A 112,103-nucleotide genomic window follows, 5' to 3' on the forward strand; every position below is an offset into this window, starting at 1 on the left:
TTATTAAAAGAATGGTATGCCAGAATTCAAAAAAGCCATTACAAGTAAAGAAGGTTTAGAAATCAATCATACCGAGAAGAAGTTGGGAAGTAGGGTTACAGGAACGATTGGAAGGAAGGCAGGCAGAAGCTGAAGACTCCACAACAGCAACATCATCTCATATAGGACACAAAAGCCATGCTCTGGAAGGCAAGAAGAAAGATAAGAAACTGGGAGAGACCGAGAGTGTGAAACGTTATCATCTGGGAGATGAACGAGAACAGAAGGTTTATTGTTTGGACAAGAAATCTAATATTGGTGCAGTAAAAGATAAAAAAGAATTGGTGAATGGATTCAAGGAGGACAGTCACGCGATCCAAGATTTAGCACGCAATCTAGCAAATCATCCTCAGCTGTGATATCTAGCCTTCCTATTATAGGGTAGCGTAGGTGTGGATTTGGGGCACCTACGGCGTTATCACGAATCCACTTCCTCTGGTATCTAGAATTTCTGAGGCAATTGTAACTGCTCCCAGCTTTTGCCGGAGACTAGGAAGGGATGCTATTCCGTGACTTATAGACAGACAATTTACTTATCACCAATGAAATCTTCATATCACGCCACCTGTTATGTATGTATGAGAGTAGAAAGAAATATCTATAGAAATAGAACAGAAAATACACTGAAATATAAAATCTATATAAATAGAAAAGGCACTTCAGGCCATCAGAAGAAAAAAGAGCGGTTTAAAACAACAAACTTTTTTGACAAGGCACAGAGCTTAAAATACCTGGGAAGGAAAACAGGGGTGAATCAAACCAAAAAACTTTAAGTCAGCAAAATGCTGGTGTCGCATCTACTAGCTACACCCAAAAAAAAAAAAAAAAAAAAAAAAAAAAAGGAAAAAAGGATGGGACAAAGGGACAAAAGTTCCCCAAAGACCCCAAGCTTTTAGGTACCTCATTTGTGTCAATGACTCCGTGAGTTGTTCAAACGTGCTCCTATTTTAATGTTGGATAATTACTTTTATGGTAATCAAAATATCACTTAGTGAATCCAGCATATTGTGTTGAAAACAATGTAAAATAATACTGTGAGCAGATAATTTAACTGGCCAGATGAAGACTCTCTCTCATTCATAAAAATGAAAATTTCTCCACAACGCGGTCAATATATAATACTGCAACCAAATGGAAAAAGTTCAGTTCAGAAGAAAAGTCTTACAGAAACCCATGCCAAAACATACATAAAACGTTCTCTGGAAATCTGTTCTTTATTAAAGTTTTGTGTGTCCAATAGGTGTCACAACTCGCAATTTAAAACCTGTAGAAGCACGTTATCGACGTGCATGCTCCCACCAGAAGTAATCAGGCTTTCCAAGGGCTGATCACGACCGAGGCCTGGACCTCCCCTCCCCACCTCATTGTAACACGCTGAGTAATCATCTTCGTTATGGGTCAGTTCCTCACCGTATACCTAAAGGTTCATCACCTCGTAAACATTTGTAATATGGCAGTTGAGCCGGTCGCCCAGGGATACAAGCCACACGTTCCCGATGCGGCTCGCCTGGTGGGCAGACTGGCCAGCGTCGATGCAGGACACCTTGGTCTTTCTGCTGGACGAGTGAAAACATCGCCTTAAAGTGCTGAAAATTTTTGACGGAAAATCCCTTTATGCTTGTTTTGTTTCCTCAAGCCACCGTGAGAGAGGAAATCGGGGAGGGCCCACAAACTGCGGCTGTATCTCATTACTGCATTTACAGGTTTGTATATTCAAATGAGTGCCTGGTCCGGTACGAAAAGAAAGTTACTCTCTGTATATTAACTGCTCCTCTTGCAGCGTGCCTAGGAATTCCAATATTCCCAAACCCTGAGAGGTTCCTACAAGAAAAGGAAGGAAAAAAGAAAAGGCCTTTCACAAACACATTAGGCCTTACTGTGAAATCAGTCTGCCTGCCAACTGACACCCAAAAATATCGGAGAAAGCTAAATAGACAGAATCAGGTGGAAAATTTGGCGGGCGTTAGGAAAATAAAATACGTTACAAAGGTCGGGATAAGCCAGAAAGTTCTTTAAAAGGCCATGGGAAGAACTGGGAGTGCTGATACCCAGTTTCGGCAAAGCCTTATGAAGGAACTGTACTGTTAGGAGTACTACGGTTGATTTTAACTAAAATAACTCGCTCCCTCAAACTTGTCTGGGTCACTGCAAAAAGCGTATCCTTTGGGGGTGTTTGAGTCTGACCACGCTAATTCAAATAGACGACAGCACCCGCATTTGGGAAACATCCGTCATTACAAGAAAATCAAGAGGAGAAACCAACCGCACAGGCATTTTATGTGGGTTTTTAAGAGATACAAATTCTCTACCGTGTAATACAAGGAATAGCCCCCCCCCCCCCGACAATTTAGCGTGATTAGGATCTGCGTGAGTCAAGATTTACAGTCTTGTGCCTAAGCCAGTCAAACATTAAAAGCCTGTGACTAAACAGAGGAGGGGAAAAGAAAAAAAAATGAAAAAACCCAAAAAAACCGATAGCCCTGCAAACTCTATTTTCTTACTGTGAATGGCTCGTGTTGAATCATCTGCTTGGGCCAGATAATGCTCGCAAGAAGCTGTCAGGTAACGAGTTAAGCGCCACAAATGAATGGAAGGCGCAAATCTCTGCGGTTAGTTGGGGAAAACAGTGGAAAGGAATGAAACGGGGGGTTGTCACCCCCCGCACCGAGCACACAGAAGCTGGTCTGTTTTGAGGATTCGCGATGTCTTTGAGCGCGGGGTGCTCTGCCCACCGCACTGGTCACCTGCTGAGAGCTCGCATTGAATTCTTGTACATTATAATTGGATTTTCCGAAGGCACCGCATTAGCATTTTCCATGATCTCACCCTGATTAGCCAAATCACTAATCAGGAGCAGCGCGGTTATATTGTTTGCTGGTTAAACTATCGGCTGCCGTAGTGTCTGTAAGCCAGCTCCAAATTCATACCGAGATAAAAACTCCTATCTCTTTAACAGAGACTCCGGAGTTTATTCTGTAGCTGATGGAATTCTGATTCTCAACTGGAGTTCTCAAACTCTAATTTCCAATAGTTTATGAGAAAGCAGTTTCTCTCCAGAGGCCGGTTTGCTCAGTGCTTTGCTTGCGTTCTTCCCCAGTCCGTATTATAAGTTAGGAGTGTCGTTTCTTTGATCGGTGTAAGCGAAAGCAGCATTGCTGTAAAATGTAACAGCCGAAAAATCCTCTCCCGTGGATTCTTCCCCATTGGGTCCAAAAATCAAATGCTGAACGTGTTTAATCTTGTAAGGTTATTATTTTGACGCACAGGCCTTTGTACATTGATGGGAATGGAAATACCTGTTCTGAAAGCGGAAGTGACAGACGCAGGCGATCTCGGCCTGATGATTCCGTCTTTGTACAGCTCAACAAGCTGCTTGTGTGGGAGCTTAAACTCATATTAAGTACTTCTGAGCTGGAAGGAAAGCAGCCAGGACACCTCATGTGGCCTCATGGTGCAAAAATCTCCGTTCCTTCTTTCAGGCGTGATCCCAGCAGATTCAGGTACCTGCCTGAAGGGAAGAGACCGTCTTACAAGCAGATTATCGGGTAATGTTTGCCAAACATCCATTCACCACCGTTTCTTGAAAAATATCATAGTCTAAATACATTTTCTTTTAAAAAGCCAGGTTTTATTCTCAGGTTAGAAGTTACACAACGATTTCATTACAAGAATAACTTGGAAATACACAGCCATTTGCACCGAGAAGTTAAAACCGTTAAATATTTCCACTAAAATTCTTCTGATACAAATAAGTACATACAGAAAAAAGAAAAACCACAACTCTGTCATTACATTTTTCTTATAACTTCGGAGACAAAACAAAAGGAGAGCTGGCCCTGCCTCAAAAAGGGGAGGAAGCACATTCTACCTGGCCTGGCATTACACAAATGTGTTGAAACCGTGAAGCGGGTTTCCTTTTTACCAAACAACCAAGAAAGAGAGTACAAAATTCAAGATGGTATATCAACAAATCATTCCCTGGCATCAAATAAAAAAAAAAGACCATAATTCTCAAACAAACAAACAAACTAATATCATAAAGCTCTTTGGCTTATAAGCTCTTGCATTCAAACCAGATGTGACTGTCTCTCAATAGCTGCGTCTTTTCTCATGAGGCTTTTTCACAGCTTCTCATCGGCTGCACAAACGGCATCTTCAGAACAAAGGGCAATAACGCTTCCCAGCAGAGTTTAACTGGATCCCGAGGATCACTAGCCTGTATGATCCGCTTTCCTATTGTCCTCGCAGGGATTTCACCGGGCATAAATAGCATGCCCTCAAGAGATAAGGAGCTAAGGGGAAAAAACCCAAACCAAACAAAAACAAAAAAAAAAAAACCCCGAACCACCAGAGCAAAACAGAATGCTGAAGTTACAAGACTCGCTTGCAGCCTTTGGTCTCCGCTTCTCCAGGTCATAGGCTGTCAGCAATGGGCTCCCTTCTCTGAGGAGGAATCTGCAAAAGTGTGTCCATACAAGTTATTTTGACATGGAGAAACACAACTCGCTTATGGTTAACTTCCCTCTCTTTTATAACACACACGCGTCCCCGGAGCCGATACCGGACATCATATTACAAGTCTGGAATCAATCCAGTACAAACGGCAGTAAGCATGAAGAAGAAAAGAGGGCATGGGTACCATACAGTGCCCTAGTAGTCTCTCTCCACACTTTCATCTAGTCGCGATTGTTGATACGGAGCAAACAGTAGGGTCTAGTAACCTAAAGCCCCCATATAAGATCTTTCTAGACCTCTAAAAGGAAGAGCTGACGTTCAGCAGCGCTCCTAGGCATACGTTAGCACGAGGTGCACCCAAGAGAGTAGGTAAGTGTGACGGAGGGAAGAATGAGGCAGTAGTACCTACAGCTAAGTAGGTGTCTGTGGTTCAAAGATGTGTTTGATAGTAACTCAGGCGAGCTAGGAAAACAAAATAAAACCTAAGAAAGGAAACAGACTATTGCCGGGGTAACACATACTTCCTTCCCGAAGTTTCAAAAGATTCTGGAAACGCTGTAACACATCGCTAGTAGCACACACACAGGAGTGCACACAGTATTCCGCTCACAGGAGAAACATCGAGAGTGAAATATTTCCAGCGAGGTTTTGAATTTGCCTGGGAGAATTGCTCTGCAGCCACTACGCACTAACCCCGTCATTCCCTTCCAAGCCCACCGCGCTGACGATATCCAAACGTGTACGAAAGAAAACTTTATCCGAGAGGGCCACATTTGTAGTGAGCGGTAGTATCAAGAATCACCGATTTTGGTGACACCTTTTCCTCGCGGGTAGTATCAGAGCTAAAATTGACGTTATTTATTCACAAAAGCCAGGAAGAGCAACAATTAGCAAACTGGTTCTTTGTGCGAGAAGGATGAGTGCAAGTATTTGTGTGTCCACGTCGTGTAAACAGACCCCTTTAACAGCAAAGAGAGTGGAACAAAACGTTTCTAACAAGTAATGTGCTTCCAAGCTCCACGTCGAATGTTGGTATTCCTGTAACAATATTATGGGGTCAGGGAGGAAGAGAGCACTTGTCTATTCAAACACCTCAGGCAACTCTACAGTGGGGGACGTCCTTCAGTTATTTTTGTTTCTTCCCAGTCCCGAGTCCCACAGGGACACAACTGCAGGTCACCCTGCTTATGCCAAGATGCTTTTGGTTCCTCAAGTTCTTGCCCAGCTGGTGCAAACGGGCAGATATCACAGCAGGCACCACGGGCACGGTCTGCCAGAGAGGAAAGGCAAAGATAAGATAACACGAAGTTCCCAAAAACAAAAAGCGCGTCTCACCTAGGATGGCATTAACCATTCGGAAAACCTTCTGGATGTTTCGCAGTATGAGCAGGCTTCAGAGCCCAGCACAGAGTACTTACAACACGCAAAACACGTACAATAGGTCAAAGGAAAGCGGGCTTCATATACTGAGGGTAGGTAGCACTTGGCTGCTGCTTTAGCAAGCAAACGGCACAGAATTCATTTTTACATCGCTTCCTTAGGTGATCAATGACGAACTAAGGGTATTTCCAGGCAGCAGAGACATGCTTCAAGTCACCAGGAGAGAGGAAGATTCAATAAAAACAGCCACCACCACGTCACCCACCACCAGAAGACCACCACCACCGACGTCCCCTTTAAGAAATGTTCCCTTAAATGCCTTGATTCTTCCCCATGTTTCATTCTCAAAGGGAAAAAAAAAATAATGCCCGTGTGCGTGAAGCCATTTAAAATCTAATGGGTACTGAATGATAAATCCTGATACTTTGTTTCACAGAAATAAAACTGTCAAATCATGGGGCTGTTTAAATTACAGACGGTGTTCCTCTTCACGTGAGACTTTTCTGCCTTGGTACTCTGAAAAACTGCAGATCTTTCGCTCAAGTTGACTTCTAAAAGCAGTACTTGTCTAAAAAAAAGGTAACTTCTCACATTCTGGAGTTCAAAATGAAAGGCGCCTCTTTTTGTTAGATTGCAGCCACAGAAATCAAGTTGCACCGGTAAAAATCCTGAAAATAATGACATGTTCATTCCCAGTGCGGATGGCAAGCTGCTAATTAAATCTGCCTTGACTAGTTGGGAGCACTGATAATTCCTTACGAAATGTACGCACCGAGGACAGGCCGATACCAAAAATGTTTAGGATCTGGGATTTTTTTCCAGGAAAATTAAGATGTCAGTTCACTGACCTTTTTTTCCCTGTCTGGTTTTCACTGGAGACCTCCAACAAATCCGTTTTTCCAGTTTTTCATTCCCTCCCCCACCCCCGACATCATTCTTTTCAGGGGAAAACCCCACACTTCTCCCTCCTCTTCTTCCAATTAGGTGTAATTATACCAGTAGCAGCAAAGCAGGTACCTTGAGGGCAAAAATCTGGAAAGCCGCAGAGTGTGGAAGGAAACAAGAGATATTACGATGAAAGCAAGCAGACACATCGTGCTTCTTCATGCGTTTATCTGGGCATCCCTAGGGCTTTTGCAGGCCAGTTGCTGCTTTCCCTAAGTGCGCCAAGATGAGGTGGTGAGCCGCCGCTCTCGCCTCTCCCGCGAGGCTCCAGAGCTTGAACGGAGAGGTGGGCGAAGGGCTACGTTTTGGGTTCTCCCTGCGTCTGGCATCGTAACTGGATCCAAAATCAAAACGTACAATTTAGGTGAAAGAAAGCTCGTAGTTATATCTAATGTTCCGAAGGGGTAACTAGGGTTCTTATATGTACCGAGAATCTTTTCTGCCAAGAAAACAAATACGGTAAGATTAATTTTGGAAGTGAATAAGGCAATACATGCCAGCAGTTGCAGCATGCAAAAGGGTTCTTGCTCTGAGCAGGCTTTGAATAATAAACCTCTTTTCCAGAGAATTTTTCATTAAAAAACTGGGTTCAGGGAAAATCTCCAAAATCGATCTTTTTTTTCAACTGTCTTTTCAATTTTGCACAGTTGGATAAGGAAGGAAGTCAACACGGCTTGCCAAATAAAGTGACATTAAGTACACTTGCTCGAAATCTGTCTGCATGTCTCCTTAAAAAGGGCGGGGGGGGAAATCCAAGAAAAAAAAACCAACCAAAAAACCAAACCCAAACCCAACCAAAAAACCACAACCGACAACAAAAAGATTGAAAACGAGTTCCAGCAACGCTGAGTGACAGAGCACAGAGAGACCTAGGAGTTAATGTCCCTCCAAAGGCAGAACTACTGATCAAACATGGCTGAGCTGGAAGAATTTAAGCGCAGTTTAGGACCGGGCTTTCTGCGCAGCAAAGAACCTGGGGAGGGACCGGCGGGTGGGCAGGAAGAGTTATTCTCTTGGAAATACGTTGCTGGGGCAGCGAGACAACATCTCATCAGCTTCCTCCGTAATCCCTACCTGCCTCCCATCGCTTACCTTTCCACGTTGTCCTCCTCTCTTTATTGTGACCTTCAAGGAAACGCCCTTTGCTTTTTCGGAAGCCTGATGCTTTCCCCTAAAAGCCCGCTTTGCAGACAGGCGGTTGCCCTGTGAGGACTACCTGAGTGGTCTTTCCCTGGCGGCCTGATCTCCACTGCAGCCCACCGACGGAGCATGGCTGGACACAAAACCTTCCTAACCATCTCTTCTCCCTGCCTGCTCTCAGCCAGAGTATTTCATGTTTGGAAAGATACGGAGAAGAAATATTTACGTGCACAGACAGGCTGAATTCTGGTATAAGTTAGTTGAGTTTTTAAGCAGTTTCACGAGAGGTACAACATGAAACTTTGTGGATACAAATGGGAAGAAAACGCTAGTAAAATCAGGCCAATAAACCTGAACACAGCCCACATCCTCCTATTTGCAAACCGCCTATTGGATACTTCTGGATTCCGTTTGGATCCCAGTGGTGGCGGCATGGAAAGCTAAACTCTTGCCGAGTCTGCAGCGTGAAAGAGCAGGAGGAAAGGAACCGAGTCAAACCCTCACCTTCCTGTGGCCTTGCAGACATACAGATGGCAGGCGACTGCCTCCTGCAGTCCAGCCTGGCATGAAAGCCATCCCGAACCACGGGCGTGCCTTTAGTACCTGTTGCGCTGCCAACGTGCAAGGGCGTGGAATACATCAACTCGCTCAACACATCATCAAGGACAGACGTTTTTTCCCCGTTCTTTTTGGAAAATTATATATTACGTCCTCAGTCATCTCTCACTGGCCCACGCGAGCCCTGGCAGGCCAAAGCAGTTTCCATGCTTCCCAATGGAGAGTTAGAGTTGATGTAGAGACTCTCATAGACTTCAGATATCTTTAAAAGAGGCTTTTTTTGATGGTATATCATAAAAAAAAAAAGCAAAGCAGTTTCCTGATTCATTTCTCTAGTGTTCAGCTCTGAAGTTACACTCTGTGACCTGTATTTTGTAATTATTCCTAAAGAAAAAATACCCAATGTCAAAGGAAAATTTGCACCGTTAAGGAAAACTTGAAGATTTTTCCCCAGAAACATCAAAATAGCATTCCTAAAGGAAACTGCCTCATGCTTAAAAGTTGCTGCACTGCCGGTTTGTTTTTCTATAACGAAGCCCTATCTCAGAAGAGATAAGATTTATTGGTCAGTTTATCACCTAATGAGGAAATGAAAGATGAGAAATGAGACTCGGCAACGCTGCTACGCGTACTAGCTCATTTAAACACACCCCTGTAATTAGCACTCGTACGAAACAGAACAAAGAGTTTGGAACATCAAGAATACTTTCATCACAGATTCTTGGAGCTTCTATCTTTGAAACCTTTCTCAAAACAACCGACTGAAATGCAGATCCAAGGTGATTTAAGATTATGGGTGGCTATATATAATACACAAACCTAGGCTAGTGCCTTTTAATTGATAGTAGAAGTTGGACTTCCGTCATCAATGGCTAATAAAACAATCTTTGTTTTATCAGCAAAGATAAAAAGAATAAGAGCCCTGAAGACGTTAAAGCAGACATCCTACACAGCACTATGATGGGACTCATTGAGAATTCCTCATTATGGGGACTAAAGAAAAAAAAAAAAAAAGGGGAAGAGAAAAGTCTCCAAGTACCTTACTCAACTGTCCCATTGACAAGGAGGTAGTTGGATGTTCTGCACAAGGAACAATAACAGAAAGACAGAGCACGGATTTAAAAAAAAACTTTTTTTTTTCAGGGAGCCAGAAGTCAAGTCATATAATCAAGCAGGGTAAATAAGAACTCTCTTTTCTTCAGATCCCTTAAGTGCACTGCCCTGGACCACAGCTGCAGTTGGTGGCCGGACTCGTTTCATTCACTGTTATAAACATCCTCCCTGTATTCTCTGGTGCAATAAATCACTCAGAGTTTAAGTGGGAGGAATGACAAAACTAATCTCCTGTCCTCTCTTGCAGTCACAGTGCTACTTTCCCTACGACCACATCAGAACCCTCCACACAGTCGCCGTGTAATTATGGGAGGCTCATCCTCCGTTTCGGCGAGTTACGTTCCCACCCTGCCCTCTCTTCTGTGCAAATGTGGATGACAATAAATAACAGAAGAGTTCCTCTATAGCCATCTTCTTCTTCTAGATGTTACAAAACAGCTTTTGGTGATGAGTCCCTGCCACCCCATATGGCACCCACTCGCACTGTGAAATGGCAGACGGATGGAGCACACACGCTTTCCAGCAGCGCACGCCAGCAAGCTTCGCTGGTCCCCTTGCACAGCACAGGATGAGAGGTATCATTCATCCGAGATGGCATCTCACAAAAAAGGGCCACGAGGCACGAGAACACAGCAAAACACAAAACTTTAGATGACAGAGAAGGGCAAGAAAGCTGGTGAGGGGTCTAGAGCACAAGTCCTGTGAGGAGCGGCGGATGGAACTGGGGATGTTCAGCCTGGAGAAAAGGAGGCTGAGGGCAGACCTTATCGCTCTCCGCAACTACCTGAAAGGAGTGGGTAGTGAGGTGGGGGTCGGTCTCTTCTCCCAAATAACAAGTGATAGGACAAGAGGAAATAATGCCAAGTTGCACCAGGGGAGGTTTAGGATGGACATTAGGAAAAATTTCTTCACCGAAAGGGTTGTCAAGCATTGGAACAGGCTGCCCAGGGAAGTGGTTGAGTCACTGTCCCTGGACGTATTTAAAAGACGTGTAGATGTGGTGCTGAGGGATATGGTTTAGTGGTGACTTGGCAGTGTTAGGTTAACAGCTGGACTTGACGATCTTAAAGATCTCTTGCAACCAAAATGATTCTATGATTCTATAATTCTCAACCACTGAAGAGAAAGGGGGTGGTTTTGGGGGAGCTTCTGAAGGAGAAGATCCGGAGGGGCGGATTCCCACCCAGAACAATGTCCCTTTCTTCCTTCTGCTCTTTGGCATCCATCTTTTGAGTGGTCTGAAACAAGTACTTCAAAACACCCAAGGAACTTGGTGTGACTTCAAATCCAGGTACAAATATTAAATACTCCTCCTGGTTTCCAAAAGAGATTTTGCACCAACACTTTGGCAAGAAATTAACTTTGTCCATTTTTATGTAGTTTTATTTTCAGACCTGGTACCTTGAGCTATTGGAGCAGATCTCGGCCCCCAGGTTCGGCACATCACTAAATTTAGCCTTAGCTGGAGCAACAGAAGCTCTAAGGACAACGGTGAGGATATCTTTTCTTTAGGACTATTATTAGGTGTTTAATGAGGCAGCGTGTGATCCTATAATGTGTAATAGAGACATTTTATGAATTGCAATGAAGCTGAAAGCCGTAATGTAGACGGTATTACATTAGAAATGTCACCTGTGTTGCACATACACCACCCTCGGCTCTCTGAGGCAAAGCTGTCGCGTAAGCACTCAAGAGATAAATAGAAAAGTTTACTCTACATCCCTCAAGGGCCCCCATTTAAAAAAAAGTACATTTAAAATAGGCTCCGTACAGCTGTTGTCTTACCATTTGCCTTGTGCTGCACATCTGGCGGAAACTGGTCAGGAACATACCACTGATAGTCTGGCTGCACAGAACAATAAAACATTATTACAGCAATATGGACTTCATGGACACTTCAAACAAAAGAATAGTGACATGATAAAAACGTAATTGTCCCGTGAAGCTTTTTATTAGTCATACAAGAGTAGTTTGCAAAAAAAAAAAAAAAAATCTTATATTTAGCTTTATATTTTCACTGCTCGAGCCTTTCAGCTTGCTTCTTTTTTACGACGCGGTTTAGATGCCGCACTCGTTGGAAATATTGGCGTAAACCTTTCTAGAGCCCACAAATCAAAAGAAACGTTAAGAGAAACAAATCAGATTCTAAAAGGGCTAAGGAATAAAGCGCGCCAGAAGATACTGGCAGGCATCACATTGCCCGTAGCAAAGAACACCAGAGAGAAACCTGCTACACCTCGACCTGACAGGTGAAGCTGTTCCAGTCCAAATGCATGTAACACGTGTAATATGTTTCAACGTGGCAGGAATAACCCATTTAATAAAGTTCTGTCCTCCTCCGGTCCCCACAGGTTACCATTAGTGTTATTACAACATTAGCTTTTATCAAATCACTTCCTGAAAACGCTGTGGTATGGGGAAAAATCCCCGTCTTTCTTACAAGAGGAAGTATTGGGAAGGTTATATCCACGCCAATAGAGTTTTGTCCAGGGAAATCCTGGAAGAAAGAAATACTGCCTTATAGTTTATACCACACACCGTGGTAAAACGAGTAGCAAATTACTACGAGAGAAAACAATTCGGGGACCAGACATCTCAGTTGAAGCTGTATGAAAGCCGTCTATCCGGTTTAAGTAATACACGTAAGCTGGTCGAATTCCAGGTAATCACGGCTTCAAAGTAGTTAAACTGGGGAAATAATTCTTGCTTTGCAGAAATTACTCGGACAAAATCCTGAGTAGTCCCAAAGAGACTCCTACAGATTTCAACTCGCAGGGAAGAAATTTTGTAGGCTTCTAAGGAAGTTTTGCCTATATTAAGATGGCAGGATGAAGCCGGAGATACAGAAACCGGATTTAACTTTTACATAGGCTGTCATTTGTAGTTGTATATAGCAGTAATCACCCTCATATGCTGTCAGGAAAAAAGGAGCTATCCTATTTTCACTTAAATTATACCATCCACAGGAACGATTACCTAAATCTGTGCTTGCAGGCGAACAAACCAGGCTTTGATACAAAGCAAGACTCTGCTTCGTTTAGGCACAGGTAGTTTCTCTGCCGATGGCTCAAAATACACTTATTTGCTTTGCTTTTTCGAGTTTCTGTTGAGTTCTGTGTTCTCCGATCTCCTCTTCTCTTTCATACGTACTCGCACTACGCAAACTTGAATGAATTTCGGAAACAAGAGGTGTATTCCATGTCAGACTAAACAAAATGTTTCTACTAACAATGTAAACAGGAATGAAAAAGGTGCAAGATATAAAAAGAATGAAAAAGCGCAGACTAAACACAGAGGACTTACGTAGGTTAAACTCAGGACACTCATTAAATTCTAACACCTTGCTTCGTGGCTAACAAATTGCTCGGGGAGGTATCAAAAGCTCGGGGCAGCAATGCTGCTCTCACACGGACAAAGAATTTCAAAGAAAACTCAGAATGAAACTGGGAGTTACAAAGCAACCAGTCAAACCGAACCCCCGCGCGCCGGCAGGAGCGGCAAAGTTGTAAACCAGGTGATCCCTCGCAGAATTAGCAACCCGGATGATGAAAGTGGAGGGAGAAGGGCCAAAATAACCTGGGACAGTGTCCAAATTGCAGTGAAAAAACATTCTGCAATACTTCCAACTCTGATAAATAGGCAGATAAGCACACTCCCGAAGCACAGAAAGGACTTGTTTGACCACAGCTTTTCCGTTGGATTCCCACAGTCTGAAAGCCTTTTATGCTTTTTGCAAAAATTCGGCTATAAATTTCTCAAATAACGAGCATCGTTCCAGACGTGACAGCTTTATAGCCAGAAACAGATATTATGTATTTCCAACGACGTTCACCATGTTTAAACGCATCCTCACTAAATTCAAACTAGCGCAGCCCACTTAGATAACCCAAAGCACTTCAAAAGTATCAGGCTTTGAAGCAGTATTTTCCTTGAAATAGGTAACGGCCCCTTATCTAACCTGCCCTAGTGCAAAGCTATTCTCCTTCATGCTGAGGACCACTGGACCCTGTTGCGTGCCAGGAAAAAAAATGGAAAATTTCCCACTGAGTTAGCCACACTCTACCTTCCACTTCTGCTAATTTTTAGTTTTTTTTTTTAATTTATTTTTTTATCTTATTTTTTTCTGCAAATACGCAGGCTTGCTTCGGAAAATCGCATGCCTAAAGCATTCACAGCCAGAGCATCTTGTCCTCGCTGTAGAGCCTTAGTCCTCACGTAATCCCGTTTCACAGCAGGGTACCGGAGGGAAGATACTACCGGGCACAAGCAACAGCATCTGGGATTCCGCCCTTCCAGTTTAATGGCAGCGTTGTGAATCCTGCTGATAGCTCGTCCGCCCGCCCCAGGGAACCTGGGATTGCGCCGTCTGGCTACTGCAGTATTGCCTGACGGCAGGACAGTTACGTTACCTACGAATACAGAAGCCGTAATTGAAGAACAAGGAAAGTCATTTTCCAAAGACGGGGCCAGAGAAAGAAACGACGAGTATAAGACGTGGAAATAAGACACACTAGTCAACAAGCTTTCTTAGACCGGGTAGAAGGAAGAGACCCGAATAATGCTGACCAAAGCTATGTTCGCGTTTTTGTCACTATCGTTCACAGTGAAGGCCCACAACTGGGCTCCAGAGAGCAGATCCATATTTACGAGTTTGGGTAATTATAGAGATAGAAAGGGCTTTGGATATGTGCCGTGGAAGTAAATTAGCCTAAGAAATCAGCTAGAGTCCAATCAACCTTATTTTTTTTAAATTAAGGAATGACCACCAGTATCATTGAAAACAAATGTATAATACTCCCCTTTTTCTTCTTTGTGGTCTTAGAGACAAACGGTATCTGCCAAAGTAAATTTACAATACATAAGAATATATACTTAAAGTATAACTCATCAACCATATATTTAAGTTGCGGCATTTTTTCCTCTTTGTTCACAGATTTCTGTTGGTTATGCTTCGATTCGCACATCGCAGCGCTCTGTGCAATTCAGTACCAAAGACGCTGGAACAGCAAGGAAGAAAAGAACATGACTATCACGAGAAAAATCAGCATTTTGGGGCAGCGAGTAAGAAGAGAGACTGCAGAGAAATCAGGAGGGCTGTGCCAGACCTAGGGTTAATTGTAAGACCAGTGCCAACAACAAACTGGGAAACGACAGATTTAGTTACTGGTGAGGACGGCCCTGTGCTAGCACCACGTTATTCTCCTTGTAAGAGAAGCGCGCCCTTGTGAAACGGGAGACGGTGGGAACCTTACTGAGCACTGCTGCTGCTCACGTGCCCTGCGAGACGCCGAATGTACCACTCGAGGATCTTGATAGTGAAGAACCAAGCCACAACTCCCAGCACAGGGTGAGAAGAAGAGGGGAGGTGGGTAGCCGGGCCTCTCAGACTCTACTGGGAGGTCTTTTGTCTGGCAAAAAAATAAGAAGAGCAAGAAGAAATGCATTAGTAGCAGGATACGATGACCAACAGAATATTCGCATACAAATTCATCAGCGAAAAGCAGCAGGGAAGAAACCCTCCTCCCACAATGCGGCTTGTTTAGAGCCTTCAGACCGTTCATGATTTAAAAAAAAATATTTAAGAAAGCTGACTTGTGCCACACCAGAGCCTTGGCACTTTTTATGTGAGAAAACATTGGCTTCAAGATATGGCAAGCACATTTCTGGGTGTTTTCTATATTCAAGAAATATTTTCGTTACACATAGTAGCTTTCAATAGCTTGAAGCAGAACTACAGGCACTTGCATAACAAGAAAAATAAATAATTTTGGTAAAGGAACAAATTCAATGGCCTCAAGATTTGGGTCTGCCTTTTCTTAGGCCCTCTCTGCCCCAGCAGAGTCAATAGGAATTTGCCTAAGGACAGTGCAAGGAGGGGTAAAAGATGGGTCGCAACTACATAATTTGACTTAAGAAAACAAACTAATAAATATTCTATGCGATTCCTCTCACGTTTAAAATTCTTCACAAGCCCTGTTTAATCAAATCCCGAGGGAGGATGAGACAAACAAAAAGATCTCTAGTGTAAACCGTCGATGGGATGTGGGGACGGTCAAGTTGTACCCAGGCATTGCACGGCCCTTCGAGTATGTTGTACCCGTGCAGTGCTGTTGGCATTTCCGCTGGTCTGGAGCGGACGCAGAGGAGCAGGGAAAGGCCTTTTAGCCCCATTTGTAGCCTCCCTCTTCACTGTCACTGCTGTGAGAAGGTCTCACAGCGTCCATTGACTCGTTGGGGTTGTGCAAGAAACGTAGGCTTTTACAGTCTCTAGACAATGCAAAAATATAGAGGAAGGTGTCCCAGTACTCTTGTCTCCTAAGAAAAAAAATTCTTTACCTTATTGAACCACCCAGGGGTGGGCTGGTGGGTGAGGGAAATATACCCGAAGGTTACAGCACGCGATGCTAACGGATTTTCCCCAAGGTATTTCTATACGCCCGGGATGCCCTGAGCGGTGAATTGTGGCATTCTCTGCTATTTTCACACTTGCGTGAAATGCCTCCAAGTACCCATAAAAGCACCGCCTAGTCTGGGACCTTGCTGCAGGATGCCCAACCTGCTCCCCGGCTCCCGCTGGGGCCAATGGAGGTGAGGGGCACTTCCAGCCCCTCGCCTCTGATGCTATTGCAAGACCCTACGAGTATCGATGCCTGGCTTGGTTGAGAATAAGCCAATACCGAAGTTTCTGTTTCGCAACAATGTTTGGGGAGGACAATAAATCACCACAGAACATTTTGGTAATCGGCCATTCTTTTAAAACCTTGCACAATTTCGTCAAGACAGGAAACCTCGAAGTTTCGTAATTTTTAAAGGGGATTGGGAAAGCTCAGAGTTTTGCATGCCATGATTCTACTACGGCTTCCTGAGTGTCTGTGAACAGAATACTGACACTACTCTGAAGAGATAAAAAGGATGTTGCAATAAAGAAATTATTGCAGTGGCTGCTCAGCTAATTTGCATGGAAACTTTTTTTTTCCCCCTCAGTGATATTAACATTACTCTGCAAATCCACTGCAAAGGTCAGGATTCCATTACAGAAGCTTTTATTTCGAAAGTTGGTTTGATGTTACAACTCTCATATCAAGCGCCAGTGAAACAATCAAAAGTCCTGTGGATTTGTTTTTGGTTCCCCCCACTCCGTTTTAAGATGTTTGAGGCGTTTTTGCAATAAATATCCCCTTCATCTACTTAATTTGGAAGTAATCTCTAATCATTTCTTATATTCTTATTGCATTACTTCAGAATGATTTCATCCCAGGTGGTGACCTCGTATAAAATCTAATGGCAATTAATGGAAGCCAGAAAGCCTTGGGTTGTGTGGAAAGTGAGAAAATAAAAATAAAATACACATGTGCTGGCAACGGTAACTTTCTTTTGACTCATACCTGAGCGTTGACTTTATTCAGTTGAGACTGCAATCTCTTGTTCATTTTCTGCAGCGCTTCTTTCTCCTCATTAAGTCGTTCTCTGTCAGATCTCTCCTTTCTGAAGTCTTCTTCATATATTTGTACCTGCAACGATTATGGCCAAGGATGTGAATTTCAGCGGAGCCACAATGGAAGTTTTCATCCGCTTTGTTGTTTGGTTGCTTTTTAAACACTGAGCAAACCGCCGGGTGCATTCCGAAAGGCACCTTCCTCTTTACCATCTTGCAATGAAAAGTTCCCCCCCCTCATCTTTTGTACGACCAAAGTGACAAGCAGTGGCTACTCTCCAATGGCACCTGTCAATCGAAACAGCCCACACTTCAGTAGCCATAGACCCTTGTAATGCAAAAGGCTGACTGGCGCGTTATCAGTTTTAAATACGATAAGATAGCAAATACTCCAGACGCCGATCTTTTTAAGTAGTACGACAAACACTTCACCATCATTTTTTCCAGCTTGCTCTTCAATTATGAGCACTCTCAAGTCCCCCCTGTATCTCAGATGCAAGCAGTTGGCGTCCTGGTGGAGACAGGAGGTGCTGGTACAGCACCAAAAAATGACTTCTAGTACGCAGTCTGACAGAACGTTATCACCTTTATCCAACCGCAGGATGAGCCACTACCATCAAATAACGTCCTGCCTTTTTATAGCCCACTGAATACCACTGACCCTGAGCCTGCTTTGCTTTACACCTTTTCATTGTTGTCTACACCTTGACCTTACCCACTGCGCGCTAGCTGTCTAACCCAGGTGTGGCCCAAAGGACTAGTAAGCGCAGAATAAGTGATAGTATTTAGAGCCGTGGGCACATATGAATGACCAGAAGGCTTGGACTAATCAGGGCCGTCAAGGAATTTAGACCTTGGCTGGAGCGCTGTGGAAAACAAAACCTGTAGGAGGCTATCATGCCCCAGACGTTAGAAACCGTATACGGGAAAAATAATTGGCCCGTGTACCTTTTATCTGCAATACAGGACTTTGAATTCATCCTCTCAAACTGCAGCCCAAAGAACCTACCGGTCCCCGTGGATAAGCAGAGGGGAATGTTACGCACACAATTCAAACTGGAAATACAAAGGTTTGACCCTGCTCCTAGAAGATAAGCTGCCTTTCAAGTACTGAAGGACGCAATGGCTTAGCTCTTTTTATGTCGCCAGGAATCATAGCGCTTCATCCCATTAAAAATATACCTGACCACCCCAGGCACAGGCAGCGAGCGCACGGATTCCGAAGCAAAACGCTAATCCCTAAATTAATTGGTGTTAAGCTGACTGGCTTAATTCTTCATCTAACAGGCAGGCATTGACCTGCTAAGAAGCTGGAGGTTGGTGTCACTTCCACTGACCAATAACAGCCAAAGCACACTGGGGTGGGAACCGCCACCAGAACTTTCAGAAAGTCCTTTCATGTCCTCTTGGTTGGCCACTAAAGCCCGCTGACATTCTGTTTCCGAAGAACTTGCTTGCTGTGGCTCATGCCCTGCCCATCGTTCTTTTTTCTTTTTGCTGGCAAAAAGTTTTCTTTTTGCTGGCAGCAGCACTATGATTCCACAGGAGGGCTAGAGAAATGTTAATACCTCAGGGGAAGAAAAAAAGTCAACACAGGGCTCTCGAAATTATTTTCGCAACTTGCCTGATGCAGCTAATTTTTGCAAGGTTGTTTTTTTTTTTTTTTTCCTTTCGGACACGACGGTCCCCTGCTAGATATAACCCCCTTCCTGAATAACACCGCGTAAAAGGAACAAAGACTTGCCGTGTGGCCACGCAGGGACTCGGCTCTGCAGCCTGTGCCTGGAGGAGGCCTGCGTGCCCCTGACCCTCCGGAGCAGAGGCGAAGCTGTCGCTTGCAGAAATCTAGGTCTCTTGTATCCCTGTCCATCTACACGCTTATCTCCTCAGGATCTCCTCATTTCTCCTCTCCCTGCTCCCTTCTCTGCTCTTCCACCTCCCTTCCTGCTCCCCAGCCGTACGATCTGCTGACGCTGCAAAGGAATCACTTTGTCACGGTTTTGCTGCGTATTCTGTTGCCCTGAGAAAGAGGGGGACGCCTCTCAAGGAATCAGTGCCTTCGTTTCTTCTGTAGGGGCCAGGGATGGGCTGACGACAGCCAAGTGCCGGTGAGACTCTGCCACGTCGCTGTTTGTCCCAAGAACCTCTGTACAGTTAGAGCCTCCTGCTCCATTTTCGTGCAGAGGGAAGCCTGGGCTCACTGTACTGATTTACACAACGAGAAAAAGACATTCATAAAATGGATACCCCATGAGAATTCTGAAAAAAAATTGGTTTACTCTATTTTATTGCGTAGAACGAAATAAGTCATTACTGTACAATCAAGTGCTGGATTTTATTCTCCAGCATGTGGGAAGCATTACATTAGAGAGCAAAATCTGGCTCTGCTGTCAAACGTGACAGAAACAAGTATTTTATTCCCATTGAATAAAATCCCCATTCTGATCACATCCATTTGTGTGTCAATAACGTTAACCCTAACACTGTCCAGGATGACAGACCTAAAATGTAAAGTTATCTGAAAAGTATCGTGTTTTTAAACAGATTCTTTCACACGGAAAGAAAAAGAGCGCACAAAGCCCTGGAATTGCTCAGAAGAAAGATTAAAAAAAAAATAAATACGCTTCTCTATAGTGATTGTATGCAGGTTACGGATGCAAACGTTTTGCCTCGCACTTTGAAAAACGGCAATGATGACGCCCTCGTTTTCCAAGACTATTGTTGTCAGATAATTCACTAAACTTTCAACTTCTAAGAAAAAAGGAGCAGAAGACATAATCAAGAGATTAATCGGTGACTCATGAAATTTAGCATTCCCTCTGGATGCCATTCAGCCCCGAGCGGAGAACTGGCAGGACGGTCGCCAAGAGTCAGGAGAGCCATTCTGCTGCTTCGAGTCCTACACAAGACCTTGCTCCGGTCCTTTGCAAAGACTCAGTTTCGCTCCGTGGACGCTGCTGTGAAGGCAGCAGCTTAGGAAACGCCATGCGAATGGGCTGTGGCTCAACTGGTTCTTCCTTTCAAAAGTTCTACCATAGCAAGGCTACCAGGCGCAATTCTTGGGAGAGAAGGCAAAATTATGCTGTAGGAAATCCATCCAGGCTTGCTTCCAGCTGTTCTCACCTGCTGTTTGAGAACTTCAAGTTGGGTTCTCATGTCCTCAAGGCTGTTCCTGTCACCCTTCTCTGCACGAGTCCCAAGAACCGGCGAGTGCTGCTTTTTCAACGCATCCCGAAGGGCCTGCAGTGTCAAAGAGCAGAATTACTACGCGGAGATTCACCACACCAAAAAAATAAAACCCCAACCCCAACAAAACCCAAACCTTTTAAACTATTAGAACGTTTGCTCTCTAAATAAACAGATGAGGTTGAGTCACAGGCTCGTGGGGGATTTCCCTTCACTTGCAGTTACTTCAATTATATACACCGGATATAAACCCCGTAAATAACAGATATGCATGACTAGGTCTAAATTTTCACCGTGCCCACTCGACATTCATGAATTTGAGACAGTTTAAATTTAGGGGACCTTGCTTTTGCTTGTAGCTATGACCAACATTTACCTACGGAAATCACAGCTGCAAATCTCATTGACAAACACCGTTTCCCCGTGCAAGTCAGAATTTGGGAAAACAAAGACAGGTGTCTAAACTCAGCTGAGGCCGAAAGCCAGCAAACTAAAATCCCAAGGACATAAAAGCAACATTCAAAGATTGCCTGAAAAACGTGCCTTCGGTGAAGGCTGGCTGAAGCATTTTTTTTTTTGCACTAAAGAGTCCAAACTTCTTCAACTGGAACTGCGGCAAACCCTCCGGTCGGGAGGAAGTCATGTAGTCTCTGCAGCTTGTCACTAGAGGGAGTTATGAATACACACGCCGCTCTTACTCTATTTTTCAGTCAAATTCTGCCACAGTTCCTTGCTGATGGCGTTTTATTTCTAACAGTATCACACAACTCTCCCTTGGACTGGAATAATTCTTAAATGACCCTTACCCCTCTCTGTCTATAACCACACACACATTTTTTTTTTTTATTTTTTTTTTTAAGTCTAGCACCAATACTCACCATTCAGTACTTTTCAGCGTCCCTCACGCAAGAGACGGACTCAGCTAACTTCAGCCATTTTAGGAAGCTCAGTTCCCACTAATGGTCCCCAGCTCTCCCTCGCTAGCCACGCTCCATTCACACCATACGGGAAGGGGGGAAGATAATTTGGAGGGGGGAACGGGCAGAGGGGGAAACGCGCCAGCAGGAGAACCCGTATCCCAGGTAACCCGAGGGATTAGGATTAATTACGAAAAGGCCAAGAAGAAAATAAATTAAAAAAAAAAAAAAAAAAATTAGCACTTCCCCCGGAGATCACAGAAGAGAAAAGGAAGGCTTTTTATCTGATGAGCTACTGTCCCTAAGAATTGCGCAGAAGAGAAACAGGTATAATAGCAGCAGTTTGTGCGCCACGTCAATACATAAATAAGGCTGAACATAAACACGGGAGGATGAAGATGCAGAGAGCCTACTGATTAATCCTGCTTTTGCCCCCTTTGAGCCACTGCTAATCCCTTTTAGGCTATGACATTGCAGTGCGCTGCACAAATAGAAAAAAAATAATAAATTAATAAAGACAAGTTTCACATTAGTGTTTAGATTGGGCATGGGTGGCCAGCAGCAGCAGAGTCAGCCAAGTCGAACAGCATCGTGGTACGTATGATACATTCCCCGGCTGACTGCAGCCCAGATCCTCTCCCAGGCGCGGGCTTTGTGAAGTGTCCTGCTGAGGACAAAGACAAGCAAAGTGTGCTTTTCTTCTTCCCCCTGCCTACGTGGGATACATCTCGATCTCGCTGACAGTCACAGAATCACGAGACTCATTTGGGCGACTTCCGGAGGTCCAAGCTGCCGCTCAGAGCTGGGACAAGGAAGTCAGGTTGCCCAGGGCCCGTCAATTGAGTATTGAGCACCTCCGAGGAAGGCATTAAGTAATGGGCTCCTTAACCTGATGTCTTTCATAAGTTCTTATCAGGTGGAATACATTACAGCCTATTCGTCTACGTTTAAATAACAATTGAGATGCAGCAAAGTTATGAAATAAGGCCGAAATTTGGCTTGTACTTGAACTATATGGTGAACAAGGAAACAACCACGTGAAAGACAATAATCTTAGGATCTAGAACTGCAAACTATTACGGCATTGCGACATCAGTTTCATGCTGCAGACATTGCAGTAGGATCAGATCGGACTCTATATTTTGGGTACTCTCGATAACTGGATCAAAGTTGGATGAAGCCCAAAGTAAAAAGGTCAATGTACTTCAAGTAAAAAGGTTAACTCACTTAGAAACAAGTCGTAGTATCTTCCATAAATTGAGAACTAAGCCGTTTAAAATGACTGAGATCAAAAAACCATGCATATTAGCAGGCATAGTTGTATTTTAAAAGACCTAAAGAGCTGGGGCAGCTCAGCTAAGCTCTAGTGAAAATACAACTGGTCTCTGTAGCTGTAAGGGCAGAGCAAGCGGCCCCGAGAGCGATCGTATTTTCACTGGAGGACACTTCTGCTTCGCAGAGATGACAGAAGCAGGTCTGTTCCACACCCCTACCAGAAGAACAAATGAATATCATCTGGCCGGAATAAATTCAGCCCAGTTGAAGCAGAGGAAGGGTTGCAGTTCCAGAACAGCCTTCCAACAGAAGTACAGTAGAAGGAGGTTAAGTATTTTTAAGAAAAAAGTTGTTTGATTTTAGAGAATTTGTAAGAAGTTCAAGTCACTGAACCTGCCATACCAGGAGACTAGACTTAAAAGGGCACAGAGGGTCCCTTCCAGTCTTAGGTGCATTCACAACAAGAGATTTGAAGGATGGAAATACACAGAAAAAAAATCAGTAAATTACCCATGGGAAAGGGTGTTACATGAAATTGATGTTTTGTTTAAAAGAATGGTCTGTTTACCCATCCGTCCTAGTTCCAACCACGTCCCAAGATAAGACAGCAAAATAAAACATTGAAATAAGTTGTTTTACAAACAAGACCTTGAACGGAAGTTACACTGAGGCTTTGAGCAGGTCCTGCCAATGCCATTTCAAAAAGAGTTAGAGGATCATACGTTCCGTCAGATTTTTTTTAACATGGCAACGCTACTTTTTTGCCTCGACTTTTGCACATCACGGCCCTTTCAGCTTGCGTATCGCTTGAAGTTACACAGCAATGGTTACTGCAGCGCATTTCCTCAGGAAGTGCTTGTGGTTCACCATGAAATACAAAATTGTTAGAAAACACCCACTGCTTTACGTGATCTTTTGATTAAACAAAGTTACATTTGTTAAAAAAGAATAACTCCCATTTAGCTATTTTACGGCAATTTCCTCAACGAGACATACATACACATAATAGTTCCATGCATGAATATATACATGTATGTGTGTAAAAAAGTAAGACAGGAGCACGTCTTGAGAGGAGAAGCCATTGCTCTCAAACACAGGGTATATGTGCAACAACAATTTTTAAGAGGTCCCAGTCAGTGGCTCACTGTTGTTCATACCTGGTTGAGGCGACTTATTTCACACTCGTAGTGTTCTTTCTTCCTCATCATTGTGGCATTCTTCTGCTTCAGGAGCTTGTTCTCTTCCTTCATTTCTCGGAGAGCTTCACTAAGGACCTTTGTTTCTTTCTGGGATGCAAAAATACAGAGAGATGCTGCTGAAATGCAGATGGAACCATTTTTCAAGAACAATTTTCAGAATATCTGCTGTCTGGCAGATGCCTTGCATTTTTGCTGTCCCAAACACAGCTGGGAAGGGAGGCAACAGGAAGGCGGATGGTTAGTAAAACCCAGATACGATAAAGCCTGTTGAAATAGTTTTGACCGCTCACCATATGATGAGATCAAGACAACACACCAGACTAAACCCCTGCTCTCTACAGCCTGCAGTCGCACAGAGGCATGAGAAAGCCGGCAGGCCAAGCAGATCGGTACCGTACAGGTGATCATCCCAAACCCGCATTACTCCTTACATACTCGTAGTGGAAGGCCAGGGCTAAACGCTGGTGGCGTCCCAGCCATTCCCAGTGTCATACAACATTAAAGACAGAACCATATCTCCCTATCGCATAGTCTGAGGGCTTTTTCCACTACACGAGAGACTGAGGCAGGTCTCAGCCTGCTCAAGAATTACACCAAGCTACCAAGCAAGGCTTAAAAATCCACTTTCTTTCACCTCATTGCAGTCGTTGACTTGACCCTTCTTAGTGCATGTGTCTACGCTGTCGCCACCCCAGCAAACTACCAGGTAGGTGTCCCTACTTGCAACAGGATTTACACACTAGTCTTCCGAGATGGGATTATAGGAATTATTAGGACAGATTTGTAAAACATTAAGTTTGATTCTCTTCTCCGATCACTTTCAATGCGGCTATTTTCAATTGACAGCGAAGGGAGCTAAGATCCAAATCAGCCCCTGAAGCAAACGGCACTGTGTAAGCTTCTCTCGCAGGGTAACGCATCCCTCACCCGCTTTTGCCAGACTGCCTTAAACCAAAGCTGTTTAAATATACAAAACAGAATGGTCCATTCTACAAAAAAAAAAAAAAAAAGAAAAAAGTTCTTCTGCAGCTGCTTTATGTGATTTAAAAAAAAAAAAAAAAAAAAAAAGAGATCCAACAATCACATGCACACGACATCATAGGAATGCTTCTTTTTCCATGCAACAGGCATCTCTCTGTGCAGCCAGCGACCAGGCATTTAAGGTTTGGGCTCACGAGAAGCGCATCACCGTGTGCTCACCGAGCCGCTGAAGAGCACCCTTGAGGAAACTGTTGCTTACATGCGAGGTGGCTTTCTCTTCCTTTGTTCCAAGTTAGTTGCAACATTTCGTTTTAGCCAAAAACCGGGCAAGATTAGCAGGATGTCTTTGCATTAAGTACAGAAACGCAGCCAGCAGCTAGCTCAAGCTGGTACGTATGTGTATGTTTTAAAATATTAAAGAAAAACAAACCACTAGTATCCATATAGACTTTTAGCTCTGCTCTTCTCTTCATCTTTGCCATCTTCTTTTCCTAGCTTCTAGCACACATCCTCCTTCTCGGAGGCTGACGCCTCTGGGAACAGGGCTATTTTTATAACTAGCGATTTCCAGTTTGTTCAGGTTTTCCAACCATCTGAATTCTTCTGTCTTATTGCTTCTTATTCGACACTGACTCTTAGGTTTTATGGCACCTAGGCTTCCCAGTGACTATGTTGGTCTTTGATTCCTGTCTATAGGTCATGCCTAGAGAGAACAAAAAAAAAAAAAATAAAAAAAAAAAAAATCAATTAAGCCTCCAGAACAGTTTTCCTCTGAGGGCCACGGAGGACCTAGGGGACAGCTAAAAGTTCATGACGTTATCGTTCGGTGAGAGCCATCCCTCCAGACGCATTAAAAACAAATTAATAAATAAATAGCTCTGTAAGACAGCAGCAGCACGCAACCTGCGTTGTTTGGTGCTGCTGTTTTTCCTAAATGGCTCAGCCGAACACCCAGGGAACTGCCACTCTGAGTAAAGAAATTTAAAAGGTACCGTCAGGCTGCTGGGACTAGAGAAGCAAGTAGAGAACAAACATCTTATTACTTTGCTCTGAGAATTGTCCCGTACGGCCCAATCCCAGTTCCATGGCTACAGGGGCGTAAGTAGAACATTTAAAAAAGAAAGGGTTGTTACCTTTCAAGAAAAGAAAAAAAAAAAAAAAAGTATGTACACACCCACACATATATATATATATAAAACCAAATGTAGGTATGAAGAATGACAGTTGCTACAGAGAAAAAAAAAAAACAACCCTAAACCATAAAGCCCTAAAAACCTAATCTCGGTAGATCTGTCAGCTTGGGCCTCTTCTGCATTTGCTGAACTTGAAAGCAAGACGCCCGCTCACGCGCTTTCAGAGTTGAACATCTCCTTATGCATTTTTCTGAATCTTCCCCTGGCGCTGCTGCTTCTTCATCCTGCCCTGTGGGCAGCACAGGATTAACTGGAGCTGGCGCAGCTGCTGACGCGGGCGTCACAATCCGTGTTGCTCATTCAAAAACCCTCTACTTTTAGCAGCTACCTCTGCCAAGGTGCAGATCTCCTGCATTCCTGCATGACATCCAAAAAGTACAGAAATTCAGAGTAAACAGAAGCACTTACTCGCCGAGTATATAATTTGTAAGGAAACTTCTGATCTAAGGCTGAAGTTCCACGCAGGTTAACCTGTCCCCATAAGAGAGTTTTGGATTATATTGTCATTTCGCTCATTATTCGTGTATGTAGTAAAAAAAATTGGAAGAGCGTACTGCTCATCCTTACCTTTTCAAAAAGGTAGCTAGGACTCTTTTTCACACCTATCATATATTAAAGGGCAGCCAGTAAAAACCTTAGTAAGACGAACAGGAAGATGGATTGTCTCGCACGGAATCCACGCTTGGAGCAAATACAGGCAGTGATCCAGCAAGTGCATAACAACACAGTTTGCTTTAAAACCTGTAAACAGTCCTATTGGTTGGAATTCAGGCACGTGCTTAGCTGAGACCGTATCGTAATTGATAAGCAAGTAAGATGAATGTTCTGCTTACAAAAATAAAAGCTAAGGGCTTTGCATTTCTTTTCCAGCAGCGGCTAGCTTAGGTCTTATCTGAGCCTGCAAGCGATGCGATTGCCGCTTGTTTTGGGGTTTTCTTCGTGTTATCAAGCAAATAGAGAAGCCCGACATCAGCCATTGGAGCGCCACCCAGAAAACGTTCGCGAGAGGTTTTGAAGCGCGTGCCACCACGAAGCAGAATGAGAACAGGAAGCACCACTCCGCGGTGCTGATAAAACGCTTACATACACAAAGTGTCGTGTATACATCGGGGATATATACATCAGTTGCTCAGGCTGGGGGTTTTACCGCGGCGGGAATTCAGCTTAGGGATCTAACTTCAGAGGCAAATGCCTACGCGAGTGCCTAAGGAGTCCTGCGAGAGGCGCCCGACCGCTCCCAGGGAGGGGTGAACGCTGCTCTAGAGCGGTCAGCCCCGGCACCTTCAGCCCTAACAACTGCGCCGACTCCATCGCTAATATTTACGGGGGGCTGAGATAGCTACCACCACGCGTATAAAAAGCCTGTATTGTCAACACCAAAAAGTGAGCGTCCGGAGCTGAATTCGTTCCTTCAAGTATTTATCGCCAAGCACTTTGTGCGACATCTGCCATGACATTCCCGTTCCATTTGAAATCACTGTACCGTTTCCGTTCACAAAGACATTCACCTTGAACCGAACAGCGAGGAAGGCAATCTCTGCAGTATTCGTATCAACCTGCTCTTTACACCCCCGCGCGCAGTAATGCCGCGCTCTCTGCCGGTTTCTATTGCAACGACTCTCTCTCTAGGTGCAGTTCTAGAACCCGCAGTTCTCTGATCAGACAGAAGATCAGCCACTGCCTCGGGGACAACGTTGAAGAGCGCTCCACACTGCAATCTCATCTCATGGCTGTGCAACGACCCACGCCCTGCCACTCGCAAGATGGGAAAGAGGAAAGGCAAGAGAGCGTTCGGCAGTAAGCACAACCCAGGGAACAGCGCGCAGCCTCCTACCGCTTCCTGCAACGGCTTCTCTCTGCCCAGGGCTTGCGACCTCTCGCCTTCAGGATGCTGGCGATGTCTCTCTTCCTCCAGCTCGCCGACTCTCCTCTCCGACGCGTCCAGTTTCGCTTTCATTTCTGCCAGCTGAAAAGCAAGTGACGGGAGCACGGTGGGCTGACTGGGGACCCTGAAAGGCACAGCACCTCAAAGGCGCCTTCAAACCCTTTTGAGCTCCCAGCACATCAACGCAAAGGAGTGGATCCGGTTGCGCATACAGTCCCCAGCCACTTACTTCCCCCTCTCCACCTTCAAGCTCCGCTGCTCTGTCTGCAGTGGAGCTCCTTAATGATCCTGGGCAAATTCCCTGTCGGTGTTAACCCAGTTGGTCTTGCACCGCTTTGCTGCCAAAGGACAGCTACCATAGGTCTGTTCCTCCAAATGAATTTTCCATTTTAATGTGGGTTTTTTTGTTTGTTTTTTGTTTTTTTTCCTCCCTTTTTGCAATTTGGACTCCTGCAGCGCTGCGCAAACAAACGATCTAGCCAGAGGCATAAAAGGGTCCCGTATTAAATGAGGAAGAGCCATTTAAAATTCCTCTTCTCTTTGGGGAAGAAAAAAAAAAAAAAAAATCAATCAAATAAATGATCCACTCTCCGTAAAGCTTAGTGGAAAACACGAGAGAGAAAATTTTCCTGATAAGCACGTGAGGCCATTCTGCAAAATTCCTTTTCGTAGAAGGAAACAGGAGGTGAGAAGTGTCAGAACCAACGCGGTTTTTGGAACACCAGGCAAAACCGTAAGCAGCCACCTTCACTAGGCAAAGGGAAACAAAGATGCCACGCAGCGGCAAGCAGGAATGAACGCCACGCCAGCGTCAGCTTGACAATTACGGGAATAAAGAGGATTCATTTACAATTTATTTTTTTAATGAAAAGCTTTTGGACGGAACACTTTCTCAAAAACAAAAAAGTCTCTCTGCTTACAGAAAACAGCCGTCGTGGAGGAATTAATCTGAGAGCTCCCTCATTACAGGGGGCCCCAGTGAGCTCCCAGGCTTCACGAGCCAGCCACAAGAGATGGGACGAGACCCAACGGCTACGGGATGATGCAGATCAGTGGCTGGGCACACCAGGTACCGCAGGCTAATTTTGCACTGAATTCTGCTCTGAAACGTGGGCAATTTTTATTTTTTTTTACCTCGTGCAGGGCATGAAGATCGCTGCTGTTATGTCCACCCCGGTCCCTACTATTTTAGAAACGCCCTGCTATTTTGTCCTACTGAAGGTTGTACACACATTAGCTCCACTTTTCTGCGATGAAGCTTTTTTTAATTTGTGAGCTAAAGACAAAGTAAACGCGATGCCTTTCTCCCCTAAGATGTTTATTATGGCCATGGCTGGTTGGCATTTAAGCACAGACTTCACTATCTGCAGTTGGCATACATATTCCAATAGAAGTAGTCAACATTGTTACCTGTTTTTCGTAAAGCTGTTTCATACGTCTAAATTGATGATCCCATTGCTTGTTCACCTCCAGAAGCTGTAATTATCAGGAAGTCACAGTAAATAACCCTTATTTCAACATTGTCAATAAATAAGAAATAGACTTGGCATTCTAATCCTCCAGCTACAAGCGTTCGCAACCTCCTCGTTCATCCGGCCAGTTCATTTCAGAGAAAGCAAGTTTAAGGTTTGGCAAGTTACGGCCCACCTGCCAGTGCTTTGGTATTTCAGTTAAAGGACTGGAATGTTCAGGAAGTAACAGTCAAATACACAAGAAGCAGCTACAGGTGAATCCTTTCCAACACTGTACAAATCCCCAAGACAGAACTGCTAAACGGCCAAGGACTTTCTTGTTAGTTTGCTTTAAGTTCCATAAACATAATTCCAATTAGAAGGTCCCTGACTTCAGACAAATGAATTGAAGACTCCTACTGACTGCCATCACTACTGGGTGCAAACCCCGCTTGGCTTTTCTCAGCACCACTAATCCAAGCAAGGGTACGCACGCAAGATGGGAAGGCTGGCCAACACCACGCGTGTAAGTGGTAGGAGAGGAGTCAGCATGTGTGCATTTCTGCTGGAGAAAGCCAAATATACGTCCCTCTGAAGCATTTTGCTTTGTGGGATACAGGGCCACTCTTTAGGATGTTCAGCAAAAGAACGGCTTCCAGTTTGCTCCTACCCGCGACCAGGACACCACTGGCTACTACTCGCAGTGGTTCCTTGGCCTTTACAGTAGTCCTCATTTTAAAAAAAATCTGCCTTTTGTACTGTATAAATCTCTGCTCTTCTAGATTCATAGCCACGTTACAATAAGTCATCATTTGTTTTCAGGAACAGTTCTCCAAATAGAGCTCTCCCTTGCTTGGTAGAGAGAAGTAGGACGATAGGAACTAATTGAAACATAATTTTAAGCACTTGCACACTTGGGCTGTGAAGAAATGTCTCCACACAGAAATCACAGACACACAATGTCCCCACATAGAAATTGTCTCACAAGAGCACAGGATGAGATTCCTACAGGAAAAACGTAGGCCTTGCTGGGCTGAGGGGGGTAAAACCAACTGCAGCATAAACAACGTAACAGTGATGACACGTTCAGTGATTCCTGCCCTGGGCATATTAGTGATATTGTAATGTCTGTCTCGGAGGTCATAGCTGTAAAGGTTAAGGGTAAATTAAGATTACCTGGCGTCTCTGTCTTTCCAGTGACACGATCTGTTGTTCCAGAGAATTGCCTGCCATAGTGTTCTTTTTGGTCAGTAATACGTGCCTTGACTGGAGAAAAGAAATGTTCAAAAAGGAATGCTTTCAGCATCCTCTCTTCGAGTCAAGATTATCATACAAAGCTCCCATCCACCACGCCACGTGCACGTAAAGAAACCGAAACAGCAACATTTTCTTCCATTGCATTTGTATTTCAGTACCTTTACACCTGCTGACAGCAGACTCTGAAGCACACATCTGCTTTAACCCTGCTTAGCCTGTGTTTTAATTGAAGCATTACGCAAACGGACACCGAAATAAATAAAGTAAGATCTATTTGTACCATCTGAGACACAGAAGACAAAACAGGATTTCAATTATCTTACAGATGGTAGTACAAACAAGTAGTACAAGCCACAAGAGTTGAGCATAAGTTGAAGTGGGCGTAAGTAATTCCCTTCATTTACAAGAACTAGAACAATTAGTAGCGTTGCCCGTGGTAAGTGCTTGCAGGCCCAAGGCAATAAACTTGAGCACAATGGGTTCAAAACAAGCAATACAGAAAATGAATAGGCAATTTGGAGTAATTAGGAAATCAGTCTGCAATTATTCCTTTTAAAAAAAAAAAAAAAGTGTGGTGTTTTGTCTATGCAGGACAGCAGCGACTAAATCCTCATTTTTATAATGGCAATATCATAGATCATAATTTCCAAGAAGTTTCTATGGAGCGTCATGAAAACAAACATGTGATCTATTAGACATATATAGATATACCTACGCATCAAGAAAACTGTACCGGAAAAAAGATACATGCTCGTAAAAATAAACCATAATATGTTCAGATACCTGGTCAGGGTTTTTTTTTTTTCCACCTAAATTCTCAACCGATATATGAGAAACTAGAATAAAAGTGTGAGCACTTCTGAGGTCTTAAATCCCCTGAAATAATATTTTTTTTTTTTTCAGCTAGAGAATTTAATGCCAAATGCCAATGAAGAAGATCAAAGTACAGTTTTGTTGTGTCTTTCCACGGGCAAAAATCCTGACCACGTATTTGCCCCGTGGCCAGTCCTGCTGAGCTCGAACGTGGAGCACTTGACTTCCATGCCAGAAAACACTTAATCCCTCCTCCTGTAGAAGTTCATCGACATGTTTAACGTAAAGTATCTGAAGCAATTACCTGGAATTCAACGGAGTTATTCATGCATTGAATTGTTTTTGGAGTCTGGGCCTTAGGCACGCATTTAAGAGCATATTTATAGAGTCCTATCAAAGTGAATAGGACAAGTCACAAATCTAACCACTATATATACACTTGGCACCGACTGGTCCAAATGCTGCTCGCAGAAGTTGTTGGGTAACTGAAATGAACCACTTTCTACCCTTTGTACAACAAATTAAATTGACAAGATGCTTTTTGGGGAAAAAAAACCCAAACCAACAACAAAACACTAGGGAAGGTTTTCTTTCTAAGAATGCCGTATCCAAAAATACTTCTAACGCTTCCTTCTACTCCCAAACAGCGTAAATCATTCAGCCCAATCTACTGGAACACCAAAATGAACCCATAATTGCCGATCTACAAAGTGACACGCATGGTCCCCGCCCCAGCTCAAGCCATTCCTGTTAATCAGAGAGCGCTTCGGAGGAGGGCCAGAACAGTCACTTACTTCTAGCGGGTCTGCTGGGGCTTCCACGTCACTCACACCTGCCCACATGCATCCAAGGTGGCCTTGAGCATTTGTTTCACTACGGGTCTTTGGAAGAAGAAGAGCAACGAAACAGATATTTTACAGTGGCTAAAGGAGCAGGAGAATCGCATTAAGACCCAGAAGGTCCGTGAGTGCTGCCTGTGGAAGTGGCTGAGGTTCAGAAATAAAGGGCGGAATTCTGATTTTTAACCTTTTCCTCCTTCCCGGCTGGGGCTTCCCAGAAGGGTTGAAGCACACTGCTTATGACTAATATGCCGGGCAAGGCGGCACTCTGCTTAGCGTGCATGTAAATCGCAATCGACTGGCCCCGAGAGAGGAAGTTGCATGTGTAAGGGAAGGAAGGTTATGTTTTTTCAGTAAATAAGAGGACAGGGTTTTCTATCCCTGCTCCCAATTGTAACAAGGGACTTACGTAAGTACGACAAGTATTCAGTGACACTACGACAGCGTGAACTATCACGATCGAAAAATTAGCGAGTCATGCTTACGAAGGAGTAATAGCTGTTAACAGCTACGGGGAAGAGTGCACCTACACGAACCCCACGGCGTTTAGGGGAAAACCGTAACGGGAAAATTGATTTACTTTCCCCGAAGAAAAGCTACACAAAGTTGAAGAATGACAGGTGGTGCTATTCTTCTCCAAAGGGCGGCGTATTTGCAGTTCTAGTACTCACCTTACGTAAGCATGGATCTAGCTTCAAGCTACTCAAGTTTTCACTTGAGTACTCAATGGACCCAATACTTCAAACTTGCGTCTTAGTTTTGAGTTTGGAAAAAGAGGTTAACCTTACCGAGCCAAAGTCACAGGAAAGACTAGCAAGGAAAAAGCTTCCACAGACTTCACACACGAAGCCAGGACAAAACGGAAAAGCGCAAAGTATTGTCATCTTCAGTCTTGGAATTCGGAATAATGATGGATTTGAGAAGGAAGCATGAAAGAAAAAATCGTTTTCCTTATTGTGGAAAGATCCCTGGATCTGAGGCGTTTTCAGCGGGGGCAGAGGTTGCTTATTTCCTTTTCAAAGAAGGGAATGAATGAAAGCTAGCCTGTCAAATTTGACATAAAATAATATAACTCCGTGGGAGTTCATTCGATTTCCAAAAAAAGGATTTAGACAAAGTAAAGTAATCCTGGGAAATGCTGTAACTTAACAGCCACATTCCAGATCTCTCATTCATAACGTGTGACTAAGCAACTCCTCTTTTGCAAGACACAAACCACAATTTGGAAGAAAGCTCCTGCTTTATAATATTTGCATATGAAATATATCCTCCCTACCCTGTAGTTCTTTTTATTTTTTCCTGGTTTGTTGAGCGGCTGGAAAACTCGTGGGGTATAGAGAGAGAAATTAAAACCTAAATGTTATTTTAATAAAGACATTTTACATTATACATCGGAGTCATCCAACCCATTAGAAAATTAAAGAATTTCATCTTGTACCTATACCAAAACCAGTCTTTGAGCAAACCAAGGCTTACACCTAATGACTTCAAAGCTCTTTGTGGAAGCAGGCAATAACCCTATTATACACACAGGGAAACAGGCCAACTGAATGCTAGAGGTCGCCCAGACGTTAGCGCCACATCAGAGAACGATGATGTCGCCTTTCACCCACGGTCTCTCCGTCTGCCTGGCACAGCCACGTCTGCAGCATCCACTAGCAGGCTGTCGCTGCGTAACCATGTGTCCTGACTCTACCGAAGTTCGGGTGCACAAAGAGTCAAGAGTCAGCTGCTGAAGGAGAGGGTACTGTCACTAGACACAAAACGGCACAAACGGCAATTATTTATTGCCTTCTCACAACGTCCCGCCACCTTGCGCTGGCCTGGTACTGTCCTATAGATTTTTATCCGCCTGCAGAAGAGGAGGGACCCTTTTAGCTCTTCCTTTTCAGGGTTATTTATATTTTCAGGGTTATTTTCAGGGTTTTTATACAAAATGTGACGGACTAGAAATGAGATGAAGTACTTTGCAGTGCCTAGCTAGGCAAGCTTAGCACTCGTACAGCCAACGCTGATGCCCCTTCGCACCATGCCTAAAGCCAAATTGCCTTTTAAGAGATTTGATAGGAAATACGTCTCGAGGGTAACAACATGCGGCTCAGCTGGGCCAGCAGCTCGGTGGAAGACAGGTTCCTTGCTCCTTCCCTCACAAGCGCCTTTCTGTACTGATTGCCACGTAAGAACAGCACGGTTTATTGGAAAAAAGAGCATGTCTGAAATCTATACGAACAGAGAAAACGTCAACGAGTAGGGAACAAAAGCTCAAGCTCTTCAGAGGCGGTGGCGCTCTTCCAGCAAAAACTGGGAGGGGTTGAAGCAGAATTGTTGCCTCTCTCTGTGAGAACAGTTAATAGCACTGAAAAGAAAGACAAGGAGATGACAACATTCATTTTCTTTGGTATTGTGGAGATAAAGACAGCACACTTGTTTATCACTCTACTGCCACACAACGAAGAGCCGCTTAGTTGTGCAGCAGCACTTCAGAAGCCTGAGATATATAAAAATCCTTGAAAGGCGGACTCTTTTTTTTTTTTTTTTTTTTTTTTTTTTACAACTATCAGACTTCAGAAGTCAAAAAGAGAAAACTATTTTTAAGGCATTTATACTTGATTTGAAGCTATTGAATCAAATACGCAGTTTTAAATTGCCAGGAGAATTGCAGTTTAAGGCCAGACTGTAAATGCAGCCGCAAACCTAAAAAACTGTTTACAGATCCAAGCAGACGTTCAAAAGGCTGCTAAAATTTTCAAGCCTGCAAAACGTAACCAGACCAACTAAAGATTTTGGAGGAAAATTCGTCCCCGTGCTACGCAGCCACAGGGAACTCCACAGGAAGCAAAAACGACAGCTGAAGAGGGCGGCTACGAAGCGGGAACAGGTCTGCACAAAAAGCCAGGCAAGTAAACTTTGAAGAAAACTCAGACTTAGCAGCGTTGTCCAAAGGCAAGGCCGCGTATGTTTGCTAGGTGGTGTCACTCTCTTGCCACAGACAACTAAAAAAAAAAAATAATCAGATTTTACCGTGGTGTGCCGCTAACGTGCAAAATCAAGACTTGCTAAACGTGATGTAACGGCAGTGACAAACCGGTCAGCAAGTTTTATAAATCCCTATCTAATTGCTTGCAGGAGCATTAATTTCCCATATTATTTAATCTCTTCCTCTTTAAATGAGCAAGTCAGTCTGTGTCATGGCATTTACCGGTTACACTGAACAAAAAAAAAAAAAAAGCTCATGAGAAAACACGACTGCAGGGAACAGTCTCCGAGGGGAGAAATACACACTTGGCAACCTCTTACAGTATAACTGCCTCTGATTTCTCCATAAACACGTGTAAAACCACATCAGAGTCTGCGGCGGACAAAGCTGCGTTACTGTTTATAGCCTCCCTAAAATACACAGACATACGGGCCTTCACCTAGCTGGGGTCCACCTCACGTTCTAGAGCAAGAGCGTTAGTAACTTACGTTCTCTTTTCATCCATTTCTAAGCCCTTACTTCTACTTCCACTCTCTCTCCAGGAAGTTACTTCCTTCGCACGTTCCTTCTACCCATCCATCCCAAGCGAGGAAACCAAACGCCATTACCGCTGCTGCTGGGCTGCGACCTGTAACTGTAGCGTCAGCCACCGCTAAACGTAAACAAACTTTTCTTTACGTTTAAGCATCTTTCGGGTAAACGTGGAAAACAAAGGAGAGAAACAGAGTAGAGTCTGCTCTCTGGAAGAGCAAGCGAAGTTCGGTAGCTTAAGAAAATGAAATTAATACAACAAGAGTGATCGTTTTCTGTCTTTGGCGAGCTGATCAGATCTGGCTCCTCCCAGAAGGATGGTTGATAATTTCTTTTCTCTGTGTATTATAAAAATGCTTCCTTAACGTCCACATGAGCCCTTGGCTTTCGCTGCTCTCTCTTTTACAGTGACTGATCCAAACGTGATTAAATGTATGAAGAAAATGTCATAGCGAGCAGGTTTGCCTAATAGTCTGAAGCCTTCTGTTAACGTCTGTGAGTTTTCATTTAAGACATTTAAATTCTCTTAATCAGCACGAATTCTTAGCAAGACTCAACTTTCTCCCACTCTTCACACTCCTTTTTTCCTCTCCGTTCATACTCACAAACTAAGCCTACGAAGAAACATCCTCGCCATTTATGATTTTTGTCCACGCTAGAGGCAACGGCGACAGAAGAGGATTGGCCATGTGTTTTTCAGAACTCATCAGGCAAGCTCTGATCGTTACGACAGGTGGTACCAGAGTTCTCTTTCATTTTTGTTCACAGCTGTCTTGGGGCCAACTGGGAAACATCCTCTCTTTTACGGCCATCAATTTGAGCACACTCAGGGAGAATTAAAAAAAAAAAAAAAAAGTTTCAGGTACTTCGGAGCATGGCTGCCAGGAACGCCTGGCAGGGAGCTGGGAGCCAGAAGCTCCTGTTGAGAGACTGCTGTGAGGAGCAGGAAGAAGCGTGTCGGCTACGAGGTGTGGAAAAAGCTTCCCGGGAAGCAAATGGGACCGGGCAGGGATTGCTGCCCATCAGAAATGCACCAAGTTAACTCCCAGGCGGCAGCACACAACCCCAGCCGCGAAGGCAAAGTGGGCTGAACCGCATAGAAGCCTTTTATTAATTTCTATTCTATTTCTATGATATTCTGTCATTAGTAGTAGCTTCGAGGTTGTGTGTGGGGGGGTAGTCTCCCTGTTTAAAAATTCAGAATTATTTTAGTTTGTATTCTAGGAAGACCTGACCTTTCTGAGCGTAAAAGCCTTTTAGTCATCTTCGGGACGCTTGCAATGGGAGCAAAATCAAAGCCTCGGAGCTGTGGCCAACACTGAACTCTCTCACAAGCATCAGCATCACAAGAAGATAAAAGTTCTCATTTTCAGCGTGCTGGATCTTTATTCTGGGAAAGGCTCCTGTTAAAGGACTACAAAATAGGCACTCACAAATTAAGATAACGAAAGCCACTCAACACTTCCGAAAACTCTGTCTGTTCAGTAACTGCAGCGAAACCAAGAACCATTAAAAGGCTTGATTCAAGAAAAAGTGAATCTTTCCTTGATGACGACAAAACGGGCTAGATATACTCGGGGAAAAAAAAAACAAAAAACAACCAAACAAACCAAAAAAACCCAACCAACGCAGAAGAATCTACCTCTTCCTGTCTAAACCTGGTCCGTGCGCTTCACCCAGAGACGCGTGCTAGAAAGGGATTTTCCCTCAAGTCTGCATGTCAGCATCAACCTTTTGCGCTTGCTCCGACAGAAAAATACGTGCAGATGTAAATTTGTGCCTTAATATGGGGGAAGCACATAAAATTAGAGCAAGACGTAGAAAGCTACTTATTTTGGTTGCTATTCCTCCCTTCCTATTCGACAGCTTTATCCGCCCTCACTGCCTCCAAAACACACCCTTCTTGGGTGTAAAATCTTGATGAGGCCCTAAACGTCCTGCAAACACTCTGCACGAGTACTTTTTAGTAATATTTGTATTTTGACGCGTAATATTTAGTCTAGCTTATGCCAGTTGAACGTCATCAGCTTTATACTTAAATTTGAAACGAGAAAATGCTTTTCTGCGTGATAAGAAACGCCTGTCTTTGATTTCTTATATTAAAATAGCAGATTTCTTGATCCTTTTGGCCTCGATTTCCCCCCCTCTGTAGAAAATAGAACAAGGGTCCCTTTCCTTCCCGAGGCACGTCTCGAGGACAGGCGTTGTCACAGATGCTGGCCTCTGCAGGACTGGAGCTCGCAATCCTTCTCAATTACATAAAGTCCTGCTCCACATCGCAGCAGTAAGCGATGTTACAGAAGACAGGGGGAACAGATCCGTAGATGTGCATTAGAAATTATCAGTTGTTCTAATCAGTAAAACGTTTAAGAGGGGAAGCATCGTATGTTTGCCTTTTTCGGTCAATGGCTCTAGCAAAAGCGAACATAAACTGAGAAGAGCTTAAATCAGTGTTAAAATGACGACTCCACACAAACGTCTCGCCTGTCATTTCAGCTTAACACTTAAAAACCCCCAGACGGTTCGCTCACCTAGACAAGCTACGTAGAGGGACGCAGGCACTCACACCCCTTAGATTAGACCAATAAACCGTAGGTGGGTGGCAGGGACTCAAGTACACCAACGGGCTCTAATTGCTGTGACCTGCCCGTAAGGATGTTTCTCTAATCTCCTGGCTCTTTCCCCTCTCCCGGCGCGGGGAACACAGCATCGTGACAAGCTGCAATTAAACTACTACGGATAAAAGAATCGTAGGACGAAGGACGCGCTCAGGATTAGTCCATTCTGCAGACCCGCGTTTGCTCTCTCTCAAATATTTGCCTGTAAAACCACGATAATATTATATGTCTTTATGGAAACAAAATCCTGGTGAAAAAGGGCATTTGTTTACAGACGTTTCCAGATAACCGTCTCGAAAGTGATTTAAGCTCAGAAGGAAATGCCATTTTGCAGTGTGCAATTTACATTCGTCACTCCAGAAAAAAAAAAGGTTACAGAATAAAAATGACTTGCTGGCTCTGCCAAAGAACTTCCTAGTGAATGACCAACACTATAGGGAAGGGTACACTTTTGTTTCATTATTCAGTTTTTCCCAATTCCTAAATAGAGAATTTTATCCTCTTTCCAAGTCTAAATCAGCATTCAATTTCATGAACTGGCATTTTATGGGGTTTTTTTTTAATACTATTTTATAACCTTTGTAACTCGAAAGCATATAGTAGGTTTGTTAAAAATATTACGTCATTTTCCAAAACACACGGTCCGATACAGGTACTCCTAGCATCGCATGCTGAGGTTGTTGGAGCTTCTCATCACAGCTGTCACTCACTTGAAGTCCAAGTCAATAACCAGCCAAGGGAAACGCTGTTCGACTTACTTACAAGCATAAATAAAATATAGCCAGTATATTTCTAGGGCAGAAGTATTTCTCCTTTAAGCTATGCAAACCACACACACGGATCTTTCAAGGGCAAACAAGCGCTATAAATGCAAAAGGCGTAAAAGCACTGCAGATGAAATACTGCCACGGTATTCTACATGGAGCGCTGAAGCACCCTACGGAAACCGTTGAGGTGAGCACATCCTTTCTTTTTCCTTCCCACATCCACCAGATCCTTTCCTACATCCCCGTCCGTTGGTGAGAGGCTCACACGGGGGACCAGGCGTTTCCACAGGCCATTTGTGGCTTGCTCTCCGGCCCTATAGTTTCGTAGCTCGGTGCTGCTTGATTCTGCACTGACTTCTGTTTCGCAGCGCTTATTCCTGCCCTGAGGCTGGGAATCCCCCTTCCTTCCCGTGGCTTCTCTCTCTCACCGTTTCTAATCCCACCGCTCTGACCCTGGGGCATCTCTTTAGGCTCCGCTCAGTTTCATGCCCCGAGGTCATGAGTCATTTTGGAGATGGTGGTTTACACGTGAAAGGAGCTCTGTGTAATTTCGGCTTTCATAGACGAGAGTCATCTCTCCTTTTACCTCCTCCTCAGTTTCCTGCATCAAGCGTCGGGGCACAGCCTTCGGAGCTTTCCTCCCCCTCCGCCTCGCGGCGGAGTCACACAGGCAGGTAAGCATGTCACGTCCCTTGCAGGTGGATGGCATTCGTCACTCCTCTCACTCCTCCCTTTCCCAGTTTGCAGAACACAGGCATTTCCTTTTGTCCTTCCTATTGCCCGATAAAAAGCAGCTTGCTATTTCAGCGCAGAGGAGGGAAACCGAGAGAGGGAAACCTAGAACAAGTTTCTGTCATGCTTGTTAACCGCTGCTTCGCTGCAAGCAAAGGCGACCAGCTTAGCAGGTGGCTTAAGATTTTCTCTTTGTAGTACCACAGAAGTGTGGGTTTGAATCGCCGTTTTTCTTCTCCTTTCTTCCTGTTTATCTAAAAGCCCTTCTGACACTCCCAAAGCTCTTTGTCCCCCACACCTCAGTTAAAGCAGAACTACCAAAAGCAGCAACGAAAATGTCAGTGCTCTTGGGGTATACAGTTTTGTGGACCTGCGTTATTCAACAGGCACATCTGGCTACAGAGGGTGGCCCGTTGGATAATCAGTGGATTTAGTCAACCTTTGAAAGCACTCTAAAACACAGCTTCTCGCTCAGTCTTCCTCATACCAGAAAGTAGCCGTACCAGAAAAAAAAAAAAAACAACCAACTATTGTGTAGCAAATTCATTGCATCATTTCAGAAGTCAAAAAGTTTTCATGCATAATCAAGTCACCCGGGGAACATCCCCTGAATGTTCCTTCCTGGCAGATAAACATTGCAAAAGCAGACTGCGTTTACCTTAAGGGAACATGAAGTGCTCTGAGCATTGGGACTCTCTTGGGCAATAGGTTCAGGGTCCTCCTGCGACTGGTAAGTGTTATTCTTCTCTATCAGGTTCCTTATTTCAGCATCAAGCTCTTCACTTTCGCACCTGCTCAGAAAGAAATCGCAACGTTAAACTGTACAGCGAAACTTGAAGCGCAGGGAATGTAAATTTGTCTTTTGAACGTGACAAGGCAGACAGCAGAGCTAGTCCTGCATGGAGCTCCTGCCCCCTTACTCCCTGGTACACCATCAGAGAGCGCTACAGCAGTGTCACACAGGCGATCTCTAAGTCCTCTGTGACAGAAATTCACTCACTTAAAATCTTTAAACAAGCGCTCTTTAGGAATTTTACTACCTTGCGTCTACAAAATCCAAGTTGACCCTTTGGGGGATTATATGAAGACTGTCGTTTGCCCTCAACCCCACCCACCCACCGTTTCAAGAATTTTATATTCAACTTTAACGACCATGCAACTGAAATGGTTAAATTGAACTCCAAAATTAGGTGCTCAGTTCACAAAGTTTTTTGATGGCACGCTTTATTTGCTCTAACACTTCATAATAGATACGTCGAGGTGCATTTTATACTTCCTGAAAGTTCCTTTTAAAAACATCCATATCTTGTAAAAATTGCTCTGTTGGGAACACTAAGATGATATTCATTTGGTGGGAAAATCCGCTTCTTTCATTCTCTCTGCTAAGGACACACAAGACTCGCTCCAAATTTGCCGAACTAACTAGCGTTTAGGGCTGATTTACTTGACGCACGACAATGGTGGAACGCGACTTCCAGAGAACGGACTGAGGCATAATTAAAACAAACCCCCCAAAAAAGCCCCTAGATCCAACCCAAGTTTTCAAGAAATACTCGTGCCTTTTGAAAGCTCAGACCTTCGTTTCCTAATCGGCTTAAACCAACTCACATGTATAAGTAATGCATGACCAGGAAGCAAACTGCAAGGCCCAAAAGCATTACCGACCTCTTACAGCAAGATCACCTCTCGATTTAGGCAGAAAATACTAAAGTCTTCATTTCAACTACCAGAAAACCCGAAAGCACGAGAATTTGTCACTCATACTTGTTGCAGCTTAGATAAGCAATCCACAGGGACTGCACGGCAGGTTCTGAGGAAACTTTTTGGAAGGGCCATCGATAAAATTACCCAACAAACCAACCCATCTGTCCTAATCCTAAGAGTAAATAAGCGTAGCAAATTTCACGCTGATAACATAAAATCATTCATTTTATGCTTGATATTTACCGCACAGAGGCTCTAACAGAAATGCCTTCATTAAGCATAACCGCAACGTTACTTGTAGGGGTACTACAATAAAATACCGATGGTGGCAAACAAGGACAAGTAAAACTCAGGAGCTTTTTTTCTGACTTGCCACCTAGTAGTTGGCCAAGCTGGAATTCCATGGCAGTTTCAGAGTTGCCCCGAAGCCTGCCTGCCCCCGCCCCCCAAAAAAAAAAGTTTCATGGCAGAAACAAGATAACTTGGGTGCGTTTCAAGAGGTAGACCTTATGGCATAGGGAAATAGGACTTTGACACGAGGAACCAAGACGAGGAGGTTTTAGCACTGGAAGGTCCTGAAGCACTAGAACACCTCGCGAAGAAAACTACAGAAGGAAACCAACAAACCCGGTGAAAGAAATCCAGCCCTTTTCCAGCTCACTAAATATTGCCAAATCCTGGATAGACCAGCACGGGTGCCACTTTTTCTTTTTTTAAGTGATTCTGCGCTAAGGTCCCAGGCAGTGAACCTCAGGCGGCAGCGGGACCAAGCGCTCTGCTTAAGAGCCTTCGTTTTTAATCAACTACATAACGCAAACTTCGCACCATAAGCAGCAACACCCCTTTTCTCTCAAGTGCACTTATAAACAGCATCTTGAGCTCAACTCGGACTCCCATGCCTGACCCAGCCTAAGACCGCTCTGCGTAACAGAATTGGATATTCGCTGTGCAGAGCGTTCGGTGCTTTTGAGGATGCTTGGAAGGATTAAAAAGCTGCAGCACAGAAGCAGTCACTCATCATGCGGTCCTAGGAAAAGTGCATGAGATTATATTTACGTAGCGAGGGAGAAATTATTGTTGCAGCCTCCTTAGAGCCCTGGAAATGTGGCAAAAAGAAGGGAGAGGGGTCAAGTAAAAAGCGAGGCGAAATGTTACTGAGCAGTTATTGAGAGATTCAGGACAGAACTGCTAAAACCACAAGCCAATATTTTCAGACTGAGCTTCCAAATCTTCTCTTTTTTTATTTTTTTTTTTTTTTGCTTTTATCTGTGCTTAGGCAACCAACCAAAGGTAAGCTAGTTGCTCTCCTCTTTCGTTGCTCCACACACCTCCCGCGTGAGGTCAGTCGAGCAACCAGGTTACTGCTTGGCTGAGAGAAAAGGCTCCGGGCTACGTGTGGCTTCTGGTAAAGGGTGTTTTGCTTTACTGCCCGGGCTTGCAGTCGCGCACCCTGCTCCAGCTGCGGCAAAGCCAGCCGAAGAGTTTAACTCCCCTACAGCCCCAGCCGCTTTCCCCCTTCGCTACCTCTCTACTGCAAATTGCTCTCCCCAACCGCCAGCACAACCCACTCACCCGGCTCGGCTTAAAACGGTCAGGGTTTCCTTAAACTCTTTTTTTAGTAAAACAAAGCAGCTTAGAGTAAAACAACTGTTCAGAATAAAGGAGCAATGTCTAGGCGTGGTCCTGAGGATGGTAAAAGATGGGCAGCGATTCTCCGGCAGGAGCGCAGCAGCAAGTATTTAGGCTGGTGGCACTCATCTCTGCTGCCGGTTCAGCCACAGTGAGAGGAGATGTGTGACCACAGCCTCCTGAGATCAGAGCATGAATCAAGCTGGGAAATACCCTACAAAGATGGTGGGTTGGCTTTAAATATCTCTTTTCAGCCAGGAAGCGTTCATTCCTCTGCTCTGCTGCCTGCAGTTTGTCTTACGCCATGGCTGTAAGTGATGCTCACCTCTGGCTGCTCCCACCCTGCATCCCCGCATTCTCCTTTCCAGGCTTAGGAGCACCTGGGCAAGAGCAGGGACCGACTGTGCCTGGGTAACAGAAAGGGAACCGCAAAAGACGCAAATCCCTACGAACTAATTGCTGCTCTGTAATATCTACGTGTTTTGACATCGTCAACGGAGGTCTGAAAATTCCTCAATTGACTGGACTTCTCACTCCGTTTAGTTTTCCCTTAGTTTTTAGACTAACGTCTTCTGAACAGAAACTATTACTCCGTTTATCTGTATTGTAATGTTAGCCGCTTTGGTAACTGGAAGGATATATACATAGTGATGTAAAACGTTAATCATAGCTGGTGTATAGATCCATTTTAGAGCCCAGACTTTCTGAGCACACAGATGATCCGAGCGCTTGCATATGTCTTCAAGAGACTGGTGACGGGGAGCTACTCCCCAAAACCACCGTTCTTGGTGGTTACCTGAGCTTTCCCTGGTGAGCTCTAGAGGGCACATGGCAATCAGCTTCTGCAGAAAGCAATTTTTTTTCCAAAACCGCTTTTGGTTTTGTGAAGTTCACAGGTATGTTTCCACACCATTAATATCCTTACTGTTCCAGGCGGTTGACAACAAGTTTTCTAAAATTAGGTATTTTGGGGTTTAATAATTAAATTGTGCAAATAGGCAATTTGTTAGAAAAAAAAAAAAAAATACCCACAGAAAAATGAAGTCCATTCAAATTTGGGAGAAATAGGTTTTTTATGTCTTGTAAAATCCATCACCAGAGAATATTAAAAGCATTTTCCTGTGGTCGTATGGGAGGAATTATATCCCTTCTATGTGCAAAACCTTTCTGAAGTATACGGAGATGCGAAAAATACACAACTCATCCTACTTACGTAGCATGTTATGATTAATGCAGAAGCCAATAAAAGATCAGAATATTAACTCCTTTTTGTAAACGTTGAGTTAGTCGCTAAATTTCCTTTTCTGGGAAAATTAAGTCCCTTCACACAGAAGCAGAAGCCACAGAGACAACGAAGGAAGCTGGTCTCCCAGCATAAGTTTTAGCAGCTTGCAGGAAAAGGAGAGAACCCGACCTTACTCATAATTCCCACGTCGTATCTGAAAAGTAGTAGCCAATATTCTTCTGGCCGTGTCCTCCAAGGATAAGAAGTTAGGGCTGTTTTGTTTGGTTTGCAACCTGCCATATCCACGCAGGATTTCATTGCTAGAGACTAACTGCGCGCCACGTGAGAGGTATTTTCATTTCTCCCACATATTCACCCACCTGCCTTTAAAATGCCTTTCAGTTGTTGCTCTACGATACATCTTTGCGCTGTTTCAATTTCTCGGCTTTATCGGCTTTTTGTAATTAATTGTTTAGAAACGGTCGCATACTTTTTACAGCAATTCAGTTTTTCAGATAGGCAGGAGCCAGAACAAAAATCGTGCCCAGTACGTGAATGGAACTGAAATTCCTACGCAGGTCGGTGCCACCCGGCTAAATAAACCATGCTGGTCTGTCCGTCCTCACAGGGTTAGGCAGCGAAGTGCCGGTTGTACGCGTGCAGGGAATTTGATTTAATTATGCATGTAACTGAGACAGAGCAAAACCTATATTTGGCCCAAAACCGTCACGGAAATCAGAATATGATGGCCCCAGAAAGGAAGTGCGAGATGCGGACATCAGTGGCTTCTAATGGAGTCAAGGGCACCCCAACGCAGGCTGCCTTATCCTGTCGGGAGAAGCAGCAGAAGATGGAACAACTCCGGCTAACACACGCTTTCATAACGGAGCAGCCACCAGTTCAGCTCCGGACGGTCTGCCCCAAGCTCTGTTGATGAGCCACATGCTTTGGGCTTGTAGCAGCATCGATTGATGGCCGAGAAATACACGTTTATCAAATAGCCAGGTACAAGCCCCATGCAGAGTCCCATCTGCGGCTGGCACTGTTTGCGAGCTCTTGGCTCTCCCTGGTTTTCACTGGAAACCGGCATTATTACTAACGGCAGTTACGTGGCAACAACGGATTTACCTACATCATCTCCCAAGGCATTTATTGCCAAATATTAATACCGAAGGCATATAACTCTATTTGAAATAATAATTTCAAGGCTGATGTGCTGGGGTCATTCTCCTGTGATGGCTGAAAGCACAAATACACACCATAAACAATAAAAAAGGAAAAGAAAAAAAAAAAAGGTTTTAAACCCAGGATTTACAGCCAGACGCCAATACCACGGAGCCATATTTTGACGGGAAATGAATTCCAGAGTCTAGGGGTTAAACACATGCTTCATCCCCTTGGGTGGGCATTTGGGATGTAGGATTCTTGCTTGGCTAAACCTTCAGGAGCGGATCCATGGAAAGAAATACATTTCTGCCTATGAATTATGGAGCATGAACTGGCTGGGATAAATTAAAAAATGTGGCAAATTTCAAGGCAAACTGTTTTAGCTAATTTTTCCCCTATTTATGATAAGGCACTTCATTTCAGAAAAAAAGGCCTTTAGAATACGGGAGAAAATGAGGCCTGGATTATGGAATATTTAGCCTAATTTATACTAGAAACAGACTTAAAACAGGAATACAATTAGGCGAATACTTCTTAAAAACGACAGTTTATCTGTAGAACTAGCCTATTTTACATTCCACATGATTTTACATGTTTTTTTGCTCTTTTAATTCAGTTTTGTAGAATTTTTAGATTTTTTTTTTTTCATATAAACACATAGGGATTTTTATACAAAAATCTTATCCAGTTAAGACTAAACAACAAAGAATTTCCGCGGTCCAACAAGCAACGGGAAGAAGAAAATTTTGCCAAGAAAACAAAATGACTTTTGTTACCAAAAAAAAAAACCAAACACCTTTGCGGCCTCGTGAACTCTTACAAGTCAAGTAGATCCTGCGCTGATAGAAAATAATTACAATATGGTGCTGCTCCCTAAAGATGGGTGATGCTATTCCAGTACTCAGCACCCAGCGTGCGGATCTCGGTTCAGAGTTGAGGCTCGGGGATTTAAACCAGGTCTCTTGAAATGGATCTACGCTAGTTCAACATTCCACCTCACACGTACCACTATAAAAAAAAAAAAAGAGTTTATTGGGCATAAAGGGTACAAGTGCCGGGACAAACAAAAAGAACACCTGCCTTTGACGATTATGAGGATATGCTTAAAAAAGAAAGCTTTAAAAAAAAAAAAAAAAGAATGCAACACATTCTTTCAAATCCTTTGCAACTTAATTTTTTTAACTCACTCGAGCGTCACCAAAAAAAAAAATTCACCCAGCATTTCAAAAGCCTAGCTGGAAAGCCAGCCAGCAGCAGCAGCTGAGATCTGCCTCCCTCGCAGAAGAACTGCCTTGTCTTCGGAGCGAGGCGTCCCGGATGGCGCGAAAAAAACGCTGGCCCCGTCGCTTGGGAGGCGAGTGTGAGATTAGAAATAATCTAATAATCTCAGTCCAGTCCCAAAGAAGAGAGCTCCATGAGGCGAGGTGTACGAGAGGGGTTAAAACACGGACACGCCGCGCCTATAGCCAAGAAACCACTTAAACTTTCGCTTGAATCTGATGTAGCCAAAACATCTGCCTATCACCCCATAAACGTCCCTACACTTCTGTTCCCTTTACGACAAAGGAATGGAGCTTTTAAGGCACATTTAATAGCCAGCAGCTGTTTGGCTGTCAAATGCCACATCTGGAGAAGTTGTGTGCTGTTAATGGGAACAGAAACAATTATTCTTTAATAGTTTTGCTTAATTTCAAGAATTACACAAATCACAACAACAAAAGAGGTGCGTGCTCTTAATGGAAAGACATCTGGTTTCTCCGAAAATTAGTCAAAAAGACAAAAAAAAAAAAAAAAGGCCCAGTGATTAACTGAAGCCGCACCTATAACCTGTCCTGTCTCAGTGAAAAGAGACATAAAGCTACGGACATTGAGGCACTTGGGTGTCTCCCGGCCTTTGACTATTCCCCTCAACAAATACGCAACGGGCAAGAAGATGACAATTAGCTGGTTCACATTAAATGGCACATGACTTATCGCGCGGTGCTGCTCCCCGCCGTGCCTGGAGGTTCCTGTCTTTTGGGACGGGATTTCAACGCTGCCTCCTCACTTCTGTACCCTACGCAGCCTGCACGTCAGGAAAATAACATCGTTCCCCTTTCACTTGGATCTCCTACTTAATTAGACCACCAAGACCATAATCGAATTTCTTCCCGATGGACAGCTTTTGGTCTGAGTTCAGACCTCAGGAAAGCCAATTAAATTATTTTCACCAGCTTTCTCAGGCTTTAAATCAGCCACGAGCGAGTTACGGACGGCTGTGGAGACGACTTCTCTCTGGAGAAGCAGTAAATGGAGCACTGTCACCCAGACTCATCACCCAGGGCTTGGGCAGCTGCATGCGGATCACTCGTGGAAAGGGAACTGAAGTTTTGCCACGAAAATCAATCAAATGGAAAGCTCGGCCGAGAGAACCACCGAGTGGCGTGTGCTTTCTGAGCAGACAAATCCCCCCACTGAAAAGCACGCACGCAGAAAGGGGGTGGGAGATGGCAGGAAAGTGTTGCAAGAACTGAAATCTGAGTTAAAAACCGAGAAGGGAGACAAATCTAGATGTTTTCAGGTACTTGCTCTTTTTCTAATGAAGACCGATAGCTAGAAAAGCTTGCACCCCTTTTTAGGACGCTCTCCTAGCTTCAGAAGGCACCTTTTTGAAATGGTCCTCCTCCCACAGCCCTTCCTGGACCGGCTGCTCGCCCCACAGCTATGCCTTGCGCACCATGAGTCTATTCAGAACTTACGCGTACTCATTTCTGCGGAAAGCTGAGATTCTGATGCAATGACACAGTTGACATTTTTAACGGGTGCTTTGCACCACTAATTTTTCCTTTTTGCCAAATCTGGCATCACCGCACACAGAACGAGACCCACACACAGCCCATTTTGCCTCCTAGTTGAGCCTTGGCCAGAGGGTGGATGCGTCACCAACGCTTTACTGACCCAGGCTTACAGCTGGGCTGCACCCTTGGAGGAAAACGAATCCGTGATTCATTTGGGTCAGTGTCTCCCATACAGACCTGAGATAGCTTCAGCGATCTACTAGCGGCGCCAGCAGAACAAAGAGATGAACACCATTTGGAAACGCGGCCAGGAAATTTAACATGCGGTAGCCAACGGAGGATAACCAGCTCCGTTAAGTCAAGCCAATTCTTTGCCTGTGGTAGCTGTTAGGCATCCGAGCCGAGAGGCAGAGGTGCAGGCAGCTCACTGCACGGCTGGCTGCGGCACGGGGCCAGGGCTCGAACCGCCGGCAATTGGCACGTGGTTTTACCGGGGCTGCCATCCCCAGACAGGAACCTGGCGCCTCACTCCCTTCACAGAGCGGGGGCTGGACTCAAACGATGCTGGCAGCAGCTCACAGCGTCTTGAATAAATGGGAAACCCCAGTCCACGAGGGATTTCGAATCCAGTGATTTCGCAATAAACTAACCTGGGGAAAAATGTGTCTTACAGGAAGAAAAAAGGCTAGGGTATTACTTCTTAAGCTTCCCCAAACAACCTACGGTTACATTAAAACAGTTTTTTTCTTTTCATCTCTCTCTCAAATCCGTACGCTATCTATATCTTGATATAAGCTACCTTTGAATCGTTCTTGGCTACCTCAAAATTTTATTTCATTTTCTTTTTTGGCCGGAGGTTATCTTGTTGAATACAGCAGCATTCGCCGAAGTACTCAGCACTGTGAATTTTCTTAAAGCTCCTTATTACTCACTGACAGCCTTCGAAAGGCTTTGCCATCATCACAGCCTCATCAGAGGTTGTAGTCATAATGTGACCTCTTTATCTCTATCTCTATATCCTACAGTACAGCCTCTCTTACTGCCATTATCAGTAGAATTAATATTAGTTTGTGAAGAAGCGGGTGCCCAAAGAGGTTGTGAAGTCTCCGTGCTTGGAGATATTTGAGATTCACCTAAGCAGGCCCTGAGGAACCTGGCCTAACTAGCCCTGCTTTGAGCAGGTCAGTCCAGATGCCCTCCAGAGGTCCCTTCCAACCGACGCTGTACTCTATGATTTTGCTCATCTCAATACAGAAAAGTGCCAAGTTTCACATTTAAACAACCAACACAGATCTCCACAGGAGAGATTAAAGCAGAAAAAAAAGCATTAACCCAGGTGGTCTGGAAGATAAATTGATTGACATATGTAGGAAACACTCAACTATATATTTCCAATATGTAAATTACTCTTTAAAAAATAAAAATAAAACAAATTTTTCTACATAAAATTATGATAGTTAATACCTTTCCATCTCAACACGCTGATGGGGGCACAATTCTAGATGCTCCTCTGCACCTTTATTCTTCCTTTTCAGCTGCTCACAGTGAATCTATTAGAAACAGGGAGGGGAAAAAAAAAAAGCAGACATTAAGGGGAAATAAAAAAGCCTAACAATCTAGGAAGAAAAAAAATTAAGTACATGATTACAATGAGAAGAGGCAACCATGTCTTGCCTGCGTTTCTGTCGTCTTCACATACCATGAATGCTTGCCACAAAGCAAGGCAGGAATCTACTTCCTCCTTCCCAGCATCATCCTCCCTTCAGTCCACCACTCCACCAGGGACAGTTGGCAAGGGCAGGAGCAATAACAGTCTCTGGCTGGGGTGGCAAGAATCTACCCAAGGAGCAAAGCTGCCAGCAGTCATGGGAACGCTGGAAGCGTTCCAAAAAGGGCTTTTGTTAGTCATCCTAAAAGAATCAACTACCTTAAAGACTTTATAGTTCAAGCATGTCCTCACGTTGACCAGAAAATTCATACGCTTCACGGAAGCGTCCGGTAAAACTACTGCGCCAAATTTAAGAGAATTTGAGTTATGGATCTGATCTAGATCACGTGGAGAGAAAAGAAAAGGAGCCGTGTGTGAGTTATTGTGGACAAGCGTGGTGTTCAAGAACTATACAAGCTTCTAACAAGTTTCCCTCTGGTCAGGGCCAGCTACTGTCCAGCAGTGCATTTCCAAAGAGATAGGACAGTAGAAAAAACCCACCCCTCCTCGGGAAAAGGAGACGCACCAGGATAACACTAAGCAGTCCACATGCAGATATTCCCTTTTGGATGACAATTCCAAAGAGGGAAAAAAGCAAGTTTTTTGGGGTGTTGGGTTTTTTTTTTTTTTCCCCCCCCCAATTTTATGAGGTACCACCACCTCTCCATCACAAGTGGGAGAACAGATGGCACAAAGAGTGAGCCCAGGCCACCTCATCCAGAGGAGTCATTCTGCTCCTGTGACGCAGGCTGGTAAGAGTCCCGGGTAGGTTTCTTCAGGCTACGTGGGACACCTCTAGTTCATCAGAAAGGGAGCCCAGAAGGCTTATTCTTCACTTTAGATCAAAATGACAAACAATAGCGTTATGATAGTTGCTGGAATTAGAAAACTGGCAGGTTTCATAACACCTACATTAAGGACAGCAACTTGACCACTCAAATAAAGCGGGGAGCCATCATGATGGAAACCTGCTATTTATAAGCAAGTAAGTTTTCAATTACGAGTCACTCTCTTTATTGGTAACATCAACTTAATGTGAAACCACAGACGAACATTTTATAGAAACCATGCTGCTTCATCTATGTGCAGAGCAGAAATTTAACATGAAAGGTTGCCAGGAGAAGATCTGAAGTGTTTGGCATCCCTCCCCCCTTCTTAATTCCCATTCCTGCAGGCATTTCACACATTTTAAATGCATCTGGTAATCACTAATTACAAGGATCCTATTAAGAAAAAAATGTCAATTCAGTTTCATATGAAACTTGATTCCAGCTTGTCTGAGCTTTATGAGTGTCTGTTTAATTATAACAAAAACCTGTTGAAGTATGGAAAGCTATATTAATCTGATTTCAATGGGAGCTGCAGACACGGGATACTAATGAGAATTAATCCTTATTTTGGAGTGCCTAAAACTTGACTTTTAGGTATCTAGCTTAAAAACGTAAGATTTGAAAAATGTTCGTCTAGTATGAACACTCCCTACCACCACTGAAACAACAAAAAAAAATAAAACAAAATGACTAAGCGAAATACGACCATGCTTGTCTGAATTTAAAAAAAGAAAAAAAAAAAAACAAAACGAAACAAACCCCACAGAACTCAGACTGCTACTCCATCTCTAATTCATCCCACTGGCCTTAGACATTTCAGCAGCTTCAGATGCATTTGCCGATGCGCTGAGAACAGGCGTGCGCTGAAAAACAGGCCGCTGAAGATACCTATGTCGGTACAATTCATGCAAGAAGCAAAGTTCCAAAAAAACTGACAAGAAAAACAAACAAACAAAAAGCAGCGAAGAACACAGAAAAAGGTATTTCTTTATCAGACGTGTCACTTCCTGGTTCTGCGGGGACAGGATGGTGAGGCAGATTCGGGGGGCCCACAGGGAAGGGGTGCTGCACACTCCCTGCGTAGCGGGTGCTCCGGGTTCTCTGTGGCCCTGCCCTGCCCTGCCAAGCCGGGGAAATGCACGGAAAGGAGCTGCAAAAGCCGACAATTCCTGAATCACCGCCTGGCCCAGCTGCACAGCCGGACAGCATAAACAAGCAGTTCTCTAGAAGTCCTAACATCTGCTGGGGTGGAGGTGGTGGAGGGGGGGGTCCCCTCCCCCTGTGGCTCAACGAGGTCCGTCGTATGGATCTCCTGACTCTTAGTCATACGCAGATTGTGCGGCACGTCCCTCAGCGCTGGGCGCCTTGGTTTAACGTGTCTCCACAAGCCAGCCCAGCTCTCAGAAGCCGTTTTCGTCTCAGTAGCATCGGAGTACACCCACCACCCACCCACCCTCACCTATCCAGCCCAAGATACGGGGAAAAAGTTGTAAGAAGTTATCAGCTGTGACAGATGGCACAATCCACCCAGCCGAGCCTGGTCAGGTTACCGCCAGCAAAGCCGCATCGCCACCTGCTTACCTTTGCACCCACCGTTTCCCAAACTATTGATGCACAAGGGGCTGTTGATGCAGAGTCACGCTTGCTTTTCATTTCTCATGGTTGTTTTTTTTTTTTTTTTGGAAAAGCATGTTACTTCTAAAAGGCTTTATGTGCGTATATATATTTTTCTCTATTATTACTACTATTATTTTTTAACCCATTTTTTATTCTTCACAAGCAAAAAACTTACTGCAATGAGTCCGACTTGTGTTGGCAGCACGAGTTGTGCTAAATCTAAAGCTACAGTTACGAATCTGAACGGAAAAGGTACAACTGGGTTATTGTGCCATGTGCGAGTGTTTGTTATTAAAACGACTGTGAGTTTTTACAGCGATAAGAGGCAATTTAATGCCGTATGTAGGTTTTTATTAGATCAGAGAAATTGAAGCCAAGATGGATAAAATTCAGCTACTTCAAAGAATTAAGGCTCTGTAGAAAATAGGGGGTTATAACGGTCACGTAAAGGATTGCTCAGAATTACATAAGTTTTCTGCTTTCTATCAAGGCTTTTAAGAACAGGAACACCCTGAAGTAAAACAGGAGCAAACTCACTCACAGATTCATGGGGGCTTGCAATAACTGAAAATGCTTGGGGAAAAGCCTGCAAAATTTAATTGGTGCTCACCCACCAAATTTATCAGTGCTCCACGCCCCAAGTGCTTCCTAGATATACCCGAATAGGCCGAAAAAGCACTTTTTGGTTGGAGTATTGATTTGCATTGAGAACAAATAAGTTTTTCACATACCAAAAACATGTCTGGAGAGAAAAAAAAAAAAAAATACACCGTTCAAGATGACAAGAAGACTCACTAATTCTAATGAAATCTTAATTATAAAAACGGTCACAGCCAGACAGGCACTCATGACACCGGAGTTTCAAAATGTTATCCAAAATGCATTGCGCGAGCGTCTGTATTGTAAATGTTAAACCCCGCAATGCTCTTGCTCCATTCTCTTTTTCGTTCTCCAAGTCTAGTTCTAACTTAAGAGCATCCTACTTTCCCAAACCTTTGCTCACGTTCCCCCAACCTGCTCAGTAATTCGCTGCTTCTTCAGTTGCGCCAAAGCAGTATTTTGTGCGAACGTAATGTAAAATGAGCGTCAGAAATGAGCCAGCCTAAAAGAGGCAGAGAAGGGAAAGGAGAGTTTGGTTTTGTTTTTCCCGCCTAGGTGGGCTCAGTGATTCAATTTTACAGACCACCACCGTAAATGGACATTATTGCCACAGTGGAGGGAGCAAAAAACAGATCGTATGCCAAATAAACGAAGTACATACTAGCAAATTATCCACAAGGAATAAACCCGCTAACAAATTACCCTTTCAGTGATACCCATTTTTTGCGCTGTGAAAGATTCAGGGTCCGTCACGGCCAGGCTGAGTAAACTTACCTCATTTAAGTATTACCCGTATTGCAAAATAGCCCTGAAACAAAGTGGAACATCTATAATCATAAACGCTGTTGATCAACAAGCCGGCAGGTTATACGCTGTCTGCGTGTGGCTGTTGTGTAGGAGGAGTGGGAGGGAGAAACGGGTTGTTACTGTAAATGCGATCAAAAGGGAAGAGCAACCAAAGAAATAAAAGAGCATTCGATGAATGAGGGGAGAGCGCGCCGCCGCAAGGTCCTAAGCAACACTCACTGATCTGAAACATGGCTAAAGCCGTCAAGATTTTTTGGTGTTCCCCCCCCCCCCCCCCCTTAAGAAGTCAGACACGTAACGTTTCTGTGATCTCCTCCGACCTCGGCATTCCCAGGTTTGGTGCTCGTAATAGCACTAGCGTGCGGTGCAGCCAGCCTTGGACCAGCCGTTGCACGAGATGTCTGTCTGCTTTTTGCCTGCAATGCTCTTCACTGAAAACGCCACTTCAGCCATGTAAATGCAGCACGAGAAAAAGCCACAGGCAAATACGGCAAGAGCCGCCAGTTCTCTCCTCCCCCCGTTATTTCCTGATAAAGTGCCGAAACTTCTATATTAGACGGTTTCTAACCAAAACTTAAAATCTGAAGCTTGATTCCTCCCCCCCCCACCAAAATAAGGAGTAGTTAGATCCCTCAGCTCTGTCTTGCCCGATTTCATTCGGCTAAAGTGAAACTGGGACCTGCCCTGTGTGATGCAGGAAGATTTAATGCCCGATACTTAAAACTGATCTCGCTATTAAGCACATTTCTCCTCGGTTAGGGCAACAGTAGATTCAGAACAGCGATCACCCCAAAGAACTTAATTCACAGATGCCCTCCCCCGAAGCTGTGATATCCACAACTTGATAAGCAATCTATTGACGTGCCTTGAGGTCATCTCAAATTACGCAGCAACTGAAGTAAATTAAACCCCAAACCACCAGGAACCCCCTGAAGTGGACCAGACCGAGGAATGAGCCAATTAAAGGCTGAACACGCTATTTCGACCCAAAACTGAAGGCCTGGCTTTCGGCGTAGAGCAGATGGGACTCTGGAGAGGCTCTGCACCACGGGTTCTTTGGCGCCGGTCCAGGAACGGAAAGTGCGCAGCGTAATCTCTGCATTTGCTTTGTTGTACAGGATGTAGCAGGGTGACTCCGCACAGATAGACAGTGCCTGCTTTATACATCTTTGGTCTTACGAGCGCTGGTCCTCCGACACTGGGTGGGTGAAAACGCTTCCGTTGACACACACAAACCAGTTTAAGGGGTGGGTACAAAACACCGTTTTAAACTACGTGGCCTTGTTAAAAATCAAGATATCACTTTTTTTTTTTTCTTAAAGTAAAACAGAGATAAAACCAATTTTCAGGCATATTTCTCCGTTTGGAAATCGGTTCGCTTAATTTCTACGCATCTTTGGGGTGACGATCTCGAGCACTACATCTAAAAGTGAAAGAATTATTCCCCAATGAGTATAAATCCCTTCTTCAAGTAGAAATCGGTGGCACAAACATTACCAAAAAGCAACCACAGTCATGCCCAGGGCTCAGGTGACACGGACTTCTTCATTTGAGCTCACCACATCAGTCATTCCACACAGACATTTGCACAGATGAGTTTAAAGCATACAAGATAATTTGAAAGACTACAAAGCATAAGTTCAGTGCCAAAAATATCACGACTACACTTCCGACGTGCAAAAGAGTCGCCTAAGAAGTGACCAGAGGAAGTCATAAGTATCATCAAGCCATCAGAGCCACACACGGTGTACCTCAAAACACCCTCAGTACTTCTTTGGGTTCCTGTAGTCACCTTCTCTCTCCCATCAGCGGAGGCCACAAAAAAAAACCCTAAAATACCTGCCTCTGATTATTATAAGGTTATAAGTTTGGGGGTGGGGAGGATTTAACATTTTTCTGTTTTGGGGAGCTTTACGACATATTAAGAAGTTGCTAGAAGATGTATGATGACAACCAAAAACGTCACCTAAAGAATATCCCAACATTTTTCCATGGTTTGAAAGGGTTATTTGAGCCCCTTCGAAATTTTAAACGCAGGCTGTCGCTGATTTTCAGATACTGCACGTGGACTCCTTTTTTACACATTTAGAAGAGAGCTTTTCTTCACTGGAAAATATTAGGTTTGACTGAAGCCAATTAGCGTACACAGGTCTGGGGGCAAAGCCAATGACGCTTTGAACGTACCTATTGTATGCAAATTCTGCGAAAGCAACGCTGTGTTAAATAGAATACAAGTTAGCTCCAACGATATATAAAATACGTTGATAAAATAAAGTCCTCAACAGTAAACATCTTTGGTTTGTTTAAAATTCATTCATCAAAGCAATCACAGAGCTGTCAAATATACATAAACCTGCCAAGGATACAGATCTTCAGAAAAACACCTGCAAACTAGGCACATACCATGGAATTGCACTGCACGAACCTTTCCAATGGTATTTGCTCATGATCTGTATTCAACTTTTATCAGCCTGACAAATTACTTGGAGGTGGGCAAGAGGAGAAGGAAGTACTTGGGTATTTTGTTAAATGCCAGCTTCAAATTCTGCAGTAAAAAAAAAAAAAAAAAAAAAAAAATGGTTCTTTATTATTCATTCACAGCCAAAGTAGACGGGAAACTTTCTAAGAGATAAACTACAGAAGGAAAAATGCTGCAGGATAAAAAGCAAGATTAATAACTCATTGATAGTGCCCATAATGGTTTTTTCTGAACAATTTTTAATGGGGAGCTTGCTACAGTGAAACCGTGATGTTGTGATAGCAAAGAGAAACGATGGAAATTTCTTGTGCAATCCAAGCCAAGAGAGAAAAGATTTAGGATGATGATGGCTTTGGAATTGAGTCTCTGCAGTATGAAGAGGTAGCAGAGTAAAAGAAAAGAGACCGTTCCAAGTACGGGGCCCACGTGGCTGGGAAGGAAGCGAGGCTGCGAGAAAAGAATTCAAGATACAGGCAGACCTACCTACAAAAAGCTGTGCAAGTACAAGAACCAAAGTTTAACAGCAAGAAGGATCTGATTTAGATGAGGAATGCAGCTCTGTTTTATCTAAATATCGTACTCTCCAGCCAAGCTTCAAAATCCGAAGGGGGCGGGGTGGGGGGGGGCTAGAAATTAGGACTCCGCTGGCAGCATAAGGAAGACGACCCTTTAAGGAGCTCTCTTTCTCCAGGCTTCTGAATGGTTTGCTGGGGGTATTTTGTAATCCTCACAGGTGTTTCGAGAACTTTTGCTTAATTTGGAGAGGGGGAAGGTAGAGGGGTCTGGAGTTCTTACAGCTGCCCTAGCACAACAGGTACGTGTGCCCTCTGGCAGCAACCACCACTGGTTCTGAAAACAGAAGGGTTGCTTCCCACGACAATGGAGAGAAGTACTACAGCTTTTAAAGTCTTTCTCAAAGAAGTAATTAAAACAAGGAGGAGAAAAACCACACACATTTGTTTTCTTCTCCCTCTCCGTGAACCTCATCTCACTAGTCCTCATAGCTCACCTCATTGATACTTCTTAATCCGAAACATAACACTTGAAATCTATAATACTGTGGCACCAAGCATTCCTTACTCAGGGGTGGAATCCATCAAAACTTTTTCTGAGATGCAGCTTTAATGCCAATTTACACCCACAAGTCAAGCAAAAAAACCCCCACCACCTAGCCCAGGGTCCTAGCCCACCCTCAAACGCTGTGTAGATTATAGAAAACAATTTGTAGTAAATGTGGAGAAAGGGTCCATCTCCTAATGACAGACCCAGTTAAGGGAATCCTGTCCCTGCTCCGGTCAGGGTCAGCAGCACAGGGAACGTCCCAAACTCTACGGAACAGGTAAAACTTCCAAAGGTCTCAGCAGAAGCATTATCCAAGGAAGAAGCGTGGGTCAAACGCAGTACAAGTGCACTGAATCTTTATATCACTAGATTTACCCCAAAATAACTGCTTGACATAGCCTTAATGCTGTACACGGCAATAATCCTTCACTATTCCTGTACCTTTCATCGTCCAGCTTTGTGCAAGAAAAGAAAGCCAATGAATTCTGCTATAGCTACTCTATATAAAAATGATGAAGAAATTAAAAAGTCACTTGGAAAAAAAAAAAAAACCCAAACCCTCGCAAAATATCAGGGCTGGGATTCGAGGTCTCTTTGGCAGATGACAAGGGAAAAGAAGCACATGACTCCATCGTGAGGCTAGGCAGAGACCCGCTGACAGGAGCTCCAAATGAACGCAGAAGTTACTCACCGTATTTAGGGAAGATGTTCGTCTCTGTGCTGCTGGGTTAGGGCGTACTAGTCTCAATACAGGCTCTCTGAATCAAATGAGAACTAAGTGGTTTGGAGTCATATATATATCTCTCTCTCTCTCTCAAGGTTTAACCTACACACCAGGCTTAGGGAACCCCCTTTCTTAAAGTCATTCTAACGTTGAGAGCATATTCATCTCTCTCTCAAAAAAAAAAAAAAAACAACACAGCCCCCACAGATCTACTTGAAAGCACTGCTTGTAAGAGACCACAGAGGATTCCCTCTCGTTCTTCACGTTACCGTGGAACAGTGACACAATGGTACACCCACGCACCAGCAAAAGCCACTCTGTGGGAAAAGCAGCGGTCTAGCCCGGTGGAAAAGTTGCCTCAACTCAAAAGGTATAGAACCTCAATATTAATCTAAAAGTAGAATAATTTACTGTAAGGGGCAGATCGGTCAGAGACCCATTTCTAGGAATGCATTTTAACAAGAATTTATTCTAAAGGTTTCCCTACAGAATCGGCGCTCGGTTCGACCGGCTACAGTCCCTTCATCAGAAGTGACATTCAGCTCTGCCCCCAACCAGAAACGTTACCTTATCGTATCTGATTTTCTTTCTGAGGAAGAGGGTGGAGAGAGGCGGAGACTGCGGAAACGTCTTCCCTTCACTCGGACAAGAAGTGATGCAGCATTTTCAAGAGTGCGCTATTCATTTCAGGCTACAGTCCACTGCCCACAGGAGTTGATTAATCAAGTTTCACAGATGATAAAAATTAACATTGTCACACTGTTACCTAGAAGTGAAAGACTTCATTATAGGTACGTTCAGAAAAAGGTTCATCTTTAAGCCTGATTCTTCTATCGGTTTCGGTTTTGACGACAACAAAACCCGTGCAGTTTTGCAGCAAGGAGTAGGAACTGTTCTGACATTTTTAGGAGACTCCTGTTGTCTTCTGGGTTGGGAATACTAGCAATCTAACTGCCCTGAGAGCGTTTGCATCCTTCTCGCAGAAAAAAAAAATCACAGCTGCTCAGTAGAGCAGGGTGGATCTTTTTCTGTCAAACCATTTACCCCCTGCTTCTCACACACACGCGGAGACAGCAATCATTTGCAAATTCAGGTTCAACTCACTGCAGTTTGGTTGAAACAAAACTATTCCGGAGGCATTCGTAATTACAGCAGAGGAAACAGGGTCAGGATGTGGGAGAGACCAAAGTTCAACCTTTCTCCTGCCTTTCCCTGAAAGGAGTTTAACTGTGTTGGTGCCTCCTGGATAAACGTTTTAACTGCTGGAGTTGCAGGGTGATTTCTCCGTTCTTTTGCAATAATAGTCTTCCACTACATATGAAGTGTCTGCTGTTATTTTGTTGGAGAAAACGTTAATGACTTTAGTTTGATGGTTCAGACATTTACCAACAGAGTTCAGATTTACTGTCTGCCTGGCTAAAATAAAATAAAATAATGAAATAAAATAGCACTACCATCTTCCATTCCTCAGAACGGCACACTATTCACTCAGCTCCACATCAGTCACTGTTTCTTACTCTAATCTCTAGTTTACTTTTAAATCAGCATTTATAAAGACCAGAACAGCCCCCACAGGGGAGGTTTGAAAGCAGCCCACCAGCGAAACCTCAGTAGCAAACTGCTAGAGCACCGTCTCGGGAGGTGAGTGGCTTGTACTCAAATCCTGCCAAGCAGCAAAAGAAATCGAAGCCACGAGATAAAGCTCTGAGGGGAAATGCTTTTTCCACTGGCTGACTGAGTAACAAGGGAATAGCATGACTTCTTCCTCAGCAATGCATTCACACAGAGTACAGTGAATTTAGCCTTCTGTGCTTTTTGGCTTTCACCGCACACAAACACAGCTTTCGACTTTGGACTGACCAACGTGCTTAATTTCTATGGGACTGGAAATAGTTCGGGGGGTCGTCGTTGTCATTTTGTCATCCTCTGTCAGCTCAGCAACAACGATGGGGCTAAATTAAAATTTTCCCTGCGTGCCGTTCCTGGGCTTAATATCCATCACCTGTTCAACCGCACCACCGCGGTTTCTGCCGGGGAAAGCCAGGAATTATCAGATTTCTCCCCATCCAGGACCAGACGAAGCCAGGATTGTTAGGCCTTTGCTGCCTTCTTATCGTCAAGGCTGCATACCACCCCACCAGTTAAGAGAAATGACCAAAGCTGACAATTTTTTTCCGTGACGTGTTCCCTAAATAAAAGGCGAAATGCTTACAAATATTTTAACTGGAGTCATTCTGAGCCGCGCGCATTTACTGTCGTGCTGGGCTACTTCTAAGCGCCTCTCAACAGCCGTGCCCCAAGCACGGACGGGGAGGGATGTGCCGTTCTGCCTCCTGCAGCGACGGCCGCCTTCTGCAGATACTACCAGGGAACGGCATCCTTCCTGCTGCCAGAGACCGAGGAGATGAAGACGCGTGCTCTTCCTTTCCTGTTAGCGCCAGCTTAACAGCCACTTTGACTCAAGCAATTATATCGTTTCGTTTTTAACTCCTGTAAATGTTAGCGATGTGAAAGTAATGACATTTTCCCCGCAGCAAAGCAGGCACAACAAAATGTTTTGTGGAGGCAGAGAGAAGCAGTCGATGGAAAAATTGAAGCGGGGGGGTGGGGGGGGACCCCCTTTCTCTTAACCTCCAGTGGAAAATTGTGGGGGTACGGCAGAAATCACATATGCCTCTTTTTACCTGACCTCCCCACTCCCCCGGCTCAGAAGAGGAAAACCCCTTTGGCTGCACCATACACAAACTGAATAATAAAAATTTCATTGCTTCTTATGCATACCCAAGCCACTTACCTAGAGCAAGTCCAGATTGGATGGCTGCCGTTCAAATTATTTTATTGTCCACTGAAGAACTGTTTGTTTAGGGGCTTTCCATAGGGGAAAAATAAGGAAATGAGTTAGAGAAAATTTCATATAATGCAAAGAAAGCAGCTTAAAGTACCGGATCCTAGGTGACTTGTAAAGGGCTTAATTGCCATGTAAGTATTATTCAGGAGAGAAAAGACCGCTACAAGGAAAAAAGGAGACTGGAAAAAAAAAAAAAAAAAGCAATTTCGAAAGCGCTCAAAACAGTTTGGGAATCCAGTATTCTGGAGAGGAAGCTGAAGACAGATTTGCTGTCGAGGAAGTTTCTGAGATTTCGTTTTAAGTTTATACTTTGATACTACAGTTCGGGCATTAGGAATTCATTCCGCCACGACAAGGCAGCCTGCTGTTCTCCATACAAGCGTTACTTGCCGGCCGGCTACAGCTGTCCTCCTCTCTCTTTGCTGCACGAACGAGAACTGCTCCCACGCACGTATATTTTTTCCTATCAAACCAAAATACTCTCTTCTGCTTCGCTCAGAAATAGTTTGGTCACTATCCTTTTTTTTTTTTTTTTTTTTTTTTTTTTAAACAGATTCACGTGCCCCAGATCAAGAAGCAGCAATAGGAGGCAGTCCCAGCTCTCATGTTTTTGAGGTAAACTGAAGAGTTAAAGGCGAGGGTACCTCTTATCCACACTTCAGACAGAACTGAAATACATTTTCGTGCCCACAGAAGTTACTTTCCCAGGGAGGAAGATACTGCTACCCAGTTCTACCCTCAATTTTAGTGAGCCGCTTTGATTTTAATTTGGACTCAAAACAGCTTTTGCTGGAGATGTACTAAAAGCCAAGGCACTTTCCCACCCATTTTGTTCCTGCTCTCTGTGTGGCTTACTGCTTAGCCACGGATGAAAGACCACCCGCAACAAATTCTCCCTTCCTTATGGAAAAACTGGAAATGCCACAGCTCCCTTATGAGGTTTTAGATGGCGATTCAATCAATTCTTTATTATTACTCAAATATACTCTTATGCTTTTTCACTGGATTTTCTTGAAGTTGTTCAGGAAGTTGATACGATAGCAAGTATGACAACAGGCTTTACAGCAGGCCAGCAACAGGTTCCAGCAGAACATCACTTCCATCACATTTGTCAATTCCGCAAACTTTAAGCATGCTGCTTAGTGTCAAGGACGTTTGACTACAAACCTTTTTACTGGCCAATAAAGGCCACCTTGTTTTCCAGCTGGTTGCCTGCCATTATTTCTACCAGTACTGAAATATTGCAGTGTTTAAGTTCTGGTCCAAACTGGAACTAAATGTAATTTTAGGCAATCCTAAATGTCCTCCATGAAAGTGATTTCTCTTTCTGCATAAGCTTCAGAATGATTTTTTTCCTATCAACACATAGTTTTACTTGTGCGAACCCTGAAGCCGTACTAAGTTTCCTCCTCTACACGTCAGTGAAGTTTTAAAGCAGCATCTAGTGGTTTGACAGATACGTGACCTTTACCTCATGGAGACAGGTTTTTTTTGGACGAGGCAAAGCATATTCACCCAGATTCAGGGACTACTGAGAACTGCAAGTTGCAGACACTTTTCTGCCTTTGCTATTTCTTGGCTGAGCTGCAACAATAAGATCAGGCACAGAGCCTGGAAGACTTACGTACCTTATATGACTACAAAATAGTACAGAGAATTTTCTCAACAAGATGATCTACCTTAGCCACAAGAGTAGGTTCCTGGTCTCTGATTTTCTTCTCAGCAGCCAGGGAGTGCAGTGAGTTACTTGAAACAATGGATACCTGAAGGGGGGCCAAGGACAGACTGCAAGATGTTCAAAGCTAAGTTCAAGATCATGGAAAGAATGAAGGCTTATTACAAACCCCATTGGTGGCCCACTCTAAGCGCAAGGTGCACGCTCTTGACATTGACCTAAAGATAGATGGTACAAAAACGCGTGTTTCAAAATACATCAAAAAAACCCCAAACTTTACAAAAACTAGCCACTCTCCACTCTGCTTGCTTCGTATTGCCATTGTCCCTCTGTATAGAGCTCTGTGGAACCCAAGCACAGCGGAAGCTTTGGCCACATTAACTAAAGCACCATTGGAAGTCGACGATCGTGGTAAGGAAACACTAGAATGATACTGAATAAGGGAATATACGATAACGTAAACCAGTATCGTACAGAAGAGACATTCCTTTGAACAGTAAGCTTAGCCTGCCTTTGTCAGCTACCATTACTATTATAGGTTGTAAATTGTCGACTGAGCACAGGAGCTACAAGAGTCTGGGTTAAAACCAAAAGGAAAAAGGGAAGTAAGGTCTGACAGACCCAGTGAGAGCTCGCGTTTGCCATCAGCGCAGGCAGCCGAATAGAGGAAGATGCCTTCGCCTACGTTTGCAGCTGACCAAAGGGAAACAGGGGATGCGAAGGCATCTCATAGGAGGTATCCTGGTTGTTGGTGGACAGAAAGAAAGGCACTACGGAGGAGAGGGGAGTGGTGAGGGGTGGCCCGTCTACTACTTTTTCAGCTTCTCTGGAGGACCTGATGACCTTTTCACAACCACTAATATTCATCATAACACTGAAGCAGAAGTTTCAACCATAAAGCATATTAATCTAATTTTACTTTCTGTGAAATCAAGAATAATATCTGCTTACAGGTTTGCTGTATGGTTTTGCAAGACACACAGCATGCAGTAAAGCTAATCACCACATTAGAGAGAGCTCTCTCGTTGTTAGAAACCAGATACAAATATTTCTAATGCAGATCTCCATCGCATAAGCACAGAGACACACACACACACACACAAAAAAACCCTATAAAGACAAACATTCCTATATATCGACCTACAAGAAAACTGCCTTAGAGCTGTTTCCTGTTACTAAAAGGAAGGACTATAAAAATGAAGGAACTCCTGATCTTAGGCTGCTATTTCCACCTCATATGACCTTAATTTTATGGAAACTGTACCCTTGTGTTATTCAGATTTTACTCATAAAACATAGACAGAGGCAGTGTACAGGCATCAGGGAACAATCAAGAAAAAGGTAAAAATTCTTTGAACAGTAAAGAAAAATGTTGTTAAAATGATTAATTTTTAAAAATGATGTAAGGAAAAGCCATTTGCTGTAGTGGAGATAAAGTCCTTTTTTTATTACAATTTTCTTTATTCCCTTTTTTTAAAAAAAAAAAAAAAAAAAAAAGATACATGCTTGGAGTACTGGGATGCCATAGCAAACATAGTTTTACTTCCCTTATGTACTTTCCCAATTAAAACTTAGAAAAAAGATTAAGTACTGAAGAGTATTTCATAAAGTAGGGGTAAATATCTACCTATTAATTATAACCGTACTCTAAACTTTTGCGAGTAGCTCTCTGTGCGTACTACTTTGAGGGAAGCCTTAAACCACAGCAGAGAGCCAATTGGTCTGATAAATATCCTATTATTACCTGCAAGTCCTTCAAATGTTTGCAAGCATTCGAGTTGAGTTCAGCCTGATTTCTTAAAACAGCTTATTCGGCATTTGCAAATCAAGGATGGACGTTGAAACGCAATCGAATACATATGAGAGGCTTATGCAGATAAGACGTTCTACCGCAGGAGAAAAACAGTAATGGTCATAGAAATTAAAAATATTTGACTATTAGCCGTTCGCAGCCTAATCAAAGCACCAAGGTGATACCAAGGTGATCTTAATTGTCTGTGTAGAGATCTCACTACATAAATGGGGTGCTATTTTCCAAATTTCCGTAGAACAGACTGTTATAGAACAGAACACTACAGGGCGCTATATTTCAAAATACACGGGATGCATAGAATCTTTTCCCTTTTCAGAAGGGACCGAAGCACTCAGGTCCAAATTTTCCAAACCAGCCAGACCCCACGCCGTGCATCTGAAGACCATATGGAACTGTCAAGCGCGCGCGCACTCAACCAGTCAGTTCCCAGTAGGCACGTTTTATCCAAGCTTGGGTCTGAGCTGGACCATAGGCGCAGATTCCTAACCTGCGGACCCACCTGAGTGCCTTCCGCACCACACCATTGTGTTTCACCGGATTTGTGGGGTAGCCCAGTGACTTTGGTCTGGCTACCCTAAGAGGGCGGCAGCTAAGCAAATTAGGCAATTTAGGGCAGTAGTATAAGATTCTGAGTCTTTAGCACTTAAATACCTTTGAAGGGAGGTAAACCCAAAAGCATTTTGGGGGTTGACGGATGGAGCTGCGTCCTCCCATTCGTCAGCACAGGCACTCCTCGCGCTATTAGGAAACAACTGCCTCCTGAGGTCACTGGTTCAGAGCAAGGCCCCTTAAAGGCATTCTTCCTAAGGAAATCCCCTCACCTTCAGTTAAGAGTATTTTTTTCAAATGTTCTTTCTCTTAAAGCATTAGTCAAAAGGCTCTGGGAAATTGTACATCTTTGTGGCTTTTATTAACTTATTTCCTTTACAGTGATACACTAAAACCAGTAGTGAGACTCTTTTTAAACTTGAGCGTTACTGTGGGGCCTTCAGCAACCCCATGGTCCTTTTTCAACGCTCAATAACCACCATGTCTCAACATACAACCACCACCTTCCTCAGCTTAACACTGAAGACAATTTGCTTTCAAATGGTTCCTTTTGTGGGGTGGTTTTTTTACATTCCTAGGCAGCTAGAATGAAACTGGAATTTCTGAGTTCTGTTTAAATGACAGATAAAACCGGAAAGGGACGAGGAAGAAAAAAAAAAAAAAAAAAAAAAATAATTGCCAGGAGGACTTTCAGAGTCCCAAAGCAGCAGAGAACAAATTGTCTCACCTAGCGCTGAGCGCGGAGGCAGCTGTCACCGGCAAAATGGGGGAGTCTGGATTATAGCTGTAGAAGCTCTCAAGTAAACTCTGAAAATAAGGAAGGAAATCCAGAGCTGAAAGGGAAGGTGGGGGGGAGCAAAGGAAACGTTTGGAGAATACACCTGGATTGTCTGCATATCTCTGCGGGCGTGAGAAGGCAAGACCAAAGACTACTGCAAATTGAAATTTCCATCTCCTGTGTGCACATACAGGCACGCGCGGCTTTGAAGCGTGAGCAAAACTCCAGCATGACAGAGAGTTGCAGCAGTTGCTCCAGATCAAAAAAAGCGATAGACGATGGTTTCAGGAGACTGCAGCTTAAAGCAGCCGGGGCTAAACCAACAGTAATACAGATATGAGGACAGTCAGATTTATAACGGAAGAAGGAAATTCAAAGCAAACTTCCGTGCCCGAAAGAAACATTTTTAAAGCAATTCAATTTTGATCCATAATGAATATACACACGCACAAAACAAAAGGCCAAACCAGACTGTGCTTCTTGCTGAACAAATCTTCATATTCATTACTGGGAACACACAAACTATTATGGTTTGGGGTTGGTTTGGTTTTGTTTTTTGGTTGGTTTCTTTTTTTTTTTTTTTTGTACAGAACTTCAGAGATACGTAACTGCTGAATAATATTTTCAGTTTGAGATTGGTTTTGATCTATTAAGCTCCTAAGCTGCTTACTTCTTACTGGAATTGCCATTAATGCCCAATTTAATAAACAAAACTAGCAACAACATTGCTTGCTTACCCTACAACTCCCCCAAAGCTTTCTCTGTTTTAAACTACAACCTACGCAATGGAACAGGATTATATTTTAGCAATAATACAATTTTATAGTTGGAATCCCCTTCAGTTTGAAGCAAACAGCAGCAGTGACTCATTACAGGGCATTTAAAAAAGGGGATTTCCTGCTGAAGTAAAACACCAATGAACATTACAGAAAACAAAAATCAGCTAAGATTACAGCAAACAGGGAGACCAAGGATCCACTAGGGAAGCAATACGATTACAGAATAAAAGTAACGGCTTTTACTTCACCTAGAGGTGCATGATCCAAACTGGATCTGTTGTTCTAAAACCGAAACTAGAAGACACGCTGAACCGGGAGCCTTCGCTCTGAAACCCAGCTGACCCAACTCAAGGCTGCTTTCATCAAGTCAGCAGCGGTTTTGTAGTTTTCGCTTCATCCGAGATTCTGGCAGAGACAGAACCATCATCCGAGTCCCCTACAATACCGTACCTGACATGGAACCAGAAGACACAAGACAGTAGAGAAAAAACGTTATCAAGCAGCAAGCCATTACCCAATACCTGGGCTCCTTCCATGAGTCAGAGCGGAGCAGTCTACTGCTTTCAGTAAATATGAAGGTCATTTTTGCAATTACTGTTTCTAGTAAAGATAAACTCCCACGCACAGTGAAAGCGGGAGGGTGGCTACAAACTACGTGGGACGTTTCGTATGTAGGCTGTACAACGAGGGGACGCCTTCTGCCTCGAATACAAATGCCAGCAATTAGGATTTTTAGTAACTGGGTGACTGCCCAGCGCGTGAGGTTCTCACGGAGCGCTGTTACCGGGGGAGGAAGATCAGCAGGCAGAGGGTAAAAGTGGGGTTGTTCTGCCACTGAACCACAGTGCTACCTCACCAAGTCACGCACGAGAAAATTGCACAGCTTCGTGTCCCTACTGCACTCTGTTCTCCAACAAAAGATATTACTGCTGACTGAGACTCACCCCTCTGTAAAACTGTTATTCTTTCCTAGCAGGTTTTTGCAGGTAGCTTTTTAATAGAAGGGGTCCTCTGGATTGACTTCTCGATTCGGGTCTTAGAGACCCCTTTTTGCTTGTCTCAGGCTCAGATGGCCCAACGCTCGCGTCTAGGGAAAAGACGCAGAAACAAAGAAAACTATCAAGGGAATCAAGGGCGTCAAATTAAAGAACTAAACGCGCAATCCCACAGAAGCAAAGAGGCCTGGGGTGGCTAAAGAAGGGAGGGAGAGAATGCCAGAGGGAAAGGTTGTGTGTTTAGACAAAGCAAAAAAAAAAAAAAACAAAAAAAAAAACAATAACCAGTACAGCTGTGCTATGCTGGAAGAGAATCCACAGCATTTATCTTGAAGTCTCCGATTCTTTCTTCGCAGTCAGTAAAAGAGGCAAGCTGCTGGAGATCAGGCTTTTGTTAGTGTTAAGAGCTTGTTTCAGGCTCTTTTAGCCTGCTCAGTCTCGCCCGCTCTGTTCCCCCAGGGTTAGCTGGGATTCATATTCTTCTGACCGGGGGGCAAGGCAGCAGGCTGAGATGTCAGACGGGTGAAGCCACAACCAGCGTCTAACTTCGAGGACACAAAAGAGATCCATTTCGTAAGTGGCGCTGTACAGAGGACTCCAGTTATCCCCAAACTTTGCACTTCTCACAAAACGAGAGCGAGCAACAGGGAACAGGTCTGCCCACACATCTAGCCCGAACAGTTACTCCGGTATCACTAAATAAAGTAAAAGGTCCCTAAAATCAGTAGCTGGAAATCACCAGAAAGTTCTAAAAGGTGAACTCTTGGATAGAGAGATGTTGATTAAAGCTTTCTAAATACTTGGTGTTTTCCCTACCCGTTTTCCCGCAGAACAGCAAAGCTTTGCCAGACAGGACAATAAGCTATGTACTGAGTCCATCTAAATCATGGCTCTACAACTTATTCTCGTCATTTCTATTTCTGAACGTTTCACTCTGAAGTGAATCTAAACGTATTTATTTTTAAAAGCTAAAAATTATTTTAAATAGTACTATATATATACACACACAGAGTAAAATGTATAATAACCCAACGGACTCAGGAAGAGCAAATTCAACATTGGAAGCGTATCTCTGCAACTTATTTTTAACACGTTTCTAGAAAGCAATGACTTTCTATTGAGGGCATCCCTCAGGTTCTCTTGGAAAAAAGCTGATAAGCGAACCAGCAAACTGAATGGACTGAAGATCAGATGTATACGCAACTAGAAGGAGCATGAGTGTGTGTATTTGTTTAACACCTAAATATAAAATATGCCGTTCCCTACAGAAATCCATGTATATAATTTTGCCCCTTGCATTTTTAGTTCAGTTACGCTAATTACCCCAGTGATGTCGTATATTGATTCAAGTGTTAAAAAGGAACTCTGCTAGTCTTCAATCCCCCTATTGTGCTATTTCTCTCATGCCCTCATTTAGCACCGCCAGCAGGCATTTAAAAGACATTTCTACTGCACTTAGCACGTAAAACAAATAACTGGAGCGATCAGCCCTCTAACAAGTCGACACGCATGTTTTCAGGGTTTGCAGCAGTTTTCAGAGCTATACTGAAGACAACATCTAAGTTATCCTCAAAGAACGGCAAGAAAAGAAAATTAATTATGAAAGGTATTTCCTTCACAGAAAACGTTAGCATTTATTAAGGCGTTAATACGTAAAAATAAGCTCAGTGAGACCGTTTCCCGTAGGCCTTGAATGAATTACATCACGACAGCTTTTTCTGGTATTAACTATGAGCCAGATACTGAATTTTACGTCGGCCAACTCAAATGCGTTTTACATCATGAAGCTAAGTCTTGCTATGCCAAAGGAGAAGCCAACACGTTGTGAAGGAAAAAAGAAAAAAACAAAAAAAAACCCACCACAAAACTTAGTACCAAATTACCCAGCAATAACAGCAGAGAGCAGAAAAATGCTCTCTCTGTACAAAAGTAAATGAACCAGAAATTTGGAAGGCATGTTCAGTGAAACCACAGTATTTATCTTATTATTATTACCACAATTAATCTTATTCTTTACTAACAGTTATTTTTTATTTTAAAGAAGGTCTTATAATAGATGTTTTCTTGTTGTATGCCGGTATGCCACATGCACACAGGACTCTGCTATTTCTGGGGAGCAACAGGCTCGGCTCAGCAAAATATTCATTTTCTCAAATATTAGCCCACAAAAGAAATAAGGACTGGTTTTACCACTCACCTTGTTCTCTCCGCTGCCCAGGTTTGCCTCACCAGCTGCGTGCACTTGGATTTTGAGCACCTTTGGGAACGATCTTCTCTTCTCCTACCCTGCATCTACAGCATGGTCCTGAACCCACTGAACTGAGTGGTAAAGTTCACTATTACCCTCACCGGCGCAGAAACGAGCATCCAACTGTTATTTTTCATATCACTCACGTGCCCTGCAGAAGAAAAGGGCAACTTTCAACCTACGGCCTTCTTATGGATTTGTTATGATTCTAGGAAGACCTCCAGCAGCACATAGCCAGTGAAGATGAAACTGTGATAGTTATTATTTTTAAATCTGCTGAGCTACTAGCTTTCCTAGCTGAAGAAATGAAAAGGAAGTGACTCTTCCTTGGTGCAGTCGAAAACAAGGAAACGAAGTTGAAGAGGCATGCCAAAGCATTTTTGAACCGTCAAACATGCCTTCATCTGCTCTCTTCTTTTGTGCTGGCCTGCATTGCGTTTAATGTTTCAAGGAAAAAATAAGCTTCTGTGTCAGTTATAGCCCACAGGACCAGCTTATTTCAGATACGTTACCTCTAATGCTCTTCGCTGCGAATAAGTCATTAGAAAACCAGTCTAATTCGAAGCCTTTTTGCATTGGTAGCTGGGGACACATTGCGAAGGTGTTTCAAATTCCTTCATCCTTTCACCTTAGGACAAAACAAACAAACAAAAAAAGTCTGTGTCAAACATCAAAAGCCAGGAGGCCGTTTACAGAGCTTCCACTTTAACTGCTGTTTGTGAAGGATCAGTTAAAAGTTTTGGTACTTTTTTTGTTGCAGGGAGCAGGACTGAGGGTTCGATTGTATAACCAAAGAATTCAGTAAGAACAGTAATTATTTGCAGCTATTCCGTAAAAAGTATATGATATTAGCCTAAAAATCCAGGGAACAAGTTAAAGTAATTAAAATCTTATCAGTCTAACTAAGACACAACTTATTATTATTAGTCCACTTACACTTATGGCTGATACTACAGTTAAGATTTACATATACAAACTTCCTCGTACCTACTCTTTTTTTCTTTTTTTTTTTTTTTGTTTTTGTCCTCTCTTCTGGCATTATACTCTTTCTCTCAGTGTCCCTCTGGGTCCTGAAGGCAACAGCACTGGTCCTCATCGTGCTGGAACACCGGAGGGGTATGGCAGCTTATTGGCAGCATCCCAAGTTCCTTCACTAGGAGTTCATCACTGCTGTTGGGGATCTCTCCGGGTTATATTTTATGTTTTCTTAACCCAGACAGCTCTCTCGTACCCAGCTACCAGTTTAAGTTTGAAAATTACAACAGAGTCCATTCCGGCCCCAACTAACACAAAGGATTACCGTTTGTTAAATTACTGCCTCAAGGTTCTCAGATATTTATAGAAATAGTTTTTACAGAGCAAAGCTCAGATACGTTAGGAATAAATAACTGCCCAGCTATTAAGCAACATCCATAGCAAAAGCCAGCTCAAGGCCAGACGAGCCCCGAGACACTCCATTTTCAGGCCAGTACGACCCCTAGAGCATTTACTACTAATGGCAAAAGACCTATTTACCAGGCTACAGAGTCTCCACCCGAACTGCCTCTGTGGCAACCGAAAAACGTTTCTTACAAGACAATTTACCCAGCACGCTCCTGGAGCACGCCAACACACTAAGTGTTGTAAGGCCCGAGTACAAGATTGGACAATTTAAGGGAGGAACAAGTCGCTAAGTGCCTGTACAGACATTGTTAGTGCATAACGAATTGCGTAGTCTGACTGACTAGTACCTGAGGAAACTACAGGTTTCCCAAAAAACTTTCGGGACCGTAGAAGTAAACATGAACTTTTTGATCCGTCTATCTAAGTAATATTATACGTTGAGGAAAATGGAGAAGTGACTTTGATGATGTCTAGGGATGTCTTGAGGAGGTAGCAACAGACTTTAAACTGAACAGGTTAAAAAATAAGAAGACAACGTGCGAATATTTCAGCTTTGTTTTCACCCAAAGGCAAGTTTGTAAGTCTGTCTCCTTCCAGCATTCTAAGGAAAAAGGTATAAAGTGAGACGTTAGGCTGGAGTTAGGGCATAAGTTATTCCAAGAGATAACAGTAGAGAACATCAACAACAATTAAATCTGTAAAATTAGGACACAGTCTAATATTTTTTGCTTATAATGTATAAAGAAATGAAATTTCTATAGCAATGAAAATCCTAAGGATTGCTAGATTTCTGCTTAGCTCATTTGATTAACTCCTTATTAAAATAAATTTGCTTTATCATTTCTGAAATCTCAATTTTAAATCTGAAGATTTGGCATTGAAGGAAAAGCTAACCGTCACCATAAAATCTGACAACAAAAAGTTTCATCTTTCAGTTCTCTGCTGTCCTTGGTTGCCAAACAGCATCTTTGATGTTGTGTATTTCATCTCCCGTCAACTAACTACGAGCTACAAAGACAATCTTAAAAAGCTATAAATACATGCAGAAGTTTAACCATATCCCACGTGGAATATTTGGGTAACTTTGTAACCAACAAGCCTTTCAGTTCCTTTCCCGTCTCAAAAATGAGTTACGGACGATTCTGTGGAACATCCCACAAGGTGTCACTAGAGAGGCATCGGCCAAAATCGTCCTCCTCCCCTATCTTTGCTCCCCCTTCCTATGAAACGCCTTACGGACAGCTTTGAAAACAAGGAAAAAAAGAGTTAACATCTGGGCAGAAGTGTGTTTACTTATGCAGCCCTGTCCTTTAGGTTGCAGCCTATTAAGCAGCTGGGCAATAATTCAAACAGCGAATGAACCAAGTGCATACCTGTCGATGGGAAACGCAAGTCAATTTTAGGTATCGACTCTTAACGAACTGGCTCAAAAAATTTGCGGCAGGTTTTACGTATCACCCAGTGGGAGTCAGCAGAAGACGCGCTGCCCCCCTTTTCAGACTCCTAATAGAGGAAAGAGAACAAAATCAACCGTCAGCTCTGCCTCAGTTCCATCCTAATACCGGGAAAGACGGGTTTTTTTTATTTCATTTTCATCGTTCACAGTTTTATACCCATCTTTTATCAATCACACTTATCCCTGAAAGCTACGCAGATGTTTTGCAAATATCTGTTACCATCAGCTGTGATGGCATGATAGTATCCGCATTTACAGTTACCACTTAAGGCCCTTTCTATTGAACGCCGTATGAACAAAGTATGAATTCAAAACTACTCTGTTGGATAAAAAAAAAATTATTCCTCCTCCCACAATATTTCCCTTTCTTGAAAAAAAAAAAAAAATAATAAAAATCGTATCTCACTTGAGATAAAGGTTAATTAACATTTGAAAACCATTTTTGACACAGAACTCTCAAGTAGAAATTACATTCCAGTGCCTAATTTTTCCTATTCTCTGAAAAATCAGGATGATTTACAGCCTTAGTAGATGATGCATTTACTCACAGACGATCGGCGCGGAGGCATATCCCTGACCTAGCGCTCACCTGCTCCAAAAAGGCTCAAAGTACACCAGCTGTAATGACTTACCTGGCTTATTGCCTAGCAGCCAGTGCCCTGCAGTTAATTGCTGCAGACATTAATTAACTCACGCCACCCCGGTGCTATACGTCAGCTTCCACAGAAAGCCCTACACGATGCAGGCAGCCAAGTCCTACGTGCCCGTGTTGTAATCCATAGGGCTGGCCTAAGGCTGATTCATTTTTAGCTTTTAGGGACTGTTCCTTATTCCTTTGGTAGAACCCCTTAAATGATCGCTTCCTCCTCCTTTCGTTCTTCACGAGAAGCAAGAAGGCCAAGCAAAACCACCAAATCTTTGCAAAGCAATAGCACGCAATGTAACTGTTAATGAACATTGTTAATGTTAATGAACACAAACCAGTCTGGACAAAAAGACCCTGATCAAAAATAAAGGCGCGCGGTTAAAGAAAAGTCTAGATTTATGCATGGCCTTTAAAATCAAGTAATTTTAAATGCCACTAGAAATCTCACATAGAAAGGGCTCGTGCTGCTAACTAAAATAGGAAAAAAAAAAAACTAAATTGAAAATGTTTCCACTTAAATTGGGAATATAGCTGCAACTAGCTTAGATATGGGAAATATGAGGGCTTTGTGTGCCCTCCTTCTTACAGGCCAAATGCTGGATTTGTGGGACAAAAAATTTTGGGATATATAATAGAATATAAATATAATAGAATATAGACGCTATTTTAATAAAAAGCATAGCACAAAGATCATGTTGGGTCTATTTGCCCAGTGTGCAGTTAATACAAAATGTGACTATGGTCTCGGGTGGAGTTAAAGTATTTTATGTGATTGATTTGTACATTATAACCAGGCTAACAGTAGTAACAGCCTATAACGTGCCCAAATACAATCCCTAAGTGGCAGTCATTTTCCTAGAATAAGCAACTAACTTGTTCTGCATGGATGAGTAAAAACAAGACTATTTAGCATTAAGGCTTCATGTATTTTACGCAGAGGTAGGTTTCTCAATAGCTCAGGGTCATCTGTCAGATACAAATGAACCAGATACCAACAACTGCAGCACAGCTTCTAGGGACAAAAGTTCCCGGGGCATTCGTGATCTCTAAAATATGTTAAAAAACTGGAAGTAAGAAGATGGCTGCTGAAAAAAAAATCAGTGGAAGCCCATAACCGTTAACTGGAAGAAGCAACTGTGGCAAACTGAAATACGATTGCTTTCCAGGCACATCTGACCCAAATTTGTACCAAGACAAACCAAGTAGGACTAAAGCTTCCTTTACTGCTGGCTTTGTTTTGAATCCTTTTTAAAGCTGATGAACAAATTAATGGCTTGCTTGATATTTTTTTCTCTTTAATCTCAAAACTTTGGAGAGGAGAATACCACATGCTAAGAAAAGTAACTTTTCCTTAATATGTTATTTTTAAGAAAACAAAACCCCAAACCCAACACAACAGCGTTTGTCTTGTTTTTCATGTGATTATCAACTTTTTCCATTCAAAACAGCTTGTTACTTTAAACTCAGCAAGTGCCTTTGCAGGTTACTTTGCAAACAAGATGAACCGCTTTTGGGGGCTATGTCCTTTTGTGCTCCTCCTCCCTCATCAGTAAAGTGGTTTTATTCCACTTTGGACTTTACAAACGTACATCAACAACTCCTTGAAGAAACTTATGAGCATGGTACAAATTATGACAAAGACTTCCCACGTTTTCTCGTGGTTTGCGTTACCTCGGATTGCCAGGATTCTTATCTTCCATTGATACTCTTAACACGTTCAAATAATAATTTGTTCATTTGCCCGAGTATTTGCGGAGCTTTAACTTCCATCACAATGCCAAGACTTGTATTTTACAGCTGATCTTGATGAGCTGCTATATTTGTTTCCCTATACAAGGGTATTTTTCGCTTTTTTACCTTTGATAGCAATTTTCCTCCACTACCTTTGAGATTTTAGAGGGGTTTTTTGTGCATAACACGTTTTAACGAATATCTGTGGATATTGTGATAAAAACAGATCACTTTTTGAGACCTTTTACATTTGTAAGTTCACCATTTCAGAACTAAGATTTCTCCTGATTGCTAATAAATAACTCTTTATTCTCCTTCCCCCACCCATTTCCCCTTTGGCTTCCCCCCCCCCGCTATATCACCAGATTTGGGAAGCAGCGCATATACAGCTATAGGCCTTTTACTACGCCCCAGGGAGTCTGGAAATGAGTTGTCTAAAGGATTTGAGAGGGCCTTGATCTCTGTTTTTTTGTAGATCCATTCATGAATTTACGTTTCAAGTGCTCAATCTCAAAAACAAGACAGACAGACCTAAGTGTGGTATTTGTTTGTTTTGGAAAACAAAAGTTTTCCAAAGCAAAGGGAATGACTTTCAGATGTTCCTCTCAGAAAGAAAAACTTAAAACATCTCAGGTTAAGACTCAAAAAAAAAAAAAAAACCCAAACCCAAACCAATTTTTATTGGATTGTTTATACTATTGATCCTTGCTCACTCATCATGCCTAACTCCTTAGCTCAGGTTTTTGTCCTCCCACTGTTTCAGGCCGTGGCTAAGCCCAAAGGACCTCATACTGCACCCTCCCTCATATCGGAGCAGACTCATTCCCTTTCCTGCCAGTGACATCCTCTTTCTGCAGGGATGAAAACAATTTTAAAGTTCAAAGAGTGGACTTAGACGTTTAAGCTGACAAAATCGGAAAAGCGTAGGCTTTCCACTTCAGTATCCTTCAAAATACATCATGACTATAGTAGCCTTGGCTAGGAGTATCACAGAAAATATCAGTGTCCCGGTTTCAGCTGAGCTAATTTTCTTTCTAGTGGTTGCCGTGTTTTCAGATTTGGTATGGAAGGACTGTCAATAACGCATATTGTTTTAGCTGCTGCTAGGTGATGTTTGTACTGTTCAAGGACTTTTTTCAGCTTCCCACAGAAGCCGAGAAGGAACATAGACAGAACAATGGAACGGCCAATGGAATATTCCGTACCATAGACGCCGTGCTCCGTATATAAATAGGGGTTGGCCAGAGGGAGGAAATCCGCAATCTCTGCTCAGGTAGGGCTGGGCAACCAATTCACCAGGTGGTGAGCGAGTGGCTGCGTGGTCCCAGTTGCTGGCTGGGGTTAAACCACGACACACAGAAACCCCAAAGATGGAAATAAGGAAATCCTTTAAGAAATTCCTTGCCACATGCAGCTCTTACTGTGCAGCAAAATAAGAGACCCAGCCTTTATTAGCGCAATCAGAAAGAGCCATGTAACCAATGTGTTTCAAAGTATGATTAAAATCCAGCACCTCTCTCCATGTTTCTTCCTCATACTTATTCCAGGGAGAGGGGAGCTCTATCAAACCCTTACTAAATCCTATCATCAAATACATGCTTTCAATAGCCTGTAGGATAACAATTCTCTTAAGAGCACGGTGAATGGAAGAGCAAGCCCAAGGCGGCTTTTCCTTCCGTGCAGCAACGGTGCCATCTACAGCCTGAGCGAGGCCACAACACAACGCCGTGGAGCGCGGTAGGCAGAGATTTTTCAGCCCTTTTTTGCCACCAATCTGCTCTTCGAAAATTGCGGTCTGAGCGAGGACGCAGCTTGAACGTGATATTTAGTAGGATACATTTTTATGCTTTACCCGTGGAGGTGCTATATATTTTCTAGCTATTTGTTCTCAGATTGCATGGTCTTTAAGACCCTTCAGCTATGGACCAAACCTAATAATAGCTAAGTTGGGTGCTTAACAGATGTACCTATGGAAACCATATGTGAGAAGCAAGAGGTGAGAAGCAGAAGAACATGACATTTCTGTTGCCACATACACAAGACACTACACAGAGCGTATTTTACAGACTCCCAGAAGAAAGTTACTGGACCTTTTGATAAGCCACAATTCAGCTGTCATCTGTACAATCAAGATGGACATCCACGCTTGTTATTTGAAGCACGAAAAATCAACTCTCACCGTGTAGGTGGCACATCATTGAGAAGCCTTACATCCTAAGAATTAGAAATGTGTAAAGTCAAAGAATTAGAATATGTAAATAGAAATATGTCAATAAGTAGCATTAGAAAGAGAATGCCCTTAGAAATATATAAAGTCAAATTCAGAAATAACAATATATACTACACGCAAACTATCAGGAAAAGAGCATTAATCAGCATTTGGAAGCTTGAGCTGACGCAAGTTACATTTTTTCACACACTCAGTGGGCCAGATGGAAAGGCAGAAAACATCTCTTGTTTATGCCAACGATGTGAAGTGGAGCTGATCTATTTTACCACAGGTGCCATAACAACGCTACCAGTGCCGCCTGGCTCAGGCCATATCGTGCATCGCTGCACCTCTCTCTGTGCTGCCCCATCTCACCACCTTCACTGTCGTTACAGCTGCACCCAGGCCTGATGCCAAATGCACTCCTCAGTGGATTTCCAGCTCCCCTAATACATGTAAACCTTTTGTTAGATAAGTGCAGGTGTCTCAATAATTGCAAGTTTTCTTCCCATATGCAAGCCAAATGTAACCAGTACAGCAAGGCAAGGTCTTCCCAAGGTTGCAGACAGCCTGAAACAAGGACTGGAAATGCAGTTCATACATCTGATAGTCAGCCTTGATGGAATACAAATTCTAAAAACACAGGACTGTTTCACTTCATCATCAAAATTCATTGCCTGGTTATTCTAATCTGTATAAAAGAGATAAGGAGGTCACAGGGAACTCAAGGAATTGCTTCAGGGAAAGGAGTAAAGCTAGCGAAAATAGGACAGAGACTAAGTGAAAAAGTAGAACAAACTGATTTGGCGAGAAAAAGAAAAAAAAGCAAGGCAAAAGGCAGAAGTCAAATCTCAACTTCCCATTAAACAAAGCTGATTGTTAGGAAAGAGTGATCTTAAGCAATAGATAACTGAAGAGTTCAGTAACCCTATGAAAGCACGAGGTTCCCAAGAGGTCACTGGAATGCCAAAAAGCAGAATTACACAAAGTAGCCCTCGTACAAATTGAGAATTATAATTCAGCCTCTTCACTGAGTGAATCCAACACAGTCCAGTTAGCAGTTTTCTCGCTCTTCACAGTGGAATTTGGGCACCAGGGAAAGACATCTAAAATGAAGAGTAGGCAATTCATAAGCTTGTTAAAGCTGATTTGTGGAACAGATGTTTCACAGTACAGCAGAGTTTATTTTGTTCTTGTTTTGCCTTTTTTTTTTTTTAATTTATTACCCAATTCTACGTTATCTACTCAGAGATTTCATTACGGGTACACGTTTCCATGCAAAGACACTGCTTCCATCTTGATCTCAACTCAGTATATATTCGTTCGGACGCTTACCTTACCACAACTATATCCGCTCTTCCACCTGTCTTGAAATCAACTCTCCACAGCAGCAGAAAGCACGTATGCTCCAACCTGACCAATAACCTTCCCAGTACTGATGCCGCCAGCCTTTCATCGCACCTCTGTTGAATGCTTTACTTCAGACTGTGCTGCAAGTAAGAGTCACTCAGGTCTGGTTTACGCTGGAGTTTCTGTTGTTCATAAACTCCACTTCTTGATCTGAAATCAGCAGGAAGTTTGGTCCTGACTTTGTCTGCCAGCAGGCCCTTAGTTGTCCCAGTATTGGTAAGCAGAGGCATAAGTTTGCAAATTATCTTCTTGTAAAAATTTAAGAAGCCTTCAGGCCCCTTTCTCGCTCTCTCAAACTTGACCTTCTTATTTACGATAATCATAGAAACAACGATTTAAATCGGTAAGTTCTTGGGAGGTATGAGCAAAGTAAAATATACCTTTGATATTCATGATATAAAGAGCTTCACTGCGGTATGACCAAGGCCAGCTTTGCCAGACGGACTCACAGCTTCAGGGAGTCCAGTAGGGAGACTCCCAAGTGAGTACAGCCTAAAAAAGGTAATTAAGAAGCAAAGTTACGCTAAAAATAAAGAAATAAAAAAATACCGACCTTTTTCTTTTAAAAATATTCATTTTTCCTTAAATAGTTGTATTGTAACTATACACTATTCGTGAATAGCGAATACTGTGCATCGTGAATTCTGCGCAAGGAGGAAGTTAAGCATCCAAAGGGGCTTGTATTCTGGCAAACGGAGCAAACGAAGACCTAGCTGTCAGGGACGACCTCTATTTATTCCATGAGGCACCGTTAAAGCCTCAGCTGAAACGTTGCATACGATTTAATCACGCATGTTTGGGAAAGATTAGAGATAGAGGAGAGAAGGACCATGGGGAAGGGAACAGTAAAACTTACCTGATGAAACAGACTCCCAAGAAACCTCAGTGTGATTAACTTCGGGGGAAAAAAAAGGGTGCTGCCATTGAAAAGAGCAAACAAAAGCTAGAAAGCTACAAAGAGATTACAACGAGAAACTTGAAAAAAGAAATTTTCCTATAAGAAAGGAATGCTGATCTAAAAAAGTCATTCAATGTAACCAAAATACTATGTCATTTTAGGATACGGTCCCTTTCATAAACTGACCGTATTCCACAAACGGCAACCGAACCCAGGGAACTCACTGCTTGCAAATAGTTCCGAGCAAACCTCTCAGAGGCACCGTATAAGATTGCATCAGAAAATGGTGACATAGTATTGTAAATGCTTGCTTCGTGCTAACCTTGTATTTAATTTTCACTGTTATCATCAGACAAAGAGAAATCTACATAAATTTACAACAGTAAAAAATTCCAAGATAGGGCATTTTCAAAGCCGTGTAATAATTTCCTAGTAACAACCGAGAAAAGACCATCACACCCACCAGAACCGCCTGAATAGCGATAGTACAAACAGCTAGATTTATAGATGTAAAAGAAAGAAAAACCACGAACAGCACTAGGTTTCCAAGTAAATTTATAGGAGGCTAGCTTGGATTGTACCAAACAAAAGAAATCAAAAGGTAAGGCTACTGAACAACGGGACCAGAAAGGTTACAGGCCAGTGTGGTACGTAGCTGCAGGGGTCAAGAGAAAAGGGGTTCAGGGAAAAGTTGTCGTCAGTGTGTGTAAGAAACAGGTTCAGGCTTTCAGTCTTCAGCAGCTAATCTTAATTACATGTTTCTATCCAGGTGCTTAATAAAAGGACATCTGTAAAAAAAAATCTGGCTGTGCTCTGTGAGACATGGTGTCTTCTGTGAACAACAGAAGAAACGAATAGACGCTGTGCTGACACAGAACTGAAGCCTGAAAGTGATAACTCTATAGCTCAGCAATTATACAGGAATGAGCACACGAGGATGGAGACAACGCAGAGACAGACAAACGATTTCTTCTTTTTGAAAGAGGGAAAGGACTCGCAGTGGCACCTGCAGTTTTCACATTCCTATCTGAATCTGGGCGCCTTTGCAAATGAGAGCAGACAAGAGAAAAACGAAGAATTTAAGTCCTACTGGGTATCTCCAAGTCTCCACCTCACCCACGACACACACAGAGTGCTTCTGCTGTCCAGATACATACGGCTGCTTCAAAAAACACGTAAATACTTGCACGCATTACTTAAGTTCTAAAGTTGTTTCTTTTGATACGGCTCAAAATGCCTTTTTTTTTTTTTTTTTTTAGTGGGAACATTTCAAGTTGGTGTCTTCCCATTTTTCACCAGCAAGTGACACAAATGCATGATGCCTGGGGCAAGCGTTTTAAGATTATTTTTCCAAAGAACGAGAAATAAGCAGAAGTTTCTGCTTTGAGGGGAAAAAAAAAATAATGAAAAATTAAGGAAATAAGAGCGTTTTGCAGAAAGCTTTGTATTGCACAGAAGGCTGATCTCTCAACAAAATTCAAGCAACATTTTTCAAGCAGCATCTTTTGGTAAGGTAAGCACCTATTTCACCATTGTGCTCAAGCTGAGGAAACGCACCAAGCTTCACCTACGGTTTCATAAGGTCAAGGAGTGCCTTAAACACTAATTTACTCCAGTGTGATGATATTATTTTTTTTAATTACTCAAATGCAAACATCATAACTATTTAAGCATCGGTTTGTTTGGTTTTTTTAAAAAACAGACATACTCGTGTCTCTATAAAACGAAATCTAGATGAGGCAGCTGTAATCACTGCAGCTGCTTACAGACAAGTCAGTGAGACAAAAATTGCCGCTTTTGGCAAGGCAGAGCAAAACCCAGAAATCCTGGAACAGGAAACAATACCCATGCAAGCAGCAGTAATCAGAAGCTGATAAAGACAGCGTCGCGTTGTAATAGCAGCATTGGAGACAGCAATTGAAATCAGAATCTATTGCAGCATCCGAGAAAATCTGCGTAACACTTGAGCAGGACTTCACGTCCTGAGAGTTTTGAGGAACTAGAGCCACTTGCAATAAATTATTAGCTAAAGATTAATAGCATGGATTCTCTCTCATCTCGAATCACCAGAGATTTTTAAAATAGCTTCATAATCCATCAACTTCATTGGAGCTTCAACAGAGAAAGCTAACGATGGCTTGAATTTCCAGTAAGACTCCTGGAAGCCAATTTTGAGGTGTCAAAGCAGCACTTTCAGCTTAGACAGAAATAAAAGAAGTTTTTACGTGAATGTTTCTGAAGGAATACATACAATCTAACCCCCTGTTGTGTTTCTGCATTAAATCCCTGTTTCTCAGAATGGCGTAAGTTTAGAACGCTCCTGTTAACCAGAATTCATCTAAAACATAGAAAAACATTTGAAAACCTCCGACTTTAAAAACCTTAAAACAAACACAAGATGCAATCTGCTAGCCAGGATGCAGAGAGAACTTACTCTCATTCTCCTCTTTCTGCTGTTTCAGGAAAACCACCTCCTGTTCTCATTAGCTAAGTCTGATGCAGTCGGACTGTGCTCCCAATGCTCCGTCTCCTCCTCGCCCTGGCGGAGCTCCTGCTCCATTCCACCGCTTCCACTCACAGCAGCACCAAAAGGGCAGCTTTCACTCTTCCCAGCCTTTCGCCCCGTACATTTAGATGCTGTCCCGGTCCCAAAACCGCTCTCTAAGTAGTTTCTAAACTTTCCCAACTTTTGTAACACTCAGAGCATCCCTACTCTATATAAATATATAGCTTGCCATAATTATCTTCCTATCCAACCCTCTGTGCCACCAGCTCTACTAAATCCTTTCGTCTACTTACTCTTTTTTTTCCGGGCAATAATAATCTAGTCCTCATCTTCAACACTGCTTATTTCTCTCATCGCTCAGGTGTTCCTTCCCCTCTACTGGATCACTTGTTTTCATAGTTTCTACCACACTCAATGAATCTGCGAGCAGAATAATACAACCATTACATATTAGCTAATCACGTAATCATCACGTAGACAGGACTAACACATTGCCACGCTGAGTGTTTATATACTCACTCCCTTGATGTGGGCGCATCACACATCTCTGCTGGCTTTGCAATCATGAAACACATGGAGCAAGCCTGCCCCCCCGTTATTCCTTGGAAGAGGCTGATGTTCAGTATTTTTTTTAATTGCTATTTTCTAACTCTCCAAAAAATCTTCCTCCTCACGTCTCAATTTGAACTTTTCTCATCTCTGCTAGTTGCCGTTACTATCTTAGAATAAAAAAACAAACAAAGCCATGTTTTATTACCTGGCTTTATGACGCGTACTCTCAGCTTAAACAACTTTTTCAGCAAAGCTAAGCAAAGGCCTTTCATCTGTGCTTCGTAACTGAGCTTTGGACAGCTGAACCCTGGACAAGGGTTTACACATACTTACGTGTGCTTTTCAACAGCCCATCTCCCCTTTGCTCACGTCATCAGCCTTCAAGCATTTGTCCACCTTTCCCTCCAACATCTCCCCTACGTTTAGGGCATGCTCCCTTCCAAATCCGTACCGCCACTACCACTTGCTCCAAACAGATTTCTTCTGGGTATTCTACCAGAGAAAACTAGCTTTAGCAAGAGACAGTTTTGTTTCAGTCCCCCGAGGGGGCTCACTGCCTTCTACTCACAGTTTTCCTTGCTTACACTCTCCGATTTCAGTTGACCAAGACCACGCATCCGACACTTTTTCCTGGTCCATTCAAATTTCCAGAGTCTCTGTTCAGTTGAACGTGTCCTTTCAGGCTCCCGTCTTCATCCACATGTCAGTTCCTAACATCATCTCATCATAACTTTAAGGCTTAGGCCCTTACAGCTGAGGAAAAAAAATAAGTTTCTCTTTAATTTGATCAAAGTCAAAGAAATTGTAAGCGTTTCGTAGCTAAGATATTAGAAAGAAACTTTTTTGAGGAAGCATTTTTCTTCAAAGAGCACAACGGTTGTGAGAAATACTCTCAGTTTAGGGAAATGAGTGTGGTTATCAGTAAAATCATTAGCCAGAATATTTTTCTGACATTCACCATGCAATTCTGTTAATATAAAATGGGAATAAGCAGGCAAGCTGGGAGGACAGCAGTGCTTGCTTTCCCTGGTTTGAGGTATTAGGTTACAGCCACGCGCTCAGAAATGCGTGGTACGAGCCATCGCAAGAGACAGGCTACTAGCCGGGACTGACAATTGACACGATTCAATAGAACATTTTGTTTTGCTAGTTAAATCAAAGCTGAAGCTCTGACAGATTAAAAAAAAAAACAAAACAAAACAAAAAAAATGAAACCGCATGGGTAAAATCTTGGTTCTGCTTAAGTCGATAAAGGGTTTTCTATTCCCTGCAGCTAGGACTTCTCACAAGATTATCTGGCTCTGAGAAAACTATTGTGTCAAAAATGCACAAATAAATACAGTTACTGTTAAGGATAGTACGAGAACCGTCTTTAGCAGTTTGGTTTATATTTAATCTAACTGTAGCCACATATATCTGTGCTGAAATATTTACCACTTCTCTCCTACCAAGAGACTGGAAGTTTTCCCCCCCCCCTTTCTCACCTTATTGTGTAAAATCCTTTAAATCGCATCTCAGGATTACAGTTAACAGCTGGTGCTTGTAACAGAACTGGAATTTAATCACTAAAAAGCACATATAAGCTTACATTAATCTTTAAGCAAAGACAGACTCAAAGAATGAAATTTATAGCAGATGGTCCCAGTGCAAAACACCCCCAGCAATGCCAAAAAGGAATTTTAATGAAAAAATTAACACAATACTACAGCAGTTACTCATTGACATAACATTTTATGAGACAATCGAAGAAACAGATAAGACAAAACAAAACCATCAAATACTTGGAAGTTCTTGTTAAATATTTGTTGAAATATGTCATTGAAGTTAGCAGTGCAAATAAATAAAACACTTAAATTGTTTTTCAGTTACAGGATCTGTCAAAACACAGTGTTCTCATCACCAGACAGATAAACTTCACACCAACTGAATAAAACTAAGATAATAAACCACCGCCAGCCCCTGTTCTTCAGGGCAGAAAACTTTTAGTTCAAGACTCCTGTCTACAAAAATGAAAGACAAGCTAAGACAGAAACAGTCTTCAAAGGAAGTCACAGTTGTAATGGCAGGCAAATATTGTTGCTGTTGCTTACGGCATTTTTCAAAGGTAATGCACAGAACCACGTCTGCACGATTGTCTAAAGCAGAACCTGATCTCACTCGTGTTGTTTTACCCAGACACAGCTCTCCAAAATTGTTATTTTATCTAATACATAACGTTTATGTAGATAGGAGTGCTCTTAATTCCTCGCTGTCAGGACAAGTCAGGAATCTTCCCCTGTCATTGCATGGGAGCATATCACATACAATACAAATAATATATATGTAAAGAAAGAGTACGTCACAAATGAGCATCAGAATGCCTTATCCAATGGAAATTTGTAAACATTACAGAAGAATGAGATTACTTCCAATTTATACTAAGACAATTTAGACTAAGTTCTCATTTACAATGAAGCGTAAAGTAGCAATGTAAACGAATCCTAAAATTTACTGCCAAGGGAGCACCAAGGCCCTGCAGGTGAGGCAAGAAGAGAGCACCGACATTTCACAGACTGTTAAAGGATCCAACCTAGCCTCAGCTGGAGTTGCACATTACGCATTTCAAAGCCTCGTGTATGGGCTCAGATCACAGAGTGCCGTTCTAGATCACACTTTTTCCCCAGTCCCACATTTATAAGCATCCTTTTACGATTTTTCAGTTTGACCTACTAAGAGCAAAAATTTTTCGAGTTTATATGGATTTCAACCCTGTAATTTACTGTGAAGTCTAAAAAAAAAATCAAAACCCAACACTGGCCCTGATCTTAGACGGTAATAAATCCACCTTGAAGATGATGGAGAGACAGAAAAATTTGTCCATGTCTTCAGAAAAGCGTCTGGTCAAAAGACGGTGATATTGAATTGAAAGTCTTCTGTAGAGTCCCAGCAGGCTCTGGATCTGGCCCTTGTATCCCTCCAGAAAATGGCAACACCGCACTTTCAACCCGTAAGTCATATATCCAAGGATGACTGTTAAATTAAACTCAGTACTTGCTCTATAGACTACACCTCCAGCATCTGCCCAGTCTCGTGCAGAACTTTTTCAGCTTCTACATTTTTCAGTAGAACAATGCATTTTATAGGGCAGTACACTGGCATTTAAATTTGTACCTAGGAGTTAACCTGTAAAACCAGCACATTAATTATGCATGCATTGTTAATTTCTAATATGCTTCCTGGTAACAAAATCTGAACATGCATGCAATGTTGAAATCTTAATCTCTTCAGAGTCAATTTCTGGCTGGCTCTTTCATGTATGGCTCTTTCTTTCCCCCCCCCGAAATAGAATTGCATCTCAGTCTGCATTTTTCCTGAACTCAGAAGATCTGAAGCTCCTCGGTCCTCAGAGCTACAGAGAGCAGATGTTACAATATTAGACCCGTCAGATTTCCAAGTTGTCCCAAAAAAAAAAGCGTGCACTCTCTCCATAGTTCCTGTCTTCAGGCATTCAACTGTGTACGGTCCAACAGTGTACCAGCATCCAGATATTGAATAAACAGAGAAAGCAACAGTTGTTCGGTTTACCTAAGGCAGAGGGCAAACAAGCCCTAAATTATCTAGGAAATAATTTTATTTTTTTTTCCCCCCTGGAAATCATACAATAATATTGTTTTCCAAAGTTTCGCTCCTCATCCTTTATAAAATATATTACATTTTCTCAACCGTTAACCCAACATTATAATAATTCACAAAATATTTTCCCCCTCATTTCAGCAAGCAAAGTAGAAAACTATTTTAAATGGCTTATTCAAAGTTATCATAAAAGAGAATGTTTTTCCCATTCTCAAAACCTTTGTGATGCTACTGTTCATTTCCTAAAGCAGAATGCACAGTAAGCTCGGAGCTGAATAAAGCGAGGTGCCTTTTCAAATTCCTTTTTGAAGATGGCTGATCACAGAACTTGACTTCAATGTTGCCATCGCTGAATGCCTCCCTCCTGGCTTCGTCCGAGTCAATGGGATCTCTTTGAGAAATGCTTGCCTTTTGCCGCCTCATAGTAATCCCCGAGTTCCCAAGTTGCCTGGTTGGTGATGCATTTTCTTTGACAATGCAGAAGCAGATGGCAGACAAAAAATTTTTCTTGAAGTTTTCGTTCATGAAGGCATACACAATAGGGTTGCAAATGGAATTGAAGAATCCAATAATCTGGACAATTGCAAAGATCATTTTGACTGTCACATCATCATACTCCTTTTCAAAATTACCTGGAAAGGAAAAAGGAAATACGCTGTAAGCAGAGAATGGCATAAATGCCTACTACTTAGCCTATTTGTATCCAGTCTAGCATTAGAAGCTTTTGTTTAAAATCAACAAAAGACCGTGCTGGAGGTTCTTAATACTAGCAACAGGGTTTCCATCAGCAAGGAAATACCAAGATCTGCCACACTGCCCTGCTTTGTGTATATGTAAATAAGGACAGTGTCATTCGAAAGAGGTGATTTACAAGCCAAAAAACTTGCCTGTTGGCCAAGCGACAGAAAGCGTCCAGTCTGCAAGTATAGGCCTTGTTTATTCAAGTTTTTGTTCTGGCTCTGAGTTTCGTGTTCATATCAAGTGTTTAAGTACTTTAACACCAATCCCTGCCTTGTCACTGACTACACACGGCTTCCTTCTCTGTGCTGACACAGATCAGCTCACGGAAGTAAAAATGCATCTTCTTCGTCACATCTCTCACTCTTCAATCCTTGAGATCTCAGAGGACTGAATTCCTTGAATTCAAATACTCAGCAACCAAACTTTGGATAAGCACTACAGAAGTTTACATGGCAAGCAAAATAAAGACCTTGTTGCAACTGAAATAATTCCTGAAATTGGCAATGAAAAAGAGAGCAAACAGTTCATGGGAGTGTTATGGGCAACCTTCACATGGTACACAACCCAAACAATTTTAATAGTTACAACTTCTGATTCTGCCCAGGCATAAACATCATTTTGGTTCAGCTGACTGGCTGCAGGACTGCTGATTTATCTGCTACATTTTGTGTAGCACATTTTGTGTAGCACAAACCTTATTTGTGATTAAAGACAAAGAAACAGCTGCTGCCTTTGGCAAGCAGAGTACAACAACTACTGAAAACTTCCCCTTCTTCCTACACGTAGCCTGCTGCATAGTCCCACGTGCTATCCCAGTACCCATGCAGGAGATGGGAGATGAACAGTGCAAGACCCCACAGAATGGGGCAAATAGCAAAAAGCAAAGAAAACAAGACTTCAGGGCATTTCCAAACTAGTATCCAGTCCAGAACACTGAAAAAGTTCAACTGACTTCATTGGGTATTATCACTTTGATGTCCAGTATTGTCCAGTATTTATATTTCCTCATTAAAATTGTCTACCTCGTTAAAATCAGGGCAAGTAAAGTGACTGTTTCATAGCAGTTCAACTCAAAGGAGTATGACAGCTTAAGTGGGTGCAAGCAGAAGTCTTCACACATTAAATTAGAACTAAATTTGAACCAAAAAGCTACTTGTTCAAGAGGTTTTATACTCGGAAATAACTTTTACCTTCCAGCCAGGTACTTTTGACCTTTCAGCAAATAAGGGTAGAATGACAGACATAGAAAGAAAAAGAATCTACAGAGATATGCTCATTATCCTAATAGTCAAGTCTTCCTTTTTCTTGAGTCTTGTAAGGCCTAGGAAGCCTTCTTTTCAGGACTGGATTATGTGCTGTACAAATTAAGAAGCGATGACAATCGCCTTTCTAAAGAGCTTGCATTCTAAAAGAGCTGGTAGAGAATTTGGGTTCCCTCCCACACACCCTGCAACAAAGTTCAGCAAGGTCTACAGCATGACACAAAGATTATCTTTTTTCATTTTTTATTCACACAGCAGTGAATAAGAGATCGGTCTGACAAACAAGTATATCACAGATATAAGGTATCTCCCAAACGCTACACCTGATAAGAGGTTTTTTGAAATGTACCCATTTTCTCTGAGCACTGCAGATCTATCACTCATACACTACAGAGTAATTCATCCATTGTTGGCTATGTATCCGGGACAGTGATCCCGGATTTATAAGCACAACATTAACCTTCGCTAGCAGAAGGAATTCTATAGCTGAATGCTGCAGCAGCACTAGCTTTTCACAACCTGCAATTCCATTATTAAAAAAAAACAAAACAAAAAAAACCCAAACCCACAAACTAAGAAAGGTTTTACTGTATAACACACGGCAGATACTCACTGTATTCTATCATCATGTGAATCACATGGAAAGGGGCCCAACAGACTGCAAAGAGAAACACCACTGTGACCATCATAACAATTGCTCGCTTCTTCTTCCTGAAATTGCATCAAGACATTCCATGCTGAATCACTGAGAATTGACTGGTAGTTAGATGTGTCGCTTCAAGTTAGATCTGTAAATGTGTTCTGATGGTTGCAGATGCAAATAAAGCCTGGAAGAATGCTCAGAAGTACACAATTCCCTTTGAAACAAAAAATGCAGCATCATATAAATGTAGCACATCAATTAACACCTTTTATTTCTCTCTTTTGGTAAGGCAATGCACTTTGCAGCTGCAGGGTGCAATGACATTAGCATTTCTTGCAAGGCATTTTGACTTTGTTCAAGCAGATGCAATTGCAATAGTAAGAGATAGGAGGAGGAAAAAAAACAAAAACAAACAAGCACACGAAATTCCATTAATAGCTCAAAAAACAAGAATCTCTTCCTAGATCTGGGAGCACTGACCTGCAGCACCTGATTACACAGAATTTGACAGTAAGTGAAACTACGCCTGCAACATTCAACCTTTGCTAGGAGGTAAAGTGCTGGAATAAGAGAGAGAAATATGCTCCCTGCCTCCACTGTAACATCTCATGAACTCAAGGTATGCATGAATTTATTGTTATCCCCAAACTGATATATAATTCATATAACTATGGTTATAGATCCCAAGATGGATCTCACTTAAGCTAAAGCAGTAGCACTTCACAGGTAGCAGTTACAGGATCTTCTCCCCAGTGCGTGAAAACAAGCTGAGGAATAGCCTGAAGATTACGTGTCACCTTCACTCCTGTGAGATCGTACCCTCTTTCAGTTTTGACTTACAAGGATCCGCTTCCTTAGGCACTTTGTTAGACAAATGTCTAAGGAATCATTTATCTTTCAGCTGCTTGTCAGTATTCTCCTTAGAGTCGATACTTAAGGTGATACTCTCCTTATTGAGCAGAACTGTTAGAGGTTTCTAGCACATCAGGCAACAGGTCAATTTGCCAAATGAAAGGAAAAAAAACCACAAGGCAATATTAGGGGTAGCCCATATTTAGTGCTAAATAATGAAGTTGATAATTAATGATTTTCATAACTTTTCAGATAGAGCATTAACATCTGGGTAGTCTCACACAAACACATCTGAGAACACTCAAAACTCTTCGGAAGCACTAAAATAGTTTTTAAATGAATTCTGATATTTTTCCCTGTATGCAAATTTAACTTATAACAGGATCATAAAGCAGTGTTCACAGTCTCAGAATTATATAAAGAATTTTCCATAGAACATATGGAAATAACGTAGCAGCATTTTTCCCAACTCGTCTTCTAACTCATGGCCTGCACCTTTTAAAAACAAGAATTTCACAATGTATAATACGAGATTTATTGAAAGAGCTTGACTTCTAAGGTGTGGCTACACTATACGTTGAAGAAAACAATCTGTTTAAGTTGCCTTAAATTGCATGTCTAAGTGTTAAATAACTAGTTAGCTTTAAAAATCTGGTCTATGCTTGTAGACTTCCCAACAGATAAGGAAAGACAGATTTATTTATTCTTTTGCACTGGTTTTCAACAACTGTCAGAAAAAAAAAAAAAAGCTTTCTAGAAGTCAAAGTTCCAACTGTATTAACTGTATTTTACTTTACAAACCTTGATATTTTTGACATTTCACTCCCATGAATGGTTTGAAGAACTGAAGCATCTCCCACTCGTTTCTTAATCCAGAGTTCATAGCCAATTTTAGTGTACAAAAAAAGCATCAACATCAACGGAAGAAGGAAGAGTATAACAAGAATAAAGGTCGTATATATCTTCTGATAAATCGGACTGGCCCATTCTTCCAAGCAACAAACATACACTTTTTCATACAGAAAGTCATATTTAACCTGTAACAAGTGTAAAGGAGATGAGTCACTACAGTGTTTACCCCAAGTATAAAAACCAAGCACATTCAAATATTCCTTGCTCTTAATGCAACAACCAAAATTCAACAGAGACTTTTCAAAGTGACAAAGTTCTTCCAAGCACTTTTACACAGCAAGTGTTGGGTTGATCCAGGTGGACAAAGAGAGGTCAGGAGAGGCTCTGATTTGCACTCTTCCTCATAATTTTTTTTTTTTTTTTACCAAGGATTTTGAAAGGAGACCTTGGCTATTCATTTCGCAAGTAAAGATGAGTGTACAGAAACCTCACATATTAAGTCACTTAAAAAAAAAAAAGATTTGTTAACATTCAGACTCACAAGAAGCAGATTCTGACAAATGTACAGCTAATTACATTTTCAAGTAATTATAGTTCTTCCAAATCTCGGGGAACACTATGTCATCCTGCCACAGTAATCTAAGCCCTACGCTGCTGTGTGCCAGTGCACCTATATACCAAAAGGAAACCACACTAGAAGTCATAGATGTAATTACTGCTGTTTGACATAATTGGGGAGGGTAAACATGACTAGTCCCTGCTGGTAGTCCTTCTTCCAGTGCATGCAAGCCCTAATGATTAGCCTTTCTCATGCTGGCACACAGAACCAAAACTCCATTTCTCTTCTCCCGCTCTCATTTCTTAGGAGTTCATTCAATTTCATTGCTAAATGCACAAAAAGATGCAGCAAGGACAGAATGTATAAATACTAAAACGTAAATCCCCATTTCACCTAACATACCTCAAGCCGTTGCACATGCCACATAGGTGACCCAACAATAACTGCCAGCAACCAGACTATACCTGTAAACAAATACATTTTTTAATACTTTGTAAAACAAGCAACGTAATTTTTGGTATGAACAGTTTAACAGCTTCATCTTCAAAAGTCAGGCAAAGCAGACAATTTAAATAAAGAACAAAGTTTTCTATAAGAGGCATATCAGTCAACAGTCACATCAATAACAGCATGCTCTTTTGTTATCAGTTTTCTTTCTCTCAAACTACCTTCACTTATTGGTATTTAAGTGTAAAGGCAACTAATTTTCATGAGCAGCATTATGTATGTTGGAAGGAAAGCAAAGGCTGCCAAAGGTTTATCACAGTCTTGGTTAAGTAAATCTTTGATTTCAGATTTTAAGTTTATTGTCAGGGTTTTGGCTAGTAATTATTATACATATAGGCACTATCCTTGAACTATTTTAGAAATGTTACCAGACTTATCATTAACTCTACCTCTGAATCACTGGTCATATCAGTACCTTCTGTTCTGTCATGCCATCTTGCCATCTACACTGAAGATTATTTCTCTATACACATGATTACTGGAGATGCCTAAAATCTTACCAAGCATCGTGAAAGCTCTTTTATTGGTGTACTGCCATTTCATTTTTAGTGGATGCACAATTCCCTGGTGTCTTTCCACAGCAATGCAGGTCATTGTAAGAATCTCAGTTACAATAGCAGTGGATTGAACAAACGGTACCATCTTGCAAGCGAAGGCACCTGCAATAGTCAGAAAGTAAGGTATGCAACTGTTGCAGTTCATGAAAGAGCTATTAATACTAGACTTCATCGCTAAAGTACTATTGTACAAAAAGAATATACTAATATTCTTGGATTTATTTTAACACTTAAACTGCTAAGTCACCTATTTAAGCTCTTCATCAAATACACTTTCAGTAGTCATTCTTCTATTGTACACACTACATCTGCAAAACCCGGACTTCTAAGGACACATCTGCTTGCTCTGTATTAGTCTGAGACTTATTCCTATATCACTTTTGACCAAGTCTTCCATCATTTGTTTTCAAACGTGCAAAGTTACAGGGATACTTATTATCATTTTATCTTGGCAGATTACTCTCCAGTTTCATGAAGGTCTTAGTGTTACCTGTTTAAAAGTTTACCTTTTCTGCTGTTGCAAATACATTCCATTTTCTCATTGAAATACCACTCTATTTGTATACTTTGGCACTTAATGCATCATTCTGCCAAATGATATATATACGAGAGTCCTCTAAAAGGTGTAACCTAAGAGGAGAAATTAAACCTCTTCATCATCTTTCCATTTTCCAAGTCTTCCGCTTTCCTAATTAACACATTATGTTAATGACACTGTCCAAATTAAATGCAATTTCCTGACTGCATTTTCAGTTGCATAGGTTCCCACTGTGAGCATTTATGCACAGCTAGCTCAGATCTTTAGATTTCATTGCTGCTATAGCTTCCCAAAAGTACACATTCAACTCTTAACGTATTAGTCATTCTCCATTACTCATCCTCAAGTCGCAACCATCTCAGAAACTGTGGTGTAAATTACTCTCTCAAAAACCTTATGTTAACGCCTTTCCCAAACCACATCTCATTTACTCACTTTCTGACCATATTTCTGACACCAAGATAATTTTGTATGCCCTCATTCTCGCATTTCTCTCACATTCTTACAGTTCAATATCAGCTCTTCATTTCAGCAACAGCTGAGGTTATTTACCTGACTTAATCATTGATTATACTTTACCCAGATATAATCCATAAACTCAAAATAGCCAAAGGAATACCTGATCCAATTGTAAGTCAAGCTTTAAAATGCTATGTACATCTTAAGCAATAAAAGCATAGAAAACAGAAAGAAAACAAACAGGAAACTATCAAAACTTAATCCTGCCCTCCAAGAAGGGCACAAGGAAAAAGGAAACTTCTATCTGCTAGGCCAGGCTAAAAGCCACCGCATCTTACAAGAAGGAACAGGTTTGCTACTGGTCTTATCAATTCTAACTACCCCAAAAATCACTTTCTCTGTGGCTCCAAAAAAGGAAGGGGAGGACAGGGGGGCAAAGGATGGAAGTCAAGTACCTATTCAACACCAGCAACACCATAACATGCACACGGATCTGGCTGAAAATAGACTAAAAATATACCACGTAGCCCAATTTCAAGCTACGTGAATGAAATTTTAGCACGGTCAGTAGGAACTGCATGGAGGAAGATGCACTGGGCTGCACGTCTGTTTCTCATCTAGCATGTATTTTGCCAGGGTGTAAGAAAGAGCAAGACAAGACATCTCGGCAGTTGGCATCAACTACAATTTATACAATAAAATTCCCCTCACTTCTTCCTTGGCTTCAGTACACACGAAGTAAATGCCTCTTGAAACACAGCAAATATCTTATTAACTCAGCATCTCATCAGTTTCTCACTATACCCAGTACAGTGTGTTACATATATAAGCACCAGATCCCTTAAATTTTTAGTTCTTCAACCAGTGAGTTGAAACTTCTGTAGTAAGATGGCAAAAAGCAAGCTCAAATCACACCTTCTTTGCACATGGCCAATGTTGAACACAACCAAAGAGGCGGCTACGAGACACAATCTCTGGCTTACTGCCGGGTGTAAAGCAGAGAAAATTATCTTCAGACAAATCCTACTCCTTTGAATCAAAAGGAAAGTTTCCACTATCGGTTTCAAGTTTTTTCTTTGCTGACTAAGGTAGCAGTGACTCCTGATACAAATAACGTGAACAGAAAAGCAAAATTTGTACATGAAAGAAATGTTTAAGTTCTTGTTTCACTAAAGAAATGAGTTTGAGTGCTGGAGCTGTGGCAAAAAACCCCCACCTTTCACCACATGCTGTTTCTTATACTTTGAAAAAAGTCAGAGTTAAATAAAGTTAAGTCCACTTCAACTATACTCCGCTTATAGGGGTTTGCCTGTAATGCACTATTCCTTCACTGAAGTCCCAGCATTCCAGGGTATTCTTAGGAAGCAAAGAAGTATGACTCGTATCACTCTACTTGACAAAATGAGACAGCCACTTTCACTGAAGTTATATGAGTCTGGTAGAATTTGGAGCTTGTGCCAAACTATTCGAAGAGCAAACAGAATACCTGAGTTTATCAGGTAGTAAGTCCCAGATTTTCATTGCCTTTTACTGATATCTTCTCAATTTCTTTCCAAACACCACACTGTCAAAGAGCACAGGATACCACTATGCCTTTAGCTGAACCCCCAAGAGAAAAGCCTACAGAAACTCCTTATTTCATCTCTTTGAAGACAAGTGCAGAATGACTTGTCACCTAAGCTATATAAAACTAACCATTAAAAAGGTCATAAAAGGAAGAATTTACATAATGTCTACAGATTGATCCTACTGAGCTGAATGAGGAGTGACAGTAGCACTTCCAGAAATGTGAAAGAGCAGGATGTTTTTCCTTAGACACAGCTGGGTGAAACAGAAACACCTGCTCCAAGCCACCTAGCACACATTTTGGTTTAGATCTAAGCCTTCCCAAAACACAGATGATGCAACTCTTCTTTCGTCCCTTAAATTGATTGAATGCTATAATCACTGAACAAGGGAAGGGTGGAAAAGGGGGCCAGTGCTACATTTAAAATGTCCTCTTACTTACCAAAAAGTAGTCTCCTACCTTATAAAAGAACTATCTCTAATTACACAGATATTTTTCTAGAAAGGGGTTACATTTTTCCAGTTAATCATTCAAATGTGAAATATCTATGAAGTGCAGATTCCAAACAACATGAAAATTTATATAAACCAAATGTTTCTTAGCTGATTATTTGACTTAAATCATTAATTACTAAAGCCACCTTCAGTATCAAGTGAAAGAATTTAAGACGAGCTCAATCATTCACTTCTTTGCCAAGCTGACAGTCTTGTTCTGTTCCTGCTAATTGTTTCTCTTAAGCCTCTACAGCCTTTAAATCATTGAAAACAAATCAAAATCATTATTTGTCTCTTCTTCCAATGAAGAGAAATGCAATAAAAGCAGGCAAAAAAAAAAAAAAAAGCAGGCAGAATATACAGTTCCAGCAGGATTTTGCAGCTAAAGCCCACCCAACAGAGTAACCCTCACATCCTTGTGCTCCCGGTCCTAGTCACCCACTCTCAGGAGATAAAACACCCTGCGTGGACCACTCTGCTTCCCTATGTATTGCTGTTAATTGACCCAAATTAGATTCCCTCTCAGGCTTCACAACGATAGATCACACAGTAAATACAATATAGAGGATTAAAAAGTGAGAGTGACTTCCAAACAGAAATTCCTCTTCTGTTGCCTGCTTATGTGTATCCCGTCCTTGAGTTAACCAGCCACTTTCAGAACAAAAGGCATTTCCCCTGCCCCTAAATCAGAATCATGACATAACGTTAAAAATCCAGGATTAATGCAATCACCGACTTACTCTTGAGAACAATGTTTAGTTTGATTCATATGAATAGTCTGGTTGGATCCTCACTTAAACTGAAGCTTAAATTCTTGACCCTGACTCCAGAATTTGTGTGGACACCAGACCTGAGGTCATTAATGAACATTAAATGAGCCAAACTCTAGACAGGTGGAGCCTGGGGAAAAGAGAGTGCTACTTTCTGCTTCCCAATGCAAAACACACAACTAGACTTATTCCAGGTCTTTGAGACACCCGGGACGTTTTTATACTATAGTGCACAAAATACATAACACCCATGTAATTCTTCCAAATGCAGAGATAAACACAGCTCCAGGACATTAAGCATTCTGATATGATCCCAGCACTGAAGCCTTCTTGTGCTAAAACTAGGCACTGGGAACACTTTAGTCTATTTTTCAGATTCTGGTTCACTTTTTTTTTTCCCCCGGCTGTGGCTATGCTGAATCTTTCAGAACAGAATTTTGCGTCAGTTCTTTTGCAATCTATGAAGTAGTTTTAGGCATCTAACATGCCTAAATCAGAAAGAATCTGATTAGTATTTTTCAAAGACTTTCTAAAAGCTCTTTAGAAATTTTTTTTTCTGTTGGAAAGACTTGCTGAAAAATTATCTCCTTTTTTGCATGCTCATTTTCCACTTACACCCTCCCAGTACAGAAATGTGTGACTTTTTTGAATATATTAAATAATAAATACTTTACCTAATGTCTTAAATATGTATCAAAATGTTTAACTGTCTACCGATTTCTAAGGCTTTCAGCAAACACTTCCAATAGATTGTTAGTGAAGACAGCACTGCAGCATTTAATGCTGACAATTTCCAGTTGGGAAAGAAAATCACTTGCAGAGGAATACTGGGAATTAAAATAACAAATTGCTTCTCTTTCTCAAGGAGCTGAGAGGTTCCCAAAAGTATTCCTTATGCAGTCCTAGCAACTGCATAGATTATATGAGCAATGGTTAGTTTTCCCCAACGATAACATATTCAGAAGGCTGCAAATATAAATGGTATATTCCCTTAAACAAGTCTTCATTATCAGATGTCGTGCCTGTAACTATCATTTAGCCATTTCATCAACCATTTAAAAGACCAGTTTTTTCTTTTATTAGGGTAACAAAGGCAAACTCCTAAAACCATTCTCTGATAAAAGTTAAGTTGTTCCTTCTTCTGTTAAAATGTTGTTGACCAAGCCCTTGCACTAAAAATCTGTATCACAGCTTGTAAACCAGTTCTCTCCAGCTCATTCGATGCAAGCAAGGTAACTTTTCTTATACTTTGTAACTTCAGGGCAGAAAACAAGCCAGTCATCATCATACAGATGATATCCTTAAGGGTCTTTCATCCTTGTGCAATGCATTGTTTTAGATGGATTCTTGGGTATACAGGCATTTCGCATCCTTAGTAGTTTACCATCCACAATGCGCAAATCTCTCACATGTTACCCTATATAGAGGATAAAGAACATTATACATACATCTGCCTAAGGAAAAAGCACGTGTGTACAACTTGGTAGTGGACCTGTGGTAGTTTAAGTCTATTTACAGTCAACTACAGCAGCTGAGAAAACAGTATGGCATGAGCCCATGGAATTAAGAACATGCACCTCAAATACCCTATAGTTAATTTAATCGATGCAAGACGGAGTCCACACCTCTATCCTGCAATTTGAAAGTATCAACCACAAACCTTGGGCCAGCTGACCAAGGTATTCACACTGTCTACCCTCCTTTCCCCTTCCCTCTCCAAGGCTCACATGCAGCTTCTCTGCCTGTGGGTTTACAAAGCCGCTGAAATGGGCGCCACGGTCCTCAGGCAAATTCGGATCAGCAGCTTGTTTCAAAATGCAGCAATCGGTGAGTAAAAACAAATACAAATACGTAAAGATAAAGGATAGCTGTGCAGCACAGCACTCCTACTAGAACACAAAACTACCGCAGTAAAATACTGTCTGCAATCGTGGTACAAACAATGAGTAGTACACGTGGGTATTTTTGTCAGGGATAGAGGTTAGAGATCCACATCTCTTCTGAAGAAAGAAAGGGGACTCGCTAGCAGGGAACAAAGTAGGACATGGCAAACAGTCCTGTTCACTCGATGCAATGCAGAGATTCCCAGCTATTTTTACCCAGAAAAAGGACATCAACACCATCTCACATGAAACAGTAACCAATCCATCCGCATGCTAAAACTTGCCTTATTTCTTTGCCCAGTTAATGCAACAGCAAATATTTCCTGTCAGTCATTGTGTTTAATATTTACACTAATTACTGACTGCAGAACTTGCAGTAACAAATTCCCTATACCGAACATGTGAGTAGAATAAGTTTCCTTTTATCAGCATTGTTTTGCTGCTTTTAAGCAAAACACCCTGCCAACATATTATATATAAAAAAGCCCCTATTATTTCCTTTACTGAGGCATTCACCATATACGCCTTTCTCAAACCATTTTCATAAAGAATTTTATTCCTGACCCTACTCACAAGCAAATACCCCAAAATACACAATAGCAGGACATGGAAAATGAAGCATAAGGCAAGTTTTCACCATTACAGACAGAACTACAAAAATCATTCTGCTCTTACGGAAGCAGATCAATCCTGAGCCATAACCTCTCACACCGCAGGAGGCAAATGCGGAGTGCTCTTTTGCCCCAACTGGATTTACAGCAAGTCTAGACAACTTAAATTGGAAAGGTTAAAAAAAGCTTTGAAACTGAACATTCAAATAACTGTATCTCTCACGTCCAGCGTTACTGTCCAGTACTAACCCTAATAGCACGTCAGCAGAGTTTGAGAGTATTTGGAAACTCCTCAGTATCAAAGAACATTCCAGAAGCAATTCAGAGTGAAGAAATTTCAAATGTCTCACTGAAGAACAGAAATGAGATTTTACAGAGGTATCCAAGAATAACAGACACAAAAGGCCCAGTGATTTTCATTGCTAAGATTGAATTTTAATCCGTCAGTAAGAAATGTTTATGCATTCTCATACAGGAAAGTTGTAAGTAAGGTTAACACACTGCTTCATACAAGATGTTTGGTAAAGAACAGAAAACACCCTAAATACTCAACTGGGTATAAGATGCCACTTGGTTTTCAACCAAGCCTTTAGAGAAGAGGAAACTGCCATATCAAGGAGCACCAGATATGACAGCAGCTCACCCCGGCTCCTGAGTGGCAGCTGGAGGCCAGGCAAGATATACAAGGGCATCTCAAATGCTGCCGTGTGTTCAAATAGTGCCTCAGATGATTCATTCCACTCTAAACGACAGAAAAAGCCACCCTCTGACACCTGTCTTGAGAACACATATGCTATCTGGTAAGATGCAAAATTCACTAACAAAGATGTAGCATAGTGCTAGGTCTACCATCACTTGATGTTTTGCCCTTCTCTTTTGCCAGGGCTATTATATTACACAACATTAAAAGTAATTGACTGGACGCTCCAGGCAGTTCTGTAAAGATATTGCTGTTACTCAGCTAACTAAACAGTCTCAGAAAATAAAGTGATTCTGTAAATATTTGGCCCAGCAGCGAAAGCCCAAATTTATTTTTAACAAAGCTGCCATCAGTATGACAATGAGACCACCACTGCTGCTTCCTACCTACGATGAGAGCAAATCCTCAATTGCTTGTTTGCACCAAGACTACCTCTGCTTTATGCACCAATTTACCCCTTACTCAAGTTCCCATTTTATCTTCCTCTTACCAATAAATACGGTCCCAGTGTTTATTGATGCCAAAGCCACAATTTTCATTTTCTTCTGCAGTATCTTCCACATTAGAGAGCAATTATATTGCAGGATTTTTATTAAAAGTTCCCCTAGAAATTACAGTCATTTTAGTTGCAAAGTATAAATTCAGAAATAAAATAATATACTGTCACTATTAGAGTTTCACACAGCTATACAGTTTCTTAAGAGATCAGAGAATCAAAAGTGAGACCAATTCACCCAGTTTTGGTCAATATGGTGCTGCTACAGTAGAAAAAAGTCATGCCAGTGCTTTAGTTTTTCCCATGTCTGTCCTGAATTAAGTTCTGATAAGTGTAATGCAATGAACATGAGAAATCTTCTGTTTCTAAAGAATTCTGTATAACACTACCTATTAGAGGAGCCACTTTACCATCCACAATTTGAATTACCTAACATCACCAGCTATCAACATTCTCCTTGGAGTCCTATTGTAAACTACACACACCTGGAACCCTTTGGGGTGAAAGTGCTTCACCCTTCACTTTAGGAAGGCCAAAAGGGTCCTTTCCGATAGCTTCCCATAACATCTTAAAAGATAACAGCTACTCTGAAACTGTGGCTGTTCTTATGTTTGTATATTCTGCCTCTACAATACACAGCATTTGCAGTTTTCCCCTCACCTCTCACGTTCTACTCTGGGTTTCTGAAGGGGAAAAGAAGAGAAAGAAACACAAACACAGAAGCATAGAAAAAAAGAACCAGTTCCAAATCAAAGACAAGTACAAAATACACTAATCTCAGTTCACATCACCTAGTACAGATGCTTGTTTTAGTGATGCAAGTACAGCTAAATCAAGATATAAAGTGACTAAACGCTCAGAAACCCAAAGATAATTCTAGCATCAAGTGTCTCAGGATGCACCGCTTTTTCCAGCGGGGATATATTCCATAGTCAAATCACCTTTTTCTTAACAGACGTGGAGCTTGCACTGCTCCGAGGTGTTGCATTAAGGTGGATGAGAATAAGCTTTTTCAGACTACAAAATGAAAAGCAAAAGGAAAATTAAACCAGTAAAGCTAGCAAGAAAAAGACTCCTCCCAGACTGGCAGGCTCAGATTTGTAAACCTCAGGATTTAGATATCCTTGGGATACCATCAGTTTACACCTCATTTTACTGCCCCACCCCCTGCCACACACGCCCCCCCCAACAGTGAAGGGTAACAGCCATCAGTCATGTTACTTATTATGTCCTCCCAATACTGTGTTAGTTAAAGCTAATTATCTTACCAGGACCATAAAGGCTGCTATCAAAATCAATGTGACCTATGGATCCACTTGCACTGAAGATGCTCTAGCACAGCAAAAAAGGTAGACAAAAAGTACAGCAAAACCCACAAAATAGTATGCTTTAAAGCATCCAACTACTGAATACCTGAAGGTATTTGTTGCAACCGTTTACACTCACTACTTCTAGATTTTTGTCAAGTGTCCTCAGTAACAGAAGGTAAATGGAAACATACGTACTTGCCCCATACCGTTCCATATGCCTGTGCCATATCTGCTGTAGTTCACCTCAGCTGGAGGCTTCATCCCACCCAACTTTTAGTTCACTCTGGTCAGATGCGTGGTCCCCCTGACAGACCAGGGTCTTAGAAGTGAGAATAATCACATCTGCTGTCATTAGGGAAAGCTACTCGATTCAGTCCTCTCCCCTTTGAGATCTTTTGATACCACCAGTAACTTTCTACTATATTCTTTTCTGAGGAAGGAGAACTGGAACTACAGTAGTCAAAAGGAAGGCAGAGCAGTATAGCTATCAATTTATTCCATTATTTTTATTTACACATCCTTATTAGTTTTGGGGTTCAACATCTGTACTGTCTTAAAACAGTGGTTACCTCCCCCAAAGACAGCTCGTAAGAAAATAAAACAGTTGTCCTTACTATCAGTAGCCCGTGAAGTTTTGTATTCATCACTTCCCCCACTAAGTTCCTCTTTTTCAGATAAAAATAAAGCCCATTTTTCACTGGGTTAGGTATCCGTGTGCTTTTCAAATCTCCTCTGACCTGTCCATTCCCATCCTACATTCTAGTCCCTGGGATGTACTGGAATTAAATCTCCATGTTCTGAAGGTAATCTTCACTGTCTCCCAACAATAGAAGCACAGGAAGCCTTGAAAATTGAAACATAATCGTGTCACTTTATGAACATCTTTTCTGTTCCTATTGAAATATTCCGAAAAATATTTCAATTTGTGGTTGTACAAAATGTCTGCTACTTGCTGCAAAACCATCCCTCTTATTTTTCCACTTATAATTGTCAAACACTGTTTTAAGACCAAGAAAAGGAAGATAAATACCATTTGCAGTGCTGCTTCACTTTTGGGTTTTTTGTTACTTTACTACATTGGAACTAGGATGCATAAAACAGAAAAAAATAATAATTCTTTCTAAGCATCAGGGAGGCTTGCCCAAAGGTCCTTCACATCTACAGAAATACAACGTAATTCCCAAGCATATCTTGAAAATAATGCATCATTTCAACATAATTTCTGCATGTTGTCTCACTCCCCTATTTCTCCAAGGACGCGTTCTTTTTCCTCACGAAAGGTTAAAGAGGTCTGACTCGGAGTCGACCGCTGTCAGAGGAACTTAGGCTGACTAAAGACTGATATTTCACTTGCCAGACAGATTTCATTACTGTGAAAAATAGTGAAGGTATTGTTGGCTTTCGCCATAATAACAAGGCTATAAATCTTTGACTTATAAGGATAACTAACCTTTAGTAAATTAGGAAACATGAGAAACCTCAAAGATAACAACTAACAGCAACTATGAAGAAAAACATCATGAAGAAAAACAACCGAGAGAAACAAAAGAGAACTTCTCCAAAAGACTCCACAAGTGATTAACATAAGGAAACAGATACATAGGAGAAGGGAGTTGATGAAAATCGATCCTACCAGAAGGAAACAGATGCATGGGAAAAGGGAGCTGATCCTACCAGAAGGAAACAGATGCATGGGAAAAGGGAACTGAAGATCATCGATCCTCAGAAACAATTCAGAAGGAAACACACAAATAGAAGAGAAAAAGGACTACTAATAATCAATCATTATAAACAATTACTCTGTCTAAAACAGTGAATACGTATGCAATATTGAATGTATATAAGATGTGGGTGAAGTGTTAGCTGGTGTGCCTCTGACTTGAGTCATGCACCCAGCGCTGTGCTTTTGCTTTATTGACTTTGTCCCTATAATAAAATAAGTGCCATTTCTGTTTAAGCGATCTGGCTATTTATTACAATTACTTAGAGGAAAAAAAGAGAAAGCGCCGCAAGACTATCTCATCAGCACCACACGATATATAGTTTCTCACACACACATACCGCGACTTTTAACACAAGTGCATGAAAGTACAGTAGGTTTAACGTAACCTGAGGGAGTGGCGGGGCCATTATTTCACTCCAAGGAGAAGCAGCTGGCTACACGCGGAGACAGCACCCCAGTCCTGCCATAAAGGACCACGAACCCCTGAACGCGACCAGGGAGAGCTGAGGTTTCAGGTTTTCACCGAAGAGTTTAAGCACAAAACGCTCCGCAGGGGTACGCGGGAATAACGCTGCCCTCAGGGAGGACAGCAGCCCCCTCCCTCCTCCTCCTCCTCCTCAGCGGGAGGACAGGCCCCGACGGCCGAGGCTGCCCGAGGATCACCGCGGGGACAGCCCACAGCCCTCGGGGTCCCTTCACAGGGGTCCGGGAGGAAGGGAGCCGGGGGTCCCTCACGGTGTCCCACCGCAGCGCCTACTCGTCCGCCGCCTCCCCACCTCCCTCCAGCGACGTCCGAGCCCGTAGCGGCCCGGGACTGCCCGCCCCGGCCCCGGCCCCCACCTCCGAGCCAGTTGGAGGAGATGTTCTGCAGCATGGTGAAGGGGACGCAGAAGAAGGCGATGAGGAGGTCGCTGAGCGCCAGGGAGCAGATGAAGATGTTGGTGACGGTCCTCATGGCTTTGCTGCGGGTCACCACATAGAGCACCAGGCAGTTGCCGAAGAGCGCCAGGGCGAAGATGAGCACGCAGATGAGGACGAAGGCCACCTTGGTGCGCCCCGGCAGCTCCGGGATGTACACCAGCGGCTGCAGCCCGTAGAGGGCGATGAACTGCTCCCGCGTCACGTTGTTGTCCCGCAGGAGCTGCGCGAACTGCTCCGGGGTGATGTTCAGGGACCGCATGGCGCCGTCCTCCCCGCTCCCCCCCCGTCGAGCCCCCTCAGCGGCGGCGGCGCCGCCACCGCCCACGCCCCGCCATCCCCGCCCCGCCGCTCATACCGGGGCGCGCGGCGAAGGAACCGGACCGGACCCGGCACAGAGAAGCGGAGGCAGGGTGGGCGCAGAGCCGGGACCAGCCCCACGGGAGGGGACCGGGGCAGCGACAGCGCGACCAGCTCCACCAGCCGACAAACTTCGAGGCGGCAGCGGCGGCGCCGCCCGCAGCCTCCGCCGGCTGCCGGGCGGGGCGGGGCGGGAGGGGAGGGGAGGGGAGGGGAGGGGAGGGGAGGGGAGGGGAGGGGAGGGGAGGGGAGGGGAGGGGAGGGGGGGGGGGGGGAGGGGAGGGGGGGGAGGGGGGGGGGGGTGGCCGGCAGCCAATCAGCGCGCAGAGCGGGCCCGCCTCGGCCCCGCCGCTGTGGAGCGGGTCGGCCGTTAAACGGCCGAGGGAGCGCGACGACCGTTAAACGGCCGAGGGAGCGCCCGCCGCCCCTCACAGCCTTACCCTGTCGTCCCCGCCGGATTCCGGCGGTGGCGGCCCGTCCTTCGCGGCGGGCGCCTCCCCAGCGGAGGCTGGAAACGCGCCAGGTGGGAGCTGGCACTAGCCAGCCAGCCTTACCTCGCGTTTGGATCAGGCTGAGAGAGCAATAAAAGACAGTGTAGTAGGTGCGTGGCCTTCTGCCTGAGGGGAAGCTTGGCCGCCCACAGCCGGTCACGCTGCAGCTGGTCCGTGCCCGGCCCAAAGAAGGCAGCGAGGGGATTTTATCTGCCCTTCCAGCCCCCTCCACACCAACGCCGCCGCAGGCCTTCGCGTGATGATGAGACAAAGCTCAAAACAGAAAAGTAACTTTCCAAACTTTTGGCTGTTGAGCTCACTGAGATGCCAGGAGGCTTCTGAAAGTTCTGTTCCCAGCCAGACATTCACCAACAGTATAACCATTCTTGCTGGAGGAGGTTTGACAGAATCCCGTCCCCCTCAACCTAGCTGGCGAGGCTGCTTAGGTAAGGTTACGTAGGCTACTAAGGCGCACTTAGCTAACTGGCTGCAACAATAGTCGAGAAAATGCCACTGCAGTTTAAATGTGGATAATAATGGGAGTTAAGGTCTAAGGGAGAGGTCAAGTTGAAAATATGCATTAATTTGTCTTCCAGCCTGTTTTAAATTGCCCAGTATGGCTTTCTCGCTACCGCCGGTATACCCCCTTTGTACTGTATGATAATACATTTAATAGCAACACCCTGTTTTTAATCAGTCACATAATAAATTATCAAAATTATCCAAAGGTGGCAGTGACTATGGAAAACTGTTCTGTCAACAATTCCTCCTCCCCACAGTGACAGATGTTTCATAAGGAAACAACATCACCTGGGAAAATGCTGCAAAATTAGATTTTGTACAGAAAGGGTGCTCCTTGCCCTGGGGACATGTGTTTGCCATTACCAGGGAAATATAAAACAGAGTGAAGAAAAGTCTAGCAAAAGCTGTCTGTTTATTAGGTATTAAGTTGCTGGTTTGCCAAGGAAAATTGGAGAGGGAAGAGTTCAGCACCAAGTAGTTCTCAGAAAAATGAATGTTCTCAACAAGAGCAAAGATATTTAGTGTCTTCTTTGAAAGGAAATATTTGTGTTAAGTGGAAATCACTGGAGAAAAGTTCCCATGCCTGCGCTGTTATGTATGTACGCCAATGTGCACAAGTCAGTCCTCCAAATGCTGACAATCCTCTTTTAAGATATAGCTCCATGGCAAAGAATTAAGATTCCTTTTATTATCCCGTCGTGAAAAGGTCGTGTCACCCTTCCTTGGTGACACTGCTCTCCTCTCGAGACCAACATAATCAGGCTCCCTCTCTGACAGGCTTTCTAAGCCTTGCTCTGGAAGGTAAACGCTCATCAGACCGACTTAGTTCCTGACATTCAGACAGCCCCTTTCACCTTCTCTTAGGCCTGCCTTGGTGGCTAGAAAAGCTCACTCTTTTAGACTAATAATGATCTTACTGAACTTATGTGACTTATGGATTCAATTTTCCGAACACCTTCCCTTGGACTATACACTAACTGCAGCAGGTATAGCCTAATGCCACCTTCACGTACTCTATTCATACACCCTTTCCTATACATCTTTTTCTTTTCCTTTTCCCTCTTCATCCCCCTCATTGTGTTAATCACACAATGATTAACCTCCTTTAGAAGCTCTTCTATTAACAAACAAACAAACCTGATGCATTTCAGCAGATTTCATTCCTATTATACATAAAGGGCCAAACATGGAAAAGGCCTGTCTTTGTCATCGTGGACTGCAGTGTTATGTTATTCATTGCAAAAGCATCCAAGTGTATCAGGATCTTAACAAACAAACAGGAATAAGCTCTCACCTAAATACTGCAAATAATCAGGGTTTATGGTTAATATGGACATTCGTTTTGCATCTATCCTTATTTTATTACTATGATTGCTCATTACAAGTAATCAAACAGCATTAAAAATGAAAAATGTCTGAACGGTTAATCTACGTAATATAAACAAATCTTGAAGCTGTAGGCTATGGAAGTGTGCCATTACATCTGCTGCAGATTTAGCTGGGTTTTGCGTGCAAAGAAAGCCATGATGCAGGTAATTTTACAGATAACATTTATCTTGAATATTTACCCACATGAAGAAGATAAATGTAGGATTTACAGAAACTTTCATTCTCTATGAGCATTAATGATCCTCTCGGCTGAAACAATAACAGCATGGACATCATACAAGTGATACAGCAAATCACTAGTAATCGTATTACCCAGCTCCTTGACCTGAACAGAATTATATTTGGAGTAAAAAGGGCTGAGTTACAAAAAGTGACCTCATCTAAAACCTGCTGAAATTACCGAAATAACTTCTCTGCTTCCCTAGGCTACAAATGATCGGTAAGTAGGAAAAGTGTTGCTTACTTTTCAGGGCGGGCAACTCTTGTTCTGCCTTACCCTGCGCCCCATGGCTGCTGCCAGCTCCTGCTGCTTCCTGCAGCCCACAGAGCAAAGCAATGTGGGGCTGCTCTCACTCTCCCCACTGTCGTTCAGCTCTTCAGTAAAATGACCTGTCGTGTAAATGTGTTTTTTCTAGAACTGTAAAGAGAGGGCGTGCATGTGTATGAAGGCAGTCCTGCCTTGGTTCTTAACAGAAGAGGTATAAAACAGCCTTTTGAAACAAACAGGTTTCTTTTTCCTTAATTGGCTTTCTTACTTTGTAGATTTGGGCAACTTCACTGCTGCATTGCTTGCCAAGATGTGTATATATATATATATATATATATATATATATATATACACACACACATATCTTGTATTCTCCTGCATGACTTTTTTTCAGTTTTTAATGATGGTCTTCCATATCTTTTATCATTTACCTCCAAATCCACTTCTGTTCCCACTGATATCTATGGAGTTTTGATATTTACATCAGTGGGACACGGGTCATGCCCTTACATAATCTTTGTAATACTTAAATTATTCTCTATTCTAAATTTGAGAAGCTGTAGTGTTCTGCAAAATAAAGATGATTATTGGCCTAAACACACCTTTATAGAAAATAATAAATTACAAGGCACTTTCCAGTTCCTCTATTATTTGTGAAACTGATGTGTTTACAAATACAAAGCAGGGTTTGAAAAAACCAAAATATTCTAACAAATAATTGACTATACAGAAACAGTGCATTTTTCATTATTCTTGAATGAAAAAATTAAGCATCCAACTAATTAAATGGCTAGAAATATTTTACTTCTGTATCTAGAGTCCCAGTGAAGCAGCCTTACAACTTGAACACAGATAAAGTCTTGGATCTGCCACTAATTTTACTTTGACTTCAAAGCAATTATATATTCTTTTGTCACAAACCTACAGACTGCTAAGCATGAAAAGTGGTGAAATATGAGTTGTACCAGATTGTACTCTGTCAAAAACACTCATTTCTTCATGCTACCATATGCTGATTTTTTTTTTGCCTAGATGGTTCATCAGAATGACACTTTCTTCTCATTCAAAAAGGACAGTGAATTTTCTGTAGACTGAAAAATACTGCCAGTGAGTTTGTGCACAGGTGGTAACCTTTTCTCTTACAAAACTAAAAGAGGCTATAATTGCACTCTGTTTGTTTCCCTTTTAACAGCAAGCAATAAGATCAGTGTATGGCTGCTGTGAAAAAAAGCCGGCAACAAGGAACGTGCATACATATCTTTGCATAAGTTTTGTAAACTGAGCGTAAAGCTTGTAAAAACTGTGAACAGCACACATTTTGAACATCGAGAAAGCAAATACTTATTGTGTATTCCTAAAACAGAAATTATAAAACAAAATTTTTCCTTCCAAATTTCCACTCACATTGTCTAGTTCAGGCAAAAGAAATAGATGACAAAACTACTAATGGAAAGAATGCCTTTCCCCCTCCTCTTTTACTCCAGTGACATTTCAAAAGACTTTGGAAGAGGTAATTCCTTGCAGATCCATGTTACCAGCTTTTAAACAGTCACTGCAACTAATGGCTAGTAAACCTTATTAGCTTTGGATCCTTTGGTAGATATGTTGGGGATGCACTTGCCTCTAATCCATATTAGTACCACAGCTTCTAGGATCATACTTCAAAGGAATGGAAAAGCTTACCATTGTCATTAGGTAATTTTAGGTTAAGTCAAAAATAAAGTAGCTATTAAAGTTGTCAAAGCAGCCTCTGAAACATAAATTTAGTTAGACTTTTTGCTGTTTATTGAGAACATATGTTCGGGGAGAGCACTGAGGCTAAATCCTCATCTTTAGGTTTACGTGCATTTATACATTTAGACAAACAAACCGCAAATTCTCTTAGATAAGGGAAAACTCTACACTAATTGGACTAGAATCTTATTGGTAACTAAGGATACAGCTCAAGGTTTGTCTTCTGAGTGTATAGCTATTTCTGGCTATTGCCTCATCTTCTTTGTGCATGCTTTACTTTCTGTCGCTTGTGGTGACAGGCAGCCTCTACAAAACAATACTTACTAAGAAAAGCATCAATATCTAAAATAGAGTTGCACACAGTTGCAAAGTACGCTGGAGTGGTTGAACAGAAAATAAATTACATTAACCTAGTGTGCGGGTTAACTCCAAAATCTTTTGTCTCATATTGTGTGACTCTGCTGATAAACACTGCTGGCTGAAAATTCTTATTCTTGTGAAGCCTTATGTTTCCATGGTTGGGTTCATGCGCACCTCTAGATTTAGTGATCCCCACTTCTTAGTTTTATAACCCAGCCCCGTCTATCAGTGATATTAATGTACAGCGCGTACATGGGTGTGTGAGAGAGAAAAACCTTACAGCCCCATACAGCTTGCTAGTCACATTTGATAACAGCAATTAAACGAGAACTACTACATGCATGAGTCTCTCTGTTTCAGGTAGGGAAGCCCAGCCTCACTAGTGCTGTCTTTGAAGAGGAACCATAGATCCACCAGTGTTTGTCATAGTGGTGTACTGCACAGTCCATCTCTCCACGATGCAGGGTGTTTGTTCAGGCAGCTGCTGCATGCCTGCCACAACTGCCCTGTATATTCTCCTAAGAACTGCAGATACGCCAACAATTCACCATGCAACCATGCAACTGTAACACCTGTGCATCTTAGAGAATTAACATGGAGACTAAATTTATGTCTTATGGAAAAAGTAGCAACCCACCCCAGTGCAGATTCTTACTCACCCAAACTAAGACTTTGTTGCTAAGGCTGTTATGACATTATTTGATTTACAGTTTCTATCCTCTGCACTGTATCCCAGCCCCTCAAATTGTACAGCTGTCACAGAAATTGGTTCACTGAGCAGGAGCCTTTTAAAATCACCTGGAGAGATTGATCCCTTCCCTCAAAAGAACACATTTCTAATAGGTCATGATGCATGTGACACTTACCTTCATTTACTCTTTCCCTCACTTACTGACAACCTTCCCTCAGGTTCCTTCCTGGGTTTTTTTCCTACCACAAATGAAGACTTTTCTAACAAAGTCTGTGCTGGACTAGGTCTTATTCTTTTAAACACTTTGACTCCTCCTGACATTTGTCATCCAGAAGGAACTTGTAGAATCAAAAATAAGCTGCAGCAAGAATGCTCAAATGAAAGAATTTAAATGTATCTGTTTTCTTCTGCTCACCTTTCTTTCCTCCCCTATTTTCTCTTGTCATGCAAATAAAGCAAAAAAAAGAAGACAGTCAACAGCTCCACAACTTAAAAAAAACTTATTGTATTTAACTTGTTGGTGGTTTCTTTTATTTGAAGAGTGGGTTTAATCTAAAAAAAATTAGGTAGTGGTTGTGTACCTATGTGCAAGTATCAGTCACATACAATGCCAAAATGCTAATCTGTATATTGATTAGGTTTTTAAGTTCCTTCCACGTGCTTGTGCTGAGGAGCAGTTCATCCATCCTCATTTCTCTAAATCTTTTGTCTTGCCAGTGACAATTCCAATCAGTATTCTCGTTTATTCACATACACAGAAAACCAACTACTTTTTGCCACCAATTATCAACTGCCACAGTTTCCCCCAATGTGAAATTAAATTTCCTTATCTTCTGATTCAGTATCAAGTCTAAACCCTGCCCCAGTCCCATTCATTAGAAATAGTCACAAATTCCTCAACAAACAGTTTTCAGCATGGCCAGCCACAAATCTCTCTCTGTTGTCCTCAGATCAGTTGTAATGAGCATTGGGAAACAAAGGGGACATCAGCATGATGCAAATAACCTTGCTTCTTGTACCCCTCATGTCCTTTTTATTTCTTTTGATGATTTCCAGATGCCTTGTATCCAAAAAATCAGTTCTAAACCTCATGTAAACCTCATTTACAATTACAGTGGAAGGATTCCAATAGTAAATATTTTCTTTCATCTAAAATCTTTCCGCTAACTGTCTGGTCAGCCCCAAATATATCAGAAATCCTGAATACCTATTGCTTGTTCTTTCACTTCAGGTCATTGTTTTTGTACTATTTTTTAAGACTTTGGTTGACTGTCACAAAAAGCCATATCTAATTGTAAAAGACCTATTACGTTGCCCAACTTTTAGCTGTTAGCCCTCTATTCAGCTTGCACTGGAGTGAATTCTCCATCTAAGCGCAGACAGAATAATTTCCACAAGAGCAGACAGGGTAATTTCCACACTTTCATTCTAGAAATAAAATACAAAAGTCATTTCATTTCCTGATAGTCCAGTTCTCATTTTCTTTCTTTCTTTTTATTGATACTAGTATTCAGCCTTGTCATTTGCAAAACATTGTATTAAATGTCTATACTACAGTATCTTCTCTCCTTTCCTTCTCAAGTAAAGAGCCATTTATCACAAAACGACATATTCAGTCCTAGATGCCAAGTAAAAACTGAGGGAATCTTGGGATCTAAGCCTCTCCAGGGAAATGCAGAATATGGTGTTGCAGGGATTGACAAGGGAAGCTGCACTGTTTTGGAAGAAAGCGCTTACAAGAACTGTCATTAACTTTTTTAATTTAAGTTACAGTCATGATTTGGTGTATTTAATATTATTAAAATACTTTGATATGAGGATTATCATACTGTAATGCTCTCAATAATTTTAAGTGTTTCTATTTATAATCATTAATTTGATGTTGTCAAGTAGAGATTTAAACTGTTTGACCTATAACGACTATCTGACAAAATTTCAGTCATTCATTTTTAAGTATCAAATACAGCCCATGGAAAGTTCTTTCCTAAACAATATAATGCTGCAGCTCTGTATGTCAAGTATTCAGTTATATAACTGAATATATAGTTCTATATTATTTCTGAAAGAGAAATTTATGTTAGAAAATGTACTTTAAAAAGTGAGATGAGCTCTTTAAATTTCTGTAAGCAAGATACTAGGATCCTACCTTCTTGCCAAGTGAAAACTTAGTGATTCATCAATCATCTTTTGAAAAGCTTTTTGAAAACTAGGTCCATTTTCTTGTGCTTTCCATTTGTATCAGGTATCATTAGATAATTACTTAAAAGATATAAAACAAAAGGTAATAAATGAAAACTCCAAACCATGCCCGAAGTCAGAGTCCCAAACACAACCTCCACAGTCTCACAACGGTGCGTCACTGATCAGGCACGTATGCTAATTTTCCTTAACAGGCAGCTGCCAATATGATGCACAGAAGCTCGAGTTGCCTGAGTGCTTTGCGAAGAATTACAAGTAGCAGATGTGGCTGATGATCCACTGTCTGGCTCTGTCATTAAGAAACAAGCTCAGTCCCAAAATAATA

General features: G+C 42.4%; 2 protein-coding genes across 11 annotated transcripts; both read right to left on the bottom strand.

The window, feature by feature from the left end:
* Positions 1-1,791: 1,791 nt before the first annotated feature.
* TNIP3 (TNFAIP3 interacting protein 3) lies at positions 1,792-72,564 on the bottom strand. Of its 9 annotated transcripts, XM_054202783.1 has the most exons (15): positions 69,650-69,749; positions 60,810-60,883; positions 58,583-58,781; positions 49,653-49,738; positions 40,345-40,477; positions 32,017-32,103; positions 30,329-30,418; positions 29,112-29,177; positions 27,651-27,782; positions 23,601-23,729; positions 20,189-20,305; positions 17,016-17,141; positions 14,883-15,038; positions 11,416-11,476; positions 1,792-4,494 (listed from the first exon to the last, which is right to left on the bottom strand). In XM_054202783.1, the coding sequence occupies exons 4-15, from the start codon at positions 49,658-49,660 to the stop codon at positions 4,463-4,465; spliced, it is 1,137 nt and encodes a 378-aa protein (XP_054058758.1). In that variant the 5' UTR covers positions 49,661-49,738; positions 58,583-58,781; positions 60,810-60,883; positions 69,650-69,749; the 3' UTR covers positions 1,792-4,462. The 9 variants fall into 9 exon arrangements, with proteins under 9 accessions (XP_054058758.1, XP_054058754.1, XP_054058755.1 ...); XM_054202779.1 differs by lacking the exons at positions 58,583-58,781; positions 60,810-60,883; positions 69,650-69,749 and adding exons at positions 70,213-70,328; positions 72,457-72,564; XM_054202780.1 differs by lacking the exons at positions 58,583-58,781; positions 60,810-60,883; positions 69,650-69,749 and adding exons at positions 70,213-70,328; positions 70,688-70,989.
* On the bottom strand, positions 72,520-103,842 carry QRFPR (pyroglutamylated RFamide peptide receptor). 2 transcript variants are annotated; one of them, XM_054202776.1, is made up of 11 exons: positions 103,468-103,840; positions 92,020-92,178; positions 91,415-91,476; positions 90,403-90,638; positions 88,720-88,817; positions 83,976-86,735; positions 82,825-83,244; positions 82,233-82,654; positions 78,461-79,027; positions 77,007-77,130; positions 72,520-72,586 (listed from the first exon to the last, which is right to left on the bottom strand). In XM_054202776.1, the coding sequence occupies exons 1-6, from the start codon at positions 103,805-103,807 to the stop codon at positions 86,332-86,334; spliced, it is 1,299 nt and encodes a 432-aa protein (XP_054058751.1). In that variant the 5' UTR covers positions 103,808-103,840; the 3' UTR covers positions 72,520-72,586; positions 77,007-77,130; positions 78,461-79,027; positions 82,233-82,654; positions 82,825-83,244; positions 83,976-86,331. The 2 variants fall into 2 exon arrangements, with proteins under 2 accessions (XP_054058751.1, XP_054058753.1); XM_054202778.1 differs by lacking the exons at positions 72,520-72,586; positions 77,007-77,130; positions 78,461-79,027; positions 82,233-82,654; positions 82,825-83,244 and having other exon boundaries at positions 86,596-86,735; positions 88,720-88,764; positions 103,468-103,842.
* Between the last annotated feature and the right edge of the window lie 8,261 nt (positions 103,843-112,103).

This window comes from Rissa tridactyla, chromosome 5 (genome assembly GCF_028500815.1).
Source record: "Rissa tridactyla isolate bRisTri1 chromosome 5, bRisTri1.patW.cur.20221130, whole genome shotgun sequence".
Taxonomy (NCBI): domain Eukaryota; kingdom Metazoa; phylum Chordata; class Aves; order Charadriiformes; family Laridae; genus Rissa; species Rissa tridactyla.

Bases quoted from the DNA above. Each gene is read 5' to 3' on its own strand.
- TNIP3 (XM_054202779.1), bottom strand. From the start codon at position 70,242: ATGACTTATTCGCAGCGAAGAGCATTAGAG. The intron at 27,783-29,111 runs GTAACAATGTTG...CTTGCTTTTCAG, and splicing joins AACAGCTTTACGAAAAACAG to CTGGCAGAAATGAAAGCGAA. The intron at 4,495-11,415 runs GTAAGACAACAG...ACACTTTTGCAG, and splicing joins TGTGCAGCACAAGGCAAATG to ATTCCTCCTCAGAGAAGGGA.
- QRFPR (XM_054202776.1), bottom strand. From the start codon at position 103,807: ATGCGGTCCCTGAACATCACCCCGGAGCAGTTCGCGCAGCTCCTGCGG. The intron at 90,639-91,414 runs GTATGTTAGGTG...CACTTGTTACAG, and splicing joins GGCATGTGCAACGGCTTGAG to GTTAAATATGACTTTCTGTA. The intron at 88,818-90,402 runs GTTTGTAAAGTA...ATGCAATTTCAG, and splicing joins GAAATGTCAAAAATATCAAG to GAAGAAGAAGCGAGCAATTG.